Here is a 135,978-nt window from a genome sequence, read left to right as displayed (position 1 = left end):
AAGGGCTACCACTCCGAGGATAAACCCCGTAGGGCATTTCACGACTATGGACATTACCCCCGTAGGGGGTGCGGGGAGGCCGAAGGTCGACACGTGAAGAGCCACACTGACATCTCTTCAACTGATTGCGTCGTTTACTAGGAAGTAAATACCGTGGAGGAGGAGTAAGCGTCCGACAGGGCGCACGACGGGCACTACAACAAACATACAAGACGGGAGTCTTGACTGAGCGAGTGAATACGAGCAAAGGAAGAGTGTGAAGGACACGCACGCACCAGAACAACCAAAGTACCACTTCCACCCAACCCACATACAGACACTACCCGTTGGGCCCGCGACTGGAGGGAGCCCTTCGACTGGAGGGCGAATTTGGACGAGTGGAACGAGGTCAACAGTACCGAGCAGGCGGCGAGGGACTAGTAAAGGGACGGAGTCACTTTTACTCTTGGGCCCCCTATTACTTAAGTTTGGTTTATAGGGGGCCATGGCACAACGGCCCAGCTCTAGGAACGAAATGTCCGCAAGGGCAGAAAGTGATGTACTAGCAGTCTTGCACAGGATGGAAGAGACTGAGTGCTAAGAGGCTACTCGACGGAGGGAGGGGGCCGCGTCACATGTCAGCTTCCCAAAGGGTTGCATGACCCCACCACTGGACGGGCTGAGAGCCCGGACACTACTCAGACACCAGAGGTATAAAGCCCTGGGGGGGCGCCACTCTTGCATTGGAGCCTGAGACGGTCCTGCGTTTTTTCCTCACGCAAGCTGGGCCGCTTGATCTGATGCCTTGAGCACTCGGAGAATATCTTTTACGAAAGTAAGTCCATGTTGACACTGCAACGGGGTTTGCACCCGCGAACTCACAGACGGATGTCGTATTTCGTTGCGAGAACAGCGCGTGCGCGTGGCAGGGACGATGCCTGCCTTGAAGGCTGACTTCTCGAGTCAGGTCGGAAGCTGTCTGATCCCTCTTGTTGGGGACCTTTGCCTTCTGCTCTTGCAGAGCGTAACGTAACGGAGTGAACTTGGCACGGAGTCGCCGGTATGCAGCCCGGTCTACCCGCCACGTTACCCATTTCTGCAGAGCCACCTAGGGGGTGCTACTGCTGTCATCATGCGGCATGCGTCCGCTTGAAAGCGCGCCAGTGGTGTCGCCACTGGTTTTTCCTTCGATGGGTGGTCGAGGATTATGCGATGCCTTCCGAGATGGTGCAACGATTGCGCGCATGCCTCGTCGGCCGCACTTTTCGTTTCTGTGCTGTCCGCAGTGGAACGGGCACGTACGAGGTCTTGGTCAAGGTAGACTCCAAGGGGGGCTTGGACTCGCCATCAGCGTTTCTACCGGATTCGGATGAGCCCTGGCTCAGGCCCGGCTTGAGCCGTGCATGGTGTTTGTCATGCTGTGAAGACTCACTCCAGTGGGACGCGAGAGCGTGGATGCTTCCCCTAAGGGACGATGTCGACAGGGTTGTCTTTGGTGACACAAGACTGCTGGGGGAACTGTGTCGTGACATTGGCCGGGAAGGTTTATGGTTCCCCAGTCATACAATTATGTAGCGATAGTGATCAGAGGCTGGTTCAAGAGAGCGCGGGACTTGTACAGCCCAGTGGACGGTTCCGTCTGCCGAGTTCTTGCCGGCGGCTGGAGGCTGTCCTTTCGCCAGCGATCAGTCGAGGTGCAGGGGAATGCCCACTAGCCGAATCGGGATCTAGGAATAACCTCGTGGCTCTCATTGTCCAAGCGCGTTTCCACGACAAGGTATCAATGATTGATCGGGCGAAACTTGACTCCAGGAGTGACGGTGACTGTACTAGTGACCATACCATGGTCCATGGGGAGCGCCACAAAACGTTCGCGTAGATCTTTACTTCCACATAGACATTCATCAGTCGTTAACAAGCATGTTTACAAGAGCACCTACTTGAAGCAACCCAACCCTTGACGTAGAAAACCCAAGCGTTTACAAGATAACACATTGCAAGAGACACGACCCTGAGCATCAGCCCCGCAGGGCACATCACGACTACGGTCATTACCTCCGAAGGAGGTGCAGACGAGCCGAAGGTTCGACTGTGGAGAGTCACGTTCACCATCCTCGACTGAGCAACCCCGTTCACAAGAACAACTACACAGTCACGGGACGGAGGACCGCGACCGAAGGGAGCAAGGGACGAGACACACACACACCAGAACAACCAAAGTACCACTTCCACCCAACCCACATACAAACAGTACCCGTTGGGCCCGCGACTGGAAGGAGCTGGTCGACCGGAGGGAGCCCTTGGACGACGGGACGGAGGAAAAGGTACGAGCCTGGAGGGCGAAGTTACTGTGGGTGACGGAGTCACTCACTGCATGTGCCCCCTATTACTTAAGTTTGGTTTATAGGGGGCCATGGCACAACGGCCCAGCCCATAGACAGGTTGCTTTAGCTTCCATGTAGTCGTTAGCAGTTGCGTACGGGACGGGAGGAACTAGGTTGGTAAGAGGGACTTGACGGAGGGAAAGGACCACGTCACATGAGGCAGCTGGTGTCCACTTGCATGCCGGGGTCAGGTTACGTACAGTTTCCATGACCTTCCATACGGGAAGGTGCAGAAACCGGACAGATCTTGTTTGCTTGTTTGTGTGTACAAGCGGGTTGAACGGAGTATATGAAGGGCACGGGTGCCCGCCACTTTGACACTGGAACCTAGGACGGTTCTACTCTCCTCCTTCCCATTTCTTCAACCGGGTCAGGTTGACTTCGTCTTGTCGGACAAGGTATGATGAACAAGTATCTTGGAGCTAGAGTGACGGTGATTCCACCCATTGGCTCGGCAGCAGACAAGCATCGGGTTGAACTACCCACGAGAAGTGGTAACGGAGTGATCCATCACTTGCGTGATCTTGTACCCTCCACATGTGCATGTGGTACACCCTCCGACGAGAGGCTATGTCTTGTTGACGGCGCGCGGTAGTCGCTTCATCGCTCTTCTTTCCAGGCGGAACGGGGGATGTTTTTACATCCTGTAGAGACACGAGGGCTGAGTCCCGAGTCTGTCCACTCTCGGGTTCTGCTTTCCCGGTGATGCCACACGGCAGGGTTTATCTGATGGAGAAAGAAGCGATGGCAGCGCTACAGTCACGAGATCGGCTGGAGGATCTGATGAGGAAGTATTACACAGTTTGGGAGTGAAACCGTCCCTTGGAATTTCGCTGAAAAGCGCACGGACTCTTTTCTGTTCTTTACGAGGTGGTAAAAGCCTATCTCATTCTGCCACCCGGTGGGCAAGGCTCCGCCCTCACAGACACATGGTGGACAATGCTTCGAAAGCTGTCGGAACAGGACCGGGACGACAGTCACTTCCGCCACGGGAACCGGAGACAATTCCAGGGGGTTTGGCCACCTTTCCATGCAGCAGCTTGAGGCTGCCTTCTGCCTTTCTGCTTCTTTGTACACGCCGCGGTGGAGCCAGGGTACAGACACTGGGAGACGAGATGAAGTCGGTCGGCTTGGTGAAAACTGACTGCGTTGAGGTATGATTTCTATTTGGAGCAATGTGGTTATGTTGAAGCGGAAGCGAAGGCTCGACGGCGTAGAATAGGGTTCAAGTGGGCTTTGTGGGCGAAAGCGAAGCATGATTTGTAGAGAGTACAGACTTCATAGAAAGGTGGAGGACGATCGCATGGTAGACACCCCACTTGCCTAATACAGCTGTCACGATGGCTTCACTCGACACGGCCACTAGACTCTAAAATCGTTTACAAGTAGATCAACAAAGATAGTGTACTCACCCCTACGTTTACAAGGTCAAACCCCTGACTCTCTCTGCACTGAGCTTAAGCCCCGCAGGGCATTTCATCACTATGGACAGAACACCCGAAGGGTGTGCGACGAGGCCGAAGGTCGAGGCGTGGATGTCACACTTACGAGTCTTCAATCGAGCAACTACGTTCACAAGAAAGTAGTACCCCGTCAAGAGGAGCACGTGTCCGACGGGCACGCGACGGACAACACACAAGAGCACAGTCCAGGCAGGGCTGACCGAGCGAATGCAATGAGCAAGGGAATGGTGAGAACAAGACGGGAGTCTTGACTGACTGAGCGAGTGAATACGAGCAAAGGAACTGTGACGGGAGGAACGAACACACAGATCAAGTACACGGCACGTACGAAACACACACAAACAAAACCCGTTGGGCCCGCGACTGGAAGGAGCACTGTCTGAGCGGAGCGAGTTTTGAACGACTGGAGGGAGTCAATGGTACACGACAGGAAGGAGTGGACTGTAGGGGAGACGGATGTCGACTCTACCCCCGGGCCCCCTATATCCTTAAGTTTGGTTTATAGGGGGCCTCTGCTCCATGGCCCAGTCTTTAGACACCTTTCACGCACGTGATTGAGTGTAGTACTAGAAGTCAACGGACAGGGGGGAAGTGACTTAGTTCTAAGAGCCAATCAACGGGACGGAAGATGGCGCGTTAATGGTTGGATTGCGCAGCTTTTCTCAACTCCACTTACGTCCGGGGAAGCACCCGGACACCACCGACCCTAGAAGGTATAAGAACCCAGGGTTCGCCCACATCGGATTCACTTTCCTTCTGTCCAGAGGATAATTTTGCCCATGGCAACGCACGAAAAGGCAAACGGAGTGGGGCAGAGACGATATCACTTACATGACACGAGCAGGGTGGGCGAGGTTGTTTGCACTGACCTGGTTGGTTTACCAGGCGGCTTCTCCCGAGTCCCGGAAGGGCCTTTTTCTTTTCATGGCAAGAGTATTGCCCTTCATTTCTCTCGTTCGTGCTTTGTGCCGAAGACGGAGTTGGTGAGCGGAACGGAAAGGTCTGAACCTGTGGAGCATTTGATTCACGAAGGGTGTTGCCCGGCATGGCACTACGACCAAGGGAGTCTTCTTATTCTACCCTGGCCCCGGAGGAGCCGTTGTCGCCTGACACAGTGGACACCATGACTTGGAAGGGACCTACGGGCGCGAAGCACTGTTTGAGGACCGACTTCTTCGACCGCTGTCGCCGCTGGATCGAGGACACGTTTGACCGGAGGCTGATGGACGACGACTACGTCAAGTACCCCCGGCAGGGGAAGGTGCTGCGCATCCCGGTGCCTTTTCTGGACGAGTTTCTCAGCCATGTCGACTGTTCCAGGGGATTGCCACACGTCCGTTACGAGCCGTGTCTAGGCCCGAAGCCATGGTGGGCTTTGTATATGTCTCGGCGGCGAGAGTCGCTTGACCTTGATCCAAGTAATGAGAGAAAAGCGACGTGAAGAAAACACGGAGACAAATGCCAAGGCGGAGAGTCACCACAGTGATGATGATCGGACAGGGTTCAAGACGTGAGACAGGTGAAAGATGTTTATGCATCTCGATGTAGAGTGACGCCATTTCCGTGGTGTTCCCAGGGGGCCAGCCCCGCCTTCCTCTTTCAGCGGCCACGATGCCCTCACGCAGCACGTACAGAGACACCGTGCCAGCAGTTAGAAACGCGGAGGGGTATAGCGACGAGCGATGGTAGATTAAATATCGTGGCTGGTGAGCCGTGATCGGACAGTAGGCTGTGGACTTCACGAATGTGGACAAAGTAGACACGGGAGACAGTGGACTCTATGATCGTTTACAAGGTCACTGAAGCGTTTACAAGGAACTGACTTAAGCCTCCAATCCCCTTCCGAGTTACGGACAAAATCCCCCCATACGATGATTGTTCCGTTCCCGATTGACTGTAAGTGCAAGTCCCCGGCTACCAACCGTAATGCACAAGCACTCGACCCTTTCCCAGTCACCACGCCAACCCCGTTTACAAGGAACAGACAGTACGATCACCCCCGGAGGGCCCATCCATGACTATGGAAGTAACCCCGAAGGGGTGCGACCAGGGCGAAGCTCTGGGCGTGAAGAGTCACGTTCAAAAAACATCAGATCGTAGACACCGTTTACAAGACAGCACATGCACGACAGGAGGAGTGAATGTCCCGGAGGGGCATACGACGGACACTGACTGAACAACACACATGGATACCGACTGAGTGACGAATACCAACACGAACACACACCACCCCAAGTCACTCGGTCATACACTCCACACCCAAACAGTACCCGTTGGGCCACGACCGGAGGGAGTTTTGTCTGAGCAGAGCGAGTTGGACGACCGGAGGGAGCCCTTTGACGGAGTCAATGGTACACGACAGGAAGGAGTGGACTGTAGGGGAGACGGATGTCGACTCTACCCCCGGGCCCCCTATCACTTAAGTTTGGTTTATAGGGGGCCCATTGCCCACGGCCCAGGCCCAGCTCTAGACAGGTTGCGCAGCTTCCATGTAGTCACTAGCAGTATTGTACCGGAGGGGAGACACTGAGTCATAAGAAGGTACCGACGGAGGGAGGTTGCCGCGCTATTGGTCAGGTTACGCAGTTTCACTGACCCACACATGGACGGGACAGAACCCGGACACTTTCAAAACCGGGAGGGTATAAGGGGGGAGGACACCCCCCTCGACACAACACATCCAGGCTGGATTCCTCTTTCCTTTACACACCCGAGAGGGAAATGGTGCCTACGGCACAACTGGAGACAACATGGCAGGTGATTGTCAGAGCCCTGGAGGGGATCACACACGGTGCCTGCGGCACGACTCGACAAGAGACCCCTTCATTGAGCCCGGGACGGTGGTTATACACCTATCGGACAGGGGACGCGAGGACCTGGTGGCTACGCCACGACTAGATGGAAAGCGACGGCAGACGGAGTCAGTGGACGGTAAGGACATGAAGTGATATGATCGAGAGAGAATGGACGGACTTGTTCTGTCCCTCTTCCCCTTCTTTCTCTTGGAAAGCATCTTCGCGAGAACGGGTTTGGACAAGGTGTGCACTGCACTCCCACTTCGCCCTAGACGGGCTCCGTTCACCGTTTGTTCCCGGGTGAGGGACAAGTCGAATGCGTTCGCGGCGCAGGCTAGCTCACTGACGGCGCCATTGTGGCCGACGACATTGGAGTCCATGACGGGAGTATTTTCTCTTTTACCGCTCGGTGAGCATGCACACGGAGGCGATGTGTTGAGAATGTCCATTCTGCCGGTGACGACGACGACGACGACGACGAGAGTCTCTTCTTGTGTCACAGTACTCAGGCAAGTGATTGACTCGGTGTCGAAGCGTAGCGGATGGGATTGACACACGGAATGGAGTCACTCGGGGTAGTGATTGCCTGGTTGAGATTAAACAGAGCCCGGGCGAGGCATTGACCGGAGACGAACCGGCCACGGTCGAGAGACCGCAGCAAGGTAAGCATACGTGCGGGGGAGCATTGCACGGGGCAGATCGGATTGTAGACACCCCACTTGCCCGAACGGGACTACACGATGCCCTCGCTTCGTCGTACACATGTAGAGTTCACCCTGGCAGAACAGATACATCGACACACACTCGGTGACGGTCGCATCTTCGAGCAAGGCGGAAGGGGAAGCATGGATGGGCAGGAGGTCGTCTTTTCGGCTCTCTCTGGAGTAGCTAGTTCGCGGAAAGGGGGGATCATGATGCCCTCACCTTGATATGTGACAGCACCGAAGTAGAATATGAGCATGCACTGGCTCGCTGTCTAATGGAATTATGGAATGCACAATTGCACACATGACTTGACACCGATTCACTGCCCACATCCACTTGGCTGCACGTAAACATACAGCAGATCGTGGACCCCAAAGCGTTTACAAGAACACTGGAAAAGATAGTCTACCTCAACGCGTTTACAAGATAATGCACTTCAAGTAAACTACTCTGAGCATCAGCCCCGCAGGGCATTTCACCACTACGGAATCAACCCCCCGCAGGGGGTGCGGACAGGCCGCAGGACTGGACGTGGAGAGCCACGCTCAAACAATCTTCAATTGAGTAAGCCCGTTCACAAGACAGTTGACACAGTACAGGAGGAGCAGCCGAAGGGCGACGGACACACAACACTTGCACACACACAAACCCCAGTTCAAGTCACTCCACCACACAGATACACTACCCGTGCCACGCCCCACTTTATTTGGAATTCGCAAGCTCCCACCTCCTAAAGTTGGTGCTCACCACCAGTATCCCCACACCACCGGAATACCCAGAATTTCGACTCCCCGACCTAGAATCGCTTCAACCACCGCGTACCACGCTCAGAATCGCGTACTTCCACTCGTTCTAACCTTCCTGAACCCCTCCATTGGCGTGCCTTTTTTGCTGCTTCCTCAAACCATCGCTTGCGTGCGTTATGCGCCTTTTTCTCCGCGTCTTCTACTACCTTCCTTGCTTTAGCAATCTGATCATCTCCCCTTTGTTGCACCATTTCCCGTCCTTGGGCCACTGACAATACTCCTCCTGATTGTAACTGTATATTCTTCATAGCCTTACGTTGTTTTTGGATCCGCTCCGCCATTTTGGTTCGTCCCAAGTCCCTTTTAGTCTGCACGAGCTCAGTCGCCAGAGATAGCGATCCTCGAATAAATCGACTGAGATCGTGAGAAAAGTCGGGATCCAGGCTTTTATCGTCTTCAAGGACGAGATCTAATTTGTCCGCTACCTTGTTTATTTGTCGTAGAGTCAATGGTGTCTCGAAAGGTGAGGAGTGTGGTCCTGAATTGGGAGGAGGTGTGGGTGTCGTGGCTTGACGAGCTTCCAAACATTGAAGTACTACTTGTGGATTGAATGGGAAGATTCCTGTCTTGCGAAATGCGGAGCGTATAGTACTCTCCTTGAAAGCATGCAATCGTACTTGTTGAATGCAGGAGAGAAACTCAAGCTTGGTTATGTTGACGAGGCCATCTCGAACCATGACATCTAAAGCCTTGGCGTGATAGTGCTTTAGGGGCTGGAAAACGACAACGTCCAAAGGCTGAAGTGCATGCGTGAGATTAGGCGGCATGCCGAAGGGAATAATATTGTGGTTGTCGCAGTATTCAATGAACTGCCTGGTATGGTGAGAGCCATGACCATCAAGAATTAGAAGTCGCTTCGAGCTTCTTGAGCTTTTTTCCGAGTGCTTGTCAAAATGCTGGAGCCACTCCAGACTAATCACGTCGTTTGAGTAACCAGTAGGCGTGGGTCGAATAACTGTGTCAGGATCTAGCTCAGGTATTTGATACCATGAAGCCATGTGCATCTGGCCAGCGAGTATCAAAAAGCCGGAACAACCTCCCATTCGCCGAGATAGCTTCGATCGCAGTAGCGGATTCCCTATTCTCAGGAATGCCAAAATAATGAGCTCTCCTCCGTTTTGTCACAATCAGCTGGTCTTTTCCAACCCCGATGCGAAAACCAGTCTCGTCCATATTCCAGATATCCTCAGGAGGTATACCATTGTCTTGGATAACCTGCCGAAGATGCTGGAAATACTGGTTAACTCGTGTAAGATTCTCGGAGACTTGGCGCTCTGCTTGAAGCCTTTTTTGGCGCTTTTTGAAGTAGCCGTGACGCTTTAAGAAGCGAGAAGTCCAGTTTGGCCCCACGGTAGGAGCGTCGCGCTGGCTAGACCGCTCGCGCAAGATACAGTTTGCCGCGTCAGTAACGAACTCGACGCGTACCGCAAGGTTTATATTATCCAAACGATCGATATAGCGACATAGGGCCTTCTCTTCTGGTTCGGAAAGCCTCGTATTTCTAGCTCGCTGGCCAGTTTTAGGAGGTCGGCCTTGAAGACGGTATCGCAATCGATCACGTGTTACACCGAATTCTCGCGCTACGGTTGCGACTTTAGCACCGGGAAAATTTTCAATATATCGAAGAGCGTTTTGTACACGTGCTTCCATTTCGGCTATCGACGAGATCGTGAATTGGTTAAGATATAGGGATGCTGAAGTCGGGGAGTCGAAATTCTGGGTATTCCGGTGGTGTGGGGATACTGGTGGTGAGCACCAACTTTAGGAGGTGGGAGCTTGCGAATTCCAAATAAAGTGGGGCGTGGCACGGGTAGTTTGCCCGCAGGGATTACATAGCCACTCCACAACTGGCCGGGGCAGGCACCCGGACATTCATGCATCATACGGGAGGTATAAGAGGGGACGCCCGCGCACTTTCCTTGAGTTGGGCAAACTCAAGACTTTTTTATTTTATTCGGAGACAATGACGAGTCTCATCCTTCCTGTCAACACTTCCGGAGAAGCAAAGCTTTCCGCGACGGGGAACTGGCGGTCATGAGACCGAGCTGGAGACGTGGCACAGCGAACGGGAGTGAGTGCTTTCTTTGAGGAGCAGAGAGCTCGTTGAACGGGACGAACAAACTCCTCGCACTTAGTGGCGTGGCCCCTTGGGAGCATATCCACCCTGGCGGGGTACTAAACCTGTCTGTCGCCCCATCGGAGCCGTTGGTTCGGGTCTCGGCTCTTGGAGAGCGGTGCGGAGTGGTCTTTGCCCGTGATGCTGACGGAACAGTGCCGTCGCAGCGAGAGTCCCGCCTGAATTTCTTCGGCTTCCTCAGAAGGAGTCGGCGTGTTCTGGAATGACATGCTGTGCCCACTCGGATTGCGCTCGGCTGAAAGAGCGTCAATGGTGTCGCAGGTGGTACTTTCTACGGTGGATATCGTCGCCAGCCGTTAGGCCCCTGGACATGTCCTACGAGCTGCGAGAGCGACTGGGCAAGCGGACCTTTCGCTTCTATGCTGCCGTCTCCAGGACGGGAATCTTCGAGGCCTTGTTGAGGCTCGAACCGGATTGTGAGCCGGGCGATGCACCTTTGGTCTGTCCGCTCCCGGTGTCTTTCCGATTCGACGCGGAGAGAAGTCGTGCATGGCACTTACCTTGCTGCTGGGACGCTGTGCAGTGCAACGTGCCGGTTTGGTTGGCGTGCTTTAGGGAGACGGGCGACCGCGTCTTGCTCGGAGACCAGTGCTTGTTGACGAGCCTGTGGGATGAAATCCGACGTATGACAGAGAGGGGCGAAAGTGAAATATAGAGAATCACTTTCCACTGGGTCATCTCACCTTCCCGATATGGGTGAGGATGTTTCCCTTTCCCGTGGTCTGAGGAGACGGGCTGTGGTGGACAGTCCCGAGGAACCATGAACTGCTCAGGGTGAATGGCAAGGACAAAGGCTTCAAGTGATGAATCATTCCCAGGAGGAGTACGCATGCGGAAGAGTATAGAGAGAACCTGAATTTGCGAACTCTCCTCCACCCGGCTACACATGGCAATCTACCAGCACCGTAGACCCAAACCGTTGACAAGTGATCCGAATGCGTTTACAAGGTGACACATTGCACGTAATCTACTCTGAGGATCACCCCGGAGGGCTTCATGACTACGGACATTACACCCGAAGGGTGTGCATACGGGCCGAAGGACCGGATGTGAAGAGTCACGTTGACGATTCCTCGATTGTGTAAATCGTTTACAAGCCGGTCTTCACGCGACGGGAGGAGCCAATGTCCGTGAGGGCACGCGACGGACACCACACAGTACAACAACTCACACACACCGAACGGTACACACGACTGAGTGACAAACAAACAGCACAAACAACCTCGCCCAGTCACTCAGTCCCAACCGCGCACGTGAACAACTACAACCCTCGACCACCAATCACAGCCTGGGCCACGAGCGGAGCGAGTTCTGTCTGAGCCGGAGGCGAGATTGACGACTGGAGGGAAGTCAGAGGTACCGAGCAGGCGGCGAGGGACTAGTAAAGGGACGGAGTCACTTCTACTCTTGGGCCCCCTATATCCTTAAGTTTGGTTTATAGGGGGCCATGGCACAACGGCCCAGCCCATAGAGCAGCTTGAACGCACGTGATTGCATGCAGTCATAGAGCGAAAGTGACCAGCGGGAGGGAAGCTAGTACTAAGAGGCAGGGGGAGGGGACCGACCACGCCGCGTCCAATCACAGACAGTTTGCTGGCACAGCTACGGTGGGCGATAGGGGTCACTGTTGCAAAACTCCCTGTCATTTTCTTTTGGGTTTAGGCGCCCAGCCCCCTGGTCATCCGGATACTTCAGGTCAGCATGAGAGTATGTACTGCGGACTAGCAGCGGGCCCGCACGGTCATCCCTCTGCCAGTCTAATTGCCAGTTTGCCGCACCAGTCGTAAAATGGTATCCGGCTCGCAAACCACTTACACACGTATGGATGCGCATGATGCTGTACCCAAAATTCGTTCCTGAAAAGCTGATCGATATTTTTCCAAGTGAAATCGAGCGAGCGGCGCGGTGTTTTCGCCAACAACTTTACTTTGGTATTGTCGCGGCCCGAAGACAGCGACAATACAAAGACAAAGACGGCGAATATCGCCAAGTCCCCTCCCTGGATGACGCTGGGAACTTGTGAAAGCCGGGCCCTACAGACAAAGAATGCAAATACACACGAGTTTGAGGTCTTCTGCTATACGGTGCCGAGTTGAAACTTTGGACTTTAATGTTTCCACTTCCTCCTGGCCACCACAGCTGTGTTCAGTTTTCATCCTAACGTTCATAGGAGTAACTGGGACGAGGAGCGGCGCCATGAGGCAGCAGAGGATTACCGCAGTAATCCCGCTACTGGTCAGCACCGGACTAGCGTTGAAGTCTCTTGCTAAGCCTGGCGATCTTCATTCGCCATGGCAAGGGGATATTGTTCTGTAACTATTCTGCTTATATTAAAATCCCGTTTCCGAGTCCGATCCTATTTGTCCTCCTTTTCCCTGGTTCTACCTCTTCTCCTCAACCGAAATGGGCCCTCCACAGATTCCCCTGAGCATGTCTACTGCGTCCAAGCCGGACAGAAGCACTATGACCTCTTCACTACCATATACGTTGGCGCGAACTATTGCGGCTGTTGCGGCTTGGCCAACCTTTCGGCCGCAGCGTCGGGCCAGGTCTAAAACTCCGGCACTTCCTGGCCCATATGATGAGGTGGTCGAGGTCGAGGACTCTCCGCCACGGCCAGTCAGTCCAGCAAGTCAGCTGCTGCGTGACAGACTGAAACCAGTGTCATCCATCGGCGTTGGACACGCCGCCCAACTCCCCAATGAAGTTGCTGGTACCGGTGCGATGAATACACGGGCACGAATACCTCCCTTCGAGGCGTCAAGCAATCCCCAGTTCATGACCGTCGCATCAACGGCCAGTCGAGCCATTCAAAACTCCAAAGGCAGCACCAGGAAGCCTGCGAGGCAACGAACTGGCTACCAGTGGGTCCATGTAAGCCTGCTGCTTGTGAGTTTGGAGACCAGGTACTTCAACGGGCTTGCAGTGGAGGTTCCAGAGACGGTGCTGCCTCTGAAGGATACGGTGATCAAGTTTCCTCGGCAGATCTACTGACTTGGCCTCGTTCACCGAGACTTTATTCGATCACCTCCGTCCGCTTCCGCCCACGATCGATCCTGCCAATAAAGATCTCTGGAACCTTTCTTACGCTTCGACCTTCTCTGGCAAGAAAATCGTTACCGTTCCAAACACCGACAAGTACACGACACCGTCAAGCATGCTCGCATCGGGGCACTTTTCGAACAACCAAGCAGGGCAGTTGAAGGTGCTAGTCGTTCTGACATCCACGGATGTGGTTGATAAGCAGGAGCCGGTCACACCGTTGAGGCCAGATCAATGCTCGACGCCAGTCAAGGAAGACAAGAAACGGAGGGTCAAGCAAGAAGACATAAGCCCAGCCTCTAGACGCAAGAAGCGCGTTAAGCAAGAGGAGCAAGTCAAGGAAGAGATACGCGTCAAGATTAAGCACGAAGAGCCCGTTTCAACTTCATCCTGCCAGAGCCCGACACGCGACGAGCTTGGATATACTGCCAAAGAAATTGTTGGACATGGGGATGCGGTAGGCCTTGGTGAGCTGGAAGATCCACTATGCGATTTAGTGTTTGGCAGTGACCCTAGTGGAAAGGTGTATAAAGGCGTGGTGGCCGAAGGAGTCGAAGTGGACGAAGAAGATAGAGAGGAGGAGACCAGTTTTGTTCCGGAGTTCGTAAGAAACCGAACCAACTCATCAACGAGCCGAGCGCTAACTTCAACAGGTAAACCGGAGTCAATTTCCCAAGCCTTCAGGGAAACTCAAACTCGACTGTCCGACACTAACGCTGCTAAAGCGCTTCCTCCAGCTCACTCTACACGCTTCAAGGGTGCAAAGATCCCTACAACGTTTGCTATTCGATATAGGAAAAGGAAGTATTGACTACTCAGGCTCCCCATTCAGAACCATCGCTATCCTCCCCGTCATCACTTACCGGTATTTTCTCCATGTCGCTTCCTGCTCGTCCTCAAACCCAAGCTCAACAAGTGGCTGCTCTGCTGGTTCCCCATCTCCAAATTCACCTTCTCGGGCTTGGTTTGCTTGCTCAAGTAATGCTTGCTATACGCGCTTAGATTGGTCGACTCGCAAATAAATAGTATGTCTTACATATTCAGCAACGCCTCCAGTTGGCGCTTTACGGTATGCCAGCGTAGGCTGTCGGCCACTTTCGATATGTTGAATTATCTTATCTCGAAGACCAAGGTAAAACGCTTGAAAGGTCGCAACTTGTCCGGCTCCTGGTGAGTTCCAAGGACTACGTGATCGTAGCCCATTTCAAGGAGAACTTGGCGGCACCAGTTCTTTGTCTCCGGCTCCAAACTCGTGCTAATGTCAATATCAGCCAACGGCCGCTCCATTTCGTCTAGAATGGAGCGGTCAATCGGATACCCCAATTGCATGCCTTGTCTGGGTCGGGGTAATGGTAGTTCATCCAGGGCTGGCCGTGGACCACATGGGGACGGTTCTTTTGGAGGCGTATCCGATGAAGATTCCACGCCTCCACGAAGTCGAAGAGTTCTCGGCGTAGTAAGTCTTCGAAGACGGCGTAGATGGAAATCTGATCTTCCAGCATATCGCCGTCGAAGTCCCCGTCCCTGGCGAGTTCTCCAAAGTAGTCTACCCACTGCCGGGACGAGACATGCAGCATGCGCTCCCACCAACTCTCGATCTTAACGTTCTTCGTACTTGGAGCCGCCTTGTACGAATCCTTTAGTCGATTTCCTTGTTGGAAAACTTGCCCATGCCATTCCACTCGCCCGTCTGTTGCCAAGACAAAGTTCCAGTGTGCTGCTGCGACCAATGGCGTTTCGCTCCCCCTGTCTGCTTGCAAATACCATGGCCGAAAGCCGTAGGCGCCACACGCGGCCAAGTACTGCTTCAATACGCTCAAAGCAGTTGTAGCGGGTGGCCAATATAAAACCAGATAATGTTGCGCGAGTATGCATCGATTGCTGCATATATCTCGAATCCATACGCCTTGAGCTTGTCGTGACCGTCAATGCACCACTGGTAGTTTGGTCCTGGGACAAGAAACTGTCCTTCTTCCTCCGAAACATCCTTTTCGGAGTTCGACCTCATTTGGGAACATGATTTTGTACATCGCAAAGAGGGTCTCGGGACCCAGAGCTGCTTTTGCTGACGAAGATAAGGCTGGAGAAGGCTTTTGCCATATCCCGAAATGGCATTGGACCGTCGCGTCATCTCGATGATAACCTGTTCTGTCTTTTCCAGCAACACAAGGCGCTCCTCGTCACTATTGAGCCTGCGTACCCAGCGGCGGTCCGGGTGAAGTCTGATGCGCTTTAGACCTCGTTTCGTGATCGGCCAGCCTTGTCTTTGTAGCACGCTCAGCGTCTGCTTCTCGGTAAGCCCAACGCGAAAGATCAGGTCACGGATGGTTTCTATCAGCTCTGGAGTTTCTTTGGTACGGGCTTGCTGGCGCGGGAGACCCCAGTTTGCGATTCGGCGAGAGTGTACTGAGATTGACGGCGACATGGTAATGCTTCCGAAGCTTATACTTAATCTTGCTTCGCGAGACACCGTTGAGGTATAGATGAGTGATATAGGTACGGTATTGATCGATTGGATTGGGCGGACGTGCCATTGTTGCCGGTAACGTCGAAGGGATGGTGATTTTCTTAGTCCTCATGCCAGGAAAAAGGGGGACAGCGATATAAATTGACTTACCGCGTTTTCCCGCAGCGGTGGTGCCGCTGGCCCGCAGCGGCTTAGTGCCAGGGGGCTGTTCGTGGAACGGTTACCAAACCAGGCACAGATCGACGCTGCTCACCCGCAAATATTTACAGAACCCAGATCCCCTCCAACCCTAGTTCCTACCTTTCCCTTCTGTATCATCATTGCCGTGGAAAGCCAATGGTCAGCAGCGTTGTCATGTCTACAGCAGATTCCGCTATCGTAAGTGAAACTGCAGTCGCTGGCCCGATGGATGGGGACTCGCCTAGCAGGAATAAAATAGTCAAGGGTAGAGGATTGGTCCGACCCAACGCCCGCAAATCCACGGCCAAGATTACCGTACAATCCAATAAGTTCTTCTATGAAGAAGAGGCGGCTGCTAACTTGCTCGCCCGAGCAGAAGAAGAAAGACAAAAAGGCCCCTCCCGTCGGCTCGGTGCGAGACTTCCCATGCCGTCCTTGCGTCACACGCGCCACCAAGACTCCCGGCCATGAATGTGCCTCCCAGGACAGTACGTTGATTGTCCCCTGTAGTATACGTCTGCCTCACTAATTTGCCGGGATAGATACCGGTGCTGCGTGCTGGGACTGCGCAAAGAACGCTCACACGTGCAGGCCAGTATGAGACCTTTGTTTGCTCCAAAGAAGCGAGAAATTAATCGAGTTGAATGTTCTAGGTCCCTGCTGGGGCTGTTGCTGCCGTGCGTGCCTTTTGGGACGTGAATCGGCATCTCAAGCTTGCAGATGCCGAACCCGATGACACCTGGCGCATCGCTGCGCAGCGAGCAGCACAACAGCTACGTGCTTGCGGTGGTAGTGCGGCTCCTTCTACCGCTTCAGGACCAGCTCCGCTTTGGCCCCGAAGAGCGGAAGCTTATGGCGTTAGAAACCATCGCTGAGGCTGCTCGGCTCTGGATTGTGAGCGAACTGAAGTTGTGAGTTGCATTTCGGCTGCTAACTGAATATAGCAGCTTAACAAGCCGGAGGATGAGGACGAGGAGAATGTATAGATAGAATAAGGGAACACATTAAAGCGTTGGAATTACCGTGCGGTATTTTCGCCATAGGCGACTGATATGTTTGTGACGAGAGACGCGCTGCTGGTCCGCAGCGGCCCCGTAGCTGTGACTACACCTGCCGTAACGCCAAATTTTCCAACGAAGTTGGGCCGAGATACATAGACCAATGTACCGTGGGGCGGGCCGTTCATGCCGCTAACCCATTTTGACTCTCGCGCGGTGACTTTTTGGGTTTTGCAACAGTGACCCCTATAGCCTGCCGTACACAGCTTACATGGATGGATCCACTACTGGCCGGGTTGAGCACCCGGACACTCACACATACACGGAGTATAAAGAGGGGTGGCGCCCCGTCCAAATGAGTCCAGTGGACTTCACCTTTTCTCTGCTTTATGCAGATGTGGAGCTCACCGCGAAGGGAGTTTGTCGTTACTTACTCAGACGCAGGAGCGTTGTCTATCAATTCGGTGGATATCTCTAGCCAAGTACGAAGTCGACGGCTTGGCCTTGGCACAGAGTACCTTGGCCCTTCTTCGCATCAAGTGGTGCACTCAACTCGATTCCAGCAGAACGAGAACCTTCTCTTCTTTCGAAAATCCTTGAAGCCTGCGCAGTCATGTCGCAGTCGGCAGGCCGCCTCTCAGATCAGAACGTGGACGTCATTCGGGGATGAAGACCGGTGGTCGTCTATGTGTTGTGGATGGACGTTTACCCCGAGCAGTGGGTACGCATCCAAGGTTGCCTCGACTTTACTAAAGCGGGGCTGGAAGATGACCGGAACCGTTTAATGCTGTCGGATGACATGACCCGCCCGTTTGGCCAGCTCGAGAGAGAGCTGCACGAGGTACTGTGCACTGCCCTCTGTTGCTTTCCGGAGGAGGTACCCGTCTGGCCCTGGCTCATGGCATTACCGCACCAGCTGCGGCGGTTTTGTAGCCCCTACCCGAACGAGGCGGATCACAGCCTGGGCTGTTTGATTTCTGCGTACTGCCGGCATTACTCGAGTGACGCGGGGGAAGAGGGTCGAGAGCGTCGCCTCGTTGTCGACCAGGCCTTGAGTCGTGTCCGGGCGTGTCTTCTACAAGGCTATGCGCCGGAACAAGGAATTGTTCGTCGATGCTGTGATCATGCTCGGTGCATGAATCGTCTAGGGTTGACGAGTGTCACTGTTGAGCAGGCCGAGGGTTTATTGTGCGTGTATACCCACTGCACTTCTGCGGTCTTCGCCGCGGTGGTTGGTAGCACCGATGCACTGGAGTTGGTTCGAATTCGGTTTGACCGCCTTTGGGAGCGAGTGCACCATCTGCTGTTTACGGGGGAGGATGACCCTACTCTTGGTGCTGGCATCGCGACTAGACAATCTGCGTAGAGCACCACTTGACATCTTGTATCGCTGAGACGCTAGCCCTTTTGGGTGTTGGCGAAACCCTCATTCGTTTACGGAGACATTGGTATGGACTCAATAGACTCAATAGACTGAACGGGTTTCATCTCTATACCACCGTGAATTGTTCCTGTACTCATACTTGTCCACGTAGGTTTCACCCACATAAAGCGTTTACAAGAACACAACACGTTCACAAGGCGATACCCTTCCCGGCTACCACCCCTTTCTTCCAATCCCTTCATGGATACGAACACAACCCCCCCGAAGGGGGGTGCAGACGCGCCGAAGGGGCGGCTGTGGAGAGCCACGCTCACATCTCTTCAACCGAGCACATCGTTTACAAGCACACATGCACAGTCACGGGACGGAGGACCTGCGACCGAAGGGAGCAAAGGGACGAGACACGCACGCACCAGAACAACCAAAGTACCACTTCCACCCAACCCACATACAGACACTACCCGTTGGGCCACCCCGACCGGAGGAGGTGCTTGAGCGGGCGAGATCTGACGACTGGAGGGAAGTCAGAGGTACCGAGCAGGCGGCGAGGGACTAGTAAAGGGACGGAGTCACTTCTACTCTTGGGCCCCCTATATCCTTAAGTTTGGTTTATAGGGGGCCTCTGCTCCATGGCCCAGCTCTAGACACTCGAGCATCAGAGTGTAGTTCATAACAGTTTCGCACGGGACGGAAGAGACTGCGTCATAAGAGGCTACTTGACGGAGGAAGAGTGCCACGTCATCGTGTAGGTTACCACCGGTTTCCATACACGCACCCGGACAGTGACGGGGCAGGCAGCACCCGGACGCTAGTGGGGACTCACACACCAGAGGGCATATAAGACCGAGGGGTCGCCCACCTCACGGAACCCAGCTGGTTCTCTTCCTCTCTTCCTCTTTCAAAATCCCGGGAAGGGCATGGAGGCGCTACCGCCCCTCGACTCGAGACGAAAAGTGAGTAGCTCATGGACATTTCCCGAGGATCACACATGGTGCCGGCGGCACCACTAGACACACGGCACAGATTGATTCTGTCGTCTCTTGACTCGAGAGAACCGAACTGGAACAGGATTGTTCCTTTCTTTTGAACTACGTTCACACTCCGCGCAAGCGCTCCGCTGGCCTCGCCTGCGGCTCGCAATAAGCGACTGGTACCGACTGACTAGTCCATTGGAAGGGTGTGTGTAGTGTAGTGCACGTGTTTGTTCTTGTCCGTCGCGCACCCTTGCGGATGCGTGCTCCTCCCGTGGTGTTGAGGTGTCTTGTAAACTGATTTACTAGATTGAAGATTGTGAGTGTGGCTCTCCACACCCGCACCTACGGCGCGTGCACCCCTTTGGGGGTTGTGTTCGTATCTCGGAAGGGATTGTTAATGGTTGTTGGTAGCGCTTGGAAAGTATTATCTTGTAAACGCTGGAGGAATCCGGAGGTGGTCATTAGAGTCGAGTGCTTAAAGTGAATTATCTTGTAAACGTATAGGGTGAACTTGAAAACAATTTCAAGTACCCTATCTTTCAAGTGTGCTTGTAAACGGTCTAAGTAGAGATCCTTCCCCGTCGGCTTAAGTGAAGGCATCGTGAGTGTCCTAGAGTATTCCTATAAAGACTTCCGATATTGCTCCTTCCCCGTCGCATCATAGAGTCGCTCCTCGCGTCGCTCTTTAGGTCTTCTTATAAATGCATCGAGAAGTTTATCACATCACTTTAGTGTGGTGACTCAACCGGTGGTTAGGTACGGCATATAATAGATGAAAGATCAAAGATCCAATCAATTACGATGATCTGCTGCTACACTGCTTCGTTCCCGCTAGTCACTGGAACTTCGTCCCGACTTTTCTCCGGTGTGCATCTACATGTCTACAAAAGGAAGTGAAGCTATTCACGACACGTTTTCAGGAAAAGTGCGGTGTATACACGGATATCGCTCTGCAAAAACGACTCTGCATCCGATTTGTGCTCCGACTACACATGCCGTCCGGCAATGCAACGCATGCGATGTTCATTCACGCCGGGCACAGCCGAAGATGAAAAGAAAACCTCCTTCCGTCCACGTGAAAGAGGGGTGACTGGGCCTACACCTCGCGACGGTATCTGACCGTACGTTTTCACAAAGAAAAGAGAAAGGATACATATTTTATAGCATAGTAAAAGAAAAGAGAAAGTCTCTAGGTCTTTAGCCACAATAAAGTCTGTGGTGAGGCACCGCAAAGGTTGTTGAACGCATGTTCAAGATATGTTCCTGGAACAAAACGAGTCGAAGCCCGTCTAGGGCGTGGGGAGAGTGTGGAGTGAACACTTGTCCAACTAAGCCACCGCAAGACTGTTGTTCTGATCCGCTCGGATCCTGAAGAAAGATTCCTCCCTCGTTCCCACTTACTGTCTTCTCGACCAAACCCTCCCGGGCTATAGGAAAAAGCATCGTCTGTAGTAAAGGGGCTACCACCCCTCTCTTATCCCCTCTCCTGCCGTCGAGTCGTGGCGAAGCCACTATCAGTAAAGCTTCCCCGGCTCAGTGAAAGAGTCAACCATCCTGTATTTAGGCAGTGACCCTCACGGGAGTGTTCATTACTTGATGTCGTCTCGAGTCGAGGGGCGGCAGCGCCTCTATACCCTTCCCGGGTGAAAGGGAGAGGGAAAGAGGAAAAGAACCAGCCGGGGTTCTGTTAAGTGTGTGAGGGGGGCCTCCCCCCTCTATATACCTCTCGGTGCCAGTGTCTCCACTTTGTGCTTGAACATGTTCAAGCATTAGACTGCATGGAAGGCTGTCGCAACCCGCAGTTGACCGACCATTACCCGCTGGGTTCTTGGTCTTACGACCGCTGTACTTCTGTCCCGTCCGTTGCGCGTAATACATCCCACGTGATGCTCCGTGTGACTAGAGTGTGGGGCGGTTGGCCGTTGGCCCTGGGCCCCCTATATACCAAACTTAAGTGATAGGGGGCCATGGGGTAGAGGGAACTCCGTCCCTCTCCTGTCCTCCGCCTCTAGCTTCGGTCCCTTTGACCTCCGGTTAGGGCTCCCTCCGGTCTCTTAGTCGCTCCGCTCCTGGGCCAACGGGTAGTGTTTGTGTGTGGAGTGTATGGGGTGGTGACTTTGGTTGTTCTGGTGCGTGCGTGTTGTGTAGTGTGTTGTCCGTCGCGCGCCTTTTAGACGCGTGCTCCTCTCGGGCTGTGTGGATTCTCTTGTAAACGATGTGCTCGATCGAAGACGTGTTCGTATCTCATCCACACCTCGACCTTCGGCCTCGGCGCACACCCTTCGGGTGTTCTGTTCGTATCTCGGAAGGGACTGGGGGTGGGAGTTGGTAGCCGGGGCAATGACTACGACTTGTAAACGGGTTGGGAATACTTGTAAACGGGTTGGAGGTACGCTATCTTGGTGGGTCTCCTTGTAAACGCCTTGGGGGAACATAGAGTCGGTGATGATTGTATTCACTATCACGGAGCAGGGCGAGTGAAAAGATTGGATTTAGTATCTTGCTATAGTCAAGCTGTTTACACTTGGAAGAGGGGGCTAATCCGTTATCTGGCTCTCGCGTTAAAGCGCGCACGAAGAGGTAAAGCCATTCCTAAGTCCCGTTTGGGCAAGCGGGGTATCTACGAGACTGAAGTGTCTAGCGGGCCGGGCTGCATCATGAAGAATGGCAAGGACGTCTCTCCTAGCCGTTGCTACCTCCGCGCAGAGTCGACAGCACCCTGGGCGATACGATTCGAATCACTTCCTCTGCACTGCTGAAAGCACATCGTGCGCCGACTTCGGATGCTACTAAGGCTAGAGTGCAGATGTTGATTAACAATGCAGCTTCGAGGTCCATGGGATAAAGCTAGGAAGACTCCGCGTGCCAACAGACACCAGTGGAGTCCACAAACCAGCCTTGCAGTAGCCACGGCAAAGGTAACCCAGGACTTTCTCGCCCGGGATGATGCGCAGACCATTCGGCTTACACGACCAGGTCGTGGTAGAAGCGGCGGAAGTGCGCCAGAGTATACAGAGGAAACCACACCGACTCCGTACGTGGCGTCTCGGAAGGCGACTGCTCGCTCATCTAAACACTTGCCCTCAGGACTCTCCGTCCAATCACCTCCGGAGCAATCATGCGTGCGCAGAGGAGAGCGGATTCCGTCTCTAGTCTCTCGAGAGAATAGTCTTGCTCGACAAAGCGCTGCAGCGTGACAATACTCTCTTCCAAAAAAGAGCAGAGGGCCCGTCTCCGTTCCTCGCGCCTCGATAAGTCAAGGACCACAGAAAGTAGAAGATACCACCCACGGTGGCGAGATGACCCTGATTCCCGAGGCAAAAGAGACATGAGGACGCCACTTCGGGATCGTGCCTCCCGGTAGAAGCCTGTCACTCCGTGACCACAGGAGAGGGATACTCCCACGTCGTTCCAGTACGGTGCAGCTGCTCTTGGCATGCAGCGACGTCCCTTTCGTGTCTCTCCGAGTCAGTGTCAATAGTCCACTAGGCCACTACACACCCTTGGGGGCTGTGACGGGTTCACCCCGACTCACCGTCTACGTGCGTCTACCCCGTGTGCTTTGACGAGCAAAATAAAGAGCGAGAAGAAGAGGAGAACCATGCCAGGTTCTGTTGTGTTTGGAAGGGGGCGCCGCCCGCTTCTTATAGCCTCTCGGCCGGTGGTCCCCACTTTCTAGTTGAACGTGTTCAAGCAGATCCACAAGTGCATCTGATTAGTCGCCGTCCCGCCCGGCCGTCTGACCTTAGCAACCATTGTGCTTCCCCCCCGTCGCTTCAATGTACGTACAACATGCAATTACTGCGTAAAAGCTGTTCAAAGAGTGGGGCGGTTGGCGGTTGGCCCTAGGCCCCCTATATACCAAACTTAAGAGGATAGGGGGCCGCAGGTACGAGTGACTCCGTCCCTCTCCTGTCCTCCGCCTCCAGCTTCGGTCCCTTCGACCTCCGGTCAGGGCTCCCTCCGGTCGAGGCCAACGGGTAGTGTTTGGGTGTGGGTTGTGTGTGGGAGTGACCTGGGTCTGGTTTGTAGCGAGTCTGTGTGTGTGTTTGTGCGGTGAAGTGACGTTGTTCGGGTTTCTGTGTGCGTGTCTCGTCCCTTGCTCCCTCCGGTCGCGGTCCTCCGTCCCGTGACTGTGCAGTTGTGCTTGTGAACGGGTTGTGTTCGGTCGAAGATTGTGAGTGTGGCTCTTCATAGCCAGTCCTACGGCCTGTCTGCACCCCCCTTCGGGGGGGTTATGTTCGTATCTCGGAAGGGATTAGAGATAAGAGGTGGTAGCCGGGAAGGGGTTTCACCTTATAAACGGGTTGGAGGTACGCTATCTTGGTGGGTCTACTTATAAACGTGTAAAGCGAGGGAAGGTCTACGTGATATTAATAGAGCGAGGTAGCAACGGTTATAAGATTAAGTACGGGTTTATATATTCCGTGTATAAGTGTTTTAATCTATCAATACTCTCTCTACGCATACTGGCACCTTAACCGGGCGTGAAGCTGTTCCGAAGCTAGTCTATAACGCATAAATGACTATAGCTACACGCCTTATTATCGTCCTCGTCCGAGCACTCCTTCACTTACTCACTTACTACCTACTATTTTCTATAGGGGACGCCTTTATATTCTCGCAGTAAAGGGCAAAAAGAAGCTAAACATACAGCAGCCGGTGTTCGCTAGTCGTCACCGACCTAACTACTAATCTGCCCCTTGCCAGGTTAACTAACGGAGATCGGACGGGATCCGGTACTATCTAGCAGGTATGGCCGTATGTGCCCTATAGCGATGCTGTCACGGTATATGACGCAATCTCCCCTGCGTGGTATGCCCCGACAGCTATCTCCGGTCCCCTCTGGGTGGTGAGAAAGGCATTCTTTCCTTTGCCTATTTAAGGACGACACCTATCTGCTCGGCGTTGAAGCCTCTTAGCCGGGATGCGGTTGTCGACGGAGCGCCCGGAGCGCGGAGTGCATTCCTTACCTTTCAAAAGAGGGGGAGCAAGTAGAGCGCAAGCCCGGGCGAGGGCTGCGGCGGGAACGCGTGGACTAGTTAGTCGGTATAGTCACCGTATCGAGCCGCAGGCGAGGCCAGCGGAGCGCTTGCGCGGAGTGTGAACCCCGTTTAAGAGAAAAGAAGATAGAGAGGAATAAGACTCTTATGTGTCTGTCTCCGGACGCTTACTCCGTTCTATGGATTGACCTTACTCTATGCGAGTAACTTACCCTATGTGCGCCTGCCCCGGCTACCGATAAATGGCCCTCGAGGGGGAGTGAGGGAACGAGTGTAGCGCGCCGCGTGCACGTAGTGGAGGAGTAGACACCGTCCTTATCTTGCTCCCGATTAAGTAAAAACTATCTGCTTCGCAAGACCACCTACCGGGTGAAAGAAGAGAAGAGGAAAAGACCCGTCCTAGGTTCTAGGGAGTAGGCGACCCCGGGTCTTTATAGACTCCGTCTATTCTGCTTAAACCGTTCAAGCGGAAAGTGGGGTCATGCAAGTTGCATAAGCTGACACGTGACGCGGCACTCGTCCTCCGTCGAGTAGCCTCCTAACGACCCAGTCTCTCCCGTCCCGTGCAAAACTGTTAACGTACAACATGCAATTACTGCATAAAAGCTGTTTAATGAGTGGGGCGGTTGGCCGTTGGCCCTGGGCCCCCTATATACCAAACTTAAGAGGATAGGGGGCCCGGGGTGACAGTGACCTCCCGTCACGGTCTGTCCCTCACCTCCGGCTCGGTACTATTGACCTCGTTCTACTCGTTCAAAATCTCCCTCCGGTCGAAGGGCTCCTTCTAGTCGCGGGCCAACGGAGTATTTGTTGGGTGTGTTTAATGTGTGGGAGTGACCTTTGCGATGTTCGGGTGTGTGTTTGATGTGTTGTGTAGTGTAGTGTTTTGTCCGTCGCGTGCCCTTGCGGACACTGGCTCCTCTTGTGTGTGTGGACTTTCTTGTAAACGAGTTGACGCAATCGAGGATCGTCAGCGTGGCTGTCCACAGCCGCCCCTTCGGCGCGTCTATACCTCCTTCGGAGGTAATTTCCATAGTGATGAAATGCCCTGCGGGGCCTATCCTCAGTGTAGAGTCCTTAAGGGGTTTGGATCACTAGCTTGTGCCGCTTTCTTGTAAACGCTTTCAAAGTGTACGTGGAGAAATCAGGGCTACGCTGCTTGTTATACCGGCGATAGCCGGGAAGAGGGTAAGTAATCAAGGTGTGCAGCCAGTACAGGCACCGAGAGAGGCAATTGGACTACGGCATCGGTCACCCGTGTTCTGTTCGGCCGCAATCGTGAAGCAAGTCAAATGGTGACGCATTCATACAATTGGTTTCAAAGCGTGGCAGGAAAGGCCTCGTACCAAAAGCCCCGTAACAGCTATGGAAAAACAGCCTAAGAATCTACCGCCAGGGAGTCTAAAAGCCCGAAACCCTTCAGCGGACCAGCGTATCCAAGTGCTGATGGACGCGGAACTCGACCGTGTCAATGTCCTCGCCAGCGGACCAAACCCAGAGCGAGGAGTCGAGAAGGAGATCGTACTGCTTGCGCCAGTGACGATAACTCCACCAAGGGATCAGCTCCACCCATTCTACGGCCAATTCCAGAGAGGCATCGACGCCGGCGCAGCATGAGAGAAAATCCTCCGTCTTTACCCTGGCCGCAACTAAATGCGAACCGTCGATGGCACCTACAAGAACGACGGCGATCCAACACCCCGCCTGGTCATCTGCGAGAGACCATATTCTACAGCCGAAACCGGCAGGGGGAGCAAGGCAGAAGGCCACGTCCTTCAAGGCCTGAAGAGAGTCAAAATGGACCATGGATACCGTCCAAAATGCACCTGCTCCTTGCAAAGAAGCCTGCAGGATGTCGCCGGGGCGGAAAAGCCTCGCCGCGTCCACTCCGGAGTGGAACACCTCCGTCAACGAAGGAAGCGCCGGCCCTTCCCAAGTTCCAAGGCGAAAGAGGAGGGCGTATCGCTGCTGCTCTCACAGGCTGACCACTGGTCACCACCGTCGGCCTCGTAGTCTTCGGCGTCATGCAGTAGACGTTCCGGTTCTACAACCGGAAAGGAAAGACTTGTACACGGCATTCTCAACGAGCGTGTAGCAGAATGTCTCACGACGAGCTCGACTCCTAACAGGAGGTGGCACGTGGTCTGTGCAGCCGTCCGTGTTCGTCAGCGAACAGTGTTCTCATAACATGTTTTCCTCCCGAAATCGAAGCAGTGCTTTTCCCAGTGATCGGAATGGTCCGGTATGGTATGGTATGACCTCTATACCATACCATACCACCTGCTGATATCCTTACCGGTATGGCTTACCGGTAATACCAGTAATACCGCCAAGACCGCTCAGAATGAGGCGGGTTGCAAAAATAGGGAAATGTATTGGCTACTAGCTGTCAACTTGATCGCTTATTCGCTTTCATTCTCGCTATCCCCGCTATCTTCGCTATCCTCAGCCCGAGGCTTCCCATACCAGGCACGTAGACACTCACAAGCCTCTATGATATCTGCCTTAAGCCTACCTCGACGATCAACTATACCAAGCTTTGCGCTACTAAACAGCCGTTCGCACTCATCTGACATTGGGGAAACCGCAAATAGATCCAGAGCGAAGCGGGCGAGGTCTTTGCGAGTCATAACGGGATAGCCAATAGGCGATGGCCTCATCGCAACTTGCCTCCTCGTTATGCAGCCGGTCGGTCGAAATATACTGCTCATACAGATCGGTGGCAGCAGCCGGGCCGTCTATGCGAATGCGCTTATGTTCCCTCTGCCGATCGAATGCTGGGTCTGGGTCCTTGTCCTTCCTGACTGGAGGTGGTAGCGCCTCAACAGGGTACTTTCCCTTATACTCTGTCTCCCAGAGCTGCTTCACCGCCAGCTGTGCGCTTTCATACCACTTCTGTCTTCCTTCGTCGCCCTGAAGAACCCATTCTTGCCTGAACCATGCCCACTTTCGATACGGATTGAGTACTTGAGCTGCGTAATACGCTGGCGGAAGATCAGTATCTTCAGGAAATCGATGTTGCCAATTCCGTTGTCGGTTGCTGTAATACTCCTCGCACTTTGACCACGCAGCATCTGCACAGCCTTGGAGATACCTCCACGTGAAGTTGTCGTCGTCTTCCTCGTGAATGTCATGGTAGTGATCCTTCGTCTCGTTGATCTCGCGGAGAAGACAGTCCAAAGTCGAAAACCAGTCAGCGAGGGATGTCTTGTTTCCTTCAGCAAGCATAGTTGCCGCGAAGAAGTCTTTAAGTGCGAGCTCGATCTTTCAAGCTCGAACCAGTGCTGTCCATCTAGTTTGAAGTTCGAAATCCTTGAGACCCTCTCCTGGTACATGACGAGCTGAGAAGATTTCCAAACGTTCTCGAACATTTAACGCTCGTGTGATCGAATGAAACCACGAATTCCAGCGTGTGGAGTTGTTCTGGATAAGCTCGAGCCCATCGAATTCGGAGAGATGGCCGCCGATAATAATTGCTGCAAACTCCTCCCGCCTTTGAGGAGTAAGCCGGATGTACCGCACAAGGTTATGGAGCCGGCCTAAACATCCAAACTTCTTCCACAGCTCCTCTACCTTCACGTAATCTCCGCGCTGGTGGTGCTTTTCAAGCTTCGCCAAATGCTTCTCACAATTTCGACCCATGAGAAACGCCTGGCAGCAGAGGTTGACAATGTGACCCAAGCAGCGCAGTCGGCGATGGCGACGCTGTTGCGGCTTCATCCATGGGCAGAGCTCCTTGAGTATAAACTCAACAGCGGTATCATTGGATGAAGCATTGTCCAGCATGAAGTATCCAATCTGATCTCCGCCAATGTCATATTCCGTCAATAATTCGAGAACGGTCGACCCAAGATTCTCGCCACTGTGCTCGCCATGAACGCGTCGCATGCCCAGGACGGTACTTCGTCGCTTGCCGGTGGCGTCAATCCACATGGCGACGACACCCAGGATTGCGTACGGGTTTGGCGAGGTCCAGAGGTCGAAGGAGATGGAGATTCTACTCGCGACCGCTGGAGGTCCTCTTTCAGCTGTTGCTTCTTCGACAGGAAGGCATCCATAACCCAACCTCGAATTGTTTTCGCAGCCTTTGGGAGGTGATTAAGTAGAGCAGGGTTCAGAAAGAAGAGTAGCTCTCGGAAGTACTGGTTCTCCAACTGGAAGAAAGCAATATGGCAGTACACAACCCAACGAATCAAAAGCTCTTTGAACCTCTCAACGGTATCTTTCCAGAAAAAATTGCTACTAGCAGCTGCGCTTTTCTGTTGCTCCAATACAGACGCCCGTGTCGCACCGCGTTTCCTCAGGCCGCTTTGTGGATCAATCTGGTGCCTCTGTTCGAGATGATTTCTCCCGACGTGCCATTGATCACAAATAACTCTTGCTTATACTTTCCGATCGCACATTCGTGACAGTAGTATACCTCTTTCTTGTCACTGTCTCGGATGTAATGAAGACCGTACTTCCACACATGCGACGAGCCGAGACGAGCTGCCTTCTTCGTCGTCGTCGCGCGACGCAGGTACGTGACATGGTCTTGTACGAATTCGTCCGGAGGCTCAGGATAACGGACAGAATTAGACGATGGCGTCGTAGCGGAAAAGTGTGGCGCGGGACACGATGCAGGAGATCTGGAGCGGATTGATGCTGAACTTGTCGTAAACGAAGATGGCGAGGTTGGCGCTGGAGATTCCATGATCATGACATACACCAGTTAAGGTATGGTCACTATGGTGGCTTTCGATCATTCGATCTTGGTCCATCGTCCAACTAGCCTAACGTAAAAATTTTCGGGCTCCAACATCACGGAAGTAATTCGATTGAAAGGATCATTTAAGCTTTCCTGTCCCTGAAAGGATCATTTAAGCTTTTCCTGTCCCTCCGACGACGCGATTGACAAGTCTGGCCAGTGATACGTTAGGTCATGCTCCGTCCTACATGGAAGAACTCATAAAACTGGGTGCAATGAGAAGTACTTTCTAATACGCACTAACACTAGCCTTACCTTCGTGCCTTCCTGGGATAGCTACCCGGCAGCAAAGACGAAAAGCATCCGTTCGGTGCCGGATCGACCTGACCAAGGTAGCCAGGTCGATATTGTGAGGATGATGGTATTCATGATTGAATGGAGTAGATAAACTGGCAGAAAACTGGTCAATAAGCCCTACAGATGACACTGGAATCATCGCCGCTCGGATTCTGCCTGGTCATTCTCCGCAGTGAGCCTCTCACCTGAGCTTATTTTTAGCGTTACTGGTATTGATCCGGTATACCGGTAATACCATGGTATCAAGTTTTTGTCAAACCATACCAGGTCTTGGCGGTATTTACCATACCAATACCAACTCATACCGGACCATTCCGATCACTGGCTTTTCCTACACAGAAAAGGAGATGATTTACCTGTAAGAAGACGTAGGTTTTCGCCCAAGCTCAGCACATGCACCCCGTGCGTGAATAGTGAAGGAAAAATGGAAGACCTTCCCAGGTCATGGTCGAGGGGGGCAACCCCTTCTTATCCTCCGGTCCTGTTCTGCTTGAACAATTCATTCAAAGGCGGAGTCATGGAAAACTGATCGTAGCCTGACTCCTATTGGCTGTGATCCTTCCCGTCTCATGCAGCCTTAGTAACGTACCTCACTGAGTCATGCAACGCACCACGTCATGCAACAAATTGCCCGACCGGCAAGCCAGAGCGAAAATTAATCCTGCAACCGACACAAACCATTTAAAATACTATTAAACATTACAATATGTGAAACACTTCATACAGAGTCTATCTATATGATGGTTTTCTTAGGAAATATGAGCAGGCGGTCTTGTGGTCCGCCCAGACCTGAGAGACTGAGAAACCGGCCTCCATACTTCCCTGCGCTTCCGTCGAACGGGAGGTATGTCTTTACCCCTAAAGCTCCGGGACTGTGGTCCCGAGCCACTGAAGCTTCAGAACCAATCTTTACCCTTTCTTCCTCCGAGTTGTTGCGTGGTTGAATCCCCGTCGCGCAAACCCGCTTCCAACGCCCTCGTTTTCTCACCGCTACCATGTCTTTTGTGCCCTCTTACACCAGGCTTTGACGTAGCAGCTACCTCAAACTTGACTTCCCGAATAGCCTGGCGTTCAGCCTCGCGTGCAGACCTCTGCTTTTAATTTTGCTGCGGCCTCCCGTTTCTCAGCTCGCTTTGCCTCGCGCTCCGCAGCACGCTCTGTCTTCTCTCGAGAACGCTGCTCTCGCAAGGCCTGACGCATTGCAGCCCGCTGTTTTCTTCTCGGCAGATTCTCGAGCCTTTTCTTCACGTGATATGGCTACCTGGAGTCGACGATCTTCAATGGCTTGCTTGCGCTGCTCGTCGGCCTGTGCCTTGTCCGTCTGACGTCGCCGCGCCAGTTCCACCTTGGCTGGACTGAAAAAGACCGGCTGGCCACCACTTTCTTCCGGATTGAAAAGGCCCAAGGCCTTTCTGCGTTTCCCTTTTTTATGTGCAAGTTTGAGCGCTTCCTGTAGATCTCGATTTTCGTGTTGTACGAGCTCATATTGTGTCGCCAGTTTCTCTGATGCTCGGGAGAGCGCTGTGACTCGGGAGTCCATCAGCCCTTCCTTGCGGAGACGGCGGGTAATGCGCCGAATAGCCCGAAGAGAGCCTGGAGTCTTCATCGCCCTTTCCTCAGATGCAGTTTGTGGGGGTGTCACATCACTGCTGTGGCTAATCTTGGACAATACTTTGCCGGGGTCGAGTGGATGGATTCCTGTGGCCCGCCAACCAGCCTCGATATTTTTGGCCGTAAATGCCTGGTTCCACGCATCACGAAAGAGTGGCCAAAAATTCCGTTTGGTAAGGCGAATTAACCCCCATCCAATGGACATCAGCTGGTCGGAACCTTGAGCATAATAGGTGGAGAGTGCGGAAAACAGGCCAACATCGAGTGGTTGAAGCCGATGAGTTGAGTGCGATGGCAACACAGCAATGAGAATTCGATTCCGATCGGCATAGTCAATGAATTTCAGGTTAATGTGACTATTGTGACCGTCTAAAATTAAGAGACGGTAGGCACGACCAGCCTTTTGCTTCGTATGGCAGTCAAATATGCGCTGAAGCCAGTGTAAACCCAGTGCATCACAGCTCCAGCCGTTTTCCGTACTGGCGAAGAAGGCTACTTCGCTGGAATGGTCAAAATCCTCAAGCCAAGTATCTTGAAAGTCTTTTGACTCCCCTTTGTAAATGAGGGCCGGTGGCGGTACGAATAATCTGCACATATGGCAGCGATCAGCGTGATGAACTCCCGGTTCCCGTCTTGGCTTGCCCCGACCAGTTTTCCGCGCCTGAGGGCTTCTCGGGGGACAACTCGCTTGGTGGAGCGAGAGAGACCAATTTGGAATCCTTCTCGTCAAAATTATAAACATTTGAGGACTGATGTTGTACTTTTCGATCTTTTCGCGGAGCTAGTTGGATTCGGTCAGAAATGGCGACTTTACGGCATTTGACCGAGTATTGTCGGCAGTATACCCTTGAAATGACGATAAAAGCAGTCTTACTAGATTGAAGAAGTTTTGGAAATGCCTGGAATTATCAGCAGCCTTCCGCTGATGATCTATGGTGCGCAAATACAAGCTCGAAAGACGGTCATGGTGTCGCTTGCGGAAGCGGCTCACCCAGTTGACACCAAGCTCTGTCCCTGCGATTTCCTCGGCGATATTCTTCAACATCTGAGGGTAGGCGGGATACCACGGTCGGTCAGCTTATTGACGTGCCCAATAAGAATCTCCTCCTGCGCGCTGGTGAGTTTCTGTCGCGAGTAAGAGTTCGCGTCGTGATTTGAGGCTGTTTTGCCTTTGAAGCGGCGCCACAGCGTGGATTTGTCGATATTGTATCTCCTCGCGGTCTCTGCATATTTAGGGCGATCTTGGGATTGCAGTTCTATAATTGCCTCTGCAATACGAGGGTTGTGATCCATATCGCGTCAATTTGAAGAAGACGCGTCAGGTGTTGAAAATTGTTGCATGACCTAGTGCGTTGCATGACGCAGTGGGGTACGTTAACTCAGTATTTCCCGTCCCATGCAATACTGTAAGTACCTCACTCAACCACTTGCGTGGAAGGTGACTAGAGTAGGTGCTTGGGCCGTTGGCCATGGGCCCCCTATATACCAAACATAAGTGATAGGGGGCCATGGGGTAGAAGGGACTCCGTCCCTCCACCGTGTTCTCCTCCAGTCGAAGTCCCATTGACCTCGTTCCACTCGTTCAAAATCTCCCTAAGGCGAGGACAAAGGGGAAATAAAAAATGCTCCTTAAGCTCTCTACTGGGGTTGGTTAATGTTGACAGATTGTCGAAAGTGTAAGCCGACTAACGAGGCAAATTAACAGAGAATGGTCGACGTGAGTACACGGCGGAAGGAGGCTCCCATTACGGCTGATCAGTTACACCTTCATCTACTGTACATCTATTTATATTTCTCGTTCTGATACGTAACAGCGCTGTATTGTACGACTTGCCAGGGCGAACTATATACTTCGTACAGCACCCCCAATTACGCCTCGAGGATATTTCAAGACAGTCTTTAGAGGACCATACGAATGTAAAAGCTGGTCCCTGGGCGTGTGGACCCTTATAAGCAGCTGTGAGGGATGAAGTGCCGTTACTGGCGGATCCGGGCGACTGGCCTATTATTGCTGCGACTTGCACCCTTCAGAGTCGTCTGACACCAGCGACGGTATAATAGCTATCGGGCTTTTTTTTGCCTTATATCATCCTTTTCCTCTCAGTCCTGTCTATCCTTTACTTGCTCTCCTCGCCATCCATGCCATCCTCGCCACCCTCATCCTTGTCACCCTCGGCACTTTCATCGCCTTCCCCATCCTTGCCATCGTCACCCTTTCTCCCAGCCATATATCCCGCAATAATGGCTGCCAGCGCACCAAGCCCCTGCACAGCCCCATGCACAACGACCACGCCGTATCCGCCCATGGCCGCGCTCTGCAGCGTAGAGAATAGGCTAGGCGCCACAACGCTGCCCATGACGCTCTGCACCGCCGCCGCCGCCGAGCCCGCCGTCACCCCGGCCGCACCGAAGCCCGCCGCGCCGAGCAGCGGTGTCGCGACGAGGGCCGGCGCCGCGACCATCAAGGCGGCAGCGGCGATGACGCCGGGGAAAGACATGGTGAGTTCTGCTCTTCTTCGGGGTTTCTCGTGGGTCGCTAGAGCTGCGTTGTCTTGACTGGGTGGCTGTTGTTGAATATAACCATGTGCTTGCTGGGTAAAGCGCGAGTGATGACGGTGGTGGTTGTGAGTCCCAAGTACGAGGAAGAGAAAGAGAGAAAAGTAAGCTCGACTATGGCAAACCGAGTTTTATGCTCGGAATAATCGTCCTCGAGACACACAGAAGTGAATTTGGCGAGCCTGCAAACCTCCAAACGGGGAGTCAGGGGTGTAATCACAGCCGCCAACGCCAACGCCAACAACACCCATCAGGCTCAGACAAGACTTCGTCAACAGCAGCCCACGCCGAATAGCGACATGACAATCTTTGAATTACTACAACCAACGCTCATACGTGAACGCCGTAACCACCAGTGCCCGCCCTCACCGCCTCCCCCCCTCGCCTCTCACCCTGCCCACTGTTCTGCGTAGCATCACCCCCATTCACTCAACTCCCTCGCCTCCCCCGCTTCACCGGCGGCGGCGACCTCGACAAGGTCTCGCTGGGCCGTCGTCTCCTCTTGGCCGGCACGGGGGACACCGACCTCCGCCCGCCCGGCGAGCTCGACCTGCCGCGCTGCGTCCGTCGCGGCGGCGGGCTCCGGGACGGGCTGCGAGACGTCAATCTACGCCCGGCATCGCGGGGAGGCGGGGGCGAGAAGCTGTCGCTCCTGCCGCGACGGCGTGGCGGAGATTGCGAGTCGTACGAGGGAGATCGACGGCCGGGCTTGACATTCCGTCGCGGAGCCTCGTCCACGGACGAGCTATTCCTCCGATACACACCCCTCACGCTCCCCTGCGCCCGCCCACGCGGGGCAGGGCTCGGTGATCGCCGAGCAACTCGCCGCTGGGGAGGCGGTGACGGCGAGCGGCTGTACGAGCTAAACGACTCGCTCCTTGCCCTGCCGCGCCGTCTCACCGGAGCAGGCGAGCGCGACAAGCTCCTGCTGTCGTCCCGGGATGCTCGACGAGCCGGCGAGGCAGAGTAGGAACGCGGATTCCGTCCCCGCCCGGCAGGGTTCAAGGAGCGAGAGCGAGAGCGCGAGAAAGAGCTCGCAGACCGCGAGCGGGAGCGGCTCTCGGAGTATGAGGGCCGTCCCCGCCGCCGTGGAGGCGTCCGCGATGGCGAGCGTCCACGATTGATTTCCCTCCGCGGGGTCCTGGACCGCGACCGAGATGAATACGACGACCCTGTGTAGGACGAGTAACTCGACACCGAATCCGAGTCCGAGTCGCGGGCTGCGGGGGCGGGAAGCGCCGGCTTCGGCATGTTCTGCAGGTGCTCTCGCATCCCCTCAGTGAGGGCACCCATGCCAATGCTGGTGAAGTAGTTGATGGAGAACCTGATGTTGCGGGCATTATCCTTGGGGAAGATGCCCTCAAAGTTGGGTCGCAGAATCTCGTCGTCCATCTTGGCCCGTAGCTTCGACATACCCATCTCCTCGGCAATGGCCTGGAATAGAATCTTGATAAAGATGCGGCTGCTCGACGTCGTTTCGTCTTCGTTTAAGTGGATGACCGACAGGCAGTGCCAGCCGATTGCGTTTTCGGCCAACATGTGTCCAAAGAGCATGGCAATATTTCGCAGCTTGTTGTTTTCGTAGCGATGGATCGTCTCGTAGTACTTGGCGAATGCCTGCTCAAAGAGGTCGCACCACAGACGGTTGATCTTGGCAAATCGCTCACCGATCAAGCCAAAGAACTTGGTGTACGTCTTTTCCTGCGAGCAACACTCGACAATCATGGATGGCAGTTCGGGCTCCTGGCCAGCAGGCAGGTTGATCTTCATGAGCTTGTGCACGGCTTCCTCGGGGTCAGCACTTGACATGATGGTCAGGTAAATGGTCCTCCTCAGGTTGACTAGGTCTGCGTTAGACAGGTCTTTGATTTCCATGGCCTTTGTCTCTTCGTCCTCTTCCTCGGAGCTTTCATCCTCGGCGTCGTCGTCATCGTCGTCGTCGTCGCTAGCCTCGCCAAGGATTTCGGCCCTGAGCTTCTTGTATGCCTCCTCGTTGTCTTCCCAGTTGGAGTCGAACTTGAAAATATTGAGGCCGTCCTGCACATCCATGTCTCCCTCCAGGTTGACTTGGTGCGTGATCTGGTCCTCCTCCTCGACCAAGTCGAGCTCCTCCCTGACGGCCGGATGGTCCTTGAACCTGTCCTTGCGCGCTTGGAACAGTACCTCGATCATGTACTGCGTTCGCTTATCGAGGCCACCTTCGTGCAAGATGCCTCTGAACTGGTCGAAGACTGCCATGGCAATCGTGGGCTGCATCTCCTCGACGTACTGGCCGACCTCGCGGCAAAACCCGACGGCGATCTCGACGCCGTCGTCTGTTGGCTTATGCAGCAGCAAGAGGAGGATCTGGCCCGCCAGCATCTCGTGTTGAACCTGCTGGTTGATGAGGTGCGCGAGAAAGGTCGTCGACGACAGGCAGACGGCCTTGTCATTTCGCTTGAAGCCCTTTCGAAACTGCATGATGAGGCGCTTGACCAGAAGCTCGCCCACCTGCGGCAGTTTGGTGTTGACAATGGCCACCATGGCCGCGTAGATGGGGGTGAAGGGCAAGCTGGCCGCTTGGGCCTTCATGATGGACCGACAAAAGAGCCCCCTGCCCCGGATGAGGTTCTCACCAAAGAGCTCGGGGACAATGTGCTTGATGTTTGCCGTGTTAACCTTGTTGATGAGGCCGTTGATACTCTTCTTGAGCGCCTCCCACGCCATGCGCTGGTACTCTTTGCTCGTCTTGTCCGTGATCTGCGCCTGCAGCGCCCGCAGCCTGGCCGGCGGAATGTACGTGCCGCCCGATCGCATGGTGAGCAGCTTCTCGTACTCTGCCTTGGCCGCCGCCTGCTTCTCCTCCTCGGTGCGCACGGGTGGCGGAGATCGTTCAGGCCGCGCAGGACGGTACGAGTCGCCATCGCGAGGACGCCCGCGGTCGCGGTCGCGGCGCGGCATTTCCACCTGTGCCGATGCCATCGTCCTCCGTGCTGTGCCTGCGGATAATGTCTTCGTCGTCTTCGTCGTCGTCGTCGTCGTTGGTGGAAGGGGCAGGTTGCCAACAAGGCAAAAAGGCTGCGCGAACTTGTTCAGGCTGGCTTTGGAGCTCGTTTCTGTAGAGGAGAAAATCAGGTGCACGGACCAGCAAGGCTGCGTCGCTGCGCCACATGGCCGAGAGAACGCGCCGCCCCGCCTCGGTCGCACCGCCACGCACGCGAGGACAGCTCAATTCATCTCTCCTGCAACCCGCGTCTCAATTTTCGGCCGCGTTGCTGCTGCTATCAGACGGGCCTAATCCCCGCGCCTCAGACGACTTCGACGCCTCCGAGGGGACTCTCCTTTTCCTCCAAGCACTCTACTCAGAAGTCTTCTTGACTACACTCCTTCTGCGTCTCTACAATGGCAAGCATCCCTGGTCCCTTCCCTCTGGCACTCGAGCCGCCGCTGACGTGATTCCGCAGCTTGACAAGCTCGTTGGCCTCGCCATGCTCGTGGCCGCCTCGGTCGTCTTCCTCTACTATACCGTCTGGACGCTTCTTATGGTCCGCTATCCTGATTCCCCCAGTGCCATGTCGTCATGCTCATCCTCCATCACAGCCCTTTGTCGACGACGACCACCCTCTCCAAAACTTCTTCCTCCCCCGCGTCTGGGCCATCCGCATCCCCGTCATCCTTGTTCTCCTGGGCTCCGCCGTCGTCGGCTCCTTCTTGAGCATGGTCATGATTCGAAGCAACCGCAAGAAGGCCGCCAAAGCCAAGGCTGCGGCAAAGAAGAAGGCGTGAAGCCAGCCATGTGTCCTGTTTGGCAAGTCTCATGTGCAGTAATACCAATTCGGGGCGTCTTGTCATCGCATCGTTTATTCCGGCATGGCCCCGTTCTCTCTGCCAGCGAGAACCAAGGGCCAACTTGGTCCGTAGAAATTCAATGAGTTACGATCATGAGGCTTCACCCCTGTTGGGTCGGGTATCTTTTTTTATTCTATTTAATATGTGGCACTGCCAAGTGCTGCTTCAGAACCAATCATGTCCAGGCAAAGTGAGTGTTACCAACGAGGCCGACGCATCCAACAGAGCAAAATCAATCAATGATGCATGCTGCATGCTGGGAATGCAGAACTCAATGGGCCATCACCCAATTACCCAGGCAATCCACCACGCGAGTCACTTGACTTTCCTTGCCCGTCTGAACGGGGATCCAAGCACATGTTTCACTGCTGATCTATACCTGTGAAACCACCAGCAAAGCTCCCCAAGAAGCTCGTGCTCACAGCGCTCCTAGGGACTGAGCATCCAGAACTCAGACTCTCTGGTCGGCGAAGTCGAGGACCTCGCAGTCGTCCTCGAAAAACCCATCCTCGTCCGTGTCCCCGGGGCGCGCTCCGCGTCGTCGCCTAGTCGTAACCACGATTTGCTCCTCGTCGGCATATTGCATCACCCGCTCCATCGCCGACTGGGGTAGAGCAAGATGGTCGTCGGGGCCGGCCTCGTCGTCATCGGGGCTTGAGGGCAGTCCCATGCTTAGGCTCACAGCCGGGATGTCCTGTCCGAATGCCCAGAGGGAGGAAGTTGCTGTATCGCCGGGCTCCGGACTGCCAGCCATCTGCGGTCGCCTCTTCTTTTTTTTGGAAGACGCCTGCTCCTCTAAGCTGGCATTGGAAAAGAGAGCAGACGCCGACTCAAATTGAGCGGCCGTCCCGCCACGGCCGTACCCGCAAAAGACCACGCGGCGATCCGTATGGAATGGCTGGTAAGGCGCGCTCGATTCTATCTCTGCCTGCGGGATCGTCGCATCCATGCCGTGGATCGGAGGGGCGGGGTGGACCTGCGCTTTGAGCGTCAGGGTGTTCCCCGTCTCCAGCTCGGCATCGGAAAGCTCGAGGTACTCGTCCGGCGCGCCCAAATCCAGGATCTGGCGCACGAGCGGCGCAACGACATCGTCGGGGAGCAGGGGAACCTTGATGTCGTTGTACTTGTGGGCACGAGCGATCCGCTTCCCAGCCGCCGCAGACGACGGACGGCGGGTCTTGCAGGGGAACATGCGAACCAGTCCTCCGCCGACCGACACCAAGACCTGGGACTTTCGACACTTGAGCCATGAGACGCATCCCGCCGACGGCAAGACGGTGCTGGGCGGCAGCGTGACCCGGTTCTCTCCTGTGTGTCGCAGGTGGTTGATGGCAGTCCCGGTCTTTCCGAGCGAGTTGCTAATGGTTGCAGCAATGACACGGCCCCCCTGGGCTGCCGAGTCCCTCAAGGTGTTCCCCGAGGCGGCGGCCGCCGCCGCTGCCGCCGCCGCAGCGTTGGAGCTGCTTCGGCGAGACCGAGTCACGAAAGGCATCGCGGCCTGATACGCCGCACCAAAGGCGCCCGAAGCTATTGAGACGGCAGAGCTGGATGCGTCCGAAGGCTCGGGCGCACCTTTTGCGGCCATCTTGCGCCGCCGGGGAGGGGGCCACATGAATGCGCTAAAGGGCATCTCCAGGAGATGGATCGTCCCTCGCTCCGTGACCATGGCCAGTCTCTCTCCCTGCGGTTCCGTCCAAGCCACGTCGACAATGCGTGCAACCGTCATACGCGAGAATTGGGCAATCTGCCGAACCACAGGTCCGCTGCAGTCGTTATGGGACAAGGTCGTCTGGAGCGGCGACGAGTGCGTGTGTTGAACACGAAGCAAATCCCAGACAGTCTGGACGTCGCCTTTGGTGCTGGCGGTGAAGAGGGCCAGCGACGAAGGGGAAAAGGAGAGGAAGCTGCACCCTAGCGGGTTCGCAAAGGTGGTGAGAGGGTGGATGGATGCCGAGTTCGCCAGCGTTTCCACGTCGACAATCGAGACGAGTCCGGGCTCCTTGGCCGCCGCCTGCACGGCAGCTCCGTGCGTGGGCGGGAACTGCGCCGGATCGTTTTGGGGGGATCGAGAGCCAACCCAGTGCTTCGGCGGCGACCTTGGCTGCTGCAGCTGCTGCGACTGCGGGCTGGACGGCTTGTTCCAGTACGAGTTCCACGCCTGCAGACCCTGCTGTCCAACCCACTTGGCGCCCTGAATCAGCTCCTGCGTAGTCTCCCGCATGATCTTGTTTACCATGCTGTCCGAGATGGGCAGATCTGCCGAGGCCGAAACCGTCGGCAGGTGAGGGGGCGTCAGCGAGGCCACCCCAGGGGCCCGGCCCAGGATGGGCACAGGCAGGTGTGCCCTCAGCGAGATCTGCGAAGACGGGGTCGCCGGGCAGTAGGCGAGCCAACGGCCGTTGAGGGCGAGGACCGGGGCCTGCGGGTTTGGTCGGCGAGGCGTGGTCGCGAGATGCGTCTTATCGCTCTCCTCGGCGACCTCGCCCCGATGGCTCTGCTGGAGGGTAGTCCACAGCTTTCCAGCGCAGGCGAAGACGTGGCTGTTCTGCGGCTGCAGAAGCTGGCGATAGATCCAACACTCGCCCGTGACCCCGGAGCTGACGGTTATGGTTCCGGCGTCTGCCTTGATAGTGAAGGCTCCGCTCGGAGCCGGCGGCTGGAAGAGCGGGCTGGACAGAGACACTTCGGCGTTTATCGGTGTCTTCTGCGCCAAAAGGAGCACGTCGACGAGCCGGTTGGTCTTGAGCGAGTACACCTCGACCGAGGTCTGGAAAGCGAGGGGTGCGGGATGCGCGCGTCCCTGGGGCCCGTCCTGGAGTGCAAAGCCCGGTCGAGGGCCTGCTGCATCCTCTGAAGTCGCAGCTGCGATGCCTTGATCCTGCGTCTCGTCATCTGCCGACTGCGAGGGCACCACAGGCCCATGCACAACAACGGCCACGAGGGGAAAGGGCGAAGGTTCGCCGCCGCGGACGGTCCAGGGAAGAATCTTGGCATGATGCACGCCGCCACGAAGCCCCCTCAGGCTCGCCACCAGGTCGACGCCCCGCTTGCTGATGGCGTAGACCTGCAGCCCGCCTTCGTAGCCGGCCAGCACAACATTGTCCAATGCGGCCGAGCCATCGGCGGCCGGAAGCTTGTCCAAGCCGAAGAAGAGGCCCCGGTCCCCGGCCTTCATGCCGCCGGACTGGGGAGTAATGGTCAGGTCGAGATCCGAAGCACCATAAAAGTGTGCCTGGGGTTGGTGAGGGAGGGGCGGGTGGGAGCTAGCTCGGGAGCCCGGGTACTGCGAGTGCAGGGAGCTCCTTCGAAAGGCGGCCGTCGACGCCGCGCGCGGGGGGGTTCCGGACGTGTTGAGAGACTGGGCGTCCATCTGGAAGCTGAGGGGCCGTCGGCTGGCGCGGGGAGGGGACGAGGCGGCCGGCGAGGGGCTCACAAACGGGCGGTGGGCAGACCAGGCGTGGTTTGCACGTGCCGCGTCCTCGTAGGATGACGGCAGGGTGGGTGGGGATTCGCTGGCGAGGCTGATGAAGTTGCCGGGCGAACAGGCCAAGCCCCCCCTTGCCCAGTCAGTGGCGAGGCTCGGAGCGGTGCTTGCGGAAGCCGAGGTGGTGGACAGGGCTTCGAGCAGGGGCGAGGCGGCGGCGTGCTTGTCATTGTCGAGGAGCGAGGGGTTGATCTCGGGTGTGTTGGCGGCAGCGGGGGGGGGGGGCGACGAGGCATCCGAGGCAGGGCGGCCCTTGGAGGGGTCGGTGCTGCCGCCGTGGGCATTTCTGTGCAAGACGGGGCCGTCAGTCGGACAAGCAGGACGACGGGGGATTAACCAGGCCGAGAGCGCGTGGCAACTCACGTAAACTTGCCGGCGGCCTGTTTGGTCACGGCCGCGGCGATGCCGCCATTTTCTCTGGCATGCTTCTTGTCCTTCCTGGAGCCTGTGCAGAGCCGCGGTCAGTCGTCATGGCACCAGCTGGACGAGGGCTCGCATCACGGCGACGATCCATCTGGTCGGGGACGCACTAGGCATTCAACTGGTGTTTACACGCCCGCAGCAATGCAGTCTCCTGCTCCCGAGAGAACACGAAGGCCCGGACTGGCCACGAGCCTCCTACCAGCAAGACCAGGCCGCTTCGATTCGCAGGGTCTCTGGTGATGGGATCTTCCAGTGCGACGTCGGAGGCCGATGCAGATGGAGGGGCAGCGGATGCGGCGACCGAGGGGGCGGTTCTTATCGAGGGGCCGCGATAGGCAGCGGATACGCACGGGGCCGGTGCGGGACGACGACGGTTGGCTTCTATTAAGGGAAACAAAGGGAAACAAAGAAAGTGTCTATGGGGCAAGGAAAATGAAGGACTTGAAATGGCGTCGACAAGAGATGGGATCGTGGGTTTAGTCTGTCATGCAAAGGGAGTCGGTTTGATGAAGCAGTCAAGCTTGGGGGGGGAACAGCTCGGCCCCGGGGAGCGGCTATGACTCTTTGCCTCGAGGCCGCTAACCCTCTCGCAAGTCAGCAGCCGGCTTAGAGGCGGCCGAGGCGTGTAAACACTCCCGAGTCACTCAAGATACAGCTGGAGTGGAGAGGTACCCGGAAGGATACCTTGGAAGGATACCTTGGCCAGGGGAGAGAACCATCAGGACACGCCCCCCACCCCCCCGCTTGGCCTGCCCTGGGCTGAACCCAACCAAGGCGGCTGCCGCTGGGCGTGCTGGCCTGGCAGGACAGGGCAGGGCAGGGCGGTTGCAGGGGGGGGGCCCTCCAGAGCGCCGGGTAGGTTAGGTAGCCAACTAACAAGCCCAGCTGATGGGCAGAAAGGGGGGAATCTGGAACGGTTAAAAACGGAGGTGGGGGAAGACGCGGGGAGGGGCTCCAGGTACAGGTACGGTGCGCACAGTGCATGACTGAGCGAGTTTGCAGACACGTGCCCGCCGCACCTGCGGATGCTTGGGCGGTACGGCCGGAGAGGCAGAGGGGGTGGTGTCTGCCAGGCGGTGTCTGCCAGGCGGTAGGTCAAACGCCGTCCAGGGAGCCCTTTCAGTGGCCAGCCAAAGGTTAAGGTTGCGGGCGCCTTGCCCAGCAAACAAGGCGCTTATCTGCCGTGGTGAATCGAGGTCCGGTATCATCTTGCGTCGCATTGCTTATCGACGGCCAGCCCGCATGACGCCCGCGCCTGCGTCATCAAGTCCCCGGTACACGTCACGCAACCCACCTCTGCATACTGCCGAGAGTATCCGGCACGTCCAGGGTACACGAGATCCATACCGGCAGCCGACTCTCTTCTCGCGTTTCTCCTCGTCCTGTTGACGCGATTCCCTCCCCTCCAATCGTCTTGCCCAGCGCTGACGTGCCCAGCCAGTCTCTCCTCCCCCCACGCCTCCCCTCACGCCTCCCCCCGCCTGGCGACAAGCCGTGACAGCGTGTCAGGTGAGTTGAGCGAGAGCCAGCCCCCGGCCTGCCCCTCTCCCGGCCGCCATACAGTATCTCATACAGTATCTCATACAGTATCTCACGTACTGTATTAGGTTTTGGATACTCGCACGCCATTGCCCCCCCGAGACCTTTATGATGAGGAATGTATCTGGCCTAGCCCTGTTTTTCCTCGTGCTCGCCCTGGCCCTCCGGCACCAGGGGACATGCTGTAATAATTGCTGTACATGCTGTACATGCTGTACATGCTGTACATGGGAGCCTCAGCCCGCCGCCGGATGCGTTGCCCCGATGATGTTGGTATGCGCTCACTATCCGTATGAGCATCCGTACGTGACGCCATCGCCGATGCAGACAAGTCATCCCAGATCTGTCCCGTGCGCCGAAAGAAGTCGTCTGTCGGCAAAGAATCCATTCAATTCGACCTGTTTCTCTATTTCTGCAGCCAGACCCGATACCGCGCAAACTTCCACCCGGCCCCCTCCCTCCGCAGCCCCCCGTGCGCCGCCCACGGCACCACGGCCTCGTTGCCCTCCTTGGTCGTCAGCTTGACCTCGCCAAACAGCATCACCTCGCACTCGCATTCGTCGTCTCGGAACCGGCCCGGGAACACCTTGGCCACTGTGTGTCTCCGCTCCCGCACCGTCGTCCACATTCTGCTGCGCAGCTCGCGAATCTCTGTTGCCTCGGTCAGCCACAGGGACCCAGGACAAATCAACGGAGAGAGAGAGAGGGAGGACTCTACCCTGCTCGCCGCGGCCTTTTTCAGTGCCCATGGTTACGTGCGCGTCCTTGGCAAAGTAGCTGATCCATAGCTCGTTGGCGTCCGGCCGGTCCGAGATTCTGTAAAAGTTGGTGATAAAGGTCCGCACCTCCGGGTCCGGCAGCTCGCCGTCGTCCGCGTACACGGGCATGTATCCTCCACTGACGGCTCCCGACATGGTCTTGTGCGTTCCCGTCGAGTCGCAGAGAGGCAGGTAAATCAAGTAGCGTAGCGTAGGCTGTTGGATCGTGCAAGGCCGAGGCGGCATGTAACACATAACAAAAGGTTGTAGCTGTCTCGCTGGGCGGCTCTCCCGCGCAACAGGGCCGTTTCGACTCCAACCCCGCGTGGGGGGCCCGCAACGCAGTGAGCTCATCTACTCTACCGGTGCCAGATCATCCCGAGGTCCTGCGTCGTGTCCCGTCAACTTCACGTTGGGTGCCCCTCGGCCTAATCCTACACACGCTGCACGAGCCGTCGCCGTGGCTGGACAAACAAGGTGCATAACTTATTCACGGTCCCGGTCCGGACCGCCCGCAGTCCTCCGACGGCCGCTCCCGACCTCGGCCGTGGCCCGTCGCGCACCCTCGCTTCGCCAAAACTCCATAATTCAAAGCCCGCAAAACGCCCCGTGCCCGCCGCTACTTCCTGACGCCCCGGGCGCTAACCTCTCCCCGCTCGCCAATGTTGAGCAGCCTGCGGCAGTCCGGGCAATACCACTTAGTCGTCCGTGCCGGGATGTCCGACAGGCCCACGCACTCGAGGTGGAACCATTCCTGCTTGCAGTTCTGCTCAGTGCTTGCGTTAGCTGCAGCGCGAGACCGTGGACCGCCCGAGATGCCGCCACTCACATCCATGTTGTCGCACTGGATCATCGTCCCGAAGCTCACCCTGTTGCAGAGGCAATAGCGCGGCTCGTTGGGGTCGATCGGGTTGCCTTCGTCGTCCACCTCCTCCATCTCCGTCTCCGTCACCTGGCCCTTTTCCCGCTTCGTCGTCCGCGCCTTTCTCTTCGGGGCCGCCTTCCGCTTGCCGACGGCGCTGTTACCGCCGCTGCTCGTCGTGCTCACGACCCCGGGGGCAGGCCGCTTGGCCCGCTTAGGCGGCTGCTTCGACTCTGGCACCGGCGTGTTGCGAGCCGTGCTGGCGCGCCGCGACCGTTCGGCCGCCAACGAGGGCGGTGGCTCTTGACTCATCGCCTTACCTCGAGATCCTGGCCGTCTCCCGCCAACGGATTCCGGCGCCGGTGTCGCGGCGGGCGTATGGCCGCGCGAGGCCGACTGCCGTATCGGCATTTGTTCTGGAATCACTGGCTGCGCTGGCTGAGACGGAGCAGGGGCCTGTTGCTGATTACGCTTCGCGGCGTCTCCGCGCGTCTCCCGCCTGTTGCCCTCGCGTGTCTGGGGCGGGACGGGCGCTCTCTGGTCTGTCCGAGGGAGCGGGACAGGCGTTTCCGCGGCTGGAGGCTTCGTGGGCACCGACGTTGTGACCGTGTTCCCATTGGATGCAATCGACGAGGGAGATGCCGCCGACTTGGCCGATGAGCCCTGCGGGGGCACGGGTATGGGCACGGGCGTCTCCGACTGCGTCACCACCACCGACCCGCCGGGAGTGAGCAGGGCCCCGTTTCCGGCCCCGTCTGCGGCAGGCGCATTGTTCTGGCCGGATCCGAGATGCTGGGGAGGCGGGGGCACGGGCGTCTCCGTCTTGGTTCGCTTGAGCAGAGGACACGCCGGCGTCTCGCTTGCTTCGGCGGGCTCCGTGTCCTCGCTCTCGACTTCTCGTTTCCGCTTGCCGTTGGACCGCGAGCTCGTCCTGGGCTTTCCCGACGGCGTGCCCGACTCCTTCGAGCTTTCCGGGCCGTTTCCCAAGAACAGCTTCGCGGCCTGTACCATCTTACGCGCTGACTCCTCAGCCTCTTCGGCCGCGAGCTTTGCCAGCGCCTCCCGCTTGAGCTTCTTGGCCTCGTTGAGCTTCATGCCCCTGTTACTGGTGGGATGCTCCTCCGCGGCCAACGAGTCAGCACTCAAGGCTCCGGCGGGAAGCTGCTGGGTGCCCGACTCGTCGTCGACAACGGGGCTCGGCATGCTGGGGTTGAACGCCTTACCCTCCTCTTCCGCCTTGCGCTTCGCCTCGCGATACTCGTCGGGGCCGCGCCCCAGCGCCTTGAGTTCCCTGGCAACCATTGTATCACTGGGTGTCCACGTGGCGTTCTTCTTCATGCGCTTCCTGAGTTTGGCCAGTTCGTACTGTGTCAGCTGCAGCCACGGCGCGTCTGAGCTGCCGACCACTGCATTCTCCGGGGGCGGGTTGAGCAGGGCAGCCGCGTTGGCCGCCGCCGCCGCAGTCATGGCAGCCGAGCTGTGCTGCGGACGGGGCGGGCGGCTCGCCGACTTGGGCGTCTTGTTGGCCACGAGCTTGATGCGCGTCCCGGGAGCTGGCGTTCGTCTCCCAGCTGCCGGGATGTCAGACTCGGAGTCGGAGCTAATGTCGCTGTCATCGGTGCACGTATCGTACTCTATGTCGTAGGGAGCCAAAACTTCGCCAGGAACCGTGATCCTGGGTATTCTGTGGCGCGATATCTTCTTGCCGTCCTCGTCGGTCGACCGCACCGTCAGTCTGGCGCGAGACATCTGGGGCGACTTGGCAGCAACGGGACTCTTTGGCTCATCGGTCGGGTAGTTGTCCATCATTCCTTGCAACTTATCCAGGAGCGTCTTGGCTTTGTTGTAGTGGCGTTTGACATTCTCGGACATCCTTACCGCCTCGGCGTGGGCAAACACCCTGGAGCTGACGGCCTGGTCGAGCTGCTCCGAGATGACGGCGCGCAGGCGGGCCGGATCCGGCCGCTCGTGGGCGGCGCTGCTCGGCAGCTGGCTCCATGTCGTAGTCAAGTCGTTGACCTTGATGGAGGCGTCCGTGTAGGTCTGGTCGAGCTTCCCGATGAGCGTCAGGGAGCGTATCACGTCCGAGGGCAGGTATTCGGTGAAGTCGAGGAAATCGCTGACCGTCGTCTGCGCATCGGGATCGGCCCTCGGCTCTAGTCTGGTTGCAGCCGCAGCGGCAGGAACATTCGGGGCCTGACTCAAGGAGCTTCCCTGCTCGGGCAGCACGTCGTCGGCCTCGGCCTCGTGGTCTTCACCCCCGGCCGCCATGTCCTTGAACCGAGCGGGTGCGCGGGTGACGCGTGCCCGTTTCTTCAGAGACGTCGTTGAAGTTGGTGGGACAGGGACGGCCCGGGAGTCTGCGCTGCCATTTGCTTCTCGTTCCGCGGGCCGTCTGACGGGAAGACTGCGATGCGCGACTCGTTGTTGAGGCTTGTCCTGCAAGGATGCGCATGGGTCGTGTTCAGCTCCACCAGCCTGCGCCGGCCGGCACCAGGACGCGTTTGCGCTTAGGTAATGCGCAGCTGCTCCCGCTGAGTCATCAAGCAACTCTCCTGTTGCAACACCACCAGCCAAGTCCAACCTCTCTTTCCAGAACCGACCTTGTCACAAACCGAGACGGCCTGTCTCTGTGCTATTCAGCTGAAAGCTTTCTCCGGAAGCCTCGTCGGTGGCTAAGAGCTCCCTCATCAGCCTGGTGGGTCAGCTCCACCCAGAATGAGAACCACAGTTCGCCTAGAGTTGGCAGATCTTGGCGTAAACCAATCGATTGCTCGACAGCTACTGTACAGTACACCTTGTCTCTATTCCCAAGACAACAGCTCCCAAGTTTCGTGTGGCCTTCGGTGAGAAATGCAACAGGCCCAGTCCGCAATTGACGGGGCCTTAGAAATCCCAGTCTGCCTCCTGCTCTCGCATCAGCTTGGCACCAGCCACTTGCTCCGATTCCTCAACCATGTAGGTGGAACTGGGCCCAATCAGCGACAGTGAGCCGAAGACTACCAGCGTTCGGCATTTTCTAACAGAGCTTGTCAGCGTCCCAGGCCTGCTGTAGTGACGAGCACGTGCCTTACAGGTATCCAGTGATGCTCAGGTTCCCGTAGACTTCCAAATCTTGGCCCTCGAGCGTTCCGTCAATTTTGAGCTTCCCGTATCCCTTGATGCTCCCGCTGCCGCCCTCCGCCAGTTAGCCGCGATTGGGGTGTCAATCTAGCCCATAACCAACACACACCTTGAAGACAAGTACCCGGTGATTGAGATGTTGCCGTAAGCCCGGATACAGCCTCTACGCGCCCCGTCAGTCATGCTCCGGCTCGAGATCCGGGGCGTGGGACAGGCCGAGACGCACCCGCAGCTGACGCTGCCGTCCATGGTGATGTCGCCATACGCATCGATGTCGTCTCGCACAACCAAGTCTCCCCGGAGATTGATGCTGCGCCCAGATTTGACGCTCCCCAATACTTCCAATGGGCCGCAAAGGTCCAGTGAGTCGTCGCCCTTGACGCTGCCCGATCTCTTAAAGTGCCAGCCGGAAGCGTGTGTCGTGGAAGGGCTGGCAGCGCGCAAGTTTGACATTACCACCGAGCGGGAGAGGATGGGCCCCTGGTTGTGTCAGTCAACTACCTTGTCGTACCCTTGCGTGTACTTGCTCCGCGCCGTTGTCAGGGAAGGGAGCCAGGTAAACTCAACGTTGGCACCAACATGCGCAAAGAGGCCGCAGCCCATATTGTACTTACCTGCAGGCTCCGGTCCTCGTTCCCAGGCAAGGGGTCTCCCGGTTGAATAGTGCTCAATGACCGACGATGAGGAGACAAAGAGTCCCAGGGCAACAGCTGGCAGGATCTTTGATCGCGGCGCGGCGCACATCCTCCTGTCCAGTCAGCGCCGTCGGATGGCTTTGGGCTTCCGAGGAGAAGCTGTAACCAACCAGACGAGTCTCCAGGCACCTGCTGGGCAGAGATGTCGTCGTACCTCCTTCATACTCTTGGCCGCGGGAGGCTCGCACGCCTACACTTGTTGCAGCGTTTCCTTGTTCGCCACTGCTCGGGCGTGCTGCCGCTGGCCTGTCCAGGCGAGCGAGGTTCGTGAGGAGACGCGATGCTGCCTCGCCAGAACGGGACCTCCTTTGGCGCCTGTTGGGCGTCGTCTCCCAGCGTATGCGTGCGGCGCAGCCCTCTCCTCTCCTCGTTTAACCCCCACCCTTTCCTTTTCGAGCTGGCTGAGGGCCCGTCGTCACGGAGCGTGGGCGAGGGTTGCAGAATTGGAAGATGGTTTGTGCACGAAAATGAGGTTGTTATTTTGGGAGGGCCAGAGGTAGAGGTACAGTACCTGCTTTCGAGTGGGATTGCTGCTCGTCGCCAAGCCAGCCCTACGCGCGGTGCCGAGCTGCTTTGCCGCATCCCACCCACTTGCCGGCACTTGCCTGTCTTCTTCAGCGTGGTAAAATCAGTCAATCTGCATCGTGGCGATCAATCTGTATTTTCCGACGGGTACCGCTCAAGTACGTATACTACAGCCGTACCTGATGGCATGTCCCTCGGGCATCCAAGGGATATCTCAAAGGGATTATCCGTATTAGTGCAGTATCCGTACACACTTCCTTGCTCCAGCGGCTCCGGCAAACCGCCTCGAGGCGCTGCAAGAGACGGGAATCCACAGCAAGGCCATCAATCACTGTCGGCCGGCACGAACTAGACATTGTGAACCCAAGGAAAATGGTATATCAGATCCAACTTCTGCTCCCTCGTCCCTCGATTCAGTCTCCTTTTGCTCCCATCAAGCGCGTCTTGGCAAACGCCCCCCTCCTGCGTATGATACATTTTTGCCGCGGCCGACGTTCTGCACCCCCTCCCGCCATCGGCTCAGAGGTCGTCGCGCCAGCTAATCGCCGCCGACAAGCCCAAGCCCAAGCCCTGTGCACAGGGCCGCCAAGACCCATACAGCAGCGTACGAGGCTGCGCCGGCCTCCTCGACGCCGTGCATGGTCCTGGTGCACGAGAGGTAGGTGTTGACCCCCGTCAGGAGCATCACGGCCACCGTTCGTCGGATGACAACTTTGGTCTTGGACGTGTAGCCCCAAAGGTTCCATCGCACCGTCTCACATAGCGTGGCCATGACTGGATCGAACTGGCTGGCCTCGTCGTCCTCCTTCGACTTGCCCGTCGTGGCAAAGGGCGCAAAGATGAAGGCATTGGCGGCCGCACCAAGGAGGAGCGTGGCCGGGAGGATGCCGCTGTAGGACGCCGTGTACGCGGGCTCGAGGCTGGGCAGGCCAGAAAAGTAGACGACGAGGATCCGGGGCAGGACGAAGCGCAGCGACAGGACTAGCACGACGGTGTATATGCCCGTGGACAGTGCCGTCGTGTACAGCTGCAGCGGCAGGTCGACGAGCTCGCGATTCGGCACCCTCGCCGAGCCTCGGTGGACGTTTGAAAGCGGGCGTAGCAGGTAAAAGGGCACGGCCGCCGCCAGTATATCTACAGCCAGTGCAGATGCCGCGGTGGCAGGACTCAGTGAGTAAAATGCAGTCAGGAGGAAGAGCTAAGCCGGGTCAGCGATGTGGGTAGACGACCCTCGTGCGCGGCCAAGATTCTCACCCATGGTCCATGAGACAACATGTCCAGCATGGCAACGTCCAGGGCGTCTAGATTGCCCACCCACGCAAGGGCCAGCTCGGCGCTGGTTGTAGATGTGCGCCATCAGCTGCCGTGTTCCTGCTCGTGATAAGGGGAGGGGGCCAAATGCACTCACATCCTCCACCCTGCCAAGATGGACACTTCGCCCCATGTATCCTGACTGCGGCTCACCGAGGCGAGCTCTCCTTTGCTGAGCTCGCCGACGAGGCTGTAGCCCAGGCTCGCCATGCAAAAGCTCAGCGTCGCCGCGATTGGAAATTTCAAAGGGGCGGGCAGTGTCCCGCGACACGGCCGCGTCGCACCCGCAACCCCGACCAGCTCCCCGTGTGCCTTGACCGGAGCCTCGGCGTCAGACTTTGCGCTTCGTTTAGTTGGCGCCATGCCGGTCGCTTCGCGCTGCGCCAAGCTTCTGTTGCAGATCGAACACGGAGTATTTTGGGAGCGAATGGCCGGCGGTGTCTAGGACATTGACTGTGCCGACCACAGAATCTGCGCCGGGCCGTGGTCTGTGTGGGCGCAAGCTGGTGATGGAGGGGAGAGCTCGTGGAGGAAAAGAAAAGAAGAAGAATCGATCACCAGCGGGGACAGGTGACGTTTTGGCTGGTCGCTGGGGAAACCTTCCCCTGCTCGCACAGCATTAGTACCCACCACGCGTTTTTACTGTGCAGGGTACTTGGCACGCCGACGAAGAAATTAGGCTTCGGGGAAGCAATGACCCCTTTCACCTCTCCAGCTCCGAGTTATTAAGCACCACTTAAGTACCTCCTTCTGGAGCAGACTCTGAGAAGACGTTCTGCGGAAGATTTCTTCTTCTCTCCCTTCCTCCTTACGTCTTGCTCCCAGATGCAAGCTACGGCCATCCCTCCTTGGGTACAAGTGCAGCGTCTTCGCATCCACCTGCAAAGCAATCTGCAAAGCCGCAGCTGCTTCCTGCTCGCCCTTCCGTCGATTTCATTCCTAACTGGCCAAGATTCGCCTCACGCCCATCCGTGCGTGACACTTGAGCAAGACGCTGCTCCCACGTCGCGCCGTTGCAAGTAATTCTTCATCCAAGTTGGCTTCAATTGGTATTTATCCGGGTGTTCGCTCGACGCCTTTCCGAATCCTCACTTTAACCTCGTGGAGATGCAATCACGCCTGCCAGGCGAGGCTCTCCACTCTTCGGTGCTGAAGATTGGCGGCGGAGCTGAACCACCTCATACAAGTCGAGTATATCGTGATACAAGAGAAATGGCACCCGTCCTTTCGCGATTATCCAATTATCCAACTCGGCCGTGCATGGCAGCTCCGGGTTTTCCAGAAACGCTCCTGCTCGTGCCGACCCGTCGTCATTCCTCCATGCGGCCGAAAACGCCGTCGTCGTCCTCGTCGCTCCGAGCGCGAGACAGCATATCAAAGTCGTCGTCGTCGCCACTGTCCTCCATCTTGACGTCGACGCTATCACGCCGCATCTCGCCTCGAGTGAAGCTTTCCGGCTGGCGGCTAGGGAAGCTGTTAATGAACCCCGCGCTCGACAGCGAAGCAGCCTGGTCGAGGTATCGAGGCGGAACAGGCGGCACGGGAGGTGCATCTCCCGGGAGCGTCATGGTGCCATGAGACCCGTTGTTGCTTCCAAAACTGCAGCTGAGGAGTTCAACAGCGGCAGCCAAGTCCCGATCATCCTGGCCCGTCTTGTTGGCTCCCGAGGACGGAGGACGTCGTTCATGGCTTGGCTGCCGGAAATGTCCAAACCCTGACCGGTGGAGCACATTCCCCGAGGCAAACGGAGGGTTGAGTGACGCGCTCCGATACTGCTGAGACGAGTCGCTAGCACCGCTTTGCCACGTGTCATGGTACGGAGATGCGCCAAAGTTGATGCCCTCGATGGTTGGCGGTGGTGTGGTATCCGCCGAGCTCTGGCGCTCTCCCTGCTCCGAATAGCCAGAGGCGGCGGGCGACGCCGAGTCAGGCTCGCTGGCAGAATCCTTGGTGGAGTCGGGAGGTGTCGCCGAGCTTTCCTTGCCATTCATGGCAACCAGGACGGAAGCGGCCTCGAGCAGCTGGACCTGCTGGTGCTTGGAGATGAGCAGCTTGGAGGTGTAGGACCATTCGGGCGTATGCTCCCATCTGACAAACGCGTTAACAGGTGGAGTCCGCACAGGCACGTCTAGGCCCACGTCTGAAGACGCCGAAATCGGGGCGGGTCGCTAGCCAACCAGCCACCATGCAACGGGGGTACTAACAGATGCTTCGTCAGGCAGCTGCTGTGCTTGTAACCCTTGCCGCATTTCTCGCAGCGCACCTCAACGCGGTTGCTCTTCTTGGCGTCCTTGGCGAGGGGCTGGCCGTCACTAGCCCGGCGCAGGCGCGCCTTGGGTGACTTGCCCAGCTCCTCATCCCCAGATGCCTCGTTCGCTTCGTCGTCGATGGCACTTTCCTTGACGTCGGGAATTGTCTTGTGGATGGGCAGGCTGGCGGGCGGTGAGGGGAGGCTCCCGACCCGAGACTTGGACGAGGCGTTGCGTCGACCGGCGCCCAAGATGGGCATGGCGGCCGACTGCTCGCCGCCGGCGACGGCAGCGGTGAGGGCGGCGAGGTTGGGGCCGGGGTTGGTAACAGACTTGCGTCTGGTGACACGATGGGTGGCGTTGAGGGGGCCGGCGACGAGGGAGTGGGAGTTTGTTCGGGCGTGGGATTGTCGGCCGGGGGCACCGGAAGAGGAGGAGCTGGAGAGGACGGGACGTTGGTGCATCAATGGTCTGGCGGATGGATGCATTTCCTGGAGTCGGCGGAAGAGTCATCAGCACAGCTCCGGAGCGGGAAGAAGCCAGCAAGACGTCCCCCAAGACGACAGGTCATACTTTTGAGGAGGCCATTGCCAACGACTTGGAATGCTCTGGGCTGCGAGACGACAGAGACGACAGAAGGCGGGCCGTGACGGGCTCGAGGATTGCAGCAGTCGGTCTGTCCTCTCGACCTGCTGGGACGAGGGTTGTGCGGACGCTGAGGGATGCGAGTTGGCGAGGAGCCAGGTTGTCACGAGCGAGAGCGAGAAATAATATTTTTGGGACATGGAACAGGCACACAGTTGCGTACGGGCTATGGGGGTGCGTGTGAGAGGCACAGACGGAGGGGGAGGGGGCGCGTGTAGCAGCTCCGTGTTCTGGCGTATCTGGCCTAGGTGAATCGACGGCGCCTCCGATCTTGCGATTACCGGGACCCAAGGGAGAGTACTGTGCTGTACCTACAGGGCAGGTACAGCGACCGTTCGTTCGCCCGTTGCGACCGGGGGCGTGCGTGGGTGGAGGTGGAGGACTCGAGTCGACGCCGTGACGTGCTGGCGGCTGGCGGGGACGCCTGCTCACTGCCGTGCTGCCTCGTTAGTAGCGGTCGTGGCGGATAAATGCCCCTTCTGCGCTGTAGGTACTGTAGGTAGCGAGGTACCTAGGTACTCGGTAGGTGCCTGGTCACACACTGTGTCCGACTGCAATGCATGTATGTACAGCAGAAACAGAGCAAGCCGGAGCGAATGCCGCCGGCGGCTCCCTCCAAGCACTCTCTCCCCTCGGCCCTCTCTCTCTCTCGCTTTCCAGCAGCTTCCAAGCGCGCGCGGGGCCGCTCGCACTGTCGCGACGGGCTGTGAGGTGGGGGCGAGACGAGGCGAGGCATTGGCCACGTACGGGCCAGTGGGACCCCCGCCGCCCGGCTGATCATCAGGTCGATTCTGGAGGGACGGAGAGGGTGTGAAGATGGATCCCAAGGTCTTTCTGCGTGAGAGGGTGGGATGTTGCGAGGAGGTGGAGAGAGGGCGTGACCTGAGAGACCAAGGAGCGTGGAAATGGGGCTGAGCCAAGCAAGGTACCGGAACGGAAGCAGAAAGGCACGGTAGAAGCCCAGGTACCTTGCGACACGGCACTACACCGTGGGCGGCGAGGTACTGTAGCAGCGACCGAGGGGGACGAGACATTGCTAGGTAATATGCATGCCTTGCATTGGGGAGCTTTTGCTTGGACTAGAAAATTGCGACACCAGAGCCTGCTGCCATTCGAATTCCTCGGGAGCAAGGGCACCAAGAAGAAGTCGGAAGAGGGACTAGCTGGAAGATTTTTTTCGATTTATTTTTCTTACTCACGTCGCATCCGCTTGTGGTGCCAAAATGTTTCGACGCTTGGATTTCGCCCTCGCACGGAGCGCTCGGGGCATTAATGAGTGGGCGTGGCGCTCGATGGACCGCCGCTCTCCTCCTACCTAGCTTGACGGGCTTGGCCTTTCTGGCTTGGAGAGCGGGGGGATGGATTGCCTGGTAAATTGGGGGAAGGAGAAAGAAAGTGCGTGCGTGCTCTTGAGAGGTGAGGAGATGTTGGTCTGCTTGCCTCCTTGCCTCCTTGCTTGCTCGATGCTTGCTTGCTTGCTTGCTTGCTTGCTCTCGTTATCCCTTGCTTTCTTGTCGGGCTTTCTTGCTGGGCTTGCTTGCTGGGCTTGCTTGCCTTTCGTCTCTGCCTTTCTTCATTGCTTGCTTTTTCATTTCTTCCTCTCCGTTGGCCTTGCCCCCTCTTCCGGTACTTGTTCCTCAAAGACCCATGATGGCATGTCTCAGGCCGGGGAATGAACAGGCTGCGCCAATCAATCCGTCAAATCTAGTCTTGTGTTGCAGTCACCCCCTCGTCGAATCAATCAATCAATCACAGGACCAGGTTCCTGGAAGGCAGGTACACACGTGGGCGATTGTTTGTCAGGAACGCCCATTGTGCGCGTGAGAGAGAGTGGTGTGCGAGTTGCTTTCCTCCATGCGCAGGACCTCCGTCACATCCATCGACTTACACCTCGTCGGCCTCGGTAAGCTCAGCTCAGCTTACGGGATGGATACCACGACAAAGGCAACCAAAAAAAACGGGCTCAACAAAGGGCTTGATCGGAAATCCCGTGCCTCGCCTACACGAGTCCTGGGTGTGTGTAGTTACAGTACGCGGTGGACGCATGCACGCTTGTACATACTGTACATACCTACCTACTACTACCGTGCCTCTCCATGCAGCAGTGCTTGCATGCACACCATGCATGTACCACCAGACATCCATCAAGTGATTTGTATGTGTGAGAAGAAGCCACGACGCGTGCGCGCGCGGGTGGCCGCCCGTGAGGAGGAGGAGGAGGGGGAGGAGGAGGAATGGGGTGGTGGTGGTGCGGGAGTAAAAAGCAGCCCAACCCTAACTGGCCATTGAGCAAGTCAAGTGAGGTGAGTGGGTGGGGGAGGGTTTGGGTTAGATGGATGGAGAGGGCAAGGTGAGGCCATTTATCCATTGCCGACACACTTGGTTGGACCTTGGCTCAAGATGGTAGGCGGCGCTGAAGAATCCACGGCGAGGCGGGGACTGTCTATACTTTGTACAGTATTTCCATGCCATGTATATACATATAATATATATATATATATAATATATGCGGATACACATGAGTGAGCATGGAACATTTCCATATTGTGCTCGATCTTCTGCGTGCGGAGCAGCAAGATATTCAGGCACTCGGCTGGTCACGCGGGTTAAGCAATATTCCACGACGACTTGCCGACGAGGTTGGTCATGCACTCGCACCCCCCCTCCCCGGTCCACGCCCGCCGGCTTTGCTCTCTACCTCCCCCGCGCCATGAATTGATACAGGTGGGTTGTAGAGGTGCAAGATGTGGAATATTCTCGCCACGCCCTGTGTCTCCATCAGTCACGCCCGTCCGGTTAACGTGCCCCCATTCTCGTCACCCACCGGCGGCCTGGACGCATGAAGTCAGATGAAACGCTGCTTCTTCGAGTCGAGCTGTGCAATGCCGTGGGAGAGGGGGCGGGGGACGGGCTGTCCAAGAGGTGCCAAGTACATACAGTAAACAAAGGGGAATTCTCCACGGTGCTTTGTCTTTTTGCTCCAAAGTGCTGCCTCGTATGTTGTATGTACAGTACTGTAAGTAGTAGGTACTGTAGAGAGTGTACAGCCAACCGCCCCCGTCTGGAAGCGGGCCCGGCAGGGCAGACAGAAGTAGGGTTCGGCGGATCGTGATGCCGAGACACGATGCGTTGCCAAAGAGCGGAACTGCTACTCTCCTTTTCCTTCACGCACGCCAGAGAGGGCCGACGATGCGTACCGAGGAAACAGTTCGGTCTTTGTTGTAAATTGTACAGTACAGTGCAGTACAGTGCAGTGCAGTACAGTGCTGTCTGGTCCCCCTCTCGTTAGCTACATACCCACGAATGTGCACATACCGGGGCGGCCTGATGCAGTGAGGCGTGCCACGGCTAGAGAGGGTGGGTGGCTCTGTGCCCCCCCACCCCCTGCCGTGGACGCAGGCGGCCCTGAGACTGTGCCTCGTCGCCCTGCCGGACAACAGCACCACCTCCTTGCTGGAGCTGTTCCCCCAAGGGCTGGCGCATGCCCGGAGTGCTGCTGTGGCCATTGGCAGACAAAAGGGCGCGTCGTTGCAGCAAAACAGGGCAGGCTCTTTTCATTTCGGTGCTTCCTTTGTTGGCCAGGATTATGAAGCTCCCGTGCCAGTACCTTGCACTACCTTGCACTACCCGGTGACCGGCCGGTCTTGCCACTGTCTGTCTGCTCTACTACTGCATGTGGCCCGTCTGGGCTTCTTCCTTACCCCGCAATTGACGAGGGGGCAATTGATGGATGGCGAGGGATGGGCAACTGCCTTGGTTCCTTGGACACCTCATATGGAGAGGGGGGGAGCTGAATTCTGAATCAGTAGAAGAAACATGGCATGGCGGCCGAGGGTACCCTACGTTGTTGCCCAAGAAAGCGGCGACTCCATCGTCAGCTCATCCAGTCACCCACCAATGGACGACATCAATCACACACTGTACGGACCGTGTCCTTCCCTGGCCACCTGACAGGACGAGGCGGCCTCCACTCCACCCGTCCTCTCTCCTCCTTCTCCTCCTGCTGCTCCTCCTCCTCGTCGCTCAAGAGCGGGCTCCACAGCGCTACGCGTCCCGAGGTCATGCGCCTCGTCTCTGCTTGCCGGAAACGCTGCTGCTCCCCGTCCGCCATTGCGCCACTTGGCGGGATCCGTGGCGAACAAAAAATAGATTCAAGCTTTCCCTCAATGTACAGTACTGTGCTACCACCCACCTCTTGCCCTGCGCCCCGGACGGAAATGGACACGGGGGGGCTCCTACATAGCACGACGTGCGACAGTGCGATGCGAAAGGATTGGCAAAGCATTTGAAAAAAAAATGATAGATTCTCTCCTGCCCCAAAAAGGGAGTTTGTTCCTGACTATCGTTAGCCGGGGGACCCGTTTCTTTGCCGCCTTCCCTCCCTTTCCCTTGCGTCGGGACCAACGATGCTGTCAAAACCACACGTGGGAGGTCGCTCACATGCCGCGTCACGTGCGTTGGAAACCTGCTGCGGATCGCGCGGCCGCCGTGAGGAAGGGCGGACGGAGTAGACGGGAAGCAATGAATAATAAGTCACGCTGCTGCCCAACTAAAGGGACCTAACCGCTCTAGTTTTACTCTGAGGAGCGGTCTGCTACGATAAATCGACAGGCCACCATCTAACAAAGTCCTCAAGGGTCGAGCACTAATTACAGCATCTTGTGCGTCTTACTCCGTGTTCACAACAAGGAGCTTGATGGAGGTGTAATTAGGCCATATGGTCCTACGACTTGTCCCGACATGTCCGTGGGACACCAGGTTGTAAGCATCCGTCAGTGCCGCTTATCATCTCGGCCTCGAGAAGCAGCTAAAGAGTTGTTTTCGCCATTTATCCCAACGGTAACTAGTCTCGCCGATGGCACCTTTTCTGCTGAGTCTAAGCTTATCAGTGTGCCACTTGGAGCGTGGTCAGTTTGTCCCGGGTCTGGGCGCTGCGATATGAACAAGAATTGGGTGATATGCCTGTGAATGCGGTATAGGGGAGGAAAGGGATCCAGGGTAAATTGGCGATTCTAGCCCTCGGCTTGTTCGACGTCCACGGCCGCCCCAGCCCGTTCCGAGTCCGGGAGAGAAGGGGGGACCCTCTTAAAAAACATCCGAGCGTGGCTTGCCTGTGCCAGCACAAGTCTGCGACGAAATAACACATACAACGTAGCTGTGTGAAAAGGGGAGGGGCTCGCTCGGTCGGGTCCGGCGCACGCCGTTCCAGAACCGCCGGCCGCCCTGTCCGCAGAACCCGGATGGAGCAAACAAGGTGTGTGAGGGGGAGCCGGCGCCAAACGTTGTTTTGTACTCTATTCCACCTCTCGTCCACCTCTCTTCCACCTTTCCACACCCCCTCTTCTCTGGGGGGTCCCTGATGTCTTTGGCGCCGGTGGTGGCGGTTGGTCCCGCGTGGTGAGAACCAAAGCTTCCTCCAGGGAAACACGGAAGGGGGGAAAAGGGGACACGGGGATCGGCTCTTTATGCCCTGGACGGGGAGCCCGATCGTCGACTTTGACGGGCCGGGGATCGATGGGTCATCTCCGCGTGACTTGCATATGCAAAGCTGCACGTAATTCTGGAGTGTGCGACGTTGTGCCTCCATGGTGGTTTTGCAGTTAATTATCCCCTCCTCTCTGCCGTGTCCGTGGGCGCAGGCGAGACAAGCAGCGTTCTGGAGCTTGCGAGGGAATGGGGTGTGTTGCCTTGGACTTTGAGACAGAATATCCATTATCCAGCAAACTACTCGTACTGTGTCCTCCTCCCTCTTGGCTGCCTTCTTTACCCCCCCCTGACATGCCGATGGGTTGAGCGATTGGTCTAATACGCCATCTCACTCTTTGGCCAAGCGACTTTTACCTGAAGCAGCTCGGCTGAAACCTGGCAAAGCACCGACCTTTACCAATATCCCATTGCCAAGCAGAGTGCCCAGCAGAGGCGGGAGACAGCAAGACGAGGCTCCGTTCCAGGGCATTCCTCTTATTCTGCCGTCGTTTCTTCTTCTCGTCGTGCCTTCAGTCTTTAGCGCCTGTCGCCTGTGACGTCAGTGCGTACGCCTGTCTTTGCAGCGACCCTCGACTCACGGCAACGCTTGCGCAACATCAAGGCGGAAAAAACATAGGTAGGCAGGCGCGATGGATTGAAGCGTCATCGTCGACCGCGAGCATTTTCGACAAGTCCGACGGCGTCTCCTCTCGCTCCTTGACATCAACCTCGCCCCCAGCAATCATGGCCCAGGACCAAGGCGCCCTCGGCAAAGTCGGCCGCGGCGGAGCGGGCAACTATCACCCGACCTCGCCGCCCGAGCAAGCAGACGAAGCGACAGCCAAAGTACGCACATGTCCCCAGATATGATCCCACGCAACCCCGAATAAACGTCTCCTCTCCTTTTGCTCACCACATCTGTCCTTTCCTCCTCGCCAGCCGCTCCCCGCGCATGAAGCCGCCGTCGTTGCCGCCCCCGACGCCCCCGGTCCCCTGCGCGGCGGCCGCGGCGGCGCCGGCAACTTCGTCGACCCGGGCGAGCTGCCGGACGCGAGCGAGGCCGCGCGCGAGGTCGGCGCCGCCGTGAGCCGCTCGAGGAAGCAGCACGGCCGCGGGCGTCGTGGTGGCATGGGTGGGCGCGGCGGCGCTGGGAACTGGGCCGGGCGGTCGTCCATCCGCCATGGCAGCAATCACGGCGACGACTACCAAGACGACGACGACGGAGATGGTTACGTAGACGACGAGTGGGATGAGGTTCATGGCCCGCGTGCGCAAAAGGTCGAGGCCTTGGAGCGCAAGGTGAAGGAGGCAGTGGACAAGGGGCTCCGGATTCCGGACAAGGTTCACCACGGGAGCGATAGGGCCGGCTACGAGTGACCGGCGGCTGGCCAAGAAGAAACCGGGAAAATGGGGGATTTCCAGCTTCGGCGAAGTCGTTGGATGCGAGCCACCGACCATATACATGCCCTCCACATCGCCAGCCCCTTTCCTCCCCAAGAAGCTCAAAGACGAACCCCCTCTTCACACAGAAACTCCCCGCAGCATCTGCACGGCCGCCTCGCGCGAAAACTCATACACGGCCCTGGACAGCTCGCGCCCATGCCAGGGACCCAAGGTGGAACTCTGCAAAGGGGAGTCCTCGAACAGGCCAATGTCCTGCTCGCACTGCGTTCCCGACACGGGCAGCGTGCCGTTCTGGAAATAGGCCCGGATGTGCTGGGCCGTACAGGTCGACGGCGCGGCAATGGAGGCGTGCTATTTGTTCCGCGGAGCCGCCGTCGTCGCAACATCAAAGTGTCAGCAAGAGGGCAAGACGAGTGCAAATGGCACGTCTAGTAGGAGGGATGGGAATGGGGGGGGGCTTATGGGGACCGTACGCCAAAAGACTTTTGCACCAAGACAGACGAGCTGGGGAAGTGGGCAGAGTTGTTATAAGTGCTTTCCAGTGGCGTCACGTTGTCGCCTGTGTTGCCGATAAAGAGGATGGGAAAGGCTGTGTCGGCCTTGATGTCGTCTGCCCGCATATGCGTCACCGTGGAAAAGAGGGCCATCGCCGTCAGCGCATAGACTCTTCCAGGGACACGTCTCTTCAAACCAAGAGCCGCTCACCTTTGCTGAAGCGCCACCGGGGCTCGACGGAGCGACCGGCATAGCCCGCGCCGAAATCCGCATGAGCCGCGCCCAGCCAGCGGCTGCTTTCCCTGAGGTACGCGACGTAGTCCTCAAACTCCTCAAGCGAGCGCGGCCCCTGCGAGTCGGAGCTCATGATGGCCGAGAAGGCGTCGGGCTCAGACGCAATCTCCCGCGGCATCGCAGCCGGCGTGTCGCCCTGCGAGCACACGGGGTTCGCCTCGGGCGGTCCGTTGCCCTGTCCCACCGCCGCGCGGAGCACATCGTAGAAGCGCGGCCCGTCGCCGGCCTCGAGCGCGGCGTATCCGCGCGCCATGATCTCGAAGAAGAAGGAGGGCGAGTAGACGACGGCGCGTGTCAGTCGCTGCAGCTTGGAGTAGGTGATGCGCTGTGGCATGTCGGGCCCGCTCTCGCGCGACCACGCCGGGACCAGCACTGGGCGCTTCTTGAGGCTGGCCAGCAGGTTGGCGCGCCGCTGCTCGATGGCCTTGGCGCTCGGGGCCCAGAGGGCGCATGCCTCGGGGCCGGCGGCATGGCAGGCGCTGTCAAAGGCGTCTAGGATGCTGTCGGCGTCGCGGAGAAAGTTGTGGAGCCCCCGGCCGAAATACTCGCCGTAGTCCACGTTGCCTGGATACGGTTTCAGAGCCGGACTCAGGCGAGGTGGAAGCCAGGGAGAGGCCTTCGGAGCACCACCTACCGTCGCTCACAAGCCGCTCCACGCGGTCGGGATACAGCCCTGCGAACACGCCGCCCAGGGCTGTGCCATAGCTGATGCCCCAGTAGCGGAGCTTGGGGTGCCCCGTCTTGTCGAGGATCTCGAGCATGTCCCGGGCGTGGTGCGGCGTGCTGAGGTGCTGCAGGAGCTTGGTCCCGTTGAGTGCGGCTTCGCAGGCGCCGGCCCAGGCGACGGACCGGGAGAAGGCGTCGTACACCAGCCCTTGCCGCTCGTCAACGACGCCCGTGTCCTGCAGCTCCCACATCTGCCTTCGCAGCGCGTTGCCCCAGCACTCGACGCGGGGAGTGGAAACGCCGACTGCGGGAGTCCAAGGTCAGGCTCAGGAGGTCCCTCGTGTCAAGTGAAAGGGTGCGCATCAGTTACCTCCCCGCGGGTCCCACGAGATGATGTCCTGTTTCGCCCTTAGTTCCGCATGTCCCGCTCGGTCACTGGACTCGGTGTTTTCTCTCACCTGGTTATCCCCGACAATGATCTGCAGCGCACGCCCAAGGGTTTTCAAGAAGTCAACCCCCGAGCCGCCCGGCCCCTAACGATAGAGCATCAGTACGAGAACCACATGATAAGACCATGGCATCCATGCCGGTTGGTTAGAGAGGGGAGACCAACGCCCGGATTCGCAAAGACGGGTGGCAGCGGGTTCTCCTTGGACCTGGCCGGCAGCTTCATCACACCGAGAGTGACTCGTTCGCTGTTGGACGAGTCTTGCCAGTCCATGGGCACCTGTACAGGCCTCATGAGCCAGGAGGACGCTAAAACGAGAGGCCGATACATGGCCTACATCTAGCCTGGCGCACTCAAAGGCACCCCCGTAGCACTTGTTCCATTGCAGCGAACGATCCGGCCGGAGCTGCTCCGGCAAGTCAGCACGGTTGATTCTTGCTACATTGAGGGCCGCGGGGGCTCCTCACATCTCTCCAGTTCCATGATGGGGGTGTCTGGGAGCTATCGTTGCGCCCAAAGAGGTTGACTTGCAAAGGCTGGAGTTTGTCGCAGACGGAGACGGTGGCTATCAGCCCGAGAATCGCGATGAGAGGTGCCTTGATGCTACGACTGAATACTCTGGACTGCCGCGGCGAATGCGATACCCGTGAGCCACCTTCCCCAGACATGGTTGAACAGCCGTCTTGCCGGTGAAGACTGGCGATTTAAGACTTGAGGCCGCAGGGTAGTCGTGGTGAAACTAGGAAGTGGTATATTTGCGCCGTGTGCCGCAACACGAAGGAGGGCGCGTGAGCTTTTTCAGTTGGCTTCTGCAAATAGGCAGCACGGCGGGAGAAGAGTACGTAGCCGCAGCAGCCAAAAAGTGTGCCTGATCGTCGTCACTCTCCGAGCCCCATCTCACACCGCTCATCCTTGCATGCCTCTCCGGACCCGGCATGTACAACATGGGATACGTCTACCCGAGGAAGGATGCGAAGGAAGCCCATCGCCAGTCTCAGGTGCCCGAGCAGCGAGCCAATCTCCTCGGTCCGAACCTCGAAAGGGCATCCAAACTCGCACGGGAGTGGTCGGACAAGGATCACGATAGTAGTGCGTTGATGATATGTGGGGCAAGCACTGCGTGCTGCAGCCTGCATGCACTGCCATCACGAGGAGGTGGCAGAGACGGTTTGCGGCCGACGGAACCCAAGAAGCTGCCGTCAGTCGTCCATACCGCTTGGTCGGCCAAGTTGGATTCCCGTGGGAGCGAGGGTCAGACTTCTGGTGCCTCGTAGGGAACAAATGCGCGTCTCATCAGCGCTTCTCATCAGCCATTCCATGATCCGTAGAGCAGCCGAGCATCGCAGATTCTAGATAGAGTGGGCGACTGTCGATCGTTTGTATGTAGAAGTTCTGTTGGAGCTTGGGGGCGGCCGGTTCGTCCCGCTCGACTAGACTCCACAAAGGCTCGGTTCGTCGGGGTCGGAACAATAATCCCCCGCTTAATCTCTCTCTCCCGCGCAAAATTTCCGAATCGCCGTTGACAGAAGGAGGCCATCACCAGCAAGCCAACCCTTTTCGCAACCCCCATCAACCATGGCCTCAGTCTTTGCATGGGGCGCCGGCGCCGCTGCCGCTGCCTTTCTGGTTCGTCCCTCCGCCATCTCCAGCGACGTCCCTCCCAGCCATGACTAACCCAAAGGCATCTACAGGGCCGCGCCGGCCTCGTCGCATGGCGGCGCTCTCGCGGGGGCGTCGGCGCCATGGGCAAGGCCTTCTACAAGGGCGGCTTCGAGCCCAAGATGAACAAGAAGGAGGCCTCCCTCATCCTGTCTCTCAAGTAAGCAACAGCCTCCAACCTCGATGACCAACAGGAAACCGCCCCCGGGACATCGCTGACACGGCTCCAGTGAGCGCGCCATTACAAAGGAAAAGGTCCGCAAGGCTCACCGCACCCTCATGCTGCTCAACCACCCCGACCGAGGAGGCAGTCCCTATCTGGCCACAAAAGTCAACGAGGCCAAGGAGTTTTTGGACAAGCAGTCCTAGGTCCCCCGCGCGCAGCCGCTAGCCAAGGCTCCTCTGCCTGTATACATACTGCGATGCGCTCACGTTCCAAGACCGCCCCTCGATCCTCCTCGACCGCTTTAGACACAAGTTTCATCAACACGACTGGGCGGTTCGGTCGCGCGAGTCTCCTGTACAACATGTCTTTACATAGCGATGGCGTTTGTTGGCTTTATTGGGGGGCTAGCTAGAGCAAGACGACTGAAACAGGTCCGGTCATTCCATAAATACAAGGGCCCTCGGAGGCGCCCGCTCTCTCCTCGATTCCGACACTTGACAGCTCAACTGCCTGCACCGCCCCTCGGGTTTTCAGCCCAAAGGGCGGGCACATATTCCTCTCCTCTTCCCTTGGCCTCGTCCTTGCGCACTTGCTCCACGGCCAAGCCGACCATCCCGCGCATGGTGAACACCGCGTCGTTGCCCGCATTGTGCAGGTTTGCCGATCTGATGCCGAGGTCGGAGAGCACTGCGCACAGCCCTCTGCCGTCGTCGCAGCCACGCCATGCCCGGTGCAACTCCTTGGTATCAATGTCGCCCGCCATGCCTGCCAGATCGTGGACTTCAAGGCCGATCTGGGAAAGATAGCGAACGTCTTGCTTCGCGTCGTGGGCAACAAAGATGAGTTCTCTTTTCCCACCAATGTATGGCTCCAGAATCGACATGATGGCATTAACCAGTTCTTTCTGCGACGGAAACGTGCTCGCGCTACAGGCTCTCCGTCAACATGCATGCGAACACTCGGAGCGGCATTCCTAATCTTACCCGAAGTCAAAGGCATCAGGACAGCCCGCAATATATCGATGGTTTGTGACCCCAGAGTACTCCTTGGTCCGAAGGTGATAGGCCTTGATGAACTGCCACCAGTCGGAACCACTCGGGCCTGGCGGGACATTGCCAATGTCGTTGGCGTCCAGAATGGCGATGCCTACTTCGGAAACAGGATGAGGTGCCACCTCGAGTGCCTCGAGATCCATGCCGACAAAGACTGCTCGAGGGCCGCCGCTGACTTCTTTGAGCCCAAGAAGAGTCTGTGCCTGCTTCATCATCCCTTGCCTGTCCAGGATCCTCTGCTTCGCTCTCTCCAGTGCTTTCTGCTTTTTGTCAGGGTTGCTTGTCTCCATAGCCATCCTCTCAAACGCGAAGACGAAGGTGTTTTGCTCCGCATGGGATGCCTCGTTGAACCCCTGAATGTCGGCGCCAGAGATGGCCGGTCGGGAGATACGTTCCAGGTCCTCCTCGTGGTCCGAGTGCGTCAGGTATCGAGGCTTGGGGACGCCTCCGCTGCCAAATTTGAGACGGAACTTGGTGCTATTAATCCCAGGTGGGATCGTGAGCGCCGTGTTGAGCTCTTTGTTGAGCTGTCGGAGAAAGTCCTCGAACTGGACCGTTGGCACCAGCAGGTGTGCCGGTTCCTTGGGGTTCCGGGGGTCGTGCAGGTAGAAGCTGGCAGGGTCAGCAACGCACCCGCAAGTGATTCTCTAGACTCCTCTCACAAGTCCCAGCTGTTTTCCTCAAGGATACTGTCGAAAAATGGCCTAACCTTGCACCCTGTTAGCTCGGGATCGGCACGTCAAGGGTTTGCTTTGCACGTCGTACGCGAGGCTTGTTTGCTTTCCCGATAAACATGGTCGGGTACGCAATGAGGGTCTTCCATGGGCAAAATGCGACGTGGTCGTCCACTGTCTCGCCGACACGAAGCGTGGAGCAGTCGAGATTGAAGCTGACCGGAGGCGCTACCTGGAAAGGCGGAGGAGGATTCTTCGTCTTCTCGTTCGGCGGGTCTCGGTTCCAAGCGTTGTTTGCCGCGGTCGACCACTCGTCCTTTGACTGCCACGTCTCCCAGCTCGGTTCGTCTTTGTTCTCCATGGTCGCTGTCTCACGAGCTTCCTCGAGCAGGTCTGAAGGGTCGCCAAGACTGACTTTCTTGCCCAAGACTTCCTGCAGCAGGGCCAGCTGCGCGGCTAAGTCACCGTCAGACATGATATGGCGAGGGCAAAAGTGAGGCAGCAGAAAGGGCTGGGGTGCAAACCCGGTCAAAGTGGTGCCGTGAGGGTGAGGTGGCAAAAGGGAAGAAATAGTCGAGGGTGGGAGAAGTTTCTGGTCGGAGTGTGTATTTTTTACCTGCCATGAGGCTTCCGCACCTCAGGCCGCCACTTTGGCCTTGGGCTTTGCCGAACTGCTTTGTTTTCGAGCCCCAGCGCAAACGCTCCCCGGGCCGGATACAGACGCTTTTCAACACCTTGCCTAGACTACACGAGCCCCTTACGTTCCCTCTGCGTTTATTCGCAAGCCGTACGTGGATCTACATAAGCACAACACTGTGCTGGAGCAAAGAGAAGCTCAACTCGCCTATCTTGACCTGTAAAACTGTTTGCCGCGTCAGTAATCGATCGAGATGCATGGCCAAAGAACTCACCTCTTCTGCCTGCTCAGGCGAGACATCAGATACCTCTGACTGGTCTTTGTCAATCAGCCCGAGCTTCGACCACCGTATCACGAACCAAAAGTCTCTCCGGTCTCCGCCAAGCGCCCCGGACAACAGTCCCTTCTTCAAGTTGCGCACGAACGAGTTGTACACTCCGGGCTCTTCCAGGTTCGTCAGCTCCTCCCGCATGGCCCCGATGCACTCCACCGCCTGGGCGTACTTGCTGTCGCCAAAGCTGTCTGTGACGAGCGACCGCACAATGGTGCCCATCTGTTTTGCCGCATCTTCAATCTCGCCAATCTCCTCGGTCGAGGCTAACGCCCGTTTGAAGTCTGGGATAGGGTTTTCTCGAGACACCTGGCCTTTCATCTCCTCACCGAGCAGCGCGTCGACATCCAGCCCCGAGATGGGCTTGACGGCCTCTCTACGGCGTCGGCCCTTGGCTTTCGGTGGCACTTTGAGCAAATCAGCATGGGAGCAATAGAAATAACAGTTGGGTTCTTTTCTCACCCTTCTTCACTTCGGCCACCCTGATCAAGGCATCTATCCTGCTCTGAACCCGCTCGACCAGATCCTTGGGCGGAGAGGAAAACTGGAGCAGCGCACTCGGGGTTTCGGGAATCGGCTTCTCAGGGTGCACGGCGCGCACCCTGACCGCGTGGTTGATACGGTGGATCGACGGGTTGTACGTTTGGTCGATCGACGCGTACTCGGCGGAGCCCCTAACGCGAGTTAGAGCGACGAGGTCATCAGGGTGGTAGTCACGATTTGCACGTACATTTCTCCGTCTATACCGTACGTGGAGAGGTCCATGGCGTCTACGTAGTCGCTCATGGCCTCGTTCAACTCGTCGGAAGGCAACAAGCGGTGCTTGGTGAGCGTTTGGCCGCTGACCGTTACGACCCTGTCGAGCGGCGGAAACCGATAGCTACGGAGGTCTTCTGCGAACGGCAGAGGAACGTCGTACAGACACTCCAGGCCGGGCTCAATGTGCGGTGCCAACAGCACAAGCAAGGGCTCTTTGCCATCTTTGGCGACGAGGCGAGCGACGGCGAATGATTCCAGTTCCATGAGCGCCCAGATAAGAGAAGACATTGCCAGCTCCGACTTTGCGTCATTTCGTCGCGCGTGAGTGATGCATGCTTCGCCCATGCTAAGAAATGGCTCATACTGAGCACGTGGTCAGCGCTGTTCTAGCGAGGAGGAGTTCGGCGCCTACCTTGTCGCAGGGGATGAACCCGATGATGGCGAATGACTTTTGTGTTTCGAGCTTGGTGATGTTGTGCTCGGATTCGCTGATGTGCACCGCCGTCCTTCCGTACTCGTAACCCTTGGCGAGCGTCTCGAACTCGACATCTCGCTTGCCGCCGGGGGCATTGGGATCGTTGACCTTGTATGCCCGAGCTTGCTTCACAGCGGAAAACAAGGCTCCGTCCGTGGCCTCGTCTTCGAGCGTCTGGGTTGATTGGGTGCCCGTAGCCTGCTCGGATTTGAAAACCACCGTGCTGGCGGCCAAGGGTCGCGCAAGATGCGTTTCAAAGTACCTCTCCACGTTGATGTTGACCGCGGCAGGGAGCTTTTCGGCATCTCCGAGAATGAGGGGGCCCTCGTAGGTCTTGAAAGGCTTGACGGCCTTGACTCGGGGCGTGTTGAGCTCATCGATTGCCTCGGCCATGGTGGCGAAAATTCCGCCTTCGCACGCATCGGCCAAATTCCTCAGCGTCGCTTCATTTGCGGCCTATCAAGAATGTTTATTATCGCAGCCTAGAGTGAGTTCATTCGGGCCGCATACCTTGGTTGGCGGTTTGTCCTCCTCTTTGAAGCCGTACTCTGGATCGTCGAAGTCCACACCCCTTGACCGTCAGCTAGACCAGAGCAGCCGCGGGGCGACTGGAACTTACAGTATAGTCAGCTGTATCCTGGAGTCATTCATCTTCCTGGCTATATCGCCCATGTCATCGGCATCCAGACTCCCCTGGCCATCGGTGACCAGGATGACCTTGCGGATCCACTTGAGTTTCTTGGTGAATGTGTCAATCATATCGACGGCCACGACAATGGCTGATATCGCGTCGCCTGACCCAGTGCTACTCGGGACGACGGATGTACGGAGAGGCCTGAGGTTCGACATGGTCATCTGGCCGAGCTCTTGTAAGACCGAGATATTGTCGTATCCGTCGTCTTCCTGCAGCTTGTTGTTTGTCTCGTCGGTCCTCAGGCCGACGATGCCGACGCACAACGTTTTGCGGTTTGCGGCCACGATATCGGTGATTTTGTCCCATATATAGCGCATACTCCAGTCCAGATCCGACTCGGTGCGGCCGCCATTCGTCCTGGCCATGGACGCGCCAAGGTCCAGAATGAAGACTGTCGCTTCCTTGTCCGCCATGTTGAGCAGTCAACGAGCCACAGGGGGGTCGGAGCGAGGAAATTCAATGAATACTGTAGAATTTCATTCTGGCAGACCAGATCCCCGTGTCAAAAAGGACGTGAGTCAGGGAGGCAGACGGTGTTCACGACGCTGGCCAGAGTAGGCAGAAATCGTCGCAAGCTGAGGAGACTCGGCCACGGCTTAACGCGGTTCGGTCGCGAGGTCACGTGACTGAGCCACTCCTCTTCGTGACCTCATCGCTGCAGCGCAGCTCCACAGAGCCCACTCTCCCTCAGTTCATCTACCGGTGCTTTGATCAATCGCGCTCACGCAGAGGGACAAGATGGCTGAGTCGATCATGTTTTCAGTGGCCCCGTACCACATCATCTCGTATGTACATTGGCTGTCGAGGTGCATCTGGCCTATCTGACCGGCGTCCTAGTTACGGGACCTTGCTGGGGACCTCGTTCTTCCACGTACGTGCTCGCCTTGGGATACTTCACCATGCAGGCTCGAGAGATGCTAACGCATTGAATGCAAGTCATTCGTCAATGGCCCTGTCATGTACAAGACGATTGACAGGCCGGCCTTCTCAGCCGCCCAGAAGGGGCTCTTCCCGATTTACTTTAGCATGCAAACCGTCCTCCCGGCAGTCCTCGCCTTGACGTTTCCGGGCAGCACGCTGGCTGGCGTCCCGTCGAGCATCTCCGGCCTCTTGGACGGATCCAATCGATGGAGCTCGCTCGCCCCCATAGCCATCATGTTTCTGGGCGGCCTGACCAATCTCGTCGTGTTGCTGCCAGCCACTCTCAAGGTCATGAAAGAGCGACGAGGTCAAGGTGCCATCTTGTCCGCTTCAGCATTATTTTCACATGACAGCTAACAGTGAGTGGCAGTCAAACGAGATGGGAAGGAATGGTACGAGCAGGGACCCCATTCGGAAGAGATGCGTGCCCTGAACAAGCGATTCGGGATGCTGCACGGGATCTCTTCCCTCATCAATCTCGCGACATTGTTCTCGGCACTCGCTTATGGCTTCACCATAGGCGCACGCGTACAGACCATGGCGAATGGGCTTGGTTGAGTGCGCGCAGCACATGTGCACAGATTTTGTTTGTTCTTCATGTTGGCATAACTCACTCTATTTGGAACAATAGCACATCCTCTTGTTACCGACGACCGGCCACGCTCACATAGCTCATCCTCGCTCCGCCAGTGCCAAAGATACCGCGATGGGCACATCCAAGTACCCCGCTGCTTGGTCGAGCAGTCGTCTCAATCCTGCAGCGAGCGAGACAACCTTGCCGCTTGGTCGTCGAGGATGTCGGCAATCAGGGACAACCATTTCTTTTCATCTTCATTCCACTCCCGGGCACCCTCCACGTTTTTGTGCTGATTGTCGGGAGACGGTTTCGACTCCGATCCGCCCTTGGAGGACTGGCGCGAGTCCGGGACAATGTTCTTGTTGGATGTGTCGCTGGCGCGGCTTTCTGTGCATGCGACAGACTTGTCGGCTGCTGAGCTGGCCGACGCAGTGCCGCTGGGAGTGGGAGAAGCCATGGAGGACTGTGGATATGAGGAGATTGAAGTGCGCAATCCAGAAAAAGCTCAAGTGAGAAGACGTTAAACCTCATACAAGCGCCTGTGATGCGGAATCTGACTCGACGGGGCGCCGGCAACGCTCCATCTTAAATAGCAATAAGCCTCTGTGCTGTTTGCTGGGATCCCTTTGTGCGATTAAGCTCGAAAGAAGCAACAACAATCCCAAGGGCGAGCCGAGATGAAAAGCAGTTTCCACACTGGAGCTCGCATTCGCATTCGCTTAGCCGGAGCGCGCTACAAACTAATTACCCGCTATACTGGTTCGAGCCAACGCCAGTGTCGTCGAGGTCTGGCTAATCAGGACGTCGACGAGGAAATTATTTACTCGGTGGCCACGCTACCCAACGCCATGCGTGGTAGTGGGAGATTCGATGACGGCCATCTCTGCTCGCGGAATCGGCGCGATGCGTCTTGGCCATGAGGGGGGATGAAACGGAGTGACGACGAATCATGACTAATCAGTCATGAACACGAGACCTCACTCGTGAAGCTCACCCCCGGACGGACATCTCGGAGGAACAACCCGAGCAAAGGAGACATGGCGGCCCCCCCCAAGTGTCTCACCGGCGACAGCGCCGCCATCAACGACTTCATCGACAGGTTTGACGTGAGTGCTCTGCCCAGCCACGCGTCAGTACGCACGCTCACACTCTGTTCTCCAGACCTTCCTGTTCGACTGCGATGGCGAGTCTCCACCCACCTCGTCTCTTTGCCGAGTGCGGCTGACACGGGGCAGGTGTCTTATGGTCTGGCGATCATGTCTTTGAAGGTGTCCCAGAGACGCTGGAGCTCCTCCGCTCAAAAGGTTAAATTGCTCACCACCAAAGTCGGACGCATACAGTCGTGCTCACCTGTCCAAGGCAAGAGAATCGTCTTCGTGACAAACAACTCGACAAAGTCCCGCCAAGAGTACGTCAAGAAACTCAACGGCCTCGGCATCCCGAGTGATGTCGAGGACGTCTTCGGCTCCGCCTACTCGTCCGCCGTCTATATCTCCCGCATCCTCAAGCTGCCACCCGGCAAGAACAAGGTGTTTGTCATTGGCGAGGCCGGCGTCGAGACCGAGCTCGTCTCGGAAGGCGTGCCATTCATCGGCGGCACCGACCAGGACTTGCGCAGAGACATTACCCCCGCCGACTTTGAGGGCATCGCAGACGGCTCACTCCTGGACCCGGAAGTCGGTGTCGTCCTGTGCGGGCTCGATTTCCACATCAACTACCTGAAGCTTGCACATGGCCTGCACTACCTCCGACGCGGGGCCAAGTTTCTGGCAACCAACATCGACTCGACCCTCCCGATGCACCACGACATCTTCCTCGGTGCGGGCTCTGTCATGGTGCCCCTCGCGAATGCGTCTGGCCAAAAGCCGCTCGAGCTCGGGAAACCGAGCCAGGCAATGATGGATGCCATCGAGGGCAAGTTTCAGCTTGAGCGCTCCAGGACGTGCATGGTTGGCGACAGGCTCAATACAGACATCAAGTTCGGCATTCAAGGCAAGCTGGGCGGGACCCTTCATGTGCAAACCGGAGTGGACAAGAAGCAGGACTGGGAAAAGGCGGACGCCGTCGCCGTGCCTTCTTTCTACGCCGATAAGCTAAGTGACCTGAGACAGGCTGTGTTGAAGAAGTAATTCAACTAGACGATGATAGACGCTAGATTTGGATAGACAGGATCATGAGCTGCACGCACGCCCGCTCTTCTAGCATCCTTTGACTGCGAGCGAACATACAGACGAACTCGCACTTTGTGGAGTTTCGCCCCGAACGCGCTGCAAGCAGCTGATCTACTTTTGCTTCTGCTTGGCCAGGTCGCTCGCTTTGATGACCTTTTGCTTGCGTGGTGTTGTCTTGTAGCCCCCAAAGGACGTTGGCATGAACATGCCAACCTGCTTCTGATAATCTTTGTACTCGGGATACTTGCCGGCCGTAATCAGTTCCGTCAGGCACGTAGAGCCCTGGAAGAGAAGGATCAAGCTACCGGAGCCGATAAAGGTCCAGTTGTAAAGAGAATTACTGGCATAGCAGCTCCAATGATACAAGACAAACCAAATGGCCTGTTCTGCGAAAAAGTTGGGGTGCCTGCTGTAGGCCCACAGGCCCGAGGTGACGAAACCCCGATCGAGGTCTGCCTGGTTCCAGCCCCTGGGCAGCTTTGCGTCCTTTTGGTACTGGTGCTTTGCGGTCTGATATGCTGCGAGAGGCGTCAGCACTGAGCAGTACAGTAGCAACCACAGATGGGCGAGAACATACTCCACTGCTGTCCGTCGCTGAACCACTCGCTCAAGACAAGCAACAGCTCGATGGAGCCGTACGCAACGTCGGCCGCCGTGATATTGGGCTCAAACCGCGTCGAGAGCAGGATGACGTAAGCGGGGAGGCAAGAGATGCCAAAGAGCAGCACGCTTTGGATGAATGAGATGAATGTCACGTTGAGGAGGAAGAAGATGAATCCCGGGACTTTGCTCTTGACGATTTCCCTGCCGATTGGTGTTAGCTTGGCAGGCTGCGACAGGCAACGCAGGGGGCGCAGTCTCACCATCTGTAGTCCTCGGAGCCTTTCTGGTAGCCACCCTTGCGCCAGTAGTTGAAGGTCAAGCGACACTATCACCGTAAGGTCAGTATCATTCTGTATTCAAGAGCACAACGGGGCCCTTCGTACACTCCAGAGGGTGGTGCAAGCGGCAACAAGGTCGATGCGACTATGAGGCAGTCCGGCGAGACGCGCCCAGACCGCTAGATGGGCAATGTAAAGGTTGGGCAGAAAGCTCCACATGCGGTCGACCTGGGAATAGTTGCGGTTCGCTTCGGAGACGACGAGAAAAACGCCGCCGAGGAAGATGGACGCTGCAATGGCAGACATGAGCGGGTTGGTGTCGACGTAGAGCTGCATCAAGCCATCGAGGCTCCGGACGGCGGCCAAGCGCGCCGGCAACGCATAGAGCTGGGGTAGGAAGGGCTCGACTGTCAATGCGTAATCGCTGCAGTCTCGAAGAGACTTGAGGGCCGGAAGAAGCATCGTGAAGGCGGCTTGATGGTTGTTGAGGAGAAAAGTCGGAGAGCCGCAGCGACGAGCAAGCAAAAGTGACGCAGCGTCATACATTTCGTTGGTACTACGTATTCGTGCCTCAGCACGTACCAGCGCAAAGCTGTTTGGCTGTTGTCAGAGCGGTTATTCTGCGGCCTGCCTAATGGGGCAATACATGAGGATTAGAGGCTGAAATTAATTATGCACTCCGACTTCGACGACGTTATCAACTATCGGTCCGACAGACTTGACTCTGTCTACTAATAGCCTCTTGAGGGCTCATGCGTTGTAACTTATAGTATGTATGATCTGGGGGTAGACTTTAATTAATTACCATCCCTTTGGCAGTGGAGGAGGGGCAAGGACGTCACAGGGCCCAGAGCAGGTATCAGGTACGTAGCGATGCATGGCTAAGCAGATTAGCGTTAACGGGGGATGCTAGGTTAGGTAATTAGTTGATGCGGGGGATCCCGTCCCTCTTAGTCAGCCGCACCCACCTATTTAGGAGCCCACTAATTAATAAGTCGTGAGAGATTCTCTCCTCCTACCCGTGCCACGCCCCACTTTATTTGGAATTCGCAAGCTCCCACCTCCTAAAGTTGGTGCTCACCACCAGTATCCCCACACCACCGGAATACCCAGAATTTCGACTCCCCGACTTCAGCATCCCTATATCTTAACCAATTCACGATCTCGTCGATAGCCGAAATGGAAGCACGTGTACAAAACGCTCTTCGATATATTGAAAATTTTCCCGGTGCTAAAGTCGCAACCGTAGCGCGAGAATTCGGTGTAACACGTGATCGATTGCGATACCGTCTTCAAGGCCGACCTCCTAAAACTGGCCAGCGAGCTAGAAATACGAGGCTTTCCGAACCAGAAGAGAAGGCCCTATGTCGCTATATCGATCGTTTGGATAATATAAACCTTGCGGTACGCGTCGAGTTCGTTACTGACGCGGCAAACTGTATCTTGCGCGAGCGGTCTAGCCAGCGCGACGCTCCTACCGTGGGGCCAAACTGGACTTCTCGCTTCTTAAAGCGTCACGGCTACTTCAAAAAGCGCCAAAAAAGGCTTCAAGCAGAGCGCCAAGTCTCCGAGAATCTTACACGAGTTAACCAGTATTTCCAGCATCTTCGGCAGGTTATCCAAGACAATGGTATACCTCCTGAGGATATCTGGAATATGGACGAGACTGGTTTTCGCATCGGGGTTGGAAAAGACCAGCTGATTGTGACAAAACGGAGGAGAGCTCATTATTTTGGCATTCCTGAGAATAGGGAATCCGCTACTGCGATCGAAGCTATCTCGGCGAATGGGGAGGTTGTTCCGGCTTTTTTGATACTCGCTGGCCAGATGCACATGGCTTCATGGTATCAAATACCTGAGCTAGATCCTGACACAGTTATTCGACCCACGCCTACTGGTTACTCAAACGACGTGATTAGTCTGGAGTGGCTCCAGCATTTTGACAAGCACTCGGAAAAAAGCTCAAGAAGCTCGAAGCGACTTCTAATTCTTGATGGTCATGGCTCTCACCATACCAGGCAGTTCATTGAATACTGCGACAACCACAATATTATTCCCTTCGGCATGCCGCCTAATCTCACGCATGCACTTCAGCCTTTGGACGTTGTCGTTTTCCAGCCCCTAAAGCACTATCACGCCAAGGCTTTAGATGTCATGGTTCGAGATGGCCTCGTCAACATAACCAAGCTTGAGTTTCTCTCCTGCATTCAACAAGTACGATTGCATGCTTTCAAGGAGAGTACTATACGCTCCGCATTTCGCAAGACAGGAATCTTCCCATTCAATCCACAAGTAGTACTTCAATGTTTGGAAGCTCGTCAAGCCACGACACCCACACCTCCTCCCAATTCAGGACCACACTCCTCACCTTTCGAGACACCATTGACTCTACGACAAATAAACAAGGTAGCGGACAAATTAGATCTCGTCCTTGAAGACGATAAAGCCTGGATCCCGACTTTTCTCACGATCTCAGTCGATTTATTCGAGGATCGCTATCTCTGGCGACTGAGCTCGTGCAGACTAAAGGGACTTGGGACGAACCAAAATGGCGGAGCGGATCCAAAACAACGTAAGGCTATGAAGAATATACAGTTACAATCAGGAGGAGTATTGTCAGTGGCCCAAGGACGGGAAATGGTGCAACAAAGGGAGATGATCAGATTGCTAAAGCAAGGAAGGTAGTAGAAGACGCGGAGAAAAGGCGCATAACGCACGCAAGCGATGGTTTGAGGAAGCAGCAAAAAGGCACGCCAATGGAGGGTTCAGGAAGGTTAGAACGAGTGGAAGTACGCGATTCTGAGCGTGGTACGCGGTGGTTGAAGCGATTCTAGGTCGGGGAGTCGAAATTCTGGGTATTCCGGTGGTGTGGGGATACTGGTGGTGAGCACCAACTTTAGGAGGTGGGAGCTTGCGAATTCCAAATAAAGTGGGGCGTGGCACGGGTAGTTAGGTAGCTCATTCATGCTCTTCTCTAGCCTCTTCTGTCTCTTTCTCCGTAGTAATGGATCGCGTACATACCTACCTACCTAGCGACATGTATCGGCAAGGCTACTGGATACTTGCTGTACGGTAGAGAGTACAAGAAGATGAAAGTATTGAGAATGGTGCGACATTGTCATTGACTCATTAGATGGTATCTGTCAAGCTGGTGAAATACCGCTACACCATGCAAAATAGGGGGCCACCCCATTGGAGGTGTTACTAACGCGTATTATAAGTCCTTTATCTGCTTTGACAGTATCCCTGCGAACAGCCTGCTTGCTCCTCCTCCACTGCCAAAGGGATGCAAATGAGAAACACCACAGTAACAAATTCATAAAGACTGTATGCCGATCGGCTCTTCTCCAGTCAATCCGCACTCCTGCAATCTCTTCGCCCCTTTCGCAAGATGATCTGGATTCAAGGTAGCGACTCCGAGCTATGTACCCGCGGAGCGAACGTTTCCAACCCGCACAACCATATAAGAGCATAAGATGGCCATGACCTGTCACCATGGTGTACCTCTGCTGCTGGCGGAGTCTGCCTTTGGAGGTCATATAACCATAGAAGCTTCAGAGACCACTGAAGGCATGCCCAGAACATTTCGTGCATCCCTACCCGCCATCTTTGCGCCGGATGGACAAGAAATCCGGGCTCAGGTATCCAGTGGGGGAATGAACGCCGATGGACGAGGTAAAAGATCTGATGTCGGTCGTCATTAGTGCCAAAGTTGACTGGGAGGGTAAGAGAGAGGGTGTGTGTGTGTGAGCATGTCGTACCGTTTCTGCGATGTCTGCCAACGGTGTTGCCAGGAACAGCAGCATGGCTGCGCAGCCCTAGTTGCCCTGTACATTGCCCAGGATGATTTGCCAGATGGACATGCACGAGACACCAAGGCCCCATCCGACGAGGGCCGTGATGCTAAACAGGACAAGACGAATAAAGGCGTCCATGTACATCATTCGCAGATCGTTGGCCAAGCGAAATGGCCGTATGTGTGGCGTGCGAGGGCTCGACACTATAAAATATGGCTGCAACTCACGTCTCTACTGGGTGTTAGCACAGATTAACAAGACATGCAGGGCTCAGACTTACGTTTTGTCTGACGGGCTCGACGAGTCCGAGCACCGTAAAGGCCAAGAGCACATGGACCGCCCATTCGATGCGCTCCAAGTCGACGTGCGGCACTTGAAAGTGTCGCGTGGCTGCGCCCAGCGAGACGAGGAGGCACCCCGTGCTGACGAGCCGGACGAGGCGCGGCGGCTGTCGATAAGGACCATCCCAAATCTGGAGGGCGGCGTCAGATCCTGCCAGGACCAGGACGTTGTCCAGGATTTCGCGTCGCAGGCCGAGCCCGGAAACAAACCCGTGATATGAGACTACTGCGGCGGCGGAGATGGCCCAACACTGGGCGTGGTACGTGGCCGAGAGCATTTGCGTCGATATAGAGAGGCAGACTTGCTTTGGTGTCGGCAGAGAGATTCTGTTCTTTGGGGGAAGAGGGGATGTGATGAAGAAAAGGGGCGCGGAAGGGGAAAATCAGCACTTTCCCTTCAACATCAAGGGTGCGTGGGTGGCGTTGCAAAAACCTAGCAACGCCACATGACATCTAGAAAGATGTTTTTGTCGACTGCGAAGCTTTCGTGAGCCTCTTTCTTGGTGCGTTTGATGTGCCACCCAAGCTCGGGTACATGTATGGGAAGGGGTGTGCCACCTTCAAAGGATGCTGACTGAAGATGGTGCACCGTCTCTTCCTGCCTGGAACAGTCCTTTCTGCCCAGAAACGTCCCTCTCCTTGTCCCTCTCGCCTAGCTTAGCCTGTTCCTGCCTCAGCTATTCGGGGATTTACCTATGTAGGTACCTACCTACTTTGAGAGTATGAAGGCACCTGCAGTCGACGAGCCCTGAATCGTACGTTGGCAAAAGGCAGCCCAACACCCCCGCCCCCTTTCCTCGTATCCATGCTCTATTCAGGACAAGGGTATTGTCAAAAGGCATTAGGATGGTAGTAGTAGAAGAATGATGCGAAGCTCAACTTGAAAACCCCTAAAATTGGAACAAGGCAGGTGGAGCGGGAAGTTCGGGGGCGGTATATCATGTTGCCACGCTTCTCGTTATTCAAGCTGTTGGATTTTAGGGTGGATGAATGGCACGTCGTTGGATTAGCGGCTACTACCTAGGTATGATACCCACAGATGGCAGAGTATTCATGTTCTCACCCATCAGGTACGTGCGTGCATGCACCACCCGCCCCAATGGCCGTTGGCAGGCTTCTTTGATTGGTTCGACCTGTTTGGAGCGTTTTCCTTCAGACTGCCCCAAGGCTGTTTGTCACGATACATGGATGGGCAAGGTCTGGCCTCTGTCCTGTAATAGAAGTTATATATAAGACTTATGAAGAGCAATTTCTAGCTAATTAAAGAAGGGCCTAAGAAAAACCATTTACATAGTATAACTCGCTTTATAGATGTATTTTTAGCTTTTAAAAACAGAGTAAGGCAACTCGGGCTGCTCATAACCAACGTAAGCGTTGCTTTCCAAGCCAGGCATCAGCGTTGCCTTCCTGTCTTCATCCCTCTGTGAAGCTGTTGCACCAGGAGCGGCGCGCAGCGGACGGACTGGCAAACGCAGAGTTGCACTTGGCGGCAAGGGACACTTGACGCCCCTGTTAAAGAAGACTGATTTGTCCCGGGAGCCCCGAATTTACTTGGAGTGAGAGTCATTTAACCTCAGCATAAGAGCTTGTCTAACGTTCCATTATTCTCCAGGAGGTGTGTTGCTTTGGAACTATAGCTTGACAATGGCGAACGCGACAAATTTCTTCAAAGAGCCAGACAAGGCAGCCCGGCACAAGAAGTATAGTAAGGCCTAGCGGAGCCCCGGCCTTCACCGCTGCAATGCAAGAGATCATCAGTGGTTTGGTCAATCCCCTCTAGGCAGCAGACATACCTCTCCAGCGCCAAGTCAATGTCGCAGATTGTTGATGCAGGCCATTGGCTCCCAACCGTCGGATGGCCATCCTGGATAGCGTCGAGCTGGCAGAAAGCCGCCTTCAGGGCGTTTAGAATGCCTGCCGTGTGGTGGCGGGTAGGAATAAGACTGTGAGCGATGTCCCCGCGTGCAAATGGGCGTGCCACATCACCGGTTGTCCATCATTTTCATGATTTCCGCTTCCTCACCATCGCCCTCGACCCCGTTCTCCACCTGCAGGCCTCTCCTGCGCATCTCCTGCTCCACCGTCTGGCGCGTCAGCATGCGCTCGCCGAGCGGACCGAGTTCTTCTTTCCGCTTGCGCCACCATCCCTCCAGACTTCTCATGGCAACGACCAGGAAGCCGAGCTCTTCCCTGTCCACGTCAAAGACTTCCCACCACTCGCATTCTGGTAGCTTGGCCCCGAGGTCGCGCGCCGCGTTGTAGATGGCCGCCGTGGCCAGTGCGTGTGGCTGATGCGTCAGGTACAACATCTGGGGCGACAGGAGAGCCGTGTTGAGGTATTGGATGGTGCGTAGCGACACCTCGGATTTGGATTGGGAGAAAAAGTCGAGTGTCTGAAGGTAGGTAATGGCGAGTGGGTGTGGCAGCGAGACGTGAGCGTCAAAGGACAAGGTATGGAGGATGCGCGCCTCGAGGGCCAGCAGTCGATTGGAAAAGGAAAAGAAATCAGCCGCGGTCTGGTAGTACGACTCGGGATCGTCCGGCGGCGCTTCTCCAGCGCGCAAGAGTGGCGAGTCTCGAGATGAAAGGTAGGCATAGACGCACGAGACATCGCGAACCGATCGAGGCATCGGGCCCAGCTTGGCCACGAGGAAAAGCGCTGCGGCCGACGCATCCTGCATCTCGCGTTAGTCTCCCTGACATACCCGGGGGACCTAGCTTTGCAAACGTACACTAAACTCATGGGCCATAGGAGAGTCCACCAGCCAGTAGCGAGCGAGAATGACGCTTGCCTGGGCCGTGACGGACTGCGGGAGGCGCAGGAGCTGGCCGGCGGCCTGGGTGAGGCATTGCGTGGCGATGAAGACGGATTCTTGCAGGTCTGGAGGCAGTGACGAGAGCGACGCGCGAAGGTAGAGCTGCAATGTCGTCGCCAGCGGGTTGACGAGGTGCGACATGCTGCGATTGACCGCCATGGGCGCTGAAGCGAAGTTGTTTGAGAGAGTCGAAGTTTCGCTGAAGCTCCATGATTGGAGAGTTTCGTGCTAGATTATGTAATCCATTTGGTTTGGTGATGCCTTCATTCTTCATCACCCAACCCGGAGGCGCGGCATAGATGGCTCCTTAAAGAGCAATTTCATTGCCAAAAGTCTCCAAGAAATGTCCTGTGGCTTCTCGCCAAGTCCACAACACTATGCGTGACATCAAAAATGCAGTGACTCTGGGAATGGCTTAAATCTAGACTCATGGGACTAACGGGGGATCAAGGCCCGTCTACTCGATTTCTCTCCACGGACCAAGCGGCTCCGTATATCCCTTGGTGCCCTCGTCTGCTTAGAGACCTGAGCAGGACTTCCAGGTCCTCGATAGCCCGGACATTAAGTGGCAGGAGGCTTATATCTTTGCGATGTATGTGATGTATGCGTTAAAGAGTGCTATATAGGCGTGGGGAATACGCGCACCTAATTATACGGTATCGGCGCTGCGCCTTGACCAGCCACACTACCCCAAATTTCCGTCTACCCATTAATTAGCCAGGCCAGCCTACTATTTAGTCACGGCCTTTCCATACCGGGTCGGCGTTATGGATCGAGCCCCGCAAGCCTTTTCCGTGCTAGCAGCGGAAGCGATGGAGCCTTCTGGCCTCTCTCGCTCTCGTGGCAACTGATGCGTCGATGGCAGGTTCGTTTGGGGCACGGAGGCCCCTGATGCTTCTCAATGCACTGAAGTCCTGGGGAGTCGGACAATCGGCAGCACGATGCCTGCGAGGGAGTCAGCGGCGAAGTCGTCTTCAAGTGTGTAGCAGCTAACGTACCCGATCTCACCGCAACTGTAGCATTTGCCAACGGCAACGTCTTCAGCGTTGCCGCTCCAGGCATCGGAGCGGTGCCCTAAGCGGGTGCTCCGGAGGCGGCCATGATACGAAGGCGCACGAGACGAGATTGAATTTGCAGTGGGTGCGCGTGGAATGCGAACGAGTAAGAAGCAGCGCGCAAAACAGGGCGGAGCCGGTGCGTGATGCCTATGTTGTGGTCGCCAGAAAATACGCCATTTGTATTGCATACACAACAAGCTTGGTTCCGCCCTGATACACACACAGCCGGGCATCATACTGCCTCCAACGCTTGCTACGGCTCTCAACACGGCACCAACAGCTTCTTTCTTGTCGTATCGTCGTCTCTACATCGTGAAGACTTCGCTCTCTTACCCAGCCGTGGTGGATGCCTTCTTTAACAAGGGAAATGCCCGTTCTAACCCCGGGGCTCGAGGGCTCTTTGTATTGAAGTCGGTATTCCTGTCCAACCGCAAAGCAAGCAGCGGCTTCAAAGTCGTCTGTCACATCTGGCAGCATTGTCAGCCTCGCCAGAAGGACGACGAAGGCGGCCGGCAGTCAACGCATCCAAATAACGTCAATAAAGCCGGCAACAGCCATCGCGAGAGCTTCAAAATTGACCGAATTTTTAGGCCGTGACTAAATAGTAGCCGCAGTCTTCTTGGTGGTTGATAGGGCCGGCGGCGCTGCCGCCTTTGTGGCCTCGTTGCGTTCGATGCTTCCACGATCTCGTATGCCGACGGTTCTCGCCTTGTGCCGCATCGGCGCTGCGCCTTGACCAGCCACACTCCCCCAATTTTCCGTCTACCCGTTAGCCAGGCCAGCCTACTATTTAGTCACGGCCTACGGAAATCCGATATCGGCCGAGGGCCAGCGACGGCTCAAGGTGTCCTGGGCTTGTATTTAAAGATCAATTGTCTACTGGAACGGAGGAACGAGAGGGCATGAGACTGTAAGAAATGAACGAGAAATTCAGTCGTCGTCGTGATAGAGTAAACAATGTCTGTATTTGGGTGAGTCCACGCTCCACATAACCTACATGCACAAAGTCTCGACGAAACAAGCATCATTATTAACCGCCTGCATGCAGGAGAGCAACCTTTTCGGCCGCGGGATACGCCGCGGCGAGGCCCTCGTACCCTGCCTCTCTCTTCAAGACAGTCCTGGCCCACCACAATGACGGACCCAAAGGCTTCCTGCTCGACCTGGGATGCGGCCACGGCCTCGTGGCAAGGGAGATGAGCCCCCGCTTCGACCGCGTCATGGGCGTCGACATGAGCGCCGGCATGATCAAGCAGGCGTCGTCCATGACCGACGACGCCAACACCACCTTTCGCCAGGGAGGCGCCGAGGACCTCTCCTTTGTGCCCGACGGCTCTGTCGACATGGCCGTGGCGGGTCAATCAGCCCACTGGTTCGACTATGCTCGAGCCTGGCCCGAGCTGGCCCGCGTCGTCAGGCCCGGCGGCTCGCTCGCCTTCTGGGGGTACAAGGACAACGTCCTCGTCGGGCACCCGCGGGCCAACCAGGTGCTGGACCAGTTCTGCTACGCCGACGACGAGGGCATGAAGCGGTACTGGGAGCAGCCGGGGCGCGAAAGGGTCCGCAACCTGCTGCGAGACGTGGAGCCGCCGGCGGCCGAGTGGCAGGACGTGAAGCGCATTCTCTACGACGTGCAGGGCGACGTGGCCGAGGTGCCCGACGACGCGGAGGGGGCGTGGATGAGGAAGCGCATCAGCCTGGGCGAGCTCGAGGCGTACCTGCGCACCTTTAGCGCCTGTCAGGGCTGGCGCGATGCCCACGCGCAGGCGAGGAGCAGGGCGGAGGGCGGAGAGGGCGACCTGGCCGACATGATGATGGACCGCGTCGTTGCGTCGGAGCCCGAGTGGAAAGCCATGGGCGAGAGGTGGCGCGACGCCGAGGTCGAGACGGTCTGGGGCACGTATATCCTCCTGGCCAAGCGAAGGATATGAGGAGCCGGCTTGTCGCGGTAGACGCGGTGCAAGTACGGGTAGACAAACATCAAGCGTGGATGGCTGATGGTCCAGTCCGTGACAAAACCATCACACATGGGGCGATGCACCGAAATGCAAAGTCAATGACGTCTTGTTTTCTTTCCCCTCGACTCCCTTCATTATTACGGCTGACTTGTGGACCCGCCCAAGGCCACAGCCCGTTGCCCCGTAACCCGCCCGTACAGGGGAGACAGGGGGGGCCCGCGGCCCAGGGGGCAGAGCGTCTCAGGACACTTCTTCTTTGCGACCTGTTGACTTGCCGACAACACACTCCACCCTTTTCCCTCCGCCATACAAAATCCCCTCCACGACCGACGTGAAACCAAGATATTGTTGTGCGAGCCTACCGCGACAAGAAGAAGCGATCGTGTGTGCCGACAAACAACACGACGAGGCCAGTGCTTTTTTTGGCTTTCCCCTACCCGGCGCGACACAATGGTGAGTTGCCCCGGCACCAGTAAACAAAGAGCCCCGCGACCACTTGATTCGCCCGCCAGCCTCACTCGCGGCTTTTGTCATTCCCCTTCTCTTCTCTGCATCGCCACAGACACAAGCACCTCTGCCCTGCACTCTGCCCTGCACTCTGCCCTGCACTCGGCCCTGCACTCGGCATCCCGCACAAACGAAGCACGCTTGGACAGCGGCGAACAAAAGCGTGAGCCATGTCTTCTAACCCCTACGACTCCCAGGCCTCGACCAACTACAAGGAGGCTTTTGCCCTGTTCGACAAGCGCGGCAACGGCCGTGTCACCGCCGACAGCCTGGGCGACCTGCTACGGGCCTGCGGCCAGAATCCGACGCTGTCCGAGATCCAGGAGCTCGAAAAGACGGCCGGCGCCGACTGTGAGTCGCTACCTGGACCCGGGCGGCGACATGAGCAGACGGCTAACGCTCCAGCTTGGCAGTCGACTTTGAGACTTTCCAGCGCGTCCTCAACCGCCCCGGCGGCTTCCGAGAGCCCGGCGAGCCCGAGGAGTACTGCCGCGGCTTCCAGGTCTTTGACAAGGACATGACGGGCTTCATCGGCGTCGGCCAGCTCAAGTACATCCTGACCAATCTGGGCGAGAAGATGTCCGACGACGAGGTCGACGAGCTGCTCAAAGCCGTCGACACGAGCTCCGGCCAGGTCAACTACACGGGTACGTGTCGCCGCCGTGCCACGCCACGCCCCCTTGCTGCGCGTTTGCTGACCGGCTCGGGCCCACCAGATCTCGTCCGGACCATCCTCGCCAACTGAGAGCAAACCGGTTTGCTTGATCTTTCTGCCGTCGAACTTGGGGCTACATTTGCATTCTGCGGACGGGACGGCGTTGCTTTGCTTTTGCCTTTGATGGATGACTTTCGACGCACACGCGTGTATGTATACGGGTTACGGCTTGGGTTGAAGACGACAACGACTCGGGACAAGAGGCCCAAGGGGAATGCGCCTTTTCTTGTGCGTTGGCTTGCGTGCATTGAATAGCTGGTTCTGCATTTTTATGGGATTTACTTTGCCCCTGGTTTATTGGCTTGCTACAGGGTAGGCTGCTGACCGTGAGCTCTCGAGACGTTACCCGAGTAAAGTCCGGATCGTCTGCTGTCTGCCCCACTCCTTTGCTGCTCGGCACGCCTTCTCACCACCTGCCCAGTCTGGGAGCCAAGCTACTTCTTGTCTGGGGTAATTACAGCTTGAACTCTTTCGATGCCCATATATTAATTATCCTTCAGCCTTTGCTACCCGCCCTGACGCACATGCATTATACACCACGTATTGTATCTGTGGTGTAACGCGTCTTCTGTAGCCTCCTTCCTATCCCACAGGTAGGAGGAACCAAGTCGCATTCACGCTGGCACGGCGTCGCGTCTCCCCCGGCCTCCCCCCTCCCCGCCTCCTCCCTCCCCGCCTCCTCTCCCCCCTCACCCCGCTCCTGGTCCTCGTCCTGTCTCTCCTGGTCCTCGTCCTCGCCGCAACGCTGGCTTCCCCCCGAGCCTTCACCCGCCTCAGCGCTCTTGTCGGCCACCTGAGCTCCCCCTTCCGCGCCGCAAAGCCCAACCCCGTACCCCTTCGCCACTTGACGACCAGCACCATGGCCGGCCCGCAGTACCAGACGCCGCCCCAGCCGCCGCCCGTCTTCACGGCCACGGCCGACTCCATCCTGGCCGATACCAACAGGATGTCGGAGACGACAAAGCGCGTCTACGACAAGGTGGTTGCCGACGTCCAGCCGGACAAGGGCACCTTTGCCAACGTCCTCGACCCCATCTTGGTCGACGACAACAAGTCCTCGGCCCCCCAGAGGATCCTGACCTTTTACCAGCACGTCTCCCCCAACGCCTCGCTGCGTGAAGCTTCCAACAAGGCCGAGGGCATCATGGACGAGTTCCGCATCGAGACCAAGATGCGCGAGGACATCTTCAAGCTTGTCGATGCCGTCTACGCCACCCGCGCGTCGCTCGACCTCGAGACGGAGCCCCTTCACCTCCTCACCAAGGAGCGCCAGAAGTATATCCGCAACGGTCTTCTCCTGCCTGCCGGGCCCCAGCGCGACCGCTTCAAGGAGATCCAGAAGCGTCTCAGCCAGCTTTCCATCCAGTGCCAGAAAAACCTCAACGAGGAAAACGGCGCCATCTGGTTCTTCCCCAAAGAGCTCGAAGGCGTCCCCAAGGATGACATCGACGTCGACCAGCTGGAAAAGGGCACGGGCGAGAACGAGGGAAAGGTCAAACTGTCCTTCAAGTACACCCACTTGTTCCCACTGATGAAATATGCCCTCCACGAGGAGACTAGGCGCAAGTACACCATTGCCGAAGCAAACAAGGTGAGCCCCATTCCAACCAGAACGCAACGCCCGGGTTGACGTGACGTTTTCCACCCCAGTCCAACGTCAACGTGCCTCTTTTCCAGCAAATCATTGAGCTGCGAGACGAGGCAGCCCGGATGCTGGGATATGCCGACCACGCAACCATGCGCATCGAGCAAAAGATGGCCAAGACGCCCTCCAACGTCAACGAATTCCTCGGTGACCTGCGCAACCGGCTTGCCCCCGGAGGAGTCAAGGAGGCCGAGCGCCTCCGCGAGTACAAGAAGCGTGACTGCGAGCAACGCGGCGCGCCCTTTGACGGCAACCTCTACATGTGGGACGTCTCCTTCTACTCCAACATGGTCAAGCAACAGGAATACAGCGTCGACGAGATTGAAATCTCCCAGTACTTCCCCGTCGGGCCCACCTTTGCCGGCATGCTCAAGATTTTCGAGCAAATCTTTGGCTTCGTCTTTGTCGAGCTCAAGCCCGAGGACCGCGCCAGGCTGAGCCCGACGGGCAAGGCCGAGGACATTGCATGGCACGAGGACGTCATCATCTACACCGTCTGGGACGACAAGGCAGCCGGCAGCGGCTTCTGCGGCTACCTCTACCTGGACCTCCATCCCCGTGACAACAAGTATAGCCACAACGCCAACTTTAACCTGGAGCCCGGCTACATCCGAGAGGACGGCAGCAGAAACTACCCGGCCACTGCCCTCGTGTGCAACTTTAGCAAGCCGTCGGCATCCAAGCCCGCGCTCCTCAAGCACCAGGAGGTCCTGACCCTGTTCCACGAGCTGGGCCACGGGATCCACGACCTGGCCGCGCGGACCCGCTACAGCTACTTCCACGGCACTGCCGTCGTCGAAGACTTTGTCGAGGCGCCCTCGCAGATGCTCGAGAACTGGTGCTGGACGCCGAGCGTGCTCCAGTCGCTCTCGCGGCGATGGGATACTGGCGAGCCCATCCCCGACGCCATGGTGGACAAGCTTGTCCGGACCAAGCGCTTCAACTCGGCGACGGCCACCCTGACGCAGCTCCTGTACGGCCTGTTTGACATGACGGTCCACACCCCCAAGAACCACGACGACATCAAGAAGATGCACGTGGGCCGGCTGTGGAACCAGCTGCGACATGACATTTCGGGCATCAAGGGCCCGGAAGACCAGGGCCAAGGACTGTACGTGCTTTCTCTTCCCCGCGGTCCCACCCCGTCCCCTTGTCCACTACTCTGCGCCGTATGGCAGATGGCTGACTATTTCGCTCCCGTTTCTGCGGTCGTGTCTGTGCAGTGAATGGGGCAATCGCTATGCCACCATTGGTCACTACATTGGCGGCTACGATGCTGGCTACTACGGCTACCTCTGGTCAGAGGTCTTCTCTGCCGACATGTTCCACTCCTTTTTCGAGAAGGATCCCATGGACGGCAAGGAGGGCCGGAGGTACCGCCGGACGGTGCTCGAGCGCGGTGGCAGCATGGACGAGATGGAGTTTTTGAAGGAATTCCTAGGCAGGGAGCCGAGCTCGGCCGCCTTTTACAAGGAGCTGGGCCTTTCCCAGTAGGGTGGGGGAAGAAGACTCTTGTGAAGCGCCGACCTTGCATCCTTGGAGCGAGGGGGTTGGCATTGTATGTGAAGAAGCTTCTTGAATGTTGAAGTGTTCGAATCTTGACAATCAAGTCTCGCAGCTGTCTTGAGCAAGAGAGAGGACAGGGGCGGAATTTGGCGGCGCCAGGCCAAGTTGCTTGTGCTCCCAATATGTGGGATTGAAAACGCCACAGCGCTGGGCGAGACACGATGATGCCTCCGACCTGGCCATTCATGCACAGGGGGCAGCCACCGTGTCAATGTGTCGAGTCGCGCCCAACACTTGCTGTACGTTGCCGGCGGAAGACGCCGCCTCCACGAGGGCGCAGCCGACAACCAGACGCCAAGCGCGCTCGCGGGCATTCATGTTCCGGGGCCGGAAGAGCGAGGTGGTCACTTGACCCTGGCGTGGGGACTCGACGAGAGACTTGGGGTTGGCTTGAGGCTCTGCAGCCACCCGGGCGGAGGCGGAGGCGGGCTTCGGAAGAGGGTGCAAGACTGGGATCGAGCATGGATGGCTTGGCTCAGATGCACAGCACGAGGGAAAGGCTCTGGGGGATGGGGGGCACCCAGGAGAATGGGATATTGGGGTGCTTACACGCCACACGGGCCGGATTGTCCAGCGGGTTACACGGCGTATCCTAGGGAGGTCCTGGACGAGAATGCTGCGGCGAATCGGGGGATAGTTGGGCTTTCTGGAGCATGTAGTCTGCGCTGACGACTGTGGATGTTCCTCTTGGGCGTCTTCTGGGAGGTCTTGCACAATGGGACGGACGGGGCCGGAGCGGGGGGCGGAGCGGGGGCCGGAGCCGGAGCGGCCAACACGGAGGCGTTTCCCCGGGCTGGTCGGCCTCGACAGAGTCTGGTGCGAATTACACGTGTAGACTCTGAGGGTTATGGCACAGAATAGGGTCCAAAGTAGACTGGGGGGACGGAGTGAGTGTGTAACGGGATCTGCATTGCGGTTGAATCATGGGGCAGAGATTGGCGGCCGTGGAAGCCACCGTGTTCTCGTCGCATGGAAATCAGAAGTGAGACCAGTTGGCAAGCCACCGGCATGTACAATATCACGTCGACAGGATGACGACCGGTCAAGGCGAGTGCTGGTATAAGTGCGACTGCATCTGTGCAATCCTCGCCTCGGAGTATACGACTGGTGGAGGCCGTCAAGGAGAGGTTTGTGGGAAGAGAAGAAACGAGTCTGGCGTTCTTTGACCAGCGGATAACCAACCAGCATCTAGGACTGCAGTGCCGAGTCTGCTCAGATAGCGACTTTGGGGGTCGCTCGGGAGCCCGATATACAAGCAAGAGCCGGCGCCGAGATACAGCCCACGACGGCGACGAGAGTGATTAGAAGAGAATGTATGCACGCAAGGTGACACACAGCACATGCAAATGCGCGGACGCAGTCGCACGCAGTCGCCTTTGCAGCCTGGGGCGCCGAAATGACGTCCATATGCCAGTTGGTAGCGTCCCAGTTCGTGTCGTTGGGAGGAGGGAGGCTGGAGGCCAGCAACAGAGCCGAGAGAAGAGGAAGACTGATGAGACAGAAAGAGGAGGGAGGATGCAAGCAAGCAACGCCTGTGGATGATGGTTGCCTGTGCGTGGCTGCTTACCACCATGCCACCCACCACGACCCGCCGCTTGGCCCATCTGTTGCTTGCTGGAGGGGCGGCTCGCCTCGTCTCGTCGTTTCCGGGCCGCCGCAAGAAGAGATTTCTGGACAATCGGCTCTCTTTCAAGCCTGGGTCGTTGGGGCCGAGTGCGAATAAATCGGACGGAATCCACCTCGACCACCACCACCACCATGGCCGCCCCGCTCCATCCCGTCCCCCTGCCCCCTCTCTGACCATGTAGCGAATGGGACACGGCATCGTTTGATCCTTGTAGTAATAGTCAAAGGTCCAGGGAGGAACAGAAGACGTGAGTAATAACGTCGCGGTGGAGTCAGACGAAGCCGTTTGCGTACCGTAGATGCGGTGCTAGGGAACCATGACGCCTCGGTCCACAAGTTGGGCTCCTTTGCCCGCTGTTACATGGCCGAATACAGGCTGAAAGGGTCTTCATGGTTCTTTGCATGCTTGCTCCCCGCCTCGGGAGGCAGGCATCTGGCCGACGGCCCACGGAAAAGGGGGGGGGACGCGGCTGATGAACAGCGGGCACCAGGCAAATCATCTCTTGTCGCTCGGCCACACAGGGTCGCACGCAACATGCTTTCCCTCATTGGCAGGGGAATTTTGCGACTCTGCTGTGGTACTCTGCACACTACATGCTTGTCCATCACGTGTACTTTGACGGGCAAGATGGCGATGCATGTTGATTGGCGTTGACGCGGATAGGTTCCAAGACAGCGAGAGTCGGTCACATGCCCGCGAGGTGGACGCGGAAGAGAAGTTGGGCAGAATCAAGGGACGGCTTCTGTGACGGTCACGGACTGAGCCAGAAGGCTGTGGACTCTATTACGAAGATTCTGCTCTGAAGAAGAGAAAGGAGAACAGAACAATACAACTGGGTGTCCTCTCCCTAAATATGCCTTCCGTACGTGTGGGCCGTTGGCTCAGCAACATGTGGGTCATGTATGCAAAGGGGGTGTGACGGTGCTAGGCCGTCACACTACCCCTAAAGCCGTCGAACACCAACGGTGGAGATGGCTCCTCACGAGTGTCGTCGCAGTCGCCGTCGCTCATGCCCACGGCCGACAGCCTTGTTGTCATCGTTGTGACTCTCTGCCCACCTGTCTTCCGCAGCGGCTAGCAGCCATTCTGCCAATCGTACAGGCGGTCCAGGTGCCTCGGGATATTCGTCGTGGAACCGCCTGAGAGCTGCGGCACCATTCTTGAACCCTTCAGCGTCGTAGTATAGCTCGTCAGGGTCCTGTCCTGCCCACTCGGCTCGGTACTGTAATTTCCCCCTTGAGATCCTTGACGACAATATTTTCGCCACCTCGTACTCTGGCTCGCCGTTAATCATCTCGGCCGGCGGAGCTTCCACCTGCTGTCCCGGCAGCGGGTCTCGCGCAGCCCTTCTCAACCGGTCGGCATGCAGCACCTTTGCCACCCTCATGCCTTTGGGTAGGTCCAGCTCGAATGAGTGACCCCTTTTTGCCACGATTCTGAACGGACCCGCGTTCTTAGAATCTAGCCGCGTTGTTGGCCTGTCAGTTGACCAGCCCTTTCGAAACAAACACCCAGTCACCGACATCAAAATCGGGCACTCTTCTCTTCAAATTGGCTGATCGTTCCTGGCGCCTTTGAGCCGCTTCCACGTTCCTTTTGCCAGCGAACAAACTTTCTTGGCTCGATTCACAAAGTCCTTGGCTGCCTTTTGGGCGTCGGTCCAATCCCGACCTGCTTGTCGGTCGCTATATGAACGAAAGCCGCGTGGGGTGCTCGCCCTTGGGAGGCCTCGATCGGAGTCATGCCTGTTGAGTCGTGCGGCGTGGAGTTATGCGCGAAGTCTAACGCCGCCAGATGCTCACTCCAATCGTCTTGAAAATACGACACGTAAAACGTCAAGCGTTGGTCAAGATACTGGTTGGTAATCTCCACGCCTCCTTGAGTCTGCGCATGGTAGGCACTGCCGAATTTGTGCTCTGTTCCCGTCATCTCGTTGACCTTGGCCATGAATTTCGAAATGAACTGTGGTCCGTTGTCCGAGAGCCAAATCTTCGGTAGACCGAGGTGACCAAACACGCGGCGGTAATATCGCTTGGCCAGTCTTTCGGCGGTGTCTGTCTTTTCCCGGAATCGTGAGAATCAGCTTGCTCAGCTTGCAGATGAACGTCCAAACGTAGTCGAATCCATTTCGATCATTCGGCATGTCCTTTCCGTCCACCAGCACGGTATGCCAAGGTTCCTCTGGGACGGGCAACGAATGGAGCAATCCAGGTGACTTATCTTTCCACACCTTGTTCCTACGGCATGCCTGGCAATTGCGTGCGTAGCGCGCGAGATCCTCATCCATACGTGGCCAGTAATAGAACGGCCGCAGCATCGCCTTCATCTTGTTCTTCCCGGATGACCCCTTGATTTGGGTTCGTGGACTTCCCGGATTAAGGCAGTTCGCAGTGCGAGCCCTTCTGACGAGTACTCCGGCACCCAGATACGATCTCCCTTCCGCCGGTCCTCCTTGGGAATCTGTTTCTCATTTTCCCGGACAATCAGCTCCACAAGGAACACTCCGGCTGGTGCCTCCCCAGGTACTGCTGGGCCGCGGTCCTCAGAATTTGCCGCGATGTCTAGGGGAGCAGCTTCGACATGTGTCTCCTCGAGAACTTCTGCGGGTACCCGATCGTTCGGGACCAGTTCCATGGTGCGGGAATCCAGGTCTCTGGCTCTGACGGTCTCGAAGTTCTCGCTTTTCCGGGACAGGGCATCTGCAATTATGTTCTCCTTCCCGGGTCGGTATGTCATCTTGTAGTCAAATTCCGACAGAATCTGTGCCCAACGGGCTTGTCGAGATGATAAAACCCGCTTTGTCGCAAAGTACTTGAGAGCTTCATGGTCCGTTACTACTTCAAAAGGGCCCCCAACCAGCTCTGGCCTCCACTCTTCTAGGGCGCGGATGATGGCGAGGAATTCTCGGTCTTGGATAGGCCATACCGTCTCTGTTGACGACAAGGTCTTGGAGAAGTAGGCCACCGGCTTCCATGAGTTGTCGTTCTGTTGTTGTAAAGCGGTGGCGCCTACCGAATGCTTTGACGCATCAGTCTCTATCCGAGTCGGGGCGCCTATCTTCCAGAAGCCCATTCCGGGAGCTCGGACCAGGGCTTCCTTGAGTGCTTCAAAAGCCGCTTCCTCTTGCTTGCCGATCTTGAAGATTGCCCTTTTTAGGAGCTCGTTGAGCGGGTGCGCCAGCTCGCTTACTTCTTTCGAGAAGCGTCGGACAAAGTTAACCAATCCGAGGAAAGATCGGATGGCTTTCGTAGATTTTAGGTCCGACAGCCTCCACTCAAGGATGGCCTGTTTCTTCTTAGGGTCAAGGGCGATACCTTCCCCCGCCTTAATCACCAGCCCGAGGTAATCCACCTCGGTGACGCAAAAGGAGCTCTTCTTGATGTCGCCCTGTAGGCCTGCCGCTGCCAGTCGTCGAATGACTTCCTCGGTCTGGCGCACGTTTTCCTCGGCCGACTCTGAATAGATCAGGATGTCGTCGGCGTACGAACTGCAGTAGATGTCCAGGATATCCCTCAGGCAGTCGTTGATAAAGCATTGAAAGATTGCTGGGCCGTTCGTCAGCCCAAAGGGCATCACCTTCCAACGGAAAGTTCCCAGCCGGCACCGAAATGCCGTCAGATCCATACTTTCGAGGGCCATTCGCAACCTATGGAAGGCTTGACGGATGTCGATTTTTGTAAAAAACTTGGCGCTTGCTAGTTTTACCAGGGTATCTTCTAACAGAGGCATGGGGTACTTCATCTTTGCACTGGCGTCGTTGAGGTCCCGGTAGTCGATCACGAATCTCCAATCCATGCCCATGTCACCCTTGGGCACAAAGAAGGCTGGTGAGGCAAATCCAGGCCAGCAGCTCTCGATGAAACCCTTGTCCAGGTAATCTTGAATCGTCTTTCGGAGTAGTTCGTCTAGATGATGTGGGTTGCGGTAGACACCTCTCGAACGCTCTGGCAATGGCTTGGTCAGGTAGATCTTCATGTCCCTCCCTGGGCCGCGGAGAGGAGGCAACTGGTTAGACTCCTTCTTCGAGAAAATCCAGCCAGATGGCCCAGCGGGGTCGGGAGTTTCTCTTTGATCAGGCGGACCGTCTCGTCATCCTCACCCCGTGGAAGTGGGATAACTGGGCGGGTGTCCTTCGGTGGTACCTTAGGCATCTCTGGCGTTTGCGGGTTCACGTGAGCCACCGTAACACTTCTTCGAGCCAATTCTCCGAGGCGCGATGCACTCTGAATTCTCTTAAGGCGGGCTGTCAGCAGCCCTGAAGTTCCCGGTCCTGTTGCGGGTTTAGAAAGCTGGCAACCACCCCGTCGGCCTGCAGAGTCGTGGTCGTGGGGTGGTCCATCCTGTGGCAATTGACTCTGGTCGACTTGGGTCCCCTTTGCTCCCGGAGACGCTAGTTCATGAATTCTTGGGGCTTGCGCTTGTGCCGAACACGTTGGCGGCCCGCCGGCATTGCTCTCCTGGCCGGCCAGACGCTGGTCGGTAGCAAGGCGACCACAGTCACGGATGACGTCCTCTTGGTCGTCCGTTTTCCCCTTCCTTGGATAGGCTCCGTACCGGAAACAGCGCGGATTTGCTGCGGATTATCGGCGTCGACTCGCGTGGTTGGAATCGTCGGGTTTCGCCAGGACGGCTTCCCCAGACTGTCTCGTCTTCGGCCCGATAATCTCGTCGCGCCTTCCCGTCCTGATGACCAGAGAAGTTTCCTGAGTCCAGGCGCAACGGCGACCCTGTGTTGTTCAAACCATTTCCTGCCAATGATGATGTCGTAGTCCATCCGGACGACCAAGAATGGTAAGTTCTTTAGAGTCGTCCATCAATCTCGAAGTCCATAAAAACCTCCTTGATCGGGTGTTTGTGCTTGACTCCCGCGTAATCCTTTAGGTGAATTGGCTGATCAAGCCTCTTCCTCTGGGCCCCAAGTTGTGAGGCCGCTCTTCTCGCTAACCTATGGTTAATGGCGAGATACATACTCGCTCCGGTGTCTGCAAGGGCACGAATGAGAATAGACATGTTGTTCAATTTAAGGCGAGATGAGATTGTCAGCTGTTTGCCCCCTATGAGTCTGTCCAAATCCGCCGCTCCAATCACAGACACCAAGTCGGCCAGGAACGAGACTTTGTCCTGGCCTACTCGTTTTCCGACTCCGAACTGCTCGAGTCTGGGTCGCAAACCTTGCCCTTGCCCGTGGCGGTGTTGGTTGTCGCTGCGCTGACTGGGGCCGCCTGCTCTCCACGGTCTTCGTGGTTGCCTTTCGGGTGTTGTTGTTGCGGGTGCGACAGAATGGGGCGATATGCCCAGATTCTCCGCACCGGTAGCACAGGTTATTGATGCGGCGACGTTCCTCTCTTCCTCGGAGATACGGTTCCCTCCAGCTTCCCGGCTAGCCCCTTCGTTGCCAGTTTGTTCCCGGTGGCGACCACGGGCATTGTTACGGTTGCCGCCATTGTTCCGAACCCCTCGGGCACCACTACTACTAGAGTGGTTGCGCTTCTTTTGCGCTTCGGAAAAGTTGTGGCGGGCCACGAACACCTGGTGCTGTGCTGACTCACAGAAGTCCTCGTAGCGCACTTTCGTATCGTAGACCCTCTCGACCACCGCTTGGTTGACCGGAGCAGGAAGAGAGTCCCACAGGGTCTGTTTCTGCATTGAAGGTTGGTACCCCGCCGCCTCGTACATGGAGTTGAATTCCCCCAAGAAAATATTGAAGTCCTTCTTCCAATCGTATTTGCAGACACGCAGCTGGGCGCGGGCGTCGGCGCCTTTGTTTGGGTTTGTGTGCGCTGTCTGGAGGACCTGGATTAGTTCGGCCAATGTTGTGAAAGGCCGAGTCAGCGAGTGGTGGCGTCCTTCTACGGTCTTATACGCGGTGCCCTCGAGACGCGTAATCACGAAGTTGATCCGCGTCTTCTCAGAGGCGAAAGTATCGTTGTCCTCCTCGAACTTGCCCTCTACTTGCTTAATCCAGCTTTCAAACGAGAGTCCCTTCGCCGGAGAACATGGTGGGTTTCTCTCCCCGACGTTTCCGTCCCTCTCTATAGTTTGGGTTGGTGCCATCCATCGACTCATATCTCCGGAAGGCTAAAAGGGCCGCATATCCTGACGGCCGGAATTCTTCGCGGTCGTCAAAGGCTGTTCCTTCCCGTTGGCCTGGTGTGCTGACTTCATCTTCACCATATTGGCTGTCTCTTGGCTCGGTCACTCGTACTTGGGCGACCAAACGGGCCACTTCTCGGCTGATGTGGTCGGTTAATTGCTGTCTCTGCTCGGGAGACAATTCGGTGAACAAGCCGCTGCTGCCCTCCTGATTGGTTCTGTCAGCCATTTTAGGTCCCTGTCCTTCCTGGATGGTTATGTGCGATTCGATGGTCCCTGAACTGTTTCTTTGGTCTTGATCTCGGTCTTGATCTTGGTCTTGGTCTTGGTCTTGGTCTTGGTCTTGGTATTGATCTTGATCTTGGTCTTGGTCTTGGTCTTGGTCTTGGTCTTGGTCTTGGTCTTGGTCTTGGTCTTGGTCTTGATCTTCGATGCTTGGTAAGACGGGTCGTGGGAGCTGCGATCTATGGAGGGCCGTGTCCTGTTCAAGTGGGCCGGCCGAGCGCAGTCTTGGCATGGGGTAAAGTCGTGGCGTTCTTATGAATCGCTCGGCAGCGATGGCGTGGTAGAGAGCAGAATAGTGTGACGGTCACGGACTGAGCCAGAAGGCTGTGGACTCTATTACGAAGATTCTGCTCTGAAGAAGAGAAAGGAGAACAGAACAATACAACTGGGTGTCCTCTCCCTAAATATGCCTTCCGTACGTGTGGGCCGTTGGCTCAGCAACATGTGGGTCATGTATGCAAAGGGGGTGTGACGGTGCTAGGCCGTCACAGCTTCCATAGATCATACATAGCTAGGGCACCTGAGTTTCTTGTCGCGGGCCAAGAGGGAAAAAAAGTCGCCTTCCGTGGGTAGAGCAAACCGATCGACGGACAAGCATCAAGTTGGGAACCCATCTCCGGCCCCGAGGCACGCGCGCAAGCGAGAAAAGACGCGCACTGTGCCCACGTCGCAGGCCTGGCTATTTGATGATTCGACTGTGTGTATTGTGTGTATACAAAGGGGCAGCATCCATGGCTGAGGGAATAGAGACAGGTTGAACAAGATCCGAACGATGAAGTCCATGGCGGTGATGATGCTGACGGGCGTGTCGCGCTCTCCGGCCCTCCCACAGCTTGGGGTCGCACTGCGGCCGGCTCGCGTGGCAGCAGCTTGGAACAGGGCCGGGTGAAGCAATCACGCCCTTTTGCTGAGAGCAAGGAGGAAGAACAGAGGCAGACGACGCCCGATGTGGATGGCGCAGGGGGGCGGCGGGACGTGGTGCAGCGGACGTTGCGCTGCAGGCGGAATGACTGCGATGACCATGCATGGACAGCATGGACAGCATGTACTGTACAGACTGTAATTAGGAGAGAGTTGGAGAAGCGGACGGCGCATCGACGACGCTGACGACGGGCGATCCACAGCCGTGGCCACCCTCCGTCCATCCGACCAGGGAGGGGGCCAGTCCGAAACCAGGACGGAATGCTACTGTCCAGATCCTCCTTTACTCGAGGCCACCATACACATGCAGCAACCTCAAACCTCAGGTACAGTAAAGGGCAAGTACAATATGTGCATGGACGTCGGTGTGCAACGCTGTCGGGCGTCTTTTGTGTCTCGGCCCACGAGGCGGGCTGGTTCAAGGGAGTCGGGGCGTCGGAGAGAGAGAGCTGGAGAGAACCCCTGCCTGCCTGTCCGTTGCTGTTGGCCCGGGCGGTCCAGAGGCTGCAAAGCAACCTGCTTACCGTACATGCATGTTGCACGTCGGAGGTATTCATCAGTCACATCCACGGATGTATCTGTACTGGGCAGTTGGAGAACCATCAGTCAGTTCAGTGGCCATGCTGTGCCGCCGAGGACAGTGCAGTGTTGGAGTAATAGAGTCCGTCCATCCTTGTTGATGTACATGCAGCCCGGTGCATGTCCAAGTCTCGCAGCAACCAACAGTCCGTCTCGTCTTCCCCTCTCGGCGCGGTACAGCAGACGGGGGGGGAATCCCGTATTCTCCGTGCCTTGAGCCGCTGCCGTCCCTCCGGCTCTCGTTGCCGGCGTTTGGTTTCAACCTCGTCACAGCAGGCGTAGGCCGAGACGGAGGGCAAGCTTCGCTTATGAGTCGGTGCGCCCGGAATATGTGGAGGGAAGGTATTACGAGAGAAAAGGCAGCTCTCGAGGCTGTTGGGCATAGCTAGCTATCGAGGAAGAACAACAACATCAACAGGGTAGGGCTGGCAGCGGAGTACCTTGCATGTCTAGGTATGTCTTGGTCCTGGTCTTGTTGGCCGGGGCCCCCAGAATCAAAATGCCTGCTTCCCTGCCCCTGTATCATCTATCATCCATGCTGGTGGCATCCTCGAGACATAACGACTCCCCCTCGTACAGCCAGGATGGAAACCTTCCCCCGCGTTCATCGAGGTGCAAGCCCGACAGGGTCTGGCTGATGGAGGGGATCCTTGCTTGCTCCTCAGTTGGCCGACAGACAGGCCGCTGGAAACTACTCGGTATAACTTACCTCGCAGCGTCACAGACAACGGCCACATGTACAAGGCTTGTATGCATGCATGTTCCTGGCCATTGCTGGCTGGGCTGTAACTAGCCGCGGCCAGCCGTTTCCCACGGCCCAGGTAATAAATCTATGTACATGCCCCGATAGCCTCCGTGCTGCATGTCCATTGACGGGTTTGATGGATGCCAGCCGGTGCGTGCCGCTTTGGAGCAGCAGCAGCAGTGGCAGGACCACCACCAAGACGGGCGTCTTTTCCCAATCCCCTCGCCCCTGTTCATGCTCGATTCCCATTCATTATTCACCCCCTTTTCTCATCCTCGCCGAGCTTCTTCCCGCCCCTCATAAGCAGGTAGGAGAAGAAAAGGATCGCATCCCCTGACCTGCTCTTCGGCGCCACATGCGCTAAAGAAGCGAGACGGGCTTGACGACGAGGGCCTTTGCCCGCCGACCTATTCCTACCACACGGTAATCAACCAACGCGCTGACGACATTCCGCTCCTCTGCTCGCTCTCATCCCTTCGTCGTCTCCTTTGCCTGCCCGGCGCGCCCGCGTGCGCTCTCACCCCCCCTCGGCTTCCCCTCCTCGGGCTCGTCTACCGCTCATCGCCGTCACCATGAGCGTCGACGCCGAAAAGATGAGCTCGATTGGCAAGCCCATCATCGACAATTCGTCCAGTTCCGACGTCGGCCACGTCGTCGACCCGGATGCCGGTCTATCTGAGCTCGAGAAGAAGGCGGCCGTGAGTTGCGCGCGCGCGCCATGTTCTTCCTCCTGGCCATGACGACGTGGGTGCTGATGGAGACATGACGCCCTCAGGAGCGCAAGCTGCTCTGGAAGCTCGACCTTCAGCTCATCCCCTGGGTACGTTCTACGCGAGAGCCTCCTCGGGTCGTGCACGCCGGGGGAAAAGAAGCTCACCCTGGCGCGGACAGCTCTCGCTCCTCTATCTGGTCTGCTTCCTCGACCGCACCAACATCGGCAATGCCAAAATCGCCCACCTCGAGCGCGACCTGGGCATCAATCCCAAGTCGGAGCAGTACGCGGCCACGCTGACCATCTTCTTCCTCTCCTACGCCATCTTCGAGGCCCTGTGCAACTTCCTCCTCAAGCGGCTGCGCCCGTCCATCTTCATCCCGTCCATCATGTAAGTGGAGCCATGCGCGCCGAGGGGAAAAGGCGGCTGACGCGGCCGACAGGATCCTCTGGGGCGCCTGCATGCTGGGCATGGGCTTCGTCAAAAACTTCTCGGGCCTCATGGCCGCCCGCTGGTGGCTCGGCGTCTGCGAGGCCGGCCTGTTCCCGGGCATCAACTACTATCTCAGCTGCTGGTACAAGCGCAACGAGTTTGGCGTCCGCGCCGCCATCTTCTTCTCGGCCGCCGCCGTCGCCGGCTCCTTTGGCGGGCTGCTGGCCGCGGCCATCCAGAGAATGGACGGCCTCCGCGGCATCCCCGGCTGGGCCTGGATCTTCATCATCGAGGGCGGCCTGACCATTGCCATTGGCCTCGCCTCCTTCTTCATGGTGCACGACTTCCCCGACGAGGCCCGCTTCCTGACAAAGGACGACCGCGCGCGCGTGCTGCTGCGCCTCAAGCGCGACGGCCAGCACTCGGCCGAGCACGAGGACTTCAAGATGGCCTACTTCTGGGCCGCCGTCAAGGACTGGAAGACGTACGCCGGCATGCTCATCTACATGGGCCCCCTGATGCCGCTCTACGCCTTCAGCATCTTCCTGCCCAGCATCATCCAGGCCATGAGCTTCACCGACAGCACCCAGGTGGTCCGCAACCAGCTGCTGAGCGTGCCGCCCTATGCCGTCGCCGCCGTGCTGACCGTCGTCGTCGGCTTCTGGTCCGACCGCACGCAGAAGCGCGGCGTCTTCAACGTGGGCTGCGCCGTCGTCGGCATCACCGGCTTCATCATGCTCATGGCGTCGACGAAGCCGGGCGTGCAGTACTTTGGCACCTTTCTCGGCGCCTGCGGCATCTACCCGAGCATCTCCCTGACCATTGCCTGGGTCGCCAACAACGTCGAGGGCGTCTACAAGCGCGGCATCGTCCTCGGCTTCGTCATCGGCTGGGGCAACCTCAACGGCATCGTCAGCAGCAACATCTACCGAGACCCGCCGCGCTATTTCATCGGCCACGGCACTGTCACCGCCTACCTGGTTGTGTGCATGCTGGGCGGCAGCCTGCTCATGTACACCCTGCTGGGCATCGAGAACAGGAAGCGCAGAAACGGGGAGCGCGACCACTGGGTCGAGGGCAAGACGGTCGCCGAGATCAACGCCCTCGGTGACAAGCGGCCCGACTTCATCTACACCCTGTAGGGGGAGCACTGTACAGTCTTGTTTTCCGTTTCTGTGTGGTAGGAGGCCGGGTAAGATGGGGGAAGACAGTCGATTCGGACGCTGGGCGGGCGAACGGCCCCCCTTTCCACCATGCCCGGCCAGGGATGAGCTGTTTTTCTTCGCGAATTCTTCTGTACCCGAGATATTCCCCTACGAGATGACAAGAGGTGGACACGGTGCGGGATAAAAGGACTCTGGGCTTGTAGTAGGGGGTTGTTTGAGGTATATTTTCTCGAGTAGATGTTGAAACCCTTACTTCATTTTCTTGGTCTAATTTCTTGGTCTAAAGGGGAGGTAAAATACCGCAGGCTTGTCTTGCCGTTGTGTGTCTTAAGGAGTCCAGTTTCTGCAGGATAGATGGGAAATTGATGTTGCTCTGACGCGTTGGGTAGGCTCGAGGCGTGGTGAGTCGAGCCGACCAACGAGCAGGTCTATGGTAGGAGGAGACAGGAGCAAGCAGGCACCAGCAGCCTTGTCCGTGGAGACGAAAGATGTACTGTAGAAACGGCGGAAGTAAACAAAGACGTAAGCAACATCACCAAGGGACAAGGGACAAGAATAGTAGCCATGCTCCTCGTGGCAAGCGCGTGTGCGCAAGAACCGGCGAGTGCTCCGTGCTGGACAAGGCCGACGTCATGGGGCCGGGGAGAGCTTGGGGTCTGTGGCTGGAGACTGCATCGTGGGCCGATATAACGGCCAACAGAGGGTGGACGCATGGGTTGTTTACACGCGCCTGTTAGCTTTCGAAGCTGGGTTGGGAAGGACGGCTCACCTCGCGTGGCATCTACTCGCCAGGGCTTTTCGTGTAGGCGGCATCAGGGCTATTCGATAGACTGGAGTCGCAACCACCGCACCCACCGCAACCACCGCAACCACGACCGCAGAGGGCTGCAAAGGATCACCTTGGACGGCCGCAGGAGCAGAAGAGAGTGCTGTGGCGGCTCGGTCCGTCGACAATGGGATTTCGCTCATGTAGGCAGGCAAGGGTCTGCACTCGGTGCACATGTTGTCCGGGGCCTCAAGTCCAGGCCATGTTGGTGCTGCGGCTGGATATTGATGGATGCTGCCATGTGCGGATACGCGGCACCCCCATCATGCATGGTGTAGGATGACCACCTACCTGTTACGACGGCCGCTCTCCGCGATGAATTTACATTAGTGCCCGGGCGAGGAGATGGAGACCCAAGGCCCGGGCGCCGAAGCATCAAACGGGCAAGGCGTTGGGCGAGGCCTGCGGTCGGTGGTACATGGACGAACGCCACTGGCGTTCCCCGGAGAGCGAGGGGAGGGGGTCTCGACGCACGGGGACGTTTTACTGCGGCGAGTCTGTGGATTGCGGCGAGGCTGTTGATTGATGCGAGTCTGTTGTTGATTGATGCGAATCTCTCGATTGCAGCGGGAGCCTGTCGATGGCGTCTCCTGCTCCTTCTGCCCCCGAGACGCAGCGTGGCCAAAAGTACCTCCCGCAAAGTACCCGTACCTCGACAGACAAGGCAGGCACGCAGACCCTGACATGGCCCGCGGTCTTTCCTTGTCTCGACCGCCCTCACTTTGCCCTCCCTCTCCAACTTCTCGAGCCCTGCAGACGCCCCTGTCCTCCTTCGGCGTCAGTCGAGCAAATGGTCCAGAGGTCCGGACGAACCGCTGACCCCGGCATCCCATCCCAGCCACCCCCGGACAACGACCAACAGCACTGAACTCGACAGCCTGGCGTCGGCGCGCGGAGCAGCGGGCCACGCACGGCGGCTGACGATGCGGGTGTGCACGCTCTCGCCCAATGTGTGCCATGATGCTGCCTGCCTGTCTGTCACCGCCACCGATGCAAGATGAAAGAACAAGTATGCACTCCCCTGGGGTTGGCATGTGCGCCGCTGATGCTAACCACCACAGTCTGGGCAGGCTCACGGCGCACACATAGCCAGATTGGTCCATCCCAACATGGCCTGCCGGCTCCTTGGCCGCTGCCTGATGGATATTGGATGAGCACCCGACCAGGGCCATACATGGGCAGTCGCCTTCCACGTTCCGCCGTGAGCTCCTGCTGCCATGAGGCGGACCGCATGCGCCGCTGATGCCAGTCTCTCCGCTTGCCCAAGATCCGGCTGCACATACGCATTGCACGTCCCATCTCACGTCCCATCTATGCGTACACACGTGCTTACGCCAGACGCCGTCGGGCAACTCTTCTCCTGTTCGGGCGTATGTAGGCCGACAGCACGGCATGACGAGCCCTTGGCGCGACCAACCGCCGCGACGTGTGCTGCGCAACCAAGGTAACAATACCCTGCTACGGATACAACCTCAGCCCTAATATCCGCTTGTTACAGGTTGCTGCCAAACTCGGAAGCTGCCAAACGGCCACTCTATGTTGTTGACTGAGCCCTCGCTTCATCGGGCCTCTGACTGAGGCTCCCACGTCTCGTCAATGCGGCAGAGAGGCGAGAGAGCTAAAGCCAGCGCGGTCCCTGTGCCTGCTTCCCTGCTCCCGCTCCCGCTCTCTGTCTGGACTGCCGAGGCGCATAGATAGAGTGCAAATATAGCAGCCAGAAACACACCCTCTCGTCCTTGACTCTCCCGCCCGTGCGGTAGGGTGCAGCCGCCGCCGTGGTACAGTAGTCTCGAGGACCTTTATATAACGGGCTGCTTCGTGGACGGCTGGCTGCACAGGCTCGCACATGCGCGCACACAAAGAGGCTCGTATGGTCGCACTCACCGGCACGCCGCAACAACTCAGAGCTGGCCACCGGCTGCTCGCCATCTGCCGCTCCCGATAGCCTTCTGCCCCAATCATCGCCCGCATCTCGCCCCAAAATTTCCCTCTTCTCGCCTGTCTCCCGTTGCCCCAGCCACACAGCCTGCACTTACCCCGACTGCGGGCCCATATCGGGGGCATCCTTATTTCCATCTCGCGTTTCGGCATTTCACCCGCGGTATTATCGTCTCGTCCCATAAACTCGCCCTGTTCCCCCCTTCCGTCTCAATAGAGCCTTGGGCGAGGAGCGTCCTCGTCCATCCAGGGCCAAGATGGTGTTTCGACCAGCCGTCAGCTCGCTGCCCATCAAGGATCACTTCAACCAGCACCAGGTCGATGTTCTCGTCTCGCTCGAGCGCGCTGGCGGCTCCATCAGCCTCGTCGCCCTCGTGTTCATCTTTCTCGCCTACGCCTTGATCCGCAGCGTCCGCAACGTACAAAACACCTTCATCGTCTTCGCCAGCGTCTCCAACGTCGGAGCCAGCATCGCCAGCATCATCGCCCTCGATGGCCTGCAGGCGGGCAAGGGAACCGCGCTTTGCCAGACGCAAAGTTTCTTGTTCGAAATGTGAGTTGCCGGCCATTTCCTTTCGCCTTGTCGCTTCCGCTTCCTGTGGCTTCGGGGAACGAGAAGAAAAGGGAAAAGGGAGCGTACTGGACAAGGGTCTTCTCGCTTGAGAATATGCAGCGCTTGCCTCACCTGAAGCACCGTGAGGCCTTTTATTTCGTTTTCGGCAGTTTGCGCTTGTTACACCTGACTGAGACCGGGCGCCCAACGGTCCGACATACGGCTGACTCCTCGCCAGGTTCATGCAATCCGACCCTTGGTGGTCTCTAGCCATGGCCATCAACGTCTTCCTCGTCTTCTACTTCCGCACCAGCCCCGACTCTTTTCGCCGCTGGTGGTGGTTGTACTGCCTCATCTGCTACGGTGGACCCTTTGTCATCGCCCTGACCCTCCTCCTTGTCAAGAGCCCGCGCGGCCTCATCTATGGGCAAGCAACGGTAAGTCTGCCGTCTTGCCTGTCAGGAGAGTGCATTCGGAAAGCTGACTCGGAATCGACATAGATTTGGTGTTGGGTTGATGACAGGTGGGATAGTATTCGCATCTATACTTACTACATGCTCATCTGGATCTGCATCGCCGGCTCCTTTGTCTGCTATCTCTTGGTTGGATATCACGTTTTTCGGTCGCGGAATCAGCTCCGCAGCTTTCCTGCTTCTAAGAGTCGCGAGGCGGGCCACTATGAGCGGGTACCATACAGCCTCTCCCTAGCCGCTATTCTCTCTCCTTATTCAGGCTGGCAGCTAACGGTAGACGCCATTTTTGGGCAGGCTATCCCCGACGACGGGAACAGACGAGATGGCTTCTACGGCACCGTCACCACCGAAGTCCGAGTTGTGCACTCGTCAGCCTCGGCGGGCGTCAACACCCTTCTCGAGCCCAAGAGAGCCCGTCTCCCCACCACAGGACAGGTCTCCTTCGATAGCGCCTCCTCCCCCGAGAGGCAGAACGCCCCTGATGCGCAGTACTACTCGACCGTCACGTCCGCCGCGCCGCGTCGTGCCAAGTTCACGTCACCCCTTAGCCTCATCGTCAGGGCGGTCAGACGTACTGCGTCCAAGTTTGTCATCGACGACCCGGTCAAGCGAGCCTACCTGCGCACGAGCTTGCTCTTTGCCCTGAGCGTCCTCGTCACGTGGATTCCCAGCAGCCTGAATCGCATCCACGGCTGGCTCGACGGCTCCTCGCCCTACGAGTACCATGTCGCGACCGCGGCTGTGCTGCCTCTCCAGGGGCTGTGGAACTTTCTCATCTTTTTCATCACGAGCTGGCGGGTCGTGAAGCGATTCATCCTGGGCAAGCCGATGGAGGTGTCGCAACCGTCGAGAGATGACGCCAATGGCACCATGGACCGGGCTGCGGGCCGAGACCGAACCAATCGTGCAGACGACTTGCGGACCGATACGGACTTTGACGACGCTGAGTCGGGAAACATGGGTAGCGACGTCGAACTGCGCCGCGTGTCGGAGCAACAGGTGAACAGGACGGCCAGTCGATGATTTGAATAGGCGGCGAGAGAGGGGTTCCTCTTTCCATGATACGGCGAATCGGTAGCCGGCCATGGCACACCGGACAGCGCACATGGGACGGCAGAATGGTGGAGAAGGGTGTGGAAAAAAGGGGCAGCCCCCCAACCTGTACTCTTGTACTATACCTGATACCCTTTACATACTCGAGCTTAACGAGGCCCTGGCATGGAGCCTCGAAGGAAGCTTCTCAGCGCGGCTGAGACTAGTTACGATAGGCATCACGACGAATAATGAGAGTCTGAACAAGCGACGAAATGTGTTCTTGGCTTTTTAACTTCTATTTCTTTTTTACAAAAAGGATGCTGATCTGAATCATTATTTTCGTCGTGGTTCGTGGGCAAGGGACAGCCGGGACTCGTGGACGCGTGAACGAGAGACTTGAAGTGTGAAGCAAGTGACAAGGGGGTAGCCTGAAACTGTGGTATCGCTGGCAAAGGCAGAATGTAAAGGTGAAAAAGAGGGGGGGAGGAAAACCGGTCCGCGTAGGCGTCGTCGTCCGGTACAACCTCTATTCTCGTTGCATGTCGGGAGAGGGGGCAGGGTACCGTGGCCGAGAAACCACAGTTGCTCTGGGACCAAGGCCAAGGGTGTTTTGGTTGCTTATTGGTCTTTCGTCTCTCTTCTTCGGCATGTCGTATTATTTCGTTTCTCTCGCCTGTTTCATTTCTATTTGTGTTCGTCCTGTATTGTTGACCTGGACGTGCTTTCTTTCACTTGTCCTTTTTCTCCGTTTTTTTTTCTCTCAAAGGACGGCTCTTAGAGCAGCGTCAGTCGTGCTCGAAAAAGCTGACCGACTGCTTGAGCAGCCGCAGGTCAACCAGACCCATGACCCTGCCGTCGGCCCTCCAAACGGCCTCGTCGCCGAACCAGCAGAGGGCGACAATGGCGGCGGCGAGGCACGCGTGAGCGACGGCGAGCCCGATGGCGGCCGCCTTGAGGCCGCCGACGTGGGTGATGGCGGCGGGCATGGCGGCGACGAAGACGGCGGCGGCGAGGTTCCGCAGGATGATGACGCCGGCGTGCATGTCGCCGATGCTGCGGTGGGCGACGGCGATGCTGGACGAGGTGAAGGAGGCGGAGCGGACGAGGAGCGGGCGCGTCGTGGTGTCGAGGACGTGTAGCCCTGCGGCCAGGACGCCGAGCTGGAAGGACAGCAGGGGCAGGCTGAGCTGGCGGGCGGCCTGCGGGGTGAAAAAGGCGAGGGCGAGGGAGAAGGGGCCCGCGGGGCCGCGGGGCCGGTGCCGGTCGAGCGTCATGAAGTTGTGGAGGCCGAGGCCAAAGGAGAGCAGGCCGATGAGGACGAGAAAGGTGCCGACGGCAACGATGGCGTAGCTGACGCGCCGGGTGAACTTTTGGTGGAAGCCCCGGTAAAAGCAGCAGCCGCCGACCACGGCCGTCGCCATGATCCAGGGGCCGACCATGAGGGCGCCGATGCTGGCCGGGCCCAAGGCCAGGGGCGGGGGTGCGGTGAAGAGGGCGACCGAGGTGGCGAAGCCCCAGAGCGCGCCGTGCGGGATCGAGGATAGGGCGAAGAGCAGGCACGTCGTCGGCGCGATGAGGGCCCGCGGAGCCTGCAGCGCCGTGGGCAGCGTCTTGGGCCCTTTAAAGGGCGGTGGGTTGAGCACGCCTTTGACATAGCCCGTCGCCCGGTCCACGCTGATGTGATGGCGGAGACAGTACGACCACGAGTCACCGTCGTCGGCGCCGCCGCGGCTGACGCTCGTGCCGAATCCGGGGGACGGGGCCATGACGGGCAATCGGGACCTGTCAAAAGCCGTCTCGGGGGACCCCAAGGCTAGTAAGGGAAGCGAGAGGGCGTGGAGCCCACTGATGATGCGGAACTGAGTGGTGAAGGAGCCGGAGGTGTTTGATATCAGGCCGCCAATGAGGGGAGACCCCCACGTGGTGGCAATGGTGAAGATGTTGTACAAGGAGACGGGCAGATTACGCTCGTGCTCCTGTAGCACCGCCGCCGGCGCGGTTAGATCAGCCGGGACTCGGATGTAGGAGAATATGAAAAGCCCAAGACAGAGAGACAATCGGAGAGACGGGGTTGGGCTCACAAAGTACGTGTCTTGGATGGAGCCCAGCACCAGGGTGTCGAAGGCGCCCCAGCCGAGGCCCTGGAGCACGCGGGAGCCCATACAGGAGGCGAAGCTGTCGCCGGCCGCCGAGGTCCAAATGCAGCCGGCGAGAAGGAGTAGGGCCGAAGCGAGATACATGGGCCGCTTGCCCCAGAGCTTGGCGATCATGGAGCTGGCAAGGCCGGTGACGGTAGACAAGACGACGGGGACGGACGTCAGAGCGGCAATGGCCGTGTACGAGGCGTTGTACTGAGTGGCCATGGCTCCGCTGGTGGTGACAAAGGCCGTCTTCATGGCGCCGACGAGACCGACGGTGGCGAGGAGGGAGATGAGGTTCAAGTCTTTGCGCCAGCGCGGCCAATTCTATTCACAGGTTGTAAGCCTCCCGAACCGACCTTTGTGCTGTTCATGTTCCTTGCTCAAAAGCAAAAGAGGCAAACAATCGAGTAACACACCAATGGATCATGCCGGTCATCGCTCGGCTGCGGAATGAGCTCGACGTCTGAATGCTTCCCTCTGCCGCACTTGACAACCTTGTGATGGGTGGACAAAGAGCCGAAAGACAAGCTTCGCGAAGACGCCGTCATGGGGATGGGCCACTTGGGAAGAGGTGGTGGCCCATGGCCAAAATCTTCCCTCGTGGCGTGGGACGACGGTTCGGGCGAGCGAGCCAACGGAGGCTCCGTGATGGCCATGGGTCTGCTGTTGAAGTCCCAGTCCATCGGTAGCTGCATGCAACAAGACGAGCCGTTGGGAGGCAGCGAGGCGTCTTCGAGGGGAGAACTGGAGGGAAAGGGGGGATGGGTGAGAAAATGGGGGGGGAGAGGGAGCTCTTCCTCGGAGGGCCGCACTAGACGTCACTACTCATGGCACTCTGATGATGAGAAAGGTCTGCAGCGAGGCCGACTATTGAGAGGAATGAGGGGGAAAAGATCAACGGAAAAACTAGAAACGAAGGGCGTAACGAGGGGACGAGGCGGGCCTCTGGGAGAAAGGTGGGCAAGGGGGTTTCCAAAAATAAGGGAAGAAGTTAAAGAGGAGGAGCAAGCTTCGTAGGTGGCAAGGATGGAAACGCTGAGGCTCGGAAGAGAGACGGACACGCAGACGAGAGAGCGAGAGACGGGAAGAGTGAAGAGCCGAGAGAGAGTGAGGGAGTCTACGAAATCGGCTTAAGGGTGATGGGATATCCGTTAATTGTTTGGACAGCTCGGGCTGTGCTCAACCCCCCAGCGCGCGCGAGGGGAAGCGGAACCATGAGCTGTACAAGCAAGGTAAGCTTGGCAGCAGCAGAGAGACAAACATGCAAAGGAAATAGGACAAGAGGAAAAGAAAAACGGGGGCGTGTGGAAGAGAAAAAGGAAGGATGGGATACACGGTGTTGCTGCGCCTGGACGGGACGGGAGCAGCATGGACCCCTGCCGAGCCCGTGGCGGAGCAGCTTTGCTCTCCCCAAAGCAAGCAGCAGCAAGCAGCAAAGCAACAGCGTGTGCTGAGTGCATTTTGCTCGCCCTCCAGCGGCGTCGCGTACGACAGCGAGGAGGGCGTCAATGCTCGCGTCACGCCGGCGGCGCGTCGTGCACGTCGCTGCAGCCTCTCTCTCCCCCTCGCTCGCTCGGCAATTCCAGGCCAGTGCGTGCCGCGCAGACGCTGCGTGTGGGTCTTTGGAGCCATGAGCCGCCGCCGTCACAGCCATCATCAGTGACCAAGGACCGAAGAGCGAGCGAGCTTGACTCTGGTGCGGATAGAGAGGCGGGGAAGACAGAGACTTTTCGGCCCTAAACAGATGGTCATCAGCGGCGGCGGTCCAAAGACAGTGGCAACGGAAGAAGACCCGTCGGCAAGGACAAGGCCGGGGCTCGTTGTCTTGTCTTGTCTCGTCTCGTCTCACCGCGCACACGCGCGTTCATGGTGACAGGAGGGGAAAGTTGGTGAGGGCCACAGGTCAGGGCATCCTTGGCTATAGGGTAGGTAAGTTTCTTGCGGGTCCGACCACCCTCCTTGGCCCAGTCTTGGACGCCGTTGCCGACGCAAGGGATGGGGGAAAAGGACTGGTTACGTATACTATCCAGGCTCATTATAGAGTACATAAAGGTAGAGGAGAAGAAATAGACAGAGATAAACGTCTTTGCTCCCATCTGACCACAGCATCATCAAGCAAAGAAGAGCGTCAGAAGCACAGCCGTTGACAGCGAGGCAGCAACCGCCTCTGTCTGCCTCTCAACCATTCCTTTTCCCATGATCATCTTTTTGCTTTTCAGTGGTCTTGTTTCCTCCCTCTAACCATGCGGAGATCGGCAATGTATTTGTTTTTCGGCCCCTTCTACTCGGTCCCCTTCTTCACCTTCATCCACCCACTCCACTCGGGTCACGATATTAAGCTGCCCGTCTCCCTTGCGCCTCCCTCAGACCCTCTGTGGAACTACTGCAGGCTGTGTGAGCCGGGTGTTGGGACCTGCGTGCGTAATGCCATTATATATATGTGTACATATGTATACGTATATATATAAATATAAATCCACACACACGTACGTGATGTCGAGTATGGGAATACATGTATTGGCTTGTGTAGAGTCGCACACATGAGGGAGCATTCAATAATGGAATCCTAACAGACACCCTTTTTTCTCAACACGATCGACTCCGAGTACCAGGTAACGTACGGCTCGGCTCCCATCCTCACACCGGGAGCGGCTGATGGCCACAGCAAGCATGGGGCCCGATCGTGTTTATATTTTCTTTTCGCCTGCCGAGAACCCCAGTCCATCGAGTCAGCACCCGGCCAAGGCGTCCGCAAGTCCTGATCCAGAAGCGGAGCAGAGGCAAAGAAACCGAGCAGGTTAAAAAAAAGAAGGAAGGAAAAGGAAAACCCCAATCCACGTCACCACGCCCACGGACACGTTCCGCGACTATGCGGTCCTTATATTATGCATGCATCCTGTAAACATCAACAAAATTTTCTTCTCTCGGGTTTTCGCCTGCACGCGCGGCTGATGTGGACAACATTCCGTGTTGACGGCTCACAGCACGAGGCCCTCGAACGGGGCTATGATGACGGCCTTTGTCGAGCGCGATACCGCTTGCGAGGCTGATGTCTCGACGGCGGAGAGCAACATGCTGCTCCGGACGAGCAGCTCTGCCAACACGGTTAGAAAACATGGCTCTCGACGCCGATAGACAAGGTGAAAATTCCACGGCATTTGACCTGCAGACCCCTTCGGCCATAGTACGGCAACGTACCTTGGTAGACGAGCGTGTACGACACAGCCGGATCGTCCTCGTCCTCACTATCGTCGTGCGGCCCGGAGAGCAGCGGCGGGTTGTCTGCCGCCGACGCCGCCGCGGGAGCGACGCGGAACCTCAGCCCGACGCTCTTGGCCGCGTCTACCCACAGGAACCTGTCGCGGCTTATCGTTGTGCTTCCCTCGCCGCTGGTGCCATGGTTGTCGTCGTCGTCGTAGCCATTGCCGATGGGCGAGGAAGCGGCCATGTCGGCGAGCCATTTCCTCCAGACGCGCACGACGCCGTCGCATGTGTTGACGTGGCTCACAAACAGCCCCCGTCTGGAGCTCTGCTTGACGACGTTTGTGACGGTGCAGAGCTGCGAGAAGAGTTCGCCTCGGTCGAGGCCAATGTCCTGCGTAGCTATTTCGTCCTTGTCCTCGTCGTCGTCCTCATCGTCTTCTTGCCACGCTTCCCCGATCTGGTGCCAATCTGCATGCCCTGCTTGCTGCTGTGACGATGCTGCCTCCTCGACATCCGACTGGGACTGCTGCGCGAGCCTTCTCCGCCGCCTCCGCCTCCTCCGCTGCCGTGCCGCCGCATCAAGAGGCCAGCCATCCTCCTCGGCCGCCACGACGGGCCGAAAGGAGGAGTACAGCTTAGACAGGTCGGCCAAGACGGGCTCCCCGTCGTCGATGGCGCCCCCGTCGGCGACGCAGGTGCCGAGGTAGCGGCAGGCCAGGTAGGGCGTCGAGATCTTGGCGCTCGGGTGGTAGCACTCGAGGATCAACTCATGGCCCGGCAGGCGGGCCGCGTCGACGAGGCGGCGGTACAGGACGCGCACGCCGACCGAGTAGAAGCGGCGGCTGACGAGGACGACGAGGGCGAGCTCCCGCGACGAGAGCAGTGCCAGTGTCGCGGCTAGCATCTAAACTCACCCACAGCCGACGCGCTTGACGGTCAGAAACTGGGATCCCCAAGAAACAAGGGCGTCGTCTCGTCACGTACCTCGTTGGGAAGCTTGTCCATCAGCGACAGCGACGACGTCATCATGCCGATGCAGATGGCCGGCAGCCCAGGCAGGCTATCTGTCCCCCGTGCCCCTTGGCGGTGTCTGGTAATATGATATGCTGCAGGCGAGTCGGAGAAAATAGGTTGATCAGAGCAGATGTTGTTCACTCCAGCGTTGGGGCTTGGATGAGGCCGAAGCGGGAGTCGATGGAGGGGAAAGCCGCGCCGGTGCCTGCGCCGCGTCCGGCACCCCTTGCCCGGCCCGGGTGGGGGATCATTCCACAGCGAGCATGTATCTAATACTGCTGAGACTACTCTGTACGGAGAAGTTATACGTGCTTTGTTTCGACGAGGTACCATAAAACTCTGCAGTTGCCAATCAGAAAGACCATCACGGGCCATGCTATTTGGTACGAGAAAGTGCATGCGTCAGGTACCAGACCTGAATGAAGGAGGCTTCACCTAGCATTCTCTCTTTGCTGTATTTTCTTCTCCTTACCTTTGCTTTCCAAAGAGGAGCCCTATACGTGATGCTTGCTGACTGGGTGCGATACAGCTATTTGCCGAGGTAGTTTTGGACAGTACCGGACCAAGCCTGAAACCAACGCACGCAGAGATTATTATAATAGTCTAACTATTTTTGACCGTCGACAAGGCCTGCTCGTCAAGCTCACTCCCAACCCGGCGTCGGTGGAGCCGCCCCGGCCCCCGAAGCCGGCCCCTCCCCGCCCCCAGCCAATAATGTGCATCCCTCTAGCCCAAAGCGGCTCCGGGGTCCCGGTCCTGAGACAACTCTTTGTTTTGGGTCCCTCACGTATGGAGCAGTCCGACGCCCACCATGACAGTTTTCTCTCTGCCATGACCAGAGGTTTGAGACGAAAAGAATGAGTGGGAAAAGCAGATTTCAGTCGGAGAGGGGGGAAAGAGTGTTGCTATTCGGCCCAGAGCAAACAACCCAAGGCAGAAACTCCTCAGCTGCTCTGGGGTATTCGGAATCCAGCACACCTCAGACGGCCCGAATCCACTCCCGGCTCTTGCGCCGTTTTCACCGTCGCTTCTCTGCTCTGCTCATGTACATCTCAAGTGTAGACTGACGTGTCACCATATCACAGTGCTGCGTATTAATGCTGCCTCCCGCCCGAGGAAGCCTCTATGTACTCTATGTCGCTTCACCCCGATGCTTTCGGGGCAATGGTCCTGTCACTTGGCACTTGGTTTCTTTCCAACAACAGCCGAACCAAAACGCCCATCTTTTTACTCCCATCTCCCTGGCCCCGTTTCGCCGACCCGTCTCATAGTAGGTTCTCATCCTTGCTTCGCGCATCCAGCACCGCCGAGTCCACCGCATCCTGTAAGTCGACGTGGAAAAACGGCCGGTTGACGCCCGAGACACTGGCCATGCCCCGGTCTTGGGTGCTACTTGAACTGCTACCCGAAGCCGTTCTCTTGGCCGAGTACGTCGAGTCTGCGGACGCCGTCCTTGACCCTGGAGTCCTCGACCCCGTAGTCTTCTCTTCATCCACGTCTGTGTCGGCTCTATGTTGGCCATTGGCCACGCCTGCGCTTTTCATTCCCGTGAGAGTCGCCGCGATGCTGTATAGAGGCTTCCAGTTGCTCATTTCCATTGGATTTTGCGACGTTGGATATCCAAACCCAGCGGCTGCGAGCGCTCGGCGCGTCCAGCGGTTGTGGACGTTGGCAAAATGCCACTCGACAGCATCAGGCGACGAATAGCTGTCCAACAAGTTCCTCAAGTCAATCAAGCCCTGAACCGAGGTGACGTCCACGTGGTTGACGGCGGCAAAGTCGAGGACCACGGCACGGAGGTAGGGAAGCGCCTCCGTGTCTTCCCTGTACACCCTCGGCCCCGGATCGTTCCATAGACGATCCGATTCTTTTTCGAAATGCTCCGCCGACATGCGCTTTGTGTGCTCCATGACGTGCTTATTCAACGTATCCATGTGGTAGGCTTGGTTGGTATAGTTGTAGCCCTCGTTCAGGCGGTACACGAAGACGCCTGGATAAGGGGACTCGACCAAGACGTTGGGGTTTGGTGCGTCTTGACCGTCCAGGGGCAAAAACACCTTGCGAGACGCGCATAGGCCGTCTTCATCAGGCCTCAAGCACTTTCCGCCAGCGACGCGCTGCACCCGCACGCGTCCGAGAAAGGTGCCCCGCGTCCTGGCAATGCGGGTCAAAAGGAAAACAAAGGACAAGAGTACACCAGAGTAGATGGATGCCTCCAGAGAGATGAAGATGGCGAACATGACGCTGACTACCCAAACCAAGAGTTCGAGTGGTGACAACTGCCAGTACTTGTAGAGCTTCCTCGGCGGGGTCAACAGGTTGCATACTGCGTGGATGATCAAGCCCGCCAGGGCGGCCTTGGGGATATAGTAGAAGACCGCCGTCAAGGTATAGAGGGTGAGGACGAGGACGCCGGCGCCGAAGAGCCCGGCCAGGGGACTCCTGGCGCCTGCCTTGGAGAGCACGGCCGAGGCGCCAAAGGAGCCTGTGCAGACGTAGCCTCCCACAAAGGGGCTCAGCAAATTGGCCGCACCCAGAGCCACCACCTCCTGCGACGGGTTGATGGTGTAGCTGTACAGCCTGCCCATAGCCTTCGCAATGGCAATGTGCCCAATCACCAGGATGATGGCAACGGCAGGCAGCTCCGGTAGAATGGCCTTGATCAAACCGACATCGGGTTGCGGTACCCTGGCTTCCCTGAAACCTACAAGCCACTCGTCAGACTTGGGATGCGGAAAAGGAGCCGTGGACTACGCACCTTGTTCAATGTGCCCGACAATACGAAACTTGGTTTCCGCTGGGGGCATGGTGCGATGGACAAGAAAGCTGATGAGGGTGAAAAGCAGCATTGTAAAGGTCAAGCGGAGGGAAGATATGAAATTCCAGAGGCGCTTCTGGGCAGGTTGGCGGGCTTCCATCATGGAGCAAAAGTTCCCGATGGCGAAGAGCAGAACAATGGCAGACAAGCCAATGGCGGCGTCCAGATGGACGTTGGGCAGGCTTCGGAGGGTGTTGATGATGACGCGGTACGGCGGTTCCCGCGTGTTAATGTCTGGGATACCCAGGGCGGTAGGGACCTGCGTGGACATGATGGTGATACTGGCAGAGGTGACGAAGGCAGATATGGGAATGTAGGGGATGAATTCGATGATCCACCCAAGCCTGAAGAGCCCAACAAAGAGCAAGACGGCTCCTGATAGTAAGCTCAGGGCACGAGCCGTCTCATCAGCGCTATATCGCCCCGGCGCGGCGTCGTCGACTCGTGTGACGACTTGGCCGACCAGGAGCGAGCCCACGGCCGTCGTCTGCACGTTGGGTGTTAGCTGTCTCTTGTCCCATGCTTCCAGTGCAGAGGCACATTACGAACCCCAATGGCAATGTCCTTGGACGTCCCAAACATCCAGTACAAGGCTGCACCTGTAAAAGACGTATACAAGCCATAGGCAGGTGGAAGATGGGCGAGGGAGGCGTACGCCAGCGCCTGAGGGATAACAACGAGACCAATAGTAACGCCTGCGAGGGTCGGTTTGTTAGTCGAAGGTGCAGTCGGCGAGGAGGGCCATGGATCCGAACTGACCAGAAATCATGTCTCCTGCCAGCCAGCGCATGTTGTACCGCCTGATCCACGATGCCGAAGGAAACAGGTCCTGAACGTATTCGACGACTCCGGCCCAGTCGGGCGCCAGGTCGTCGAAAAACTCGGCGACGGAGGGCTCCTCTTCGAGGTAGGCATGGGCAGATCCGAGCACGTCTCGAGCCCGACTCTCGAGATTTGGAGGCAGGTTGGAGTAGCGCTCGTTGACGTCGATCCCGAGGACCTTTGTCGTGACCAAGTCGGCGATGCGGCGCCCGGCCATGCCAGCTGACGTCTGGGCACGATGGGCCTCTCAACAGTCGTCGGTAGATGGGGGGAGATAGCAGGAAGTCGGTATCAGAGCCACCGGGGACCGGGAGGCACGAGAGAAGAGGCGGCGGCAGGGCGACGTCGGGTAGGCGGGATACACGCAGATGTTTTGACGCGAGCGGATCGGAGGTGAAGCTCTCCGGAGTATGGGCAGGGATCGAGGTTGTCGTTGTCGAGAAGCTGAAAATGGGCGGCGAAACGAAGGAAGAAGTGGGGGGAAATCACCGTCCTGGATTCCGATCGGTCGGCATGCCAAGCCCCGCGAGTCGGGGGAAGAAGGAACGGCCTCGGCAGCGCAGATGGCTCGGTGGTTGAAGGAGCCAAGTACGAGATAGCTCAATTGCGATGCGCCTTTGGGGAGCGACGGAGAGACTTGATTATAGATGGCGTGTGCTGTGCGTACACGGCATGTCTGAGCCCGGGCCGAGCAACGATGGTTGTCATCGGCAACGGCTGCCGCAAGCGGGTTGGCCCGGCGGCGATCGGCCGGCACGCGGCCGACGGTGGAGACCGGAGTGCTGGCTTTGCTGGCCAAATATACTGCTAAGCCAACGGCTGCCGGGCTCGATAGCCTCCGCCGAGGCCACCTCACCGGTCCGCGTGACTTGGCACGACAGCTTCGGCGAAGCTGGAACCGCTCCTCGGCTGCCAAGCTGAATATGTTGCCTATTCTTTCGTACACATGGCAAGTAGCTCTGATGTGTCTCGGCATGCCGCCGGGCGTCAATAACCCCTCGGCTTTCCCAGCATTCTTGAGGCGTGCGCGTGGAATGGCAAACGGAATTCGCCTGTCCCATCGTCCCTTTGCCAGTCTCATCCCTCCGTGCACCGTCATGCCGTCTACCCCGCGCTCGTCTTTGCCTCTCCCACCAGCCCACCTTCTTTGCCTTGTAGAGAGTGGCTTTATTCGACGCGTTGATGCTGCCAAGATGGACGCGTCGGCAAGCTGGCCCGCGTGTCTTACAACGAGGGAAGCATACATTCCATCTCAGATGACGACCACCATCACGGCGGCCTACTGTCGGAACTTCGGTTCTGCGGCCTGCCTAGTAGGGCTGTTCACGAGTAAAGAGAGCTCTATTAAGAGGCTTAAAATGTGTGTTCAATTGAAGGGGAAGAATGCGTCTCGAAGCTAGCTATGCGGCAAGAGGAGATTTCCTAGGACCTTTTCCTAATTAACTGACGGGCGTTAGCTACGGGTCCTATATGTAACCCTTCCCGTGGCCACTGCTTGTTGAATCTGATATAGCCCCTAAGCTGCACCCTTAAGAGAGAAAAGATATAGAGATACTTAAATCCTCTAAATCTAAGGCCTTCTCTAAAGTTCGAGAAGCTTATATATTCGGCCCGGAATAACCTTTCTCTTATATTCTTTTCCTTTTTAACTTAAAGGCAGAAATGCTTATTAAGCAGCTAACTTACTTATTTAAGTCTTGAGGTTGAGTTGGCTGAGTTAATTGCCACCTTGCTTTATCGTAAAAAGCTTTAGTTAATCAGATAGTTGATTGGGTTGTTAAGTTGAATTGAGTCAAATTAGGTTGAATTAGGTTAATGGAAGCAAATGGAAGACCATTGTTGTCATGGTTGTTACGGAAGCAGCCAATAGCTCGACGAAGGCCTTGGACGTGTAGTCACGATGCCTTCACTTGGGCCACCTCTAAAGCTTTAAAGAGGTAGAAATGTGATATCCGAGGACTTTATCCCGGACTCATAACTGTCACGTTACGCAGGCTCAAACACATAAAGGCCTTGGTGTATGTAAATTGCTCTGCCCCATCATATCACAAGTACACAGTCATAAAAGTCATCACCTTACATGTTGTCGAGCTCGATGTGCCTGGCTCGATTTATCTGCGTTTTCATGTGGACCTCCTCTGGCGAGCCCAGCAAGACCCGGCTCCTGGCCAACAGGTAGACGATGCACAACCACCACTGATGTATGATGAGACAGGCACAGAGCTTTGGGACGCCGATGAGATCCTTTATGCCAGATAGAAGAAGCGGGTTCATGGCGAGTTCAGGCAGGCACTTGTGCGATGGTATGTAGCTACACTTAAACGGTCTCGGGGATTCTCTGTCAATTGTGGGCTACGTAACCCTGTCGCGCCCGCGCCCGCCTATATAAACATGTCGCGAAGCGTGGCCTGATTTCGCAGTTCTCGGAGATATCCCTTGGCACGAGGGACCTAGGAAGCTGAAAAACAGGTTTTGAGGAAGGAGCTGAAAGGAGGTGCAGAGAGGAGGGTGGGGGCAAGAGGGGAAGTAGAAGTGGCGATGGCTTCCTATAGAGGTAGCGAGAGATAAGACGGATATGCCGGCAACGGCTAGAAAGGAGGGGAAAAAACCGGTAAAAAGCTCGGTAGTTAAAAGGATATTAGTAGCTTCTTTAAGCAAGATCTTCTTTATTAATTAAGATACTAGATAGGTATAAAGAAGGGCGTTAGATAGAGGAAAGAAGGATAATTAAGGCAATATAATAATTACTCCCTTACCGTAATTGCTGCTCCCGTAAAAATTAAATCTCTCTGCCCTACCTATCTAACCCCTTACTTTTAATTTTACCTTTATATATTTTTATGCACTTCTCGTATCTCTCTTTACGAGAGTTATAAGCCCGGGAGGAATAGAATTCCTATACCTTCCGGCTGCTATAAAAGGCACCCTTCTTATATCCTTTATAGCTCCCTTTTACCCCTCTTACTAGAAAAGCCGATTTTTAACTGACTTTTCTACCCCCTCTCTCTATAACGATAACGAAAATCGACTCTTCTACCGTCCCTACGGTCCGTAGGACGATTCTTATAGAGCCCTAAGATTAGGATAAGTAGGTAAAGGAGCTACGGGCTCGTGTAGACAGAACTATCTATAATTTAGTCTTCTCTAATAAGTAGGTCCCTCTCGAGCCCCCTCTTCGTCCTAGGGCAACGGACTTTATAGAGGGAGCTACCCTCTTCTCCGAGCTAACCTCTGCATAATAGAGAGCTTTTTCTGCTACCTTAGGTAACTACGAGAGTTACCGTAAGGAATACCTTTACGAGACGAAGCTGCTAACTACTGCACGCACGGCGATAACGGAATCCGTTAGTGCCGCAAAGCTAATTACTCTTTAAGAGGAAGAGACTCCTAGGTAGTGGCTTTTAAAGCTCGAGACCTTAATAGCTCCCTCGAGAGGTTATATAACTAACCGTATTAGGAAGACCTATATAGCCTACCTAGGAGCCTTTTCTGCTAGGAACCTACTAGCTTCTTCGTAGCTAGCTAAGTAGGAAGAAATCCTCGAGGAAGCTAACTAATACTTCCTTATAGAAGCTCTTTCCGGCTAGTAGCTACGGGATATATCTCTGCTAATAAAGCCTATTAGTAACGGTTACTCGACTATCTTTCGAGAGGCTAGCCGGGAACTAGACGAAGAGGCTGCTAGAGTATAATAGCAAGCAGTCTTGTTCCTTCGTGGCTAGCACTCGACCTAGACGGCTCGACCTGCTGCCCCTGCAGCTCCTACAGCCCCTATTACTACGGCTCCCGCTGCTGCTGCTGCGGCTGTTGCTCCTTCGGCTCCTCCTCCCTCGAGAGCATTAACACTGTCTTTAACGGCTACCGTAGGCCCGGCCCCGGCTCCGCCTCTTACTCCGGGCCCGGCCCCGGTCCCGTTAGTTAGACCGGCCCGACTAGTCCCCTAATAGACCTTTTAGTCCGTTAGTCGAAAAATCAGGGAACTAGTCGAAATCGAACCTCTTCGTTAAAATCAGCAATAAGGGGTAAAAAGGGGAGGTTTTTAAGCAGACCTTCTAGATCGGGACGAGGATTCCTCGAAGAAACGAAAGACTAAGCGAAACGGCTGCCTAGCCTATAAATCCCTAGGCCATCGATTATTATAATACTAGTAGGTCTTCGAGGAAAACCGACCTAAAGGATTTAACCCTTTAAAGAGGCTATAAGAAATAATATAATAGTCTCTTAAGGAGGACCCCTCGTTATAGAAGAAGATAGACGAGATTTAAGTTACTAGGAAATAGTAACTAACGCCGCTACTATAAATTCGAGGAAAAATCGTTGGTATAGTAAATCCGGCATTCGTCTTCCCTACGGATTAGCAAGACCAACCGTTAGGACCCTCTAACTATCCCCTACGAAAATCAGCTATCCTTGACTCTAGTGCTTCCCTCGATATCTATAATATACTCTTACGATTCCGGTGTTTTAAGAAGGCACGGAAGGAATATCTTATTGCCGGGGAATTAACCGTACGGATAGAGGGATATAGAAGGGTGAATTTTACGATAAAATTACCTAACGGATCTATGCGAATTCTTCGAAGGAAAAGGGTAGCTTTTTGCCCTCGATTTTTAAGGAGCCTAATTTCCTTTTGCCTTCTTCGAGAGTCTAAAGGTATATAAGCAAAAGCGGAATTTTAGGAAATCAAGGAGTCACGTAAGACTACGTAATAGAGGGGAAGAAGGAGTATAAGGTAGGATTTTTAACGGAATTTATTAGTAGTGTATTAGTATATAGAAGAGGTGTTAAAGTTAATAATTCTCTATCTATCTACTAGCGGACATGCTGTCTTATATAGACAATTATAGCTGAACGGAAGAACCTTTCGGGACCAGATTTAGGCTGCCGTATAGCCCTAAGACTAGGGAATTCCGTGATACCTCGAGTAAATCTAGAAGTGTCTTGGTTCCACTGATATTCGTGTTTAAAGGAGGTTGGTCGTGCCGGTGTTCTTAAGAGGTCTTAGCTAGTATTCTAAGCTAGCTCTATTCCTTCGATTCCCGATTATACGATAACCGGCAACCCGTTTAATGCATAATAACATGCAAAATAACGAGCGATTCTTGCTCTATAGGATGAGATTTTGTCTATAATTAATATACTACTTATTAGCTTATATAATCGGGAGAGTATATTATAGCTGCTTTATTTATAGTAGAACACCGTTCCTTATAGCCTCCCAAAAGTAGATTTATATACTCTTTACTAATTTATTTATAGTAGTATATATATAGGGTAAAACCTAATATAGGAAAACTATTCTTATACCTTAATAGGATATATAAAACCTATTCTTTCTTAGGAAAAAATCCTTAGGTATATACTAATAGAAAAACCTATAGTAGGAAAAATCTATAGTTATAATAATTATTTATAGGATAACCTTATATAAGGTAAAACCTATTATTACTAGGAAAATCTTAATAGATAAAAACCTAGTAAATATTTCTCTAGGAAACCTAAAAGGAAAAACCTAGTAGGGAAAGATATAGAAAGCATAAGAAATATCTAAAAACCCCTTTTAATTGCTTAGGAACTTATATTAAGGATAGACCGTCTCTAAATTTATAGAGTAATCTAGGTCTTAATTCCTTCGTAAAAATATTAGCTATATTATCTTCTAATTTTGTAGGAATGTATCTATCTAGTGGTGTGACCAACCATGGTTGGCACGTGACCCGTACGGTCACGTGTGCGGCTGAGGGCAGCGTGCCCCCTTTCTCCACGCTGGCCTCTGCCTCCTTAGATAGAGAATCAAGACGAATACAACATCACAGGTTAACCCTAGTACCGTCTCATTGCAGCAGCTGCCGCAGGTGCCTACCCACACTGATCAGTGACCGGCCCACGCCCGTCACAGACAGCTAAGTAGAAGAGACAAATTCCTCAACCTTCGAAGGTGCTATAGTCCGCGTCACTTTACTGTGGCCCTGAGTAGCGCTCAGAAGAAGGTTATTTGTGCTAAGAACAAGGAATCTCCCGCTGGTTTGCCCAGCCGCGCGAAGTCCTTCCAACTGTTGATTACGATCGCCCGCTAGTTTGCCTAGCCGTGAGCACCGGAATCGACAGGCGACCACATCGCAAACAACTAGTAAGAACGTTCGACCCTTGACGTTAAGTAGCAAGATCCCCGTCAGTTCAGTCTGGCCGCGAACGACCTACTTAGTACGCGACGCTCGACCTCCTATTAGCGACAACTCGTATACGAAGAGACCAATACGACCCCACATCGTCTCATTCATTTGATCACGATAGCCCCGACCGCCCGAGCTATGTCCCAGAAGCCCAGCTCGAAGAAATATGCGACCAGATGCAGGCACTAGACATCCAAGCATCCGCATTCCGACAAATTAATATCGACCTTTGGGACAACGATATCACACGACGAAAAGGACAAGATCGCAGTAACGACATATGTGGCAAAGTTCATATTCATCGTTCAATCTGGCAGTGATCAAGGATACGACCTCCTTGGTTACTTCAACAGCATTTTGAAGAATGGACCGAAGACACATGGGACCGCGCCCGAATGAATACAAGAGAGCCCTCAGAAACTACTAAGGAAAGAGGTATCTACACAGGTTCACAAAGGGAAATTCGCAACACAATTTCTCATATTACAAACTATCGAGAACCCACAAACCTGGCCAGAGCAGGAGTTTACGGAGATGGTGTTTGATGAGAGGACTGCTGCCTTCAGGAGGCAGACAGCATTACTAGGATCAAATGCTTCCACTAATCCCCATCCGTCTCAACCTCCTTCACCATCAGTTACGCCCTTAGCAGCACCTCATCAAGGTCTTAACGAACCACAACCTATTAAGACCCTAACGAGCCCTCCTAACGCACCTACTCCTGCTCCGACTATCCAAGATAAACCTGCTCCGACCTCTCTTACTATTCATCCGACTTCCTACCGCTTCCAGAACCCCGATCTCGTCAACCGTCACCAACCCCATCCCCGAACACTTATCCGGCCCTGCAACCTTTGGAGAATACATGAAACTCCCCGGATAACATCCCGAACGCTATCGTCGATAGCGACATCCAGCAAGTTTATGAAGACCTGGAACAAAGATCGGAACTACACAGGAGAGCCGTACGATCTCCTTGATGATAAGCTCCGCCTCTTCTTAAGCAACTGCTCTCATATCCAAGTGAAACCGTCACAATTTCACGCACTCTTTCCCGGATCCTTGATGGAAGAGCCCAAAGATTCTATCTTGATAAGATCACATGGGCTACGACGTTCCGACAAGCGTATGATATCTTCAAACAACACTTTGACACGGAAGTCAACCATGTCCACTACCATACTGACTGGACAACAATAACCTTTAACTCCATCCGTGCCCAAGATGCTTCGAAGACCCCCCACGAAGTGCTTCAAATCCTCTTTGATAAGCTTCAGCTCTGCCAACGAGCCCTTGGCAGGGAGTACGCAGGAGACCTTCTACTGCGTACAACGCTTATGAAAGCATGCCGTGGAGTACCCGAACTCCAATACGCTCTTTTCAAACCCGCCGATAACGTCGAGCACCTTCTTGCAGATCTTCGTGCATCCGTTGAAACCCATCTTGCCCTCATAACAACTTCTCGATTTCCCTTGACTTTGCTGGATCATTTGATCATAACGATCCACACCATCAGTACTACCTCGACCGTCGATACAATAACAACCGCTCTCGAGGTAGATACGGATATTCAGGTCAACGACCCAGCCGCGGATACAGACAAAGCTACAACCGTGGAAACTACCGGCCTCAAAGCCGTAGTAACTACAATCATAGCTACAGTAACCGAAACTGGACGAAGAAGTGTTTTGTTTGTGGACAAGAAGGCTGTTGGTCAACTAAACACTCTACGGATGAACGGCAAAGGCCAGGACCAACATATCACTCAATGTCACTTCATAGGTGTACAACTCACGGACATCGGAGGCTATATTCTAGACTACGAAGGTCATGAGATGAGCAGCTTTGATGACACTGAAGATACATGGGAAGAACATGACAATAGCACCAACGATCACCCGGAACAATGGCAAGCAAGCCAAATGCTCTGTCAACAGGCATTCAATCATTTGATCACAGGAGAAGACGTCTATCAGACGGATCAAACCGTTGTTCAGCCTCGCAATTTATTATTGAAGATCGCTATTCAGGGATAGATTCCAAGGTATCATGATCGACACAGGTGCAGCAACATTTTCCACAGCAGGATACTCTCAGTACATCGCCCTACAACGAGAAGACCCTTCTGTAGCTCTCGACAGCTCCACATCCGGCCAGGCCTCCATCAAATTCGGCAACAGCGACGCCATCCACTCCCTCGGCACAGTCGCCCTTAACACACCCCTCGGAAGGATCACGTTCCACGTCCTTCAAACCCCAACTCCCTTTTTGCTCTGCCTTGCTGATATGGACCGGCTTGGTATCTATTTCAACAACATCACAGATACCATCAATTGTACTAATCATTGTACTAATCGCCCTACAAGCATTCCAGTCGTACGCAAATGGGGACATCCCTGGTTCTTCCTTACGAAAGATGAAGAGTCCATCTCGTTTCTTACGGAAACAGAGATTCGTACACTTCACCGACGCTTTGGACACCCAGCAGTCCCTAGGCTCCATCACCTCTTGAAGCAAGCCGGGCACAGTGACGTCTCGATAGACACATTAGAGACTATCTCTAAGTTCTGTCACCACTGTCAAATGCACTCACAAGCCCCGCCGCTTCAAGTTCACCCTTAACGATGATCAAGAGTTCAACTACGAAATCATCGTTGATGTGATGCACCTAGGAACACCACAACGCCCTGTTCTACACGTTGTGGACTCAGCTACTGCTTTCAAAGAGCCAGATTTTTACCGTCAATGTCAGCTAAAGATACATGGGAGACCCTCCGGACCCTCTGGATCGACACGTATCTTGGACCTCCTGATACCCTCCGTCATGATGCAGGAACTAACTTTGCTTCTCTCGAATTCCGGAACGAAGCAAAGATTATGGAATCAAATGCTCTCAAGTACCTGTTGAGACGCATTGGTCCATTGGAAAGATTGAACGCTATCACGCACCCCTCCGACGCGCCTTTAACATCCTCCATGCTGAGATTGGCCACACCACTTCCGCCGAAACAGTCCTTCAAATGGCTGTTAAAGCAATCAATGATACGGCAGGACCTGACGGTCTTGTGCCTACGTTGCTTGTTTTCGGCGCATACCCTCGCGTATCTACAGACTCGCCCCTTCCGCTTCTACCCTCAAAGATCGGAAGCTATGCAGAAAGCGATGAAAATGCTCCGCCAACTCTCGGCAGAAAGACGAGTTAAGGATGCCCTCCATGCACGCAACGGCCCGAGCACGACAGAAGTGCTATCCTCCCGCTGCAAAGTGAAGTTCGCGTTTGGAGAGAAAGACGGTTGGCAAGGACCCTTCAAGATTGCATCGATTGATACCCATAACATCACCATTGACACAGTCAACGGCCCCAAGTCTTTCGATCGACCCTTGTACAACCGTATCTGCGTGATGATACCACTCTTTCCGACCCTACACGACACAGACCCTCAGGCATTCGTTCAGATCTTAATGAACAACCGGCTCAAGACCCCGTTAAGACCCTAACGGACCTGCCTGCCCGACCCGACCCCCGCCCCGCAGAGAGGACGCCCACCAGGATCAAAGAACAAGCCAAAGGATTTGATCATGATGGCCCAAGCCGTAGACCAGAGCTTCTTGACCCAAAGGAGGAAGATGCACAGCTCTTTCCCTCAAGCTACGGTCTGATGGCATAATCACCTCTCCTGGTGACCCCTTCGAAGAATCCGATAACAAAGATTACTGACCTCGTTGGCGCGGTGTATTCCAATTTGAACGATACGATCAAATGAGTCATGGAAACTATAGAATCTTTCGCTCTCGAATGGTTCGTGAAGTCAAAGGAATCAACACTAAGCCCTACGAAAAGTCTCGACTTGTTATTCAAGGACATAACGACTTTGAGAAGACCACCCTCCTGACGCAATCTCCGACAATTCAACGCGTTGCCAGAGACTCATCCTCGCTATTGCCCCGGACTTCTTCAAAACTACGGCATAACCCTCTCCCTCCGTGATATCACTCAGGCATACCCGCAATCCCAGACCAAGCTTTCCCGGACCATTCTTACGTATTTGCCCACGGAACTACAAGGCAAATACCTAACAGAACAATTATTCGTGTTATTAAGCCCCTGTACGGTATCGCAGAAGCCGGAGTCCATTGGTTCCGCACATATCAGCAGCATCACCTCGAAAAGCTGGATATGTCTACCTCCACCTATGACTCCTGCCTACTGATTTCGAATACTGGCCCTGACACGCTCGGTATTGTTGGAATGCAAACTGATGACACCCTCATCCTTGGAACGAACAACTTTTCTACCCGTGAAGAAGAAGAGCTACAAAGGCAGAATTTCGTTCCAAGCCCAAGACTGACATCACATACGGAACAACGGTTGACTTTAATGGTGCAAGACTGACGTTGCTGAATAACCCCTTAAAAAGGATCCTTTTACTTCAACAGAAGGGACAAGCAGCAAAAATGACCACCATTGACCTAAAGCAATTGATCGTCACCAGCGCTACGTTGAGGAACGAGCGCGAGCCTCATACATTGCTTCAATTGCTCAACCGGAAGCTTCTTTCGATGTTTCAGTCGCCGCCCAAGTACAGACCCCTGAGGATAAAGATTACGCAATTTTGAACAAGCGACTGCAATGGCAAATGGATCACCAACTACGTGGCCTCACGTACAAACCAATTGATCTAGCTACTGCAAGCTGATGGTTTTCACCGATGGTTCTTTCGCAAACAACAAGGACTTATCCTCCCAACTAGGATTCGTCATTGCCCTCGTTAACGAGACAAACCACAAAGAAAAACAGTTCGAGATTAGTGGTAACATCGTACACTGGAGTTCAACAAAGTGCAAACGTGTTACCCGTAGCGTCCTAGCATCAGAGATATACGGTATGGCCAACGGATTCGACATAGGCATCTCCTTGCGATGACTATGAAGATAATTCGGAACGACTCAACCTTCCTCCTATCCCTCTCATCGTCTGTACGGATTCGTACTCTCTCTACGAATGCCTAGTCAAGCTCGGTACGACGAAGGAAAAACGATTGATGATTGATATCATGGCCCTTCGCCAGTCATACGAGAAGAGAGATAACAGATATTCGTTGGATCAACGGCGCAGACAACCCAGCAGATGCAATGACGAAAGCATCACCAAACCGAGCCCTGGAACGCTTCATCGATACCAATAGTCTGACAATTCGAGTCGAAGGATACGTACAACGTTCCTAACCGCTCCTTATACCTATGATCAAATGATTGCTCCTATCAGGAAGACCCTTCACTTCTTCCCAGATATCTACAGCTAAGAACAAGACGTCGGACCCACTTTTGGCAATAATGACACACGCCCTCACGGCACATTCCTTCACGGCCTTAACGCTACTATCCTTTAGACCCGTTCAAGGTGTTGCTGTGCTTCTCAACAGACGGTAAGGTTGCCTGTGATGTTGTATCTGTCTTGGTTGACCATCTAGGAGGCACGTGGCCAGCGTGAGAGGGTGCACGCTTCTCAGCCGCCACTGACTCCAGATGGTCACGTGCCAACCATGGTTGGTCACACCACTAGATAGATACATTAACACAGGCAACTCTTCTTTGCTGTGAGAAGCCAGCAACACCTTGAACGGGTCTAAAGGATAGTAGCGTTAAGGCTAGGAATGTGCCGTGAGGCTGTGTCATTATTGCGAAAAAGTGGGTCCTACGTCTTGTTCTTAGCTGTAGATATCGGGGAAGAAGTGAAGGGTCTTCCTGATAGGAGCAATCATTTGATTAGGGATAGGAGCGGTTAGGAACGTTGTACGTATCCTTCGACTCGAATTGTCGACTATTGGTATCGATGAAGCGTTCCAGGGCTCGGTTTGATGCTTTCGTCATTGCATCTGCTGGGTTGTCTGCGCCGTTGATCCAACGAATATCTGTTATCTCTCTTCTCGTATGACTGGCGAAGGGCCATTATATCAATCATCAATCGTTTTTCCTTCGTCGTACCGAGCTTGACTAGGCATTCGTAGAGAGTACGAATCCGTACAGACGATGAGAGGGATAGGAGGAAGGTTGAGTCGTTCCGAATTATCTTCATAGTCATCGCAAGGGAGATGCCTATGTCGAATCCGTTGGCCATACCGTAGATCTCTGATGCTAGGACGCTACGGGTAACACGTTTGCACTTTGTTGAACTCCAGTGTACGATGTTACCACTAATCTCGAACTGTTTTTCTTGTGGTTTGTCTCGTTAACGAGGGTAATGACGAATCCAGTTGGGAGGATAAGTCCTGTTGTTTGCGAAAGAACCATCGGTGAAAACCATCAGCCTTGCAGCAGCTAGATCAATTGGTTTGTACGTGAGGCCACGTAGTTGATGATCCATTTGCCATTGCAGTCGCTTGTTCAAAATTGCGTAATCTTTATCCTCAGGGTCTGTACTTGGGCGGCGACTGAAACATCGAAAGAAGCTTCCGGTTGAGCAATTGAAGCAATGTATGAGGCTCGCGCTCGTTCCTCAACGTAGCGCTGGTGACGATCAATTGCTTTGGGTCAATGGTGGTCATTTTTGCTGCTTGTCCCTTCTGTTGAAGTAAAAGGGATCCTTTCTTAAGGGGGTTATTATTCAGCAACGTCAGTCTTGCACCATTAAAGTCAACCGTTGTTCCGTATGTGATGTCAGTCTTGGGCTTGGAACGAAATTCTGCCTTTTGTAGCTCTTCTTCTTCACGGGTAGAAAAGTTGTTCGTTCCAAGGATGAGGGTGTCATCAGTTTGCATTCCAACAATACCGAGCGTGTCAGGCCAGTATTCGAAATCAGTAGGCAGGAGTCATAGGTGGAGGTAGACATATCCAGCTTTTCGAGGTGATGCTGCTGATATGTGCGGAACTAATGGACCCGGCTTCGCGATACCGTACAGGGGCTTAATAACACGAATAATTGTTCTGTTAGGTATTTGCCTTGTAGTTCCGTGGGCAACATGTAAGAATGGTCCGGGAAAGCTTGGTCTGGGATTGCGGGTATGCCTGAGTGATATCACGGAGGGAGAGGGTTATGCCGTAGTTTTGAAGAAGTCCGGGGCAATAGCGAGGATGAGTCTCTGGCTAACGCGTTGAATTGTCGGAGATTGCGTCAGGAGGGTGGTCTCTCAAAGTCGTTATGTCCTGAATAACAAGTCGAGACTTTTCGTAGGGCTTAGTGTTGATTCCTTTGACTTCACGAACCATTCGAGAGCGAAAGATTCTATAGTTTCCATGACTCATTTGATCGTATCGTTCAAATTGGAATACACCGCGGCCAACGAGGTCAGTAATCTTTGTTATCGGATTCTTCGAAGGGGTCACCAGAGAGGTGATTATGCCATCAGACCGTAGCTTGAGGAAAGAGCTGTGCATCTTCCTCCTTTGGGTCAAGAAGCTCTGGTCTACGGTTTGGGCCATCATGATCAAATCCTTTGGCTTGTTCTTTGATCCTGGTGGGCGTCCTCTTGCGGGGCGGGGTTCGGGTCGGGCAGGCAGGTCCGTTAGGTCTTAACGGGGTCTTGAGCCGGTTGTTCATTAAGATCTGAACGAATGATTGAGGGTCTGTGTCGTGTAGGGTCGGAAAGAGTGGTATCATCACGCAGATACGGTTGTACAAGGGTCGATCGAAAGACTTGGGGCCGTTGACTGTGTCAATGGTGATGTTATGGGTATCAATCGATGCAATCTTGAAGGGTCCTTGCCAACCGTCTTCTCTCCAAACGCGAACTTCACTTTGCAGCGGGAGGGATAGCACTTCTGTCGTGCTCGGGCCGTTGCGTGCATGGAGGGCATCCTTAACTCGTCTTTCTGCCGAGAGTTGGCGGAGCATTTTCATCGCTTTCTGCATAGCTTCCGATCTTTGAGGGTAGAAGGAAGGGGGCGAGTCTGTAGATACGCGAGGGTATGCGCCGAAAACAAGCAACGTAGGCACAAGACCGTCAGGTCCTGCCGTATCATTGATTGCTTTAACAGCCATTTGAAGGACTGTTTCGGCGGAAGTGGTGTGGCCAATCTCAGCATGGAGGATGTTAAAGGCGCGTCGGAGGGTGCGTGATAGCGTTCAATCTTTCCAATGGACCAATGCGTCTCAACAGGTACTTGAGAGCATTTGATTCCATAATCTTTGCTTCGTTCCGGAATTCGAGAGAAGCAAAGTTAGTTCCTGCATCATGACGGAGGGTATCAGGAGGTCCAAGATACGTGTCGATCCAGAGGGTCCGGAGGGTCTCCCATGTATCTTTAGCTGACATTGACGGTAAAAATCTGGCTCCTGGAAAGCAGTAGCTGAGTCCACAACGTGTAGAACAGGGGGTTGTGGTGTTCCTAGGTGCATCACATCAACGATGATTTCGTAGTTGAACTTTGATCATCGTTAAGGGTGAACTTGAAGCGGCGTGGGGCTTGTGAGTGCATTTGACAGTGGTGACAGAACTTAGAGATAGTCTCTAATGTGTCTATCGAGACGTCACTGTGCCCGGCTTGCTTCAAGAGGTGATGGAGCCTAGGACTGCTGGGTGTCCAAAGCGTCGGTGAAGTGTACGAATCTCTGTTTCCGTAAGAAACGAGATGGACTCTTCATCTTTCGTAAGGAAGAACCAGGATGTCCCCATTTGCGTACGACTGGAATGCTTGTAGGCGATTAGTACAATGATTAGTACAATTGATGGTGTCTGTGATGTTGTTGAAATAGATACCAAGCCGGTCCATATCAGCAAGGCAGAGCAAAAGGAGTTGGGGTTTGAAGGACGTGGAACGTGATCCTTCCGAGGGGTGTGTTAAGGGCGACTGTGCCGAGGGAGTGGATGGCGTCGCTGTTGCCGAATTTGATGGAGGCCTGGCCGGATGTGGAGCTGTCGAGAGCTACAGAAGGGTCTTCTCGTTGTAGGGCGATGTACTGAGAGTATCCTGCTGTGGAAAATGTTGCTGCACCTGTGTCGATCATGATACCTTGGAATCTATCCTTGAATAGCGATCTTCAATAATAAATTGCGAGGCTGGAACAACGGTTTGATCCGTCTGATAGACGTCTTCTCCTGTGATCAAATGATTGAATGCCTGTTGACAGAGCATTTGGCTTGCTTGCCATTGTTCCGGGTGATCGTTGGTGCTATTGTCATGTTCTTCCCATGTATCTTCAGTGTCATCAAAGCTGCTCATCTCATGACCTTCGTAGTCTAGAATATAGCCTCCGATGTCCGTGAGTTGTACACCTATGAAGTGACATTGAGTGATATGTTGGTCCTGGCCTTTGCCGTTCATCCGTAGAGTGTTTAGTTGACCAACAGCCTTCTTGTCCACAAACAAAACACTTCTTCGTCCAGTTTCGGTTACTGTAGCTATGATTGTAGTTACTACGGCTTTGAGGCCGGTAGTTTCACGGTTGTAGCTTTGTCTGTATCCGCGGCTGGGTCGTTGACCTGAATATCCGTATCTACCTCGAGAGCGGTTGTTATTGTATCGACGGTCGAGGTAGTACTGATGGTGTGGATCGTTATGATCAAATGATCCAGCAAAGTCAAGGGAAATTGAGAAGTTGTTATGAGGGCAAGATGGGTTTCAACGGATGCACGAAGATCTGCAAGAAGGTGCTCGACGTTATCGGCGGGTTTGAAAAGAGCGTATTGGAGTTCGGGTACTCCACGGCATGCTTTCATAAGCGTTGTACGCAGTTGGAGGTCTCCTGCGTACTCTGCCAAGGGCTCGTTGGCAGAGCTGAAGCTTATCAAAGAGGATTTGAAGCACTTCGTGGGGTCTTCGAAGCATCTTGGGCACGGATGGAGTTAAAGGTTATTGTTGTCCAGTCAGTATGGTAGTGGACATGGTTGACTTCGTGTCAAAGTGTTGTTTGAAGATATCATACGCTTGTCGGAACGTCGTAGCCCATGTGATCTTATCAAGATAGAATCTTGGGCTCTTCCATCAGGATCCGGGAAAGAGTGCGTGAAATTGTGACGGTTTCACTTGGATATGAGAGCAGTTGCTTAAGAAGAGGCGGAGCTTATCATCAAGGAGATCGTACGGCTCTCCTGTAGTTCCGATCTTTGTTCCAGGTCTTCATAAACTTGTTGGATGTCGCTATCGACGATAGCGTTCGGGATGTTATCCGGGGAGTTTCATGTATTCTCCAAAGGTTGCAGGGCCGGATAAGTGTTCGGGATGGGGTTGGTGACGGGTTGACGAGATCGGGTTCTGGAAGCGGTAGGAAGTCGGATGAATAGTAAGAGAGGTCGGAGCAGGTTTATCTGGATAGTCGGAGCAGGAGCGTTAGGAGGGCCTGTTAGGGTCTTAATAGGTTGTGGTCGTTAAGACCTTGATGAGGTGCTGCTAAGGGCGTAACTGATGGTGAAGGAGGTTGAGACGGATGGGGATTAGTGGAAGCATTTGATCCTAGTAATGCTGTCTGCCTCCTGAAGGCAGCAGTCCTCTCATCAAACACCATCTCCGTAAACTCCTGCTCTGGCCAGGTTTGTGGGTTCTCGATAGTTTGTAATATGAGAAATTGTGTTGCATTTCCCTTGTGAACCTGTGTAGATACCTCTTTCCTTAGTAGTTTCTGAGGGCTCTTGTATTCATTCGGGCGCGGTCCCATGTGTCTTCGGTCCATTCTTCAAAATGCTGTTGGAAGTAACCAAGGAGGTCGTATCCTGATCACTGCCAGATTGAACGATGAATATGAACTTTGCCACATATGTCGTTACTGCGATCTTGTCCTTTTCGTCGTGTGTGATATCGTTGTCCCAAAGGTCGATATTAATTTGTCGGAATGCGGATGCTTGGATGTCTAGTGCCTGCATCTGGTCGCATATTTCTTCGAGCTGGGCTTCTGGGGACATAGCTCGGGCGGTCGGGGCTATCGTGATCAAATGAATGAGACGATGTGGGGTTCGTATTGGTCTCTTCGTATACGAGTTGTCGCTAATAGGAGGTCGAGCGTCGCGTACTAAGTAGGTCGTTCGCGGCCAGACTGAACTGACGGGGATCTTGCTACTTAACGTCAAGGGTCGAACGTTCTTACTAGTTGTTTGCGATGTGGTCGCCTGTCGATTCCGGTGCTCACGGCTAGGCAAACTAGCGGGCGATCGTAATCAACAGTTGGAAGGACTCTCGCGCGGCTGGGCAAACCAGCGGGAGATTCCTTGTTCTTAGCACAAATAACCTTCTTCTGAGCGCTACCAGGGCCACAGTAAAGTGACGCGGACTATAGCACCTTCGAAGGTTGAGGAATTTGTCTCTTCTACTTAGCTGTCTGTGACGGGCGTGGGCCGGTCACTGATCAGTGTGGGTAGGCACCTGCGGCAGCTGCTGCAATGAGACGGTACTAGGGTTAGCCTGTGATGTTGTATTCGTCTTGATTCTCTATCTAAGGAGGCAGAGGCCAGCGTGGAGAAAGGGGGCACGCTGCCCTCAGCCGCACACGTGACCGTACGGGTCACGTGCCAACCATGGTTGGTCACACCACTAGATAGATACATTCCTACAGAGATCCTATTTCTTTCTAAAATTATAATATATCTTCCTTAGAAGGTAATTCCTTTGCTTTTATAAGCTTAAAGCCTACTATAGCGGGTAAATTCGAAGTTCCTAAACCTTCTTTATTAAATTCCTTTAATTTATTTAAGGTATAATTTTCTTAGGATATATATAGCTCTTTATTTTCTCGGTTTATTATAATATTTAGACCTAAGAAGTCTTTTATATCTCCTAAGATAGTAAAATCTAGGAATTTAGATAATTCTTTAAATAATCTTTCTTCTATTATAGATTTAGAGGGCCCTACTATAAGAAAGTCGTCGATGTAAATTGCTAAGGCTATACTATAGTCCTTATTTATAAATACTCCTTCGTCTATTAAAAGAGGAAGAAACTGAGATTATTTAGTATAATTTTTAAATAATTATACTAGAGCTTAGGACTTTGTTTTAGGCTATATAATGCTTTCTTTAGCTTTACTTTAATTTGACCGGTTTTATATAGGTCTAGGAATTTAGTTAATTTAATTCCTTTAGCTCTATAAGCTAATCTATGTTTTAAATAATATTCTTTAAGAGTATATTCTTCGTAGCCTATAGGAAGATCGATATATACTTCGCTATCTATATCGGTATATACGAAGGCATTTATTATATCTATTTATAAAGCTTGAATCGTAGATAATAGCTAAAATAAGTAGAATTCTAATAGATTCGGTCTAGCCGTAGTCGAGAAGGTATCTAGGAAATCTAAGCTATAGATCTACTTAAATCCCTATATTACGAAACGGGCTTTATATTTTATTATATTATTTTAACTATCCTTCTTAATAGTATAGACCTAGCGGCCTTATATAGCCTCCCTATCCCTAGGGAGGTAGGAAAATTCCTAAGTTTTATATTTAATTAGCTAGATAATTTCCTTAATTATAGTATCTTTCTAAAATGCTATTTTAGGGCTATTTATTGCCTATTTATAGGTCTTTAGAATTTTAGATCCTGATTTTCTATACTAGCTAGAATTAACTCTATAAAATCGTAGTTTAGAAATAAATTAACGTTAGGTATTCGATATAGTTAGAATCGAACCCTTCTAGCTTCTTAGGTAATTCTACTACTATTTTACTAGTAGTAGGAATAGGATCGTTATTTAGAGACTCTTCTTTATAGAGGGAGGGACTTTTATCTCTAGGTTCTTTAGTAGCTTCCTCTATAGGGATATAGCTTTCTAGCTTATCTTTATTCGAATAGAATTAAAATCAAAGGTATTATTACTACTAGAGATTTCTAGATTTTTATAAATTTATTTTCTAGTATAGTAATATCTCTAGAGATAGTAATCTTTCTCTTAGAAAATCCTAGATTTTATATGCATTTTCTAAATAGCCTACTATTATTCCCTTAAAAGCTCTATTATCTAGCTTATCTTTGTGGTCTTTATTCTTATAATATATAAGGCTTCCGAAGGTCTTAATTTTATTTAAGGTCTCGAAGGGTAGTATTATATTATCCTCTTTTCTATAGGACTTTAAATCCTATCGTAGAATGCGGTGATCTATTATATAAATAGGTAGCTGTTAAAACAGCTTCTCCCTATAGATATTTAGGAAGCCTAGCAGTAAATAAAAGAGCTCGTACTTTTTTTAATATAGTACGATTTATTCTTTTTATTCTACCGTTAGATTCTAGCGTCCTAGGAGGACTAGAATTAAAGGTAATTCCTTCTTTTTCGTAATAGAGCTTTATTTTATATATAAATTCTTTAGCATTATTAGAAAATGCTTCTCTAATCCTAGTATTTTTAGGGTTATTTTCTACCCTATTTTTAAATTCTAGGAACCTATCTAGAGCTTCTTCCTTTTTTCAAAGAAGGTATATTTCTAGATATCGGGTTCCTACGTCTAGGAAAGAAATATAATAGTAATATTTATTATAAGTAGGCACTTTAATTAGCCCCTAAATATCTAATACTATTTTTTCTAAATAAGAATAAGACTTATACGAAGGTTATTTATTAACCTTATTCGTTGCTTTAGCTCTAATATATATTTCGCATTGCCTTATTTTATTTTCCTCTTCTAGAGGCATTTTTATATCCTTATTATATCTTTTTAATATTTCTAAAATAGCCCTACTATTTATATGCCCTAAGCGTAAGTGCTAAGTATAAAAATCTATATCCTTTACTTTTAAAGACGTAATAAGGATCGATTAGCTCTCTAATAAAGGTTCTATAAGAATATAATATCATTTATTTCTAAGAAATCCTTTAGTAAGGACCTTAGCCTTATTATCTAATAAAAGGACTTTATTTCCTCCTATTAAGGCATAGGTATTATTAAAATAAGATTAGGATAGTATATTTACTCCTAATTCGGTTTATTCTAGGAATCGAGGCTTTTAAAGGTCCTAAAGAGAGTCTTTATTAGCTTCTACTATAAGGGTATTTATAGAGGTTAAAATTACCTCTAAATCCTTAGACGTTTGCATAGGTCGGAGCCCTAGAAGGTCTATAAGGTCGATATCTAGGTCTATATTTTCTTACGAAGCTATATTTAAGACCTTATTACTATCTTCCGAATCGGACTCTAGCTCGGTAATTCGAGCCTTCCTTCTTTTATTAGTAGTAGAAATGCTACTAGAAGGGGATTTCTTATTAGAAGAAGAAGAAGAAGAAGAAGATTTTCTTTTCTTAGAAATTCGAGTCCTATCGTCCCTTTTTCCTTTATTTAATACCTAATAAGCGGGAGCCTTATTCGGGTATAATTTATAGTAATTTACTATAAAATGCCTTGGTTTTTTGCATTCCTTATAATAAGGAGTATCCGTAGAATTTCTATGGGATTTCTAAGGCTTCCTTCGTATTAGGAAGGTTTTCTCCGAAGATTTATCTATATCCTCCATTCTTCTAGCTTCGTCTAAAAGACTAGCTATAAGGGTTTCGAGGGTAAACGCTATAGAATTATGCCTAAGGCTCTGCGTAATATTTATAATATAGCTTCTAAATTCCTTATTAAGGCAATTAAGAATCCATGCTATAAGAATAACTTCTAGAATTTCTATATTACGGGATTTTAAATCCTCATAGATTTCCTTTACCTTATAAAGGTATTTCTCTAAATCAGAGTCCGAGGGACTAAGATTAAAGAGCTGCTTAATAAGTAGATAATTCGACGAAAAGTTCGACGGATTATATAGCTTTTTAAGCTCATCCTACGCTTCTTTAGCATTTTTTAGATGCTAAATTTATATTAAGGGACTATCTTTAACTTAAAGGAATATTATAGATAAAGCCTCCGTAGTCTATATATAATTTGCTTGCTCTAGAGCAGTAATAAGCTTTTCTTTTATAAGGATAGCTTCTATCCTTATAGTCTATAAGGTATAATTTAAATTTCCCTTAAGTCTAGTAAATTTATTCTTTCTATCTACCTATTTTATATAAATTCGGTATTATTTCGTTCGTAGGGATCGAGAAGTCTAGACGGGAGTTTAAGAGCGTAGGAAGGTAAAAGAAGTTAGGGGGAATTTCGAAAGGAATTTTAATTGAATATTTCGACGAGGAATTTCAAAGGTATAAGTAGTTAATTTCCTAGCTTAAAAGGAGTAAGACGGGCTTATAACCTCTAAAGGTATATAAGTAAAAGCGGAATTTTAGGAAATTAAGGAGTTACGTAAGACTACGTAATAGAGGGGAAGAAGGAGTATAAGGTAGGATTTTTAACGGAATTTATTAGTAGTATATTAGTATATAGAAGAGGTATTAAAGTTAATAATTCTCTATCTATCTACTAGCGGACATGCTG

At 55.2% G+C, this 135,978-nt stretch overlaps 30 protein-coding genes across 30 annotated transcripts; 11 read left to right on the top strand and 19 right to left on the bottom strand.

Moving 5' to 3' along the window:
- Positions 1-16,425: 16,425 nt before the first annotated feature.
- HRG_02103 (uncharacterized protein) lies at positions 16,426-16,944 on the top strand (the record flags this gene model as incomplete). The annotated part of the gene is made up of 5 exons (XM_044860574.1): positions 16,426-16,446; positions 16,501-16,553; positions 16,612-16,635; positions 16,717-16,852; positions 16,906-16,944. The coding sequence occupies 5 exons, from the start codon at positions 16,426-16,428 to the stop codon at positions 16,942-16,944; spliced, it is 273 nt and encodes a 90-aa protein (XP_044724207.1).
- Positions 16,945-33,089: 16,145 nt separating this feature from the next.
- HRG_02102 (interferon-induced 6-16 family domain-containing protein) lies at positions 33,090-33,470 on the bottom strand (the record flags this gene model as incomplete). The annotated part of the gene is made up of 1 exon (XM_044860573.1): positions 33,090-33,470. One exon carries the CDS (start codon positions 33,468-33,470, stop codon positions 33,090-33,092), a length of 381 nt encoding a protein of 126 aa, XP_044724206.1.
- A 473-nt stretch (positions 33,471-33,943) lies between these two features.
- Positions 33,944-36,468, bottom strand: HRG_02101 (MA3 domain-containing protein; the record flags this gene model as incomplete). The annotated part of the gene is made up of 5 exons (XM_044860572.1): positions 33,944-34,120; positions 34,217-34,236; positions 34,300-34,356; positions 34,429-34,669; positions 34,726-36,468. The coding sequence occupies 5 exons, from the start codon at positions 36,466-36,468 to the stop codon at positions 33,944-33,946; spliced, it is 2,238 nt and encodes a 745-aa protein (XP_044724205.1).
- Positions 36,469-36,995: 527 nt separating this feature from the next.
- On the top strand, positions 36,996-37,293 carry HRG_02100 (dolichol phosphate-mannose biosynthesis regulatory protein (DPM2) domain-containing protein; the record flags this gene model as incomplete). The annotated part of the gene is made up of 2 exons (XM_044860571.1): positions 36,996-37,052; positions 37,108-37,293. The coding sequence occupies 2 exons, from the start codon at positions 36,996-36,998 to the stop codon at positions 37,291-37,293; spliced, it is 243 nt and encodes an 80-aa protein (XP_044724204.1).
- Positions 37,294-37,807: 514 nt separating this feature from the next.
- Positions 37,808-41,377, bottom strand: HRG_02099 (uncharacterized protein; the record flags this gene model as incomplete). Its single annotated transcript, XM_044860570.1, has 5 exons — positions 37,808-38,156; positions 38,220-40,748; positions 40,794-41,126; positions 41,204-41,285; positions 41,371-41,377. The coding sequence occupies 5 exons, from the start codon at positions 41,375-41,377 to the stop codon at positions 37,808-37,810; spliced, it is 3,300 nt and encodes a 1,099-aa protein (XP_044724203.1).
- Positions 41,378-43,208: 1,831 nt separating this feature from the next.
- HRG_02098 (Fungal specific transcription factor) lies at positions 43,209-43,716 on the bottom strand (the record flags this gene model as incomplete). The annotated part of the gene is made up of 2 exons (XM_044860569.1): positions 43,209-43,453; positions 43,521-43,716. 2 exons carry the CDS (start codon positions 43,714-43,716, stop codon positions 43,209-43,211), a joined length of 441 nt encoding a protein of 146 aa, XP_044724202.1.
- A 463-nt stretch (positions 43,717-44,179) lies between these two features.
- On the bottom strand, positions 44,180-46,693 carry HRG_02097 (PHD-finger domain-containing protein; the record flags this gene model as incomplete). The annotated part of the gene is made up of 3 exons (XM_044860568.1): positions 44,180-44,326; positions 44,390-45,389; positions 45,447-46,693. 3 exons carry the CDS (start codon positions 46,691-46,693, stop codon positions 44,180-44,182), a joined length of 2,394 nt encoding a protein of 797 aa, XP_044724201.1.
- Positions 46,694-47,308: 615 nt separating this feature from the next.
- Positions 47,309-47,998, bottom strand: HRG_02096 (uncharacterized protein; the record flags this gene model as incomplete). The annotated part of the gene is made up of 4 exons (XM_044860567.1): positions 47,309-47,441; positions 47,497-47,592; positions 47,655-47,708; positions 47,772-47,998. The coding sequence occupies 4 exons, from the start codon at positions 47,996-47,998 to the stop codon at positions 47,309-47,311; spliced, it is 510 nt and encodes a 169-aa protein (XP_044724200.1).
- Positions 47,999-49,303: 1,305 nt separating this feature from the next.
- On the bottom strand, positions 49,304-50,439 carry HRG_02095 (uncharacterized protein; the record flags this gene model as incomplete). Its single annotated transcript, XM_044860566.1, has 3 exons — positions 49,304-49,963; positions 50,020-50,101; positions 50,174-50,439. The coding sequence occupies 3 exons, from the start codon at positions 50,437-50,439 to the stop codon at positions 49,304-49,306; spliced, it is 1,008 nt and encodes a 335-aa protein (XP_044724199.1).
- A 947-nt stretch (positions 50,440-51,386) lies between these two features.
- HRG_02094 (zinc finger domain-containing protein) lies at positions 51,387-52,789 on the bottom strand (the record flags this gene model as incomplete). The annotated part of the gene is made up of 3 exons (XM_044860565.1): positions 51,387-51,495; positions 51,562-52,164; positions 52,281-52,789. The coding sequence occupies 3 exons, from the start codon at positions 52,787-52,789 to the stop codon at positions 51,387-51,389; spliced, it is 1,221 nt and encodes a 406-aa protein (XP_044724198.1).
- A 6,391-nt stretch (positions 52,790-59,180) lies between these two features.
- On the top strand, positions 59,181-59,813 carry HRG_02093 (uncharacterized protein; the record flags this gene model as incomplete). The annotated part of the gene is made up of 2 exons (XM_044860564.1): positions 59,181-59,282; positions 59,376-59,813. 2 exons carry the CDS (start codon positions 59,181-59,183, stop codon positions 59,811-59,813), a joined length of 540 nt encoding a protein of 179 aa, XP_044724197.1.
- A 144-nt stretch (positions 59,814-59,957) lies between these two features.
- On the bottom strand, positions 59,958-62,411 carry HRG_02092 (alpha/beta hydrolase fold domain-containing protein; the record flags this gene model as incomplete). The annotated part of the gene is made up of 9 exons (XM_044860563.1): positions 59,958-60,191; positions 60,314-60,450; positions 60,546-61,193; positions 61,264-61,599; positions 61,666-61,693; positions 61,754-61,828; positions 61,909-62,022; positions 62,081-62,149; positions 62,211-62,411. 9 exons carry the CDS (start codon positions 62,409-62,411, stop codon positions 59,958-59,960), a joined length of 1,842 nt encoding a protein of 613 aa, XP_044724196.1.
- Positions 62,412-63,318: 907 nt separating this feature from the next.
- Positions 63,319-63,771, top strand: HRG_02091 (pam16 domain-containing protein; the record flags this gene model as incomplete). Its single annotated transcript, XM_044860562.1, has 3 exons — positions 63,319-63,369; positions 63,435-63,562; positions 63,633-63,771. The coding sequence occupies 3 exons, from the start codon at positions 63,319-63,321 to the stop codon at positions 63,769-63,771; spliced, it is 318 nt and encodes a 105-aa protein (XP_044724195.1).
- A 299-nt stretch (positions 63,772-64,070) lies between these two features.
- Positions 64,071-68,603, bottom strand: HRG_02090 (ku70/Ku80 beta-barrel domain-containing protein; the record flags this gene model as incomplete). Its single annotated transcript, XM_044860561.1, has 11 exons — positions 64,071-64,494; positions 64,552-65,232; positions 65,283-65,329; positions 65,386-65,750; positions 65,911-65,965; positions 66,206-66,669; positions 66,725-66,936; positions 66,993-67,384; positions 67,434-67,952; positions 68,007-68,067; positions 68,116-68,603. 11 exons carry the CDS (start codon positions 68,601-68,603, stop codon positions 64,071-64,073), a joined length of 3,708 nt encoding a protein of 1,235 aa, XP_044724194.1.
- Positions 68,604-68,928: 325 nt separating this feature from the next.
- Positions 68,929-69,669, top strand: HRG_02089 (uncharacterized protein; the record flags this gene model as incomplete). The annotated part of the gene is made up of 4 exons (XM_044860560.1): positions 68,929-68,975; positions 69,028-69,061; positions 69,127-69,424; positions 69,482-69,669. The coding sequence occupies 4 exons, from the start codon at positions 68,929-68,931 to the stop codon at positions 69,667-69,669; spliced, it is 567 nt and encodes a 188-aa protein (XP_044724193.1).
- Positions 69,670-69,860: 191 nt separating this feature from the next.
- HRG_02088 (uncharacterized protein) lies at positions 69,861-70,145 on the bottom strand (the record flags this gene model as incomplete). Its single annotated transcript, XM_044860559.1, has 1 exon — positions 69,861-70,145. The coding sequence occupies one exon, from the start codon at positions 70,143-70,145 to the stop codon at positions 69,861-69,863; it is 285 nt and encodes a 94-aa protein (XP_044724192.1).
- Positions 70,146-70,725: 580 nt separating this feature from the next.
- Positions 70,726-71,817, top strand: HRG_02087 (haloacid dehalogenase-like hydrolase domain-containing protein; the record flags this gene model as incomplete). Its single annotated transcript, XM_044860558.1, has 4 exons — positions 70,726-70,794; positions 70,850-70,871; positions 70,924-70,992; positions 71,048-71,817. 4 exons carry the CDS (start codon positions 70,726-70,728, stop codon positions 71,815-71,817), a joined length of 930 nt encoding a protein of 309 aa, XP_044724191.1.
- A 153-nt stretch (positions 71,818-71,970) lies between these two features.
- Positions 71,971-73,202, bottom strand: HRG_02086 (uncharacterized protein; the record flags this gene model as incomplete). The annotated part of the gene is made up of 4 exons (XM_044860557.1): positions 71,971-72,377; positions 72,437-72,663; positions 72,723-72,787; positions 72,846-73,202. The coding sequence occupies 4 exons, from the start codon at positions 73,200-73,202 to the stop codon at positions 71,971-71,973; spliced, it is 1,056 nt and encodes a 351-aa protein (XP_044724190.1).
- A 3,356-nt stretch (positions 73,203-76,558) lies between these two features.
- HRG_02085 (uncharacterized protein) lies at positions 76,559-77,156 on the bottom strand (the record flags this gene model as incomplete). The annotated part of the gene is made up of 2 exons (XM_044860556.1): positions 76,559-76,768; positions 76,818-77,156. The coding sequence occupies 2 exons, from the start codon at positions 77,154-77,156 to the stop codon at positions 76,559-76,561; spliced, it is 549 nt and encodes a 182-aa protein (XP_044724189.1).
- Positions 77,157-78,860: 1,704 nt separating this feature from the next.
- HRG_02084 (cyclin) lies at positions 78,861-79,853 on the bottom strand (the record flags this gene model as incomplete). Its single annotated transcript, XM_044860555.1, has 2 exons — positions 78,861-79,553; positions 79,611-79,853. The coding sequence occupies 2 exons, from the start codon at positions 79,851-79,853 to the stop codon at positions 78,861-78,863; spliced, it is 936 nt and encodes a 311-aa protein (XP_044724188.1).
- A 1,856-nt stretch (positions 79,854-81,709) lies between these two features.
- On the top strand, positions 81,710-82,683 carry HRG_02083 (methyltransferase domain-containing protein; the record flags this gene model as incomplete). Its single annotated transcript, XM_044860554.1, has 2 exons — positions 81,710-81,723; positions 81,801-82,683. The coding sequence occupies 2 exons, from the start codon at positions 81,710-81,712 to the stop codon at positions 82,681-82,683; spliced, it is 897 nt and encodes a 298-aa protein (XP_044724187.1).
- A 704-nt stretch (positions 82,684-83,387) lies between these two features.
- Positions 83,388-83,962, top strand: HRG_02082 (EF-hand domain pair domain-containing protein; the record flags this gene model as incomplete). Its single annotated transcript, XM_044860553.1, has 3 exons — positions 83,388-83,568; positions 83,631-83,864; positions 83,934-83,962. The coding sequence occupies 3 exons, from the start codon at positions 83,388-83,390 to the stop codon at positions 83,960-83,962; spliced, it is 444 nt and encodes a 147-aa protein (XP_044724186.1).
- Positions 83,963-84,791: 829 nt separating this feature from the next.
- Positions 84,792-87,071, top strand: HRG_02081 (peptidase family m3 domain-containing protein; the record flags this gene model as incomplete). Its single annotated transcript, XM_044860552.1, has 3 exons — positions 84,792-85,523; positions 85,583-86,688; positions 86,801-87,071. 3 exons carry the CDS (start codon positions 84,792-84,794, stop codon positions 87,069-87,071), a joined length of 2,109 nt encoding a protein of 702 aa, XP_044724185.1.
- A 3,180-nt stretch (positions 87,072-90,251) lies between these two features.
- HRG_02080 (integrase core domain-containing protein) lies at positions 90,252-92,745 on the bottom strand (the record flags this gene model as incomplete). The annotated part of the gene is made up of 5 exons (XM_044860551.1): positions 90,252-90,265; positions 90,309-90,335; positions 90,573-90,828; positions 91,192-92,257; positions 92,492-92,745. The coding sequence occupies 5 exons, from the start codon at positions 92,743-92,745 to the stop codon at positions 90,252-90,254; spliced, it is 1,617 nt and encodes a 538-aa protein (XP_044724184.1).
- Positions 92,746-93,896: 1,151 nt separating this feature from the next.
- HRG_02079 (uncharacterized protein) lies at positions 93,897-95,931 on the bottom strand (the record flags this gene model as incomplete). The annotated part of the gene is made up of 5 exons (XM_044860550.1): positions 93,897-94,018; positions 94,080-94,752; positions 94,976-95,071; positions 95,146-95,327; positions 95,865-95,931. 5 exons carry the CDS (start codon positions 95,929-95,931, stop codon positions 93,897-93,899), a joined length of 1,140 nt encoding a protein of 379 aa, XP_044724183.1.
- Positions 95,932-97,965: 2,034 nt separating this feature from the next.
- Positions 97,966-99,680, top strand: HRG_02078 (major facilitator superfamily domain-containing protein; the record flags this gene model as incomplete). The annotated part of the gene is made up of 4 exons (XM_044860549.1): positions 97,966-98,091; positions 98,169-98,213; positions 98,285-98,496; positions 98,549-99,680. The coding sequence occupies 4 exons, from the start codon at positions 97,966-97,968 to the stop codon at positions 99,678-99,680; spliced, it is 1,515 nt and encodes a 504-aa protein (XP_044724182.1).
- A 3,045-nt stretch (positions 99,681-102,725) lies between these two features.
- On the top strand, positions 102,726-104,517 carry HRG_02077 (7 transmembrane receptor (Secretin family) domain-containing protein; the record flags this gene model as incomplete). The annotated part of the gene is made up of 3 exons (XM_044860548.1): positions 102,726-103,021; positions 103,260-103,458; positions 103,522-104,517. 3 exons carry the CDS (start codon positions 102,726-102,728, stop codon positions 104,515-104,517), a joined length of 1,491 nt encoding a protein of 496 aa, XP_044724181.1.
- A 797-nt stretch (positions 104,518-105,314) lies between these two features.
- HRG_02076 (major facilitator superfamily domain-containing protein) lies at positions 105,315-107,365 on the bottom strand (the record flags this gene model as incomplete). Its single annotated transcript, XM_044860547.1, has 3 exons — positions 105,315-106,505; positions 106,611-106,994; positions 107,087-107,365. The coding sequence occupies 3 exons, from the start codon at positions 107,363-107,365 to the stop codon at positions 105,315-105,317; spliced, it is 1,854 nt and encodes a 617-aa protein (XP_044724180.1).
- Positions 107,366-109,648: 2,283 nt separating this feature from the next.
- On the bottom strand, positions 109,649-110,903 carry HRG_02075 (uncharacterized protein; the record flags this gene model as incomplete). Its single annotated transcript, XM_044860546.1, has 4 exons — positions 109,649-109,764; positions 109,869-110,397; positions 110,488-110,778; positions 110,859-110,903. 4 exons carry the CDS (start codon positions 110,901-110,903, stop codon positions 109,649-109,651), a joined length of 981 nt encoding a protein of 326 aa, XP_044724179.1.
- Positions 110,904-112,153: 1,250 nt separating this feature from the next.
- HRG_02074 (sulfate permease family domain-containing protein) lies at positions 112,154-114,745 on the bottom strand (the record flags this gene model as incomplete). Its single annotated transcript, XM_044860545.1, has 5 exons — positions 112,154-112,878; positions 112,927-113,592; positions 113,647-114,193; positions 114,256-114,401; positions 114,466-114,745. The coding sequence occupies 5 exons, from the start codon at positions 114,743-114,745 to the stop codon at positions 112,154-112,156; spliced, it is 2,364 nt and encodes a 787-aa protein (XP_044724178.1).
- Between the last annotated feature and the right edge of the window lie 21,233 nt (positions 114,746-135,978).

This window comes from Hirsutella rhossiliensis (genome assembly GCF_020360975.1).
Source record: "Hirsutella rhossiliensis strain HR02 chromosome Unknown scaffold00002, whole genome shotgun sequence".
Classification (NCBI taxonomy): Eukaryota; Fungi; Ascomycota; class Sordariomycetes; order Hypocreales; family Ophiocordycipitaceae; genus Hirsutella; species Hirsutella rhossiliensis.
The sequence above is the reverse complement of the archived record's forward strand: the minus strand, read 5'-3'. Positions and strand labels throughout refer to the sequence as shown.